General features: G+C 44.0%; 1 protein-coding gene across 1 annotated transcript; it reads right to left on the bottom strand.

The window, feature by feature from the left end:
• Nucleotides 1-45,109: 45,109 nt before the first annotated feature.
• Nucleotides 45,110-119,830, bottom strand: LOC126109788 (synaptic vesicle glycoprotein 2A-like). Its single transcript, XM_049914846.1, has 11 exons — nucleotides 119,716-119,830; nucleotides 110,306-110,467; nucleotides 99,581-99,743; nucleotides 95,817-95,938; nucleotides 86,950-87,191; nucleotides 68,174-68,343; nucleotides 59,410-59,574; nucleotides 56,196-56,446; nucleotides 50,440-50,599; nucleotides 47,173-47,300; nucleotides 45,110-45,275 (listed from the first exon to the last, which is right to left on the bottom strand). Exons 1-11 carry the CDS (start codon nucleotides 119,828-119,830, stop codon nucleotides 45,214-45,216), a joined length of 1,740 nt encoding a protein of 579 aa, XP_049770803.1. The 3' UTR covers nucleotides 45,110-45,213.
• Between the last annotated feature and the right edge of the window lie 246 nt (nucleotides 119,831-120,076).

The following is a 120,076-nucleotide window of genomic DNA, read 5'->3' as shown; positions in this document are numbered from 1 at the left end:
ATATTGCATTCTCATTAAAATATCTATTCCACTCAGAATGTCCCTTAATTGTTCTCCTCTTTCGCTGTGGATATAAATGTCCAATGTCATCAGTGAATCTTATCTAATTTTAATCCCATTCGAAAGCCATTGCTTCCTTCCTGTCTCACACCCTTTTTAATCCAAACCGCTTCAGTCTTGTTCTTCGATTCTCTTTGTATGCTCTCACAAGGGAACCTCCCTATCACACCCCCCTCAGATTTAGTTATAAGTTGGCACATTGGATAGGCCTTTGAAAAACTGAACACAGATCAATCGAGAAAACAGGAAGAAGTTGTGTGGAACTATGAAAAAAATAAGCAAAATAAAATAACCTCACAAGCTTGGACAGTATGAGGAAAGTAGTATGAGCCATTTGGTTTCATTTCTTGTTGACAAACACTACATCTCAACATGGCCTGTGTTCTAATGAATGGTGCAAATTTTTGAAATGTAAGGAAAGTGGGGAAGCTTATACCCATAAAAATAACCGTCCTTATGAGGTTTCAATGGCCATTAAACCAACTTTTAGAGCACTGGCTTCACCAGAACTGCTAGAAAAATGTCTGCATGGGAAAACACAGAACCCAAATGAAAGTTTCAATGCTCTTATTTGGAAAAGATGTCCAAAGACTATGTTTGTTTCCAATTTGATGGTGAAGATTTCTGCTTTGGAAGCTGCAGTAGTGTTTAACGATGAGAATGTGGCAAGACTTCACATCCTCAGCAAGTTGGGCTTTACTCCTGGAGTCTTCACTGAGCAGATGCTGCAGATCATCGATAAGCAAAGAATCGCGAAGGCGGAGAGTTCAGACCAGGACATACAAAAAACTGCTAGGCAAAGGAGCAGAAAAGCTAAGAGAGCTGTAGAGGATGATGAAGAAGAAATGGAATATGGATATGGACAGTTTTAGCTAAGGTATGTTAGACTTTTTTTTTACATTTCATCCAAACTTTATAATGATTTTTCTGCAATTTAAGGTTTTCTGCTTTCAGGAACACATATATCAGAAACTACTGGAAGGATAGCAATGAAATTTGGCACACCTATTCTTTTACTTTGAAGTAATATTTAAGTGGAACAAAATTTTAATCGAGATATTATACACAGTTTTGTGGTTGATAATATATTGAAAAGTTTGCCTGTAAAAAATGTTCGAATCCAAAATATCACAGAAAGTAATAGCATTAATTTACCAAAACGTTACTGCACTTAATTGTACACCTATTAGTGTAGATTATTTTACCATTAAAAAAATTTGCCAAATTTGCCTCAAAATTATGAAAAAGTGTACCTTAAAATAGTAATGCAATAAAAAAATCAAAATTATCTCACTGCATTACTGTTTTTAAAAACTCTATTTTTTAAAAAAAATCATGTTAGATCTCCATACATAAGTGTGCAAAATTTCAATGAGATTGAACAAAAATAGCAAAGATACAGATTTACAAAAATATCAGTGCAAGACTGCCACCGTCTCCCCTTAACATTTGCAGTAGTAAAGAGTTTACTTACTCACTGAACAAAGCCCAGAGCCCAATGGAATCCCTACCAGATTCTACACCTAATTTGCAGCTCAGTTAGTCCTGTGTTAACTGTACTCTATCATAATACCGTGAACAAAAAACTTGGAAGAAAGACTAGATTTCACCTACATACAAGATTTGTAGCAGAAGTGTCCTCAAAACTACCATCCAGTATCCTTCAAATCCTTTGTTGCAGAATCTTAGGACATATTCTGAGCTCAAACATAATGAGGTACCTCACCGAGAATGGTTAGCTCCATGCCAGCCAGCATGGATTTCGAAAACATCAATCATGTCATGTGAAACCCATCCCTCACTTTTCTCACACGACATACTGAAAGGCATGAATAGATGCAGTCAGGTAGACGTATTATTTCTCAATTTCTAAATAGCATTTGACTAGTACCACACGTACAATTATGATCAAGATTACAAATGTAGGGGGGGGGGGATAATCAAAAGAAATTTGTGGCTGGGCTAATCTTTTTTTGTTTGGGAGGATGCACTAAGTTATCTTAGATGGAGTCACAGATACTGTAGGGAAATGTGTTGAGACCCTTGCTGTCCATGTTGTGTATTTTAATAGCAACCTCAGATTCTCACAGATAATGCAGTTATCTATAGCAAAGTAATGTCTGAAAGAAGTTGCACAGATATTCATTCAGATACTTCTAAGAGTTCAGTGTGGTGCACAGACTGCTAACTTACTTAAATTGTTGTTGTTGTTGTTGTTGTGGTCTTCAGTCCTGAGACTGGTTTGATGCAGCTCTCCATGCTACTCTATCCTGTGCAAGCTTCTTCATCTCCCAGTACCTACTGCAACCTACATCCTTCTGAATCTGATTAGTGTATTCATCTCTGGGTCTCCCCCTACGATTTTTATCCTCCACGCTGCCCTCCAATACTAAATTGGTGATCCCTTGATGCCTCAGAACATGTCCTACCAACTGATCCCTTCTTCTGGTCAAGTTGTGCCACAATCTTCTCTTCTCCCCAATCCTATTCAATACTTCCTCATTAGTTATGTGATCTACCCATCCAATCTTCAGCATTCTTCTGTAGCACCACATTTCGAAAGCTTCTATTCTCTTCTTGTCCAAACTATTTACCGTCCATGTTTCACTTCCATACATGGCTACACTCCATACAAATACTTTCAGAAATGACTTCCTGACACTTAAATCTATACTCGATGTTAACAAATTTCTCTTCTTCAGAAACGCTTTCCTTGCCATTACCAGTCTACATTTTATATCCTCTCTACTTCGACCATCATCAGTTATTTTGCTCCCCAAATAGAAAAACTCCTTTACTACTTTAAGTGTCTCATTTCCTAATCTAATACCCTCAACATCACTCGACTTAATTCGCTACATTCCATTATTCTCGTTTTGTTTTTGTTGATGTTCATCTTATATCCTCCCTTCAAGACACTGTCCATTCCGTTCAACTGCTCTTCCAAGTCCTTTGCTGTCTCTGACAGAATTACAATGTCATCGGCGAACCTCAAAGTTTTTATTTCTTCTCCATGAATTTTAATACCTACTCCAAATTTTTCTTGTGTTTCCTTTACTGCTTCCTCAATATACAGATTGAATAACATCGGGGAGAGGCTACAACCCTATCTTACTCCCTTCCCAACCATTGCTTCCCTTTCATGTCCCTCGACTCTTATAACTGCCATCTGGTTTCTGTACAAATTGTAAATAGCCTTTCGCTCCCTGTATTTTACCCCTGCCACCTTTAGAATTTGAAAGAGAGTATTCCAGTCAACATTGTCAAAGCTTTCTCTAAGTCTACAAATGCTAGAAACGTAGGTTTGCCTTTCCTTAATCTTTCTTCTAAGACAAGTCGTAAGGTCAGTATTGCCTCATGTGTTCCAGTATTTCTACGGAATCCAAACTGATCTTCCCCGAGGTCAGCTTCTACTAGTTTTTCCATTCGTCTGTAAAGAATTCGTGTTTGTATTTTGCAGCTGTGGCTTATTAAACTGATTGTTCGGTAATTTTCACATCTGTCAACACCTGCTTTCTTTGGGATTGGAATTATTATATTCTTCTTGAAGTCTGAGGGTATTTCGCCTGTTTCATACATCTTGCTCACCAGATGGTAGAGTTTTGTCATGACTGGCTCTCCCAAGGCCGTCAGTAGTTCCAATGGAATGTTGTCTACTCCGGGGGCCTTGTTTCGACTCAGGGCTTTCAGTGCTCTGTCAAACTCTTCACGCAGTATCGTATCTCCCATTTCATCTTCATCTACATCCTCTTCCATTTCCATAATATTGTCCTCAAGTGCATCGCCCTTGTATAGACCCTCTATATACTCTTTCCACCTTTCTGCTTTCCCTTCTTTGCTTAGAACTGGGTTTCCTTCTGAGCTCTTGATGTTCATACAAGTGGTTCTCTTATCTCCAAAAGTCTCTTTGATTTTCCTGTAAGCAGTATCGATCTTACCCCTAGTGAGATACGCCTCTACATCCTTACATTTGTCCTCTAGCCATCCGTGCTTAGCCATTTTGCACTTCCTGTCGATCTCATTTTTGAGGCTTTTGTATTCCTTTTTGCCTGCTTCATTTACTGCATTTTTATATTTTCTTCTTTCATCAATTAAATTCAATATTTCTTCTGTTACCCAAGGATTTCTACTAGCCCTCGTCTTTTTACCTTCTTGATCCTCTGCTGCCTTCACTACTTCATCCCTCAAAGCTACCCATTCTTCGTCTACTGTATTTCTTTCCCCCATTCCTGTCAATTGTTCCCTTATTCTCTCCCTGAAACTCTGTACAACCTCTGGTTCTTTCAGTTTATCCAGGTCCCATCTCCTTAAATTCCCACCTTTTTGCAGTTTCTTCAGTTTCAATCTACAGGTCATAACCAATAGATTGTGGTCAGAGTCCACATCTACCCCTGGAAATGTCTTACAATTTAAAACCTGGTTCCTAAATCTCTGTCTTACCATTATATAATCTATCTGATACCTTTTAGTGTCTCCAGGGTTCTTCCATGCATACAACCTTCTATCATGATTCTTAAACCAAGTGTTAGCTATGATTAAGTTGTGCTCTGTGCAAAATTCTACCAGGCGGCTTCCTCTTTCATTTCTTAGCCCCAATCCATATTCACCTACTACGTTTCCTTCTCTCCCTTTTCCTACACTCGAATTCCAGTCACCAATGACTATCAAATTTTCGTCTCCCTTCACTGTCTGAATAATTTCTTTTATTTCATCATACATTTCTTCAATTTCTTCGTCATCTGCAGAGCTAGTTGGCATATAAACTTGTACTACTGTAGTAGGTGTGGGGTTAATTGTTCAGAAATGTAAAATTGTTCCCTCCACAATACGAAAAAAATGCAGTATGCTGTGACTGCAGTAGCAATGAGTCACAGTTGTAATTGGTATCAGTTTACAGAGTAGATTGTTCACAAATCACTCATATCACCCATCCTAGAATATTGCTCAAGTGAGAGTGGGATCCATACCAAGCAGGACTTACAGGAGATATTGATGTATACAGAGAATGGCAGCACGAATGGTCACAGCTTTGTCTGACACTTGGGTGAATGTCAACAGAGATGCTGGTCAAACTGAACTTGAAGATAGATCTTGTGAAAACCTACGTACAGACTTTCAAGAATCAGCTTTAAATAATGACTCTAGGAATATACCACAAGTCCCTATGTATCAAACCCATTGAGATCATGAGGGCAAGGTCAGACCAATTACAACATACACAGAAGCATTTAAACAGATATTCTTCCCATGCTCCATATGTGAATGGAATGGAAAAGCCCTTACAACTGGTACAATAGGACATATCCACAGCCATGTACTTCAAAATGGTTTGCAGAGTATAGATGTAGAATTGTGTACAGATACCACAAAATAGAGAGACGTTAAATCTTGGATGTAGTTTTGCAGAGATTTCGCTTGGTCCTCTTTCCTTTAAATGTACAAATAGCTGTAACTCTTCTGACGACATCGATTGCACGTTAGTGCTGAAAGATGGATAAAATAAATAAATAAATAAATAAATAAATAAATCTATTCATATTGTTGCAGAGGGAGCTGAGTAGTACCATGGTTTAGAGGTTATGATACTAAACTGTTGAATGGAGGGTTATGAGTTCAAAATTCACCTGGACTGTACCATTTTAATTTCTATATTTGGTTCGAGTACATTCTAGAAGTATCCACAAATGTCAAGAATCACTGTACTGGGATGTTCTGTAGCTGTATATATACTGTACTTGTTGTGGCTGGAGGCAGTTCGCTCCACGCTCTTGTATGTGCAAGTGCTGAATAAACCTTGGGTAAGTGAAGTTAGTGTTCGTCATTCATCTAAGTACACCTTCTTCCACGTGACATTATTCTGGTGGAGACACTGGGTATTGTAACTTGTGACAGTGCACATTATCAACAACACAGTGTTTCCCATCAGGCCACAACAGAGCCACCGTTTACGTGGCGGGAAACCCAAGTTCAAGCCATATTCAGCAGATCGCAATCTACCAGAGGCAGAAGAAGAAGACATTACAACAACAGCGACTGTGTGCCACCACATGAGACATCATTCCAGGTTCTCTGGTGGTGATCGCCAAGATCCAAATAAGTGACTGAAGGTATATGAACTATATGGGCATATTGCCAAATTTAACAAATGGGATGACACTTTGTGTTTGGCTAATGTATTTTTCTACTTGGAGGGCACTTCCAAGCAATGGTATGAGAACAACGAGGAGAAGTTCACAAGCTGGGAAGTATTCCAGGCGGAACTGCACAAGTATTTCGACGACACACAACGACAGAAATGCAAGGCTGACGATAAATTAAATTGTAGGGCACAGCGTCCAGTAGAAACAACAACATCCTACATTCAAGACGTCTTGGAGCTGTGTAAAATAATGGATCCTAGAATGGAGGAGGAAGATAAGGTTGCACATCTCATGTAGGGTGTTGCTGAGGACATGTATCAAGCCCTACTCCTGAAGGGGGTTTCGACAGCAGACGACTTCATAAAAAGGTGCCAGTATATCGAGACAAAGCATCAAAAAAGAAGTCTGAACAGCTTCCAAATGTCGTATCGATGTCTGTGATGGAGGAAGCAACTGATTTCACAAGTGTTCTTCGTCAGATAGTGAGAGAGGAAGTTCAGATGGCACTTGGATTGCACGGCGAGCAAAAACCCGAGACGCTTCAAGAGGTCATAATGGAGGAAGTCTTCATTTCCCTTTAAAACGGTGAAAAAGTCGAGACCCAGGCGGACTTACGTTCCTACAATGCTGCATGAAGAACCTGTTTGGGCACTAAGGAAGACTGCCTTCTGGAGGACCCACGATAACCAACCAGTATGTTTCCACTGCGGGCGACTGGAACATGTGGTGCGCTATTGTCGAGAAAGGCGGTGGATATTTGATGATGCCCGCCCCAGAAGACAGCAGACCGATCTTAGCCGACCCAACTCCGGGATGACGAACAAGAAGATGTGGGTGCAGGACGAAGTAGGTCACCATCACCGCAAGCTAACTGCTGGAGATGATGCTCCCCAACACGCCGATCAAGGTCTCCATCGCCGTTTAGAAGCTCCAGCCGATCACCTTGCCGCCGCAACCTGGAAAACTAAAGGGTGCGACCTTCCTTGGAGGTGAGGCCGCCGAAGAGAAAAATCCTCCACTGTCAATCACTACAAAAATGATAGGAAACTTTGTCGATATCCTTATGGATGACCGACCAGTTCAAGCTCTTGTGGACTCTGGAGCATCATATTCAGTCATTTTGGAGAAGTACTGTCGCCAGTTGCAGAAAACCGTATTCGTCAACAAAACATCTCTGCTGAAGGTGACTAATGGGAAACATATAAAACCTACAGGAATATGTACCATTCGTGTGGGTATAAGTGGCCATACACTTACAAGAGTGTAGTCATGATGTCATTCTCAGATGGGACTTTTGGGAGCTTCTCAGCCAATTATAGATTGTGGTTGCACTAAGATTATGCTAGACGAGATGAGATACTGTGGACAGGAAGATGCGCATCCGTGTGTGTGGAGACTATGTGTGCTGGATGAAGTGATCATTCCTGCAGTCAGCGCTAGAAAGGTAATTGTCACGTGTCATGCTATACATCAACCCATGGATCTTGTAGTGGAATGTAAGAGAAGCATACCACTGAAGAATGACTTGGTCATCCCAGCGTCTGTCGTCTCGTTTAAGGACGGATTTGGTGAACTGTGGATAGTTAACTGTCGCCGAGAACCAGAGATCCTTCCGAGACGCATGTGCATAGCAAACGCTGAGCCGTTAATTGAAGAACAGCTGAGCATCATAGAAACCTCCCATGCCGAGTCTGTGGGCGAAATTAGTGCTACCACAACGAGACAAGATCTTCTAGCTCGACTATCACCAGATCTCACTAAGGAACAACAGAAGAAGCTACTTGCCATTCTTCAAGAATTCTCTGAATTCTTCAATCCACAGGTGAAGAGCAAATTAGACAAATCGACGGTGAAGCACCAGATTAGCACTGGAGACCATCAACCAATAAGCCAGAGAGCATACCTTGTGTCAGCAACGGAACGTTGAATAATTCGTGACGAGGTAGAGAAAATGATGAAGAAAACATCATTCAGCCTTCGCAGAGCCCATGGTCGTCACCAGTGGTCCTCGTCATGAAGAAGGATGGCAACTGGCGTTGTTGTGTTGATTATAGGAAGCTTAATAAGATAACTAAAAAGAATGTATACCCTCTTCCACGAGTTGACGATACACTAGATTGAATGAAGGTGGCTAAGTTTTTCTCAACCATGGACGTGTACTCGGGATACTGGCAAATTGAAGTAAGTGAGGCTGATGGCGAGAACACTGCATTCATCACCCCTGAGGGCCGGTGTGTGTTTAAGGTTTGTGTAATGCACCAGCAACTTTTGAAGGGATGATGGATAATCTTCTATATCACCTGAAGTGGATGACATTATAGTGTTCTCAGAGACATTTGATGAACGTATAAAAAGACTGAGGGCCGTTCTTAAATGTCTCCAACAAGGCGGACTGAAACTTAATCCAAGAAAGTGTTTCTTTGGAGCAAAAGAAATCAAAATACGTGGACACCTTGTGTCAAACTAAGGTGTGCAACCAGACCCAGAAAAGGTGAGTTCTATAACGGAATTTCCTATTCCTAAAAGTATTAGAGATGTGAGAAGCTTCCTCGGATTATGTTCTTATTACCGTCTTTGATAAGACTTTTGTATCAAAGCCAGGGCACTCCCAGAGTTGTTAAAAGCTGATGCTAAATTTATATGGGGTGGTGCTCAACAAGATTCTTTCGATGTGCTGCGGAAAGCTCTGACGACTGACTCTGTACTTGGTCTGTATGATGAGAGAGCACCTACAGAACTTCACACGGATGCCAGTGGGTATGGGCTTGGTGCTGTTCTTGTGCAAATTTCGGATGGAAAAGAGAAGGTTAATGCTTATGCTTCTAGGACACTTACAAAAGCCGAGGGAAACTACTCAACTACAGAAAGAGAATGTCTTACTGTGATGTGGCCCATGTGCAAATTTCGACAGTATCTCTATGGAAGGCCGTTCACAGTTGTTACAGACCATCATTCATTTTGTTGGTTGACAGGTCTTAAGGGTCCAACAGGACGACTCGCCAGGTGGGCTGTATGTCTTCAAGACTATGAAATTACCATAGTGTACAAAAGTGGAAGAAAACACGAAGATGCCGACTGTCTCTCAAGAAACCCTGTGCTAGACCATCAAGATTTTGATGAAGATAGTGACTGTCTCTCTGCACTCCAGGATCTCTGTGCTGAGCAGAGGAAGGACGCCAAGATATCTCAAATTATGCTTGCCTTAAATCGGTCAGAGGATGTGCAAGGACAATTTAAGGTAGTTAATGGATTACTTTGCAAGAAAACTTTGATCCGCTTGGAAAGAGTGATTCCTAAACACATGCGCTTAGATGTTCTACAGAAATTCCGTGACACACCTGAGACCGGACATTTAGGATTTATTGAGACTTACGATAGAATCCGCGAGAGATTTTTCTGGCCAGGTTTATTTAGGAGTGTCCGTCACTATGTGTCGCAGTGTTGAGAGTACCAGAGGAGAATGGCAGTTCCTCAGGAACCACCTGGCCGACTCGTACCAATCCCACGAGCCGAAGCGCCTTTCCAGCGTGTTGAGTCTGACCTCCTCGGACGATTTCCAACGTCTGCTAGTGGCAATAGATGGATTATTGTTTGCACTGAGTATATGACACGCCATGCCATTACGAAAGCCGTGAAAACAGCCGAAGCATCCGAGGTAGCCAAATTCATCGTGGAAGACATTGTTTTAAAACACGGTGCCCCACGGTCGTTAATTACAGATCGAGGGAAAGTTTTTCAATCGAATCTTATGACAGAGATAAAGTGTCTGTGGAACATTACACAGCACATGACGACTGCCTACCATCTGCAAACCAACGGGCTTACTGAACGCCTTAATAAGACCTTGTAGTGTTCGTCAATGTCGAACAGAGCAACTGGGATGAGGTGCTACCTTTCGTGACGTTTGCCTACAACAACGCCAAACAAGACACCACAGGATTTGCGCTATTTTTCCTGGTGCCTGGGCGTGAGGCGACTACGACGATGGATACTGTGTTTCCATTACATCCTGATGACGTGGACGACGTCTACACCGGCTAAGTGTTAACCAGAGCTGAGGAAGCTCGATTCCGCATGCTGCAGCCTCAAGAAAACGATCTTCGAAGGTATGACGCGAGTCTCCACCCTGTGAACTCATCTTGATCTTCATTACTGTTAGGAGAGTTAGTCTCTCTGAGAAGCTCCTCAGGTGCTACTTTGGACCTTATAAGGTTGTAAGACAGCTGCCTGATGTTACTCATGAAGTTGAAGATTTCGACCCCGACACAAGACGACGAAAGTTCAGAGATACAGTCTACGTCCTTCTAATGAAGCCCTATAAGGATCCTGCAACCCAGGGTAAATTCGAAGGTCCAGCAACAGGCGACAAGCGGAAAGGTGAAGAAGAGCGTAGCGGCAAAGGAAGTTCTAAGGCGATCACTGCCAGGGCGAACGTCAGTCATCGGGAGTCGGAGTATGTAGGACCGATGACTCGTTCCTGGACTAGGACGACGTAACACCAAGATGCTGTTCGCCTAAGGAGGGAGCAATGTTGCCCAAGCTGCTCAGTAGTACTGTGGTGTAGTGGTTGTGATACTAAACTGTTGGATGGAGGTCGTGAGTTCAAAACTCACCTGGACTGTACCATTTTAATTTCTATATTCGTTTCGAGTACATTCTAGAAGTATCCACAAACGTCAAGAATTACTGTTCTGGAATGTTTTGTGACTGTATATACACTCCTGGAAATGGAAAAAAGAACACATTGACACCGGTGTGTCAGACCCACCATACTTGCTCCGGACACTGCCAGAGGGATGTACAAGCAATGATCACACGCACGGCACAGCGGACACACCAGGAACCGCGGTGTTGGCCGTCGAATGGCGCTAGCTGCGCAGCATTTGTGCACCGCCGCCGTCAGTGTCAGCCAGTTTGCCGTGGCATACGGAGCTCCATCGCAGTCTTTAACACTGGTAGCATGCCGCGACAGCGTGGACGTGAACTGTATGTGCAGTTGACGGACTTTGAGCGAGGGCGTATAGTGGGCATGCGGGAGGCCGGGTGGACGTACCGCCGAATTGCTCAACACGTGGGGCGTGAGGTCTCCACAGTACATCGATGTTGTTGCCAGTGGTCGGCGGAAGGTGCACGTGCCCGTCGACCTGGGACCGGACCGCAGCGACGCACGGATGCACGCCGAGACCGTAGGATCCTACGCAGTGCCGTAGGGGACCGCACCGCCACTTCCCAGCAAATTAGGGACACTGTTGCTCCTGGGGTATCGGTGAGAACCATTCGCAACCGTCTCCATGAAGGTGGGCTACGGTCCCGCACACCGTTAGGCCGTCTTCCGCTCACGCCCCAACATCGTGCAGCCCGCCTCCAGTGGTGTCGCGACAGGCGTGAATGGAGGGACGAATGGAGACGTGTCGTCTTCAGCGATGAGAGTCGCTTCTGCCTTGGTGCCAATGATGGTCGTATGCGTGTTTGGCGCCGTGCAGGTGAGCGCCACAATCAGGACTGCATACGACCGAGGCACACAGGGCCAACACCCGGCATCGTGGTGTGGGGAGCGATCTCCTACACTGGCCGTACACCACTGGTGATCGTCGAGGGGACACTGAATAGTGCACGGTACATCCGAACCGTCATCGAACCCATCGTTCTACCATTCCTAGACCGGCAAGGGAACTTGCTGTTCCAACAGGACAATGCACGTCCGCATGTATCCCGTGCCACCCAACGTGCTCTAGAAGGTGTAAGTCAACTACCCTGGCCAGCAAGATCTCCGGATCTGTCCCCCATTGAGCATGTTTGGGACTGGATGAAGCGTCGTCTCACGCGGTCTGCACGTCCAGCACGAACGCTGGTCCAACTGAGGCGCCAGGTGGAAATGGCATGGCAAGCCGTTCCACAGGACTACATCCAGCATCTCTACGATCGTCTCCATGGGAGAATAGCAGCCTGCATTGCTGCGAAAGGTGGATATACACTGTACTAGTGCCGACATTGTGCATGCTCTGTTGCCTGTGTCTATGTGCCTGTGGTTCTGTCAGTGTGATCATGTGATGTATCTGACCCCAGGAATGTGTCAATAAAGTTTCCCCTTCCTGGGACAATGAATTCACGGTGTTCTTATTTCAATTTCCAGGAGTGTATATACTCTATGTGTTCTGACCAGAGGCAGTTCACTCCACGCTTTTTTATGTGCAAGTGCTGAATAAACCTTGGTTAAGTGAAGTTAGTGTTCGTCATTCATCTAAGTACACGTTCTTCTACTTGACAATATATTCAGACACACTACTGTAATAGTCTACAAAACAGCTCTTCACCAAAAATGTGACATAGCTTGCTCTGAAATTAATTATATTATGAGATACTAGAGTGTATGTCTCTGTGGCTTCAACAGACTCAGCTTAATAAATGTTGCTACAGATCAGATAATTTCTTATGTAGTTGAGCAGAACATGCCAACTCTAATGCAAATTTGCTTTACTGCCTTGAAAATGATAGAATGTTCTACCTGAAGTGTAAATCTGACTGTTCTGCTTTTGTTTATAGTTGCCAGGTATGTGGAAAGCACCATTCACAACAGAATAAATGTTAAATAAACTACTGCACTCTTCAAAGTATTTTTAATTTTCTTACTGGACTTAAGTGCTGTGGCTAATTTTGCGTTATTGGGTACAAGTATCTATTTGATAGATTCTTCCCAACAGCTTCCCTGACCAGATCTCAGACGTAGTTAAAATGAGAAATATTTAACCTGAAGGTTTCACAGAACTTTGTTAAATAAATGATGATTCTTAAGTGTCATAAAGAAACTTTTATCAACCTTGTCTTAAAGATGCAGAAACCAGAATAATAATTCACAGTCGCTAATTTGAAAAATGCGTGTTTATTTAAATGAACTGTTCTCGACTGAGCCGCAGGCTACGGTACCTGCCCATGGCGTGGCCAGTCTGTGCGCTCAGCACAATCAAGCACAACTGATTTACTTCTATTTCATTCCAACTTTAAAAACAATTTCATTATGTTAACTATATTTTACATTCAGCAATATATCACCTAAAGTGAGTGTAACATGAAGTAGCCTTCGAACACATCTCCCATTGCAGACCTTTCAAAATTTATGATAAGCAATACTTAGAAAATAAGTAACACAATAACTATGACCAATATCAAAAAAATAGACATTTCGTTATCAAGACACAGCATGAAACTATAAGACACAAAAAAATAAATTTTATGTGCTAATTAGTTTCCTCAGACGTGACTGAGAAGTCATCATCATCATCATCATCATCATCATCATTTTCTTCAGCCTTTGTCCCACTTCAACGTGGGGTCAGTCTTGTTACTATGGATTTGGCATTGTTACTGTCAGAGGCCCCCCCCCCCCCCCCCATGAACCATGGACCTTGCCGTTGGTGGGGAGGCTTGCGTGCCTCAGCGATACAGATGGCCGTACCGTAGGTGCAACCACAACGGAGGGGTATCTGTTGAGAGGCCAGACAAACATGTGGTTCCTGAAGAGGGGCAGCAGCTTTTTCAGTAGTTGCAGGGGCAACAGTCTGGATGATTGACTGATCTGGCCTTGTAACATTAACCAAAACGGCCTTGCTGTGCTGGTACTGCGAACGGCTGAAAGCAAGGGGAAACTACAGCCGTAATTTTTCCCGAGGACATGCAGCTCTACTGTATGATTAAATGATGATGGCGTCCTCTTGGGTAAAATATTCCGGAGGTAAAATAGTCCCCCATTCGAATCTCCGGGCGGGGACTACTCAGGAGGACGTCGTTATCACGAGAAATAAAACTGGCGTTCTACGGATCGGAGCGTGGAATGTCAGATCCCTTAATCGGGCAGGTAGGTTAGAAAATTTAAAAAGGGAAATGGATAGGTTAAAGTTAGATATAGTTAGACTTAGTGAAATTCGGTGGCAGGAGGAACAAGACTTTTGGTCAGGTGATTATAGGGTTATAAATACAAAATCAAATAGGGGTAATGCAGGAGTAGGTTTAATAATGAATAAAAAAAGTAGGAGTGCGGGTTAGCTACTACAAACAGCATAGTGAACGCATTATTGTGGCCAAGATAGACACAAAGCCCATGCCTACTACAGTAGTACAAGTTTATATGCCAACTACCTCTGCAGATGATGAAGAAATAGATGAAATGTATGACGAGATAAAAGAAATTATTCAGGTATTGAAGGGAGACGAAAATTTAATAGTCATGGGTGACTGGAATTCGTCAGTAGGAAAAGGGAGAGAAGGAAACATAGTAGGTGAATATGGATTGGGGGGAAGGAATGAAAGAGGAAGCCGCCTTGTAGAATTTTGCACAGAGCATAACTTAATCATAGCCAACACTTGGTTCAAGAATCATAAAAGAAGGTTGTATACCTGGAAGAATCCTGGAGATACTAAAAGGTATCAGATAGATTATATAATGGTAAGACAGAGATTTAGGAACCAGGTTTTAAATTGTAAGACATTTTTTGGGGCAGATGTGGATTCTGACCACAATCTATTGGTTATGAACTGCAGATTGAAACTGAAGAAACTGCAAAAAGGTGGGAATTTAAGGAGGTGGGACCTGGATAAACTGAAAGAACCAGAGGTTGTAGAGAGTTTCAGGGAGAGCATAAGGGAACAATTGACAGGAATGGGGGAAAGAAATACGGTAGAAGAAGAATGGGTAGCTCTGAGGGATGAAGTAGTGAAGGCAGCAGAGGATCAAGTAGGTAAAAAGACGAGGGCTAATAGAAATCCTTGGGTAACAGAAGAAATATTGAATTTAATTGATGAAAGGAGAAAATATAAAAATGCAGTAAATGAAGCAGGCAAAAAGAAATACAAACGTCTCAAAAATGATATCGACAGGAAGTGCAAAATGGCTAAGCAGGGATGGCTAGAGGACAAATGTAAGGATGTAGAGGCTTGTCTCACGAGGGGTAAGATAGATACTGCCTACAGGAAATTAAAGAGACCTTTGGAGAGAAGAGAACCACTTGTATGAATATCAAGAGCTCAGATGGCAACCCAGTTCTAAGCAGAGAAGGGAAGGTAGAAAGGTGGAAGGAGTATATAGAGGGTTTATACAAGGGCGATGTACTTGAGGACAATATTATGGAAATGGAAGAGGATGTAGATGAAGACGAAATGGGAGATAAGATACTGCGTGAAGAGTTTGACAGAGCACTGAAAGACCTGAGTCGAAACAAGGCCCCGGGAGTAGACAACATTCCATTTGAACTACTGATGGCCTCGGGAGAGCCAGTCATGAAAAAACTCTACCATCTGGTGAGCACGATGTATGAGACAGGCGAAATACCCTCAGACTTCAAGAAGAATATAATAATTCCAATCCCAAAGAAAGCAGGTGTTGACAGATGTGAAAATTACCGAACTATCAGTTTAATAAGTCACAGCTGCAAAATACTAACGCGAATTCTTTACAGACGAATGGAAAAACTGGTAGAAGCCGACCTCGGGGAAGATCAGTTTGGATTCCGTAGAAATGTTGGAACACGTGAGGCAATACTGACCTTACGACTTATCTTAGAAGAAAGATTAAGAAAAGGCAAACCTACATTTCTAGCATTTGTAGACTTAGAGGAAGCTTTTGACAATGTTAACTGGAATACTCTCTTTCAAATTCTGTAGGTGGCAGGGGTAAAATACAGGGAGCGAAAGGCTATTTACAGTTTGTACAGAAACCAGATGGCAGTTATAAGAGTCGAGGGGCATGAAAGGGAAGCAGTGGTTGGGAAAGGAGTAAGACAGGGTTGTAGCCTCTCCCCGATGTTATTCAATCTGTATATTGAGCAAGCAGTAAAGGAAACAAAAGAAAAATTTGGAGTAGGTATTAAAGTTCATGGAGAAGAAGTAAAAACTTTGAGGTTCGCCGATGACATTGTAATTCTGTCAGAGACAGCAAAGGACTTGGAAGAGCAGTTGAACGGAATGGACAGTGTCTTGAAAGGAGGATATAAGATGAACATCAACAAAAGCAAAACGAGGATAATGGAATGTAGTCGAATTAAGTCAGGTGATGCTGTGGGAATTAGATTAGGAAATGAAACGCTTAAAGTAGTAAATGAGTTTTGCTATTTAGGGAGTAAAATAACCGATGATGGTCGAAGTAGAGAGGATATAAAATGTAGACTGGCAATGGCAAGGAAAGCGTTTCTCAAGAAGAGGAATTTGTTAACATCGAGTGTAGATTTAAGTGTCAGGAAGTCGTTTCTGAAAGTATTTGTATGGAGTGTAGCCATGTATGTAAGTGAAACATGGACGATAACTAGTTTGGACAAGAAGAGAATAGAAGCTTTCGAAATGTGGTGCTACAGAAGAATGCTGATGATAAGGTGCGTAGATCACGTAACTAATGAGGAGGTATTGAATAGGATTGGGGAGAAGAGAAGTTTGTGGCACAACTTGACTAGATTAAGGGATCGGTTGGTAGGACATGTTTTGAGGCATCAAGGGATCACAAATTTAGCATTGGAGGGCAGTGTGGAGGGTAAAAATCGTAGAGGGAGACCAAGAGATGAATACACTAAGCAGATTCAGAAGGATGTAGGTTGCAGTAGATACTGGGAGATGAAGAAGCTTGCACAGGATAGAGTAGCATGGAGAGCTGCATCAAACCAGTCTCAGGACTGAAGACCACAACAACAACAACAACTGTCAGAGGGTGGCCGGATGCCCGTCCAGTTGCCACCTCGTACCCCCTGGGACGGAATTAGTGTACCCCAGCTGTCTGTGTCAAGTGTAAGCCATGAAATTGTGTTTACATGTTCAGATGTCTGTGAGTCGTCTAAGTGAGGCGGGACGTGGGGACCAGCCCAGTATTTACCTAGTAGGATGTGGAAAACCGCCTAAAAACCACATCCAGGGTGGGCGGCACACCAGCCCTCGTTGGTAATCCGTCGGGTGGATTCGATCCGGGCAAGTAAGCAGAGCATTAGCACTCTCGGCTAACCTGGCGGGTCACTTGAATGAGAAGTATTCCACAGTAAATCCTCAATGAATCATTTACAATTTTTTAAAGGAAAATGTGAACTTCTACTGCCAAACTAACTGCAGGAGTTGATAAAGCTTTGCTTCTACGTCTACATCTACATCTACATCTACATGACTACTCTGCAATTCACATTTAAGTGCTTGGCAGAGGGTTCATCGAACCACAATCATACTATCTCCCTACCATTCCACTGCCGAACACCGCGCGGAAAAACGAACACCTAAACCTTTCTGTTCGAGCTCTGATTTCTCTTATTTTATTTTGATGTTCATTCCTGCCTATGTAGGTTGGGCTCAACAAAATATTTTCGCATTCGGAAGAGAAAGTTGTTGACTGAAATTTCGTAAATAGATCTCGCCGTGACGAAAAACGTCTTTGCTTTAATGACTTCTATCCCAACTCGCGTATCATATCTGCCACACTCTCTCCCCTATTACTTGATAATACAAAACGAGTTGCCCTTTTTTGCACCCTTTCGATGTCCTCCGTCAGTCCCACCTGGTAAGGATCCCACACCGCGCAGCAATATTCTAACAGAGGACGAACGAGTGTAGTGTAAGCTGTCTCTTTAGTGGACTTGTTGCATCTTCTAAGTGTCCTGCCAATGAAACGCAACCTTTGGCTCACCTTTCCCACAATATTACCTATGTGGTCTTTCCAACTGAAGTTGTTCGTAATTTTTACACTCAGGTACTTAGTTGAATTGACAGCCTTGAGAATTGTACTATTTATCGAGTAATCGAATTCCAACGGATTTCTTTTGGAACTCATGTGGATCACCTCACACTTTTCGTTATTTAGCGTCAACTGCCACATGCCACACCATACAGCAATCTTTTCTAAATCGCTTTGCAACTGATACTGGTCTTCGGATGACCTTACTAGACGGTAAATTACAGCATCATCTGCGAACAACCTAAGAGAACTGCTCAAATTGTCACCCAGGTCATTTATATAGATCAGAAACGGCAGAGGTCCCAGGACGCTTCCCTGGGGAACACCTGATATCACTTCAGTTTTACTCGATGATTTGCCGTCTGTTACTGCGAATTGCGACCTACCTGACAGGAAATCACGAATCCAGTCGCACAACTGAGACGATACCTCATAGGCCCTCAGCTCGATTAGAAGTCGCTTGTGAGGAACGGTGTCAAAAGCTTTCCGGAAATCTAGAAATACGGAATCAACTTGAGATCTCCTGTCGATAGTGGCCATTACTTCGTGTGAATAAAGAGCTAGCTGCATTGCACAAGAACGATGTTTTCTGAAACCATGCTGATTACGTATCAATAGATCGTTCCCTTCGAGGTGATTCATAATGTTTGAATACAGTATATGCTCCAAAACTCTACTGCAAACCGACGCCAATGATATAGGTCTGTAGTTCGATGGATTACTCCTACTACCCTTCTTAAACACTGGTGCGACCTGCGCAATTTTCCAATCTGTAGGTACAGATCTATCGGTGAGCGAGCGGTTGTATATGATTGCTAAGTAGGGAGCTATTGTATCAGCGTAATCTGAAAGGAACCTAATCGGTATACAATCTGGACCTGAAGACTTGCCCGTATCAAGCGATTTGAGTTGCTTCGCAACCCCTAAGGTATCTACTTCTAAGATGCTAGCAGCTGTTCGTGTATCAAATTCTGGAATATTCCATTTGTCTTCCCTGGTGAAGGAATTTCGGAAAACTGTGTTCAATAACTCCGCTTTAGCGGCACAGTCGTCGGTAACAGTACCATCGGCACTGCGCAGCGAAGGTATTGACTGCGTCTTGCCGCTTGTGTACTTTACATACGACCAGAATTTCTTCGGATTTTCTACCAAATTTCGAGACAATGTTTCGTTGTGGAACCTATTAATACAGGATATTTTACAGCGAGAAAATATGAAAACTCAGTTTTCTCATGTGCTGATATCAGACACGTCACGGGAGCTGCTTTCCGTGTGGCGTGCCTTGCCGCCGAAAGCCACTGGCAGATAAACTGCACTGCCAGGTCTTTAGATTGGTTCAAGTGGCTCTGAGCACTATGGGACTTACCTCCTAAGGTCATCAGTCTCCTAGAACTTAGAACTACTTAAACCGGTCGCGCGGTTCCAGACTATAGCGCCTAGAACCTCTCGGCCACTCCGGCCGGCAGGTCTTTAGAGGCCTTGGATGTACCCTTTCGACCCATCAGCTCTTTCCTCTGTGCTTAACAGTGGAATTCCCATTGCACTCTGAACACTGATGCACTCGATGTGCATTTTCAACTTCTCGCGGCGTAATGAATAGTCCATTAAATTTCGGGCATGCAGCCGCACAAATAAGATTTCCTCCACCGATATTTCGGCCGCGTATAGTCCGGCCACAAGACTGACGACAAGATGCCAAGCCCGGCCTTATATGCTCCATCCACCACGGCGGTACTGCGCATGCGGGTCACAGATGCTGGTCGGTGGCAGAGGAATACGCTTACAGATGCGCCGCCTGTGGCGAAGGCGTAAGACATTCGATTCACTTATAGATGTATGATCGGTGGCGGTGACACCATGACGACTTCTCTGCAGTTTAATTACCCCAAGAGCCGGATTCCATGCCTTGTCCAAATTAAAACCATTATCTCTGTTTATTAAATTATTAGCTAATCTAATCTCTATAGCTTCCTTGAAGACAGACTCCCAAAAAAGAAGAGGTGGATGTTAAAATCTTCACATCACTGTAGTTCATGGAATGCTCTGTATCAATACAATGTTCAGCCACAGCTGACTTGTCTGCCTGTAATAGGCATGTGTGTCTTCGATGCTCCACACACCTCTCATGAACGATGCATGTTGTTTGAGCTGTGTACTACTTCTCACAGTTTCCGCAGGGAATCTGATACACACCCGCTTTATGAAGCTGTAAATTGTCCTTCACAGAGCCGAGTAAAGCTGCAATCTTCGTGGGGGGCCGGAAGATCACCTTAACTCAGTGTTTCTCAAGAATACGGCCGATCTTCGAGGAAAGAGCACCCACATAGGGCAAAAACGCACTAGATTTGAATGAATTACTATCTTCTTCTCCATCACATACCTGCATTTTAGGTTTTGCATCGAATGCTCTACGAATTTGTTGCGGAGAAAATCCATTCGATTTCAAAGTGCTCTTGAGGTATGTGAGCTCTTCTTGAAAATTGTCTTTATCTGATATACAGTGCGCCCGATGCACTGTCTTAAGGACACCTATGATCTGTGAAGGGTGATGGCAGCTACTGGCATGAAGATATAGATTTGTGTGTGTTGGTTTCCGATATACGGCATGTCCTAATGTGCCATTATCTTTATAATGTGCCATCAGCTTTACGGCAAACGACAACATCCAAAAAGGGGAGGCAGACATCTTTTCCTATTTCCATAGTAAATTTAATGTTAGCATGGATGGAATTCAAACGCTCAAGAAATCAATGTCATTCACCGATCCCATGGGGCCATACCACGAATGTGTCGTCCACGTACCTCCAGAAGACCGCTGGTTTAAAACTTGCTGAGTTCAGTGCCTTGTCCTCGAAGTCTACCATGAATAAATTAGCTACCAGAGGGGAGAGGGGACTTCCCATGGCAACGCCATCAATTCACCATTAAACTGAAAATAAGATGATTAAGATGATAAAAGCTCATGTTCAAATACAGCCGTAATGTTATTATCAAAATGTTGGCCCATAAGAGATAAAGAGTCCTTTAAAGGTACCTTGATGTACAATGATACCACGTCAAAACTAACAAGACATCTGTACTATTTAGCCTGACATTGCTAAGCCTCTGAATAAAATCCATAGAATTACGAATGTGGCGACTACATTTTCCTATCAATGGTTTTAATAAGGAAGCTAAATATTTGGCAGAAAAATACATTGGTGAACGAATAGTGCTCGTTATAGGTCTCATAGACAAGTCCTCTAGACGCTCGTCCTTAGCCGTCTTGTGGACTTTAGGAAGACCATAAAATCTCGGTGGTATTGCACCTCGTACTTTTAAACTTCGTAAGCGTATTTCTCTGCTACCGACCAGCATCGTATCTGTGACCCGCATGCGCAGTACCGCTGCGGCGGAGCATATAAGGCCACGCTTGGCATCTTGTCGTCAGTCAGTCTTGTGAGTCACTTTGAGGATGGCCGGACGATACGCGGCCGAAATATCAGTGGAGGAAATTTTATTTGCGCGGCTGCATGTCCGAAATTTAATGGACTATTGATGCACTCACCTTTAATTTCACCGAATGCTGCTTTTACTTTTCTGTATGCTGAATCAGTCCTTCTGACAAAAATTTGTTCTTCAGTTACTTTACATTCTTTCTACAGTCATTTCACCTTAACTTATTTTCTCTCTGTGTTTATTTCATTCATAAGTGACTTACATTTCCATTCTCCTGAACTTCCTTGAATATTTTTCTATTTCCTTGTTTCATTGATAAGTTGAAGTATTTCCCCTGCTACCCAAGGTTTCCTGGCCGTTGCTCTCATTGTACCAATGTTCACCTCTCTAACTTCTGTGATTGTTCTGTTTAGGGATTTCCATCTATCTTCAGCTGAGCTGCCTAGTGTCTTATCCGGTACGACTGTTTCACAGCCTTAGAGAAAGTCAAGTGCATCTCATTGTTCCTCAGCACCACAGTATCCCACCTATTTCCACATCATTTCTTCTGGATGACTACGATCGTTGAATTATATAAATCTATATCTGGTCCTGGGTATACCTTACAATCCACTGTCTGATTCTGGAACCTCTGTATGACCATGATGTAATCTAGCTGGAATCTTCCTGGATCTCAATGTCTATTTCAAGTATACCCCAACCTCTTGTGATTTTTAGACATGTATTCACCGGCATGAGCTGTCCGTCCTTTTCCTCCCTCCAAGCCGATATTCTCCCACAACTCTTTCTTCAGCTCCTTCCTTCCCCTACTAACACATTCTGTCCCCCATAATGATAATGGCTTCCATCCAGTCACTTGTTGACCAGTCTGGTGTGGCAGTTGAAGATAGCAACTTCAAGAAGCCATTCATGCACGAGAATCAAACAAACATACTGTCATTTGACCATCAAATAGACTCCTGTATGGATGACATCCCCCCCATGAACCATGGACCTTGCCGTTGGTGGGGAGGCTTGCGTGCCTCAGCGATACAGATGGCCGTACCGTTGGTGCAACCACAACGGAGGGGTATCTGTTGAGAGGCCAGACAAACATGTGGTTTCTGAAGAGGGGCAGCAGCCTTTTCAGTAGTTGCAGGGGCAACAGTCTGGATGATTGACTGATCTGGCCTTGTAACATTAACCAAAACGGCCTTGCTGTGCTGGTACTGCGAACGGCTGAAAGCAAGGGGAAACTACAGCCGTAATTTTTCCCGAGGACATGCAGCTCTACTGTATGATTAAATGATGATGGCGTCCTCTTGGGTAAAATATTCCGGAGGTAAAATAGTCCCCCATTCGAATCTCCGGGCGGGGACTACTCAGGAGGACGTCGTTATCACGAGAAAGAAAACTGGCGTTCTACGCATCGGAGCGTGGAATGTCAGATCCCTTAATCGGGCAGGTAGGTTAGAGAATTTAAAAAGGGAAATGGATAGGTTAAAGTTAGATATAGTGGGAATTAGTGAAGTTCGGTGGCAGGAGGAACAAGACTTTTGGTCAGGTGATTACAGGGTTATAAATACAAAATCAAATAGGGGTAATGCAGGAGTAGGTTTAATAATGAATAAAAAAAGTAGGAGTGCGGGTTAGCTACTACAAACAGCATAGTGAACGCATTATTGTGGCCAAGATAGACACAAAGCCCATGCCTACTACAGTAGTACAAGTTTATATGCCAACTACCTCTGCAGATGATGAAGAAATAGATGAAATGTATGACATGATAAAAGAAATTATTCAGGTAGTGAAGGGAGACGAAAATTTAATAGTCATGGGTGACTGGAATTCGTCAGTAGGAAAAGGGAGAGAAGGAAACATAGTAGGTGAATATGGATTGGGGGGAAGGAATGAAAGAGGAAGCCGCCTTGTAGAACTTTGCACAGATCATAACTTAATCATAGCCAACACTTGGTTCAAGAATCATAAAAGAAGGTTGTATACCTGGAAGAATCCTGGAGATACTAAAAGGTATCAGATAGATTATATAATGGTAAGACAGAGATTTAGGAACCAGGTTTTAAATTGTAAGACATTTTTTGGGGCAGATGTGGATTCTGACCACAATCTATTGGTTATGAACTGCAGATTGAAACTGAAGAAACTGCAAAAAGGTGGGAATTTAAGGAGGTGGGACCTGGATAAACTGAAAGAACCAGAGGTTGTAGAGAGTTTCAGCGAGAGCATAAGGGAACAATTGACAGGAATGGGGGAAAGAAATAGTAGAAGAAGAATGGGTAGCTCTGAGGGATGAAGTAGTGAAGGCAGCAGAGGATCAAGTAGGTAAAAAGACGAGGGCTATTAGAAAACCTTGGGTAACAGAAGAAATATTGAATTTAATTGATGAAAGGAGAAAATATAAAAATGCAGTAAATGAAGCAGGCAAAAAGGAATACAAACGTCTCAAAAATGATATCGACAGGAAGTGCAAAATGGCTAAGCAGGGATGGCTAGAGGACAAATGTAAGGATGTAGAGGCTTGTCTCACTAGGGGTAAGGTAGATACTGCCTACAGGAAAATTAAAGAGACCTTTGGAGAGAAGAGAACCACTTGTATGAATATCAAGAGCTCAGATGGCAACCCAGTTCTAAGCAGAGTAGGGAAGGTAGAAAGGTGGAAGGAGTATATAGAGGGTTTATACAAGGGCGATGTACTTGAGGACAATATTATGGAAATGGAAGAGGATGTAGATGAAGACGAAATGGGAGATAAGATACTGCGTGAAGAGTTTGACAGAGCATTGAAAGACCTGAGTCGAAACAAGGCCCCGGGAGTAGACAACATTCCATTTGAACTACTGATGGCCTCGGGAGAGCCAGTCATGACAAAACTCTACCATCTGGTGAGCACGATGTATGAGACAGGCGAAATACCCTCAGACTTCAAGAAGAATATAATAATTCCAATCCCAAAGAAAGCAGGTGTTGACAGATGTGAAAATTACCGAACTATCAGTTTAATAAGTCACAGCTGCAAAATACTAACGCGAATTCTTTACAGACGAATGGAAAAACTGGCAGAAGCCGACCTCGGGGAAGATCAGTTTGGATTCCGTAGAAATGTTGGAACACGTGAGGCAATACTGACCTTACGACTTACCTTAGAAGAAAGATTAAGAAAAGGCAAACCTACGTTTCTAGTATTTGTAGACTTAGAGAAAGCTTTTGACAATGTTAACTAGAATACTCTCTTTCAAATTCTGAAGGTGGCAGGGGTAAAATACAGGGAGCGAAAGGCTATTTACAGTTTGTACAGAAACCAGATGGCAGTTATAAGAGTCGAGGGGCATGAAAGGGAAGCAGTGGTTGGGAAAGGAGTAAGACAGGGTTGTAGCCTCTCCCCGATGTTATTCAATCTGTATATTGAGCAAGCAGTAAAGGAAACAAAAGAAAAATTTGGAGTAGGTATTAAAATCCATGGAGAAGAAGTAAAAACTTTGAGGTTCGCCGATGACATTGTAATTCTGTCAGAGACAGCAAAGGACTTGGAAGAGCAGTTGAACGGAATGGACAGTATCTTGAAAGGAGGATATAAGATGAACATCAACAAAAGCAAAACGAGGATAATGGAATGTGGTCAAATTAAGTCGGGTGATGCTGTGGGAATTAGATTAGGAAATGAGACACTTAAAGTAGTAAAGGAGTTTTGCTATTTTGGGAGTAAAATAACCGATGATGGTCGAAGTAGAGAGGATATAAAATGTAGACTGGCAATGGCAAGGAAAGCGTTTCTCAAGAAGAGGAATTTGTTAACATCGAGTATAGATTTAAGTGTCAGGAAGTCGTTTCTGAAAGTATTTGTATGGAGTGTAGCCATGTATGGAAGTGAAACATAGACGATAACTAGTTTGGACAAGAAGAGAATAGAAGCTTTCGAAATGTGGTGCTACAGAAGAATGCTGAAGATTAGATGGGTAGATCACGTAACTAATGAGGAGGTATTGAATTGGATTGGGGAGAAGAGAAGTTTGTGGCACAACTTGACTAGAAGAAGGGATCGGTTGGTAGGACATGTCCTGAGGCATCAAGGGATCACAAATTTAGCATTGGAGGGCAGTGTGGAGGGTAAAAATCGTAGAGGGAGACCAAGAGATGAATACACTAAGCAGATTCAGAAGGATGTAGGTTGCAGTAGGCACTGGGAGATGAAGGAGCTTGCACAGGATAGAGTAGCATGGAGAGCTGCATCAAACCAGTCTCAGGACTGAAGACCACAACAATAACATGGATGACATAGTAATAAGCATCCCTGTCATAGAGAAACATCTGAAGGAGTTGAAAACAAATAATTCCCCACATGCGGATGGAATCCCAATTCGGGTTTTCAAAGTGTACTCTATGACATTGACCCCTTACTTACCTTGCATTTATCACAAAACTCTCGCCCAGCCCAAAGTCCCAAGTGACTGGAGAGAGGAAAAAAGAAAACCACGCAGGTGACTCCTGTGTATGAGAAGGGCAAAAGACTGGATCCGCAAAATTACAGACCAATATCCCTAACTTCAGTTTGCTGCAGAATTCTAGAACATATTCTCAGTTTGAATACAATAAATTTTCTTGAGACCGACTAGCTTATGTCCATGAGTCAGCATAGTTTTAGAAAGCAATATTTGTGAGAAACTCAGCTTACCCTTTTCTCGCATGATGTACTATGAAGTATGGATGAACGACAACAGACAGATCCCATATTTCTAGATTTCCGGCCATTTGCAGGCTGTTAAAGAAGGTATGAGCATATGGAATAGGTTTGCAGATATATGAGTGGCTCGAAGAAGTTATAAAACGCAGTATATCGCCTCAACGATGAGTGTTCGTCAGAGAGAAAGATATCGTCAGGAGTGCTGCAGGGAAGTGTGATAGGCCTGCCATTGTTCTCTATATGCATAAAGGATTTGGCGGACAGCAATCTGCTGTTGTTTGCCGATGATGCTGTGTTGTATGGGAAAATGTTGCTGAGTGACTGTAGGAGGAAGCAAGACAACTTAGACAAAATTTCTAGTTGGTGTGATGAATGGCTGCTTGCTCTAAGTGTAGAAAATTTCTAAGTTTACGTAAATCGGTAGGAAAAATAAACCAGTAATGTTTGGATACAGCATCAGCAGCATCTTGCTTGACACACCCATGTCATTTAAATGTCTGGGCATAACGTAGCAAAGCAATACGTGGTGGAACTAGCATGTTAAAACTATGATAGGGAAGGCAAATGGGGAGACTTTTAGGAAAGAGTGGTTCACCTGTAATGGAAATTACATATAAGATGCTGGTGTGACCAATCCTTGAGTACTGCTTGAGTGTTTACGATCCGTACCTGGTCAGATTAAAGGAAGACATCGATGCAGGAAATAAAGAATGTACATGTAAATAAACAGCACAGTACGTGTAAACTTGTACGCATGTTAGTTGTAAATAAGCTGCAAAGACAGTAATGCTAGACTAAGTGGTAGAAAAGTTTACTTCCATATCTCCTTAAGCTGGCTTCTAAAAACCTATGTTCCCTGCATCAAATTGTTCAGTGGAGCATTCTCTGTATCGTGTTAGATTTTTGCATGTTCTTACGAAAACATCCTACATAATAGTGTTTTCAATTATCACCCGATCTGCGGTTTCAGATGGCGTTATCCATTCAAATACTTGTTATTTATTAAAAGAAACAGCCCATTTCTCTAAGTAATGAAATGTTATTGTACAGAAAGCCGTTGTCTCTTCCGCAAATTTCAAAGTCAGATTATATATTTTGTGGTTATGGTTCTCATTCTTTAATTTGTTCAAATTCATCTTGGTTTGCATGCCAATAAAATTGGGACAGTCTTCCTTTCTTTCAGACATGCTTGAGAGTCGATTAACGTATTTATTGTTTCAATTATCGAGACTTCATTCTTCTCCGAGATTTATAAAGTTTTTTTTTCAAGCAGGGCCAAGTTCAGCTACAGAAAAATGAAGTAAATTTCACTGATCAGTCTGCTGAAAGAAATCTGTAATTATTTTAGGTGGTATGTCGGCGGCGTCAAAAAATTATTTTAATGGAATCCAGAGCTTAATAGTTGTCTCAACTACTGGCATTAACGACACCCATCTTGTTTTTGAGTCGGATGATTGACATCAACGTATAAGCAGAACTCTTTCAGTTTCTCCGTCCTTACCGTGTATATTGAATAATAATCAAATATTATCATGACGATTATTTAAATGGCGACAGTTAAGGCTCCAGCAGCGCTTGGTATAGTATTGTGGAGAATATGGATAGCCCATTCAGTGCCTTCTACATTTTTTCCTAGTTCTGTGATTTGGTGAAACACATCCCGCTGGCCGCTTCGATGAAGCCCTCCGGAAATGGTATTGGTATTATCTTCACATAAAGCGATTCATTTATCTAACGGAATTTGCAGTTGCCTTAAAATGTCTAGGCAAAGCTTTGCAGTTGTGTCCGGTGTTCCATTATTCAGCGAATGAAACTTCAACAGCTTCTATTGGATTCTGTCAGCTTCGGCAAAACACTGAACAACTGAAGGAAACGTCTTTTAAGCCTTGTGGTTCGGTGCGTCGGTGCCTATGCCGTAAAATGAAACTCTGTACAGTTGTTTTATGCATTTGGACACGAAGTGTGGTGGGAGAATATTTTTTCAATCGCTGTAGTTTTGGTCTTGGCGGTAGACCGCTTTGCGGCGACTTTGGAGTCAGGGTACATTTCGGCATTCAGTTTTACGGTACAGTCAAGGGGACTGCTTGACAACTTTATAAGCTGCTGTTATTTCTGCAGCAGCAACGAGCAGTTTTTCCTGGGTATCTTCTTTGATGATGAATGAGGAAATAGGCTTTGATGTAGATACTACCGCGAGTCTATTGTATGATTGTTCGTAGAAATGCGACGCCTCATATCTGTGTTACTTCAGCGAGTTACCGAGATGAAACAGCTACAAACCTCACACAGCGCTCCCTGATTCGTACCTCCTTTCTTGACAAAAGGCCATTCTTCCGTGTAGACGGTAAAGACTCGACAATAACACTTTAGTCGTCGAAGCACACGTTACTATACACTTCACGGCCTACATACCCGCAGTAAAGACTTGAAACATTATTAACTTGTAGTTGTTGTTCATACTACGTTTTCAAAGAATGGTCTTATCAGATCGCTGTTCATATGACAACTACCCGATTCTTCCTTTTTGTTTTTTTTCCTTTATTGGGTTTCGATTCCCCCTAAAGGGGGTGGGCTGGCAGCAGCTTATTACGCCGCTCTTCAGCCTACAGAATTTTTTTAAAAAGAGGAAGATAATAAAAAATATTAACAGTTGGCGATAAAATCGGTGACTTAAAGGTAAAAATGGCAGAAAATTCTGGAGCGTAAAACATAAAACACAGGGTCGATGAAGCTAATAAAACACACAGGAAGCAGAAAAACAATAGACAGGCAATTAAAAAAAAACACGGCGACAGTCTGGGTTCTGTTCGCAAGAGATATAAAAAGCACACCCAGCGACAGCATGAGTTCTGTTCGCAACACTGTGGAAGGACGCACAACACCGAACACTCACTTAAACACTGCGCTAAAAGTTGGCACAAATACGACATACCACACCCGAGAGCAGGTGGGGGAAACTGGTCAGATGACGGGAAAAAAGGGGGGGGGGGAAGGAGAGGAAAAGTGAAGGGGAGGGGGGAAATGAGCCAATGGTAGAGGAGGATCCATAAGAGGGGTGGGGGGTGCTGAGCAGACGGGCCAGGGATTGGGGAAGGCAGAGGAGGGGAGTACAAAAGGACTCGGGGGGAGGGGGAGAGAAAGGAGATGATAGGTGGGGAGAAAACACTGGATGGAAGGGGGGAGGAAGAGGGAGCCCAGGGAAAGGACGGAGGAAAAGGAGGGGGGGTTGAGGATCAGAGTTGATAGGAAGGATAAATGGAGGGAGAGAGGGCATCATCCGGGAGGGGGAGCTGATGGAAGCCACCTTTGGAAAGGAGATGTAGGGTGTAGAGATGGAGGGTAGGGGGGACACAACGGTGAAGATGTGGCAGGGGGCGGGGATGGGAGAGGAGAGGAGCAACCAGGGGGTGAGGGGGTTCAAGACAGCGGGAGGTGTAGAGGATGCGGATATGTTTGAGGAATAGGAGCAGATGGGGGAAAGGAATGAGATCATAGAGGATCCGCGTGGGGGACGGGAGGCGTATACGGAAGGCGAGGCGGAGTGCATGACGCTCAAGGATTTGGAGGGACTTATAGAATTTGGGGGGGGGGGCAGATATCCAGGCAGGACTGGCATAACAGAGGATGGGACGGATTAAGGATTTGTAGGTGTGGAGGATGGTAGAGGAGTGCAACCCCCCTGATTCTTCCTCGTAGGGCTTCTTAAATACACTCCTGGAAATGGAAAAAAGAACACATTGACACCGGTGTGTCAGACCCACCATACTTGCTCCGGACACTGCGAGAGGGCTGTACAAGCAATGATCACACGCACGGCACAGCGGACACACCAGGAACCGCGGTGTCGGCCGTCGAATGGCGCTAGCTGCGCAGCATTTGTGCACCGCCGCCGTCAGTGTCAGCCAGTTTGCCGTGGCATACGGAGCTCCATCGCAGTCTTTAACACTGGTAGCATGCCGCGACAGCGTGGACGTGAACCGTATGTGCAGTTGACGGACTTTGAGCGAGGGCGTATAGTGGGCATGCGGGAGGCCGGGTGGACGTACCGCCGAATTGCTCAACACGTGGGGCGTGAGGTCTCCACAGTACATCGATGTTGTCGCCAGTGGTCGGCGGAAGGTGCACGTGCCCGTCGACCTGGGACCGGACCGCAGCGACGCACGGATGCACGCCAAGACCGTAGGATCCTACGCAGTGCCGTAGGGGACCGCACCGCCACTTCCCAGCAAATTAGGGACACTGTTGCTCCTGGGGTATCGGCGAGGACCATTCGCAACCGTCTCCATGAAGCTGGGCTACGGTCCCGCACACCGTTAGGCCGTCTTCCGCTCACGCCCCAACATCGTGCAGCCCGCCTCCAGTGGTGTCGCGACTGGCGTGAATGGAGGGACGAATGGAGACGTGTCGTCTTCAGCGATGAGAGTCGCTTCTGCCTTGGTGCCAATGATGGTCGTATGCGTGTTTGGCGCCGTGCAGGTGAGCGCCACAATCAGGACTGCATACGACCGAGGCACACAGGGCCAACACCCGGCTACATGGTGTGGGGAGCGATCTCCTACACTGGCCGTACACCACTGGTGATCGTCGAGGGGACACTGAATAGTGCACGGTACATCCAAACCGTCATCGAACCCATCGTTCTACCATTCCTAGACCGGCAAGGGAACTTGCTGTTCCAACAGGACAATGCACGTCCGCATGTATCCCGTGCCACCCAACGTGCTCTAGAAGGTGTAAGTCAACTACCCTGGCCAGCAAGATCTCCGGATCTGTCCCCCATTGAGCATGTTTGGGACTGGATGAAGCGTCGTCTCACGCGGTCTGCACGTCCAGCACGAACGCTGGTCCAACTGAGGCGCCAGGTGGAAATGGCATGGCAAGCCGTTCCACAGGACTACATCCAGCATCTCTACGATCGTCTCCATGGGAGAATAGCAGCCTGCATTGGTGCGAAAGGTGGATATACACTGTACTAGTGCCGACATTGTGCATGCTCTGTTGCCTGTGTCTATGTGCCTGTGGTTCTGTCAGTGTGATCATGTGATGTATCTGACCCCAGGAATGTGTCAATAAAGTTTCCCCTTCCTGGGACAATGAATTCACGGTGTGCTTATTTCAATTTCCAGGAGTGTAGTTCCAGCCCTGTACTCCTGGAGAAGTCAGGTATTTTCTCGAATGATGGCGCTAGATCTACAAGGTCGGTGTGGGACACGCAACATGCAACGCCATCTGTGAGACGACTTTGTAGACGTAATCTTGTTGACATAAGTAAAACTAACAACATTTACGTGTTGCGCTAACAAAAGACGTTACTTCAGTTCAGTACTTGATCCAAGCTCGTAACAGTATTTTGCAAAATGGGGACAAACTTGGGTCATGTCGGGACAAGAAGGTCTATAACGGCGACGATGCCGATATATCGGCACCTAAGGAAATCCTATATATTATAGACATCGATCTGTTGTAGAAACGCATTCCGAGGTGAAACATAATGAGGTATATCGAACAAAATTATGTGTTAGTTAGGAATGTGCTCTTACGACCTTTTTATAAGCTAAAATACTATCACTTATATCAAAAAGAGTTAGAATGCCGACGGGATAGCGTCGCTGCTTTCAGTGCTGAAGGGCACGGGTTTGACTGGCACGCTGGCTCAGCGTTTTGGGTCAGGAGAAAAGGTCACCCTCAGAAAAAAGAAAAAGGGCGGTGGGCCAACTGCGAGTAGGACTCGCGCACTGGGAGTTCAATACAAACTTAATTAGCCTATACAGTTCATCCACTCCGGGATGCGAGAATCTCTACGATTTTTGCCTGTTATCGATACCTGCAAGATATCGATCCCAGGATATCAAAGACCATACTAAAATCTCTACAGTAAATGTGAATGTATGCTTTCCCGGCGTATACAGCTGGCGAAGAGTTCTCGGGCTTCCAGCCGGGTGGCGGTGTCTTCAAACTGCGACGTTTCGACGAGTGACATACTCATCATCTTCTGGCGAAGTGCCGAGACTTTGCGGATGCCGGTCTCTTTATACCTGCGGTGTGCCCCCCACCACCTGGCCGCGGGAGGCTGGGTCCAGAGGAGCCGGCGGGCGAGGTGGAGGGGGAAGCGGGTGCGCCGTTCGTGTCTCCGTCAGAGCATTGTGATCGCGTCTCGTGAGCTGGACGGTTCTTGTTGCGTTCCTGGCGTATTGCGGCTAATGCTGGATTCCAGGCCGCGCTCAGTTGATAGCCTTCGTCCCTGTTCACAAGATTCTCGTGGACCCGTATTTCTATTGATTCTTTAATGACGCTATCCCAATAGCTCCCGGCTCGGCACAGCACCCTGATGTTTTCGAAGTCAAAGGTGTGGTTTTCTTTGATGCTATGTTCCGCTATAGCAGATTTCTCTATCTGTCCCAGTCGAACATGCCTGATGTGTTCTTCGCACCTTTTAGAGATGCAGCGCTGCGTTTGACCAATGTACTGCACACCACATTCGCAGGCAATGTTGTATATACCAGGTGTGTTTAGTTTGAGTGGGTCTTTAGCTGAGCCCAGCAGCTCTTTCGTCTTCGGCGGTGGACGGAAGACGGTATTTATGTTAGATTTTCTTAATAGCCTCCCGATTTTGGCCGATGCGGGCCCCAAATATGGGAGAAAGGCGAGTCTCTTGCTAACTTCCTCTTCCTCTTCCTGAAATTTGTCAGCCTGTCTCCTCTTGAAGGCCCTGTCAATCTGTGTTTCACTGTACCCGTTTTTCCGAAATACCTCTCTTAGGTGGTGTAATTCGTCTGAGAGGCTTTCTTTGTCACAAATGGCGTGCGCCCTATGTACCAAGGTGGTCAGTACTGACTGGCGTTGCGCCGGATGGTGGCAGCTGGTTGCATGGAGGTACAGGTCTGTGTGCGTCTTTTTTCTATATACTGAATGGCCCAGCGTGCCATCCGCTTTCTTCCTGATCAGTATGTCCAGGAATGGAATACAGCCATTCTCTTCTACTTCCATCGTGAAGGTGATATTTTCATGTATGCCGTTTAGGTGGTCCATAAACTCCTCCAGTGCCTGCCTGCCATGCTGCCAGATCACGAAAGTGTCGTCCACATAGCGGAAGAAGTGCCTGGGTTTACGGTGAGCAGTTCGTAGTGCCACCTCCTCAAAGTGTTCCATATAAAGATTCGCGATCCCTGGAGCAAGGGGAGATCCCATGGCCACTCCATCCACTTGTTCATAATGCTCTCCATTGCACTTGAAGTAGGTGGTCGTAAGTGCATATTCAAAGAGCTTCACTGTTTCAGGCTCGAAGTGTTGATTAAGGAGCGCCAAGGCGTCTTGTAGCGGTACTCTTGTGAACAAGGAGGTGACGTCGAAGCTCACGAGTAGGTCATCACTCTGTATTCGGATGTCCTTCAGTATTCTAACGAAATCCGCGGAGTTTTTCACGTGATGACTGCAGTGTCCCACCAGTGGTTTCAATAGTGTCGCCAGGTATTTGGCCAGTCCATAACTGTGCGAGTTGATGGTGTCCAGAATCGGCCGTAGAGGCACCCCATCTTTGTGGATCTTGGGCAATCCATACAGGCGCGGTGTCGTTGGCGCTCTGGGATACAGCCGTTTCTGCACTGCCTCTGGTAGATCTGAGTCCTTCAGTAGCGCCACGGTTTTCCTGGTCATCGTCGATGTAGAATCCTTGTTGAGTTTCCTGTAGGCTGGGTCTTGCAGCAGAGAGCAGATTTTCTGTTGGTAGTCGACTGTGCGAATCAGCACCGTCGCATTTCCCTTGTCTGCTGGGAGGACCATGATGTCAGCATCATCCCTCAGTGCGCGGATAGCCTCTCGCTCCGGCGCAGTAATGTTAGCTTTAGGGAGTCGTGACTTGTCGATGATCCTGCAGGTCTCCCTTCGGATCTGCTCAGCTTCCTCCTTGGGTAGGCCCCGGATTGCTTCCTCTACGCTGCTGATGATGTCCCGTTTCGGTATGGTCCTTGGTACAGGTGCAAAGTTTAACCCTTTCGTGAGGACAGAAGTTGTGGCTGCATCTAGCACCTTATCTGTCAAATTTACAATAGCTCTGGTGCTATTTGTCACCTTCTGGGTCGACTGAGCTCCAGAGAGTCTGCCGAATTTGTTGATCTGTTTTGCGGCAACCTGTCGTTTCTGCACCTCACTGTCGGCGTGAGAGCTGCAGTCAACCCACTCCCAAGTGTGTGCCGGTAATGCTTCTGCCATTTTCAGGTGACATGCGATCAGGATGCGCTACAAGACGCCTTGGCGCTCCTTAATCAACACTTCGAGCCTGAAACAGTGAAGCTCTTTGAATATGCACTTACGACCACCTACTTCAAGTGCAATGGAGAGCATTATGAACAAGTGGATGGAGTGGCCATGGGATCTCCCCTTGCTCCAGGGATCGCGAATCTTTATATGGAACACTTTGAGGAGGTGGCACTACGAACTGCTCACCGTAAACCCAGGCACTTCTTCCGCTATGTGGACGACACTTTCGTGATCTGGCAGCATGGCAGGCAGGCACTGGAGGAGTTTATGGACCACCTAAACGGCATACATGAAAATATCACCTTCACGATGGAAGTAGAAGAGAATGGCTGTATTCCATTCCTGGACATACTGATCAGGAAGAAAGCGGATGGCACGCTGGGCCATTCAGTATATAGAAAAAAGACGCACACAGACCTGCACCTCCATGCAACCAGCTGCCACCATCCGGCGCAACGCCAGTCAGTACTGACCACCTTGGTACATAGGGCGCACGCCATTTGTGACAAAGAAAGCCTCTCAGACGAATTACACCACCTAAGAGAGGTATTTCGGAAAAACGGGTACAGTGAAACACAGATTGACAGGGCCTTCAAGAGGAGACAGGCTGACAAATTTCAGGAAGAGGAAGAGGAAGTTAGCAAGAGACTCGCCTTTCTCCCATATTTGGGGCCCGCATCGGCCAAAATCGGGAGGCTATTAAGAAAATCTAACATAAATACCGTCTTCCGTCCACCGCCGAAGACGAAAGAGCTGCTGGGCTCAGCTAAAGACCCACTCAAACTAAACACACCTGGTATATACAACATTGCCTGCGAATGTGGTGTGCAGTACATTGGTCAAACGCAGCGCTGCATCTCTAAAAGGTGCGAAGAACACATCAGGCATGTTCGACTGGGACAGATAGAGAAATCTGCTATAGCGGAACATAGCATCAAAGAAAACCACACCTTTGACTTCGAAAACACCAGGGTGCTGTGCCGAGCCGGGAGCTATTGGGATAGCGTCATTAAAGAATCAATAGAAATACGGGTCCACGAGAATCTTGTGAACAGGGACGAAGGCTATCAACTGAGCGCGGCCTGGAATCCAGCATTAGCCGCAATACGCCAGGAACGCAACAAGAACCGTCCAGCTCACGAGACGCGATCACAATGCTCTGACGGAGACACGAACGGCGCACCCGCTTCCCCCTCCACCTCGCCCGCCGGCTCCTCTGGACCCAGCCTCCCGCGGCCAGGTGGTGGGGGGCACACCGCAGGTATAAAGGGACCGGCATCCGCAAAGTCTCGGCACTTCGCCAGAAGATGATGAGTATGTCACTCGTCGAAACGTCGCAGTTTGAAGACACCGCCACCCGGCTGGAAGCCCGAGAACTCTTCGCCATCTCTACAGTAGTTTCTCAGGCTAGCTCGGACATACAAAAAAAAAAAAAAAAATGCGTGCAGGTATTTCAGTTTACTTATGTAGAGACAGGAGATTTAATAAAATATTTTTATTTACTTACCGAACCATGTCTACAACTTACATTTTACGTTTAGATTAGATTAGATTTACCTTCATTCCAATTGATCCATAGTGAGGAGGTCCCCCAGGATGTAGAACATGTCAGAAAAACAATAATACATGACAAACATTTACAACTCAAACAAATAAGCCAATGCACCATTCCACAGGTCCCAAGTGGCATGGTCATCATTTTTTAATGAACGCTATATGAAAGAATCATTTTACAAATACTAATGCATTGAATTTAAAATAAAAAAGTTTTTATTTATTTATAAGGTAATAAACATGTAACACAACTACTAAATACTTATTTACAATGAACACATTACTGCACTGAACTAGTGCAGAAGTTAGATTGTACTTATACACACACACACACACACTTATTTACAATGAACACATTACTGCACTGGAATTGTGCAGAGGTTCTACTGAGAAATTCATCACTGGAGTAGAAGGAGTTGGCCACCAATAAATCCTTTAGGCTTCTCTTAAACCGGATTTCATTAGTTGTTAAGCTTTTTATAGCTGCTGGCAAGTTATTGAAAATGTGTGTTCCTGAATAATGCACACACAAGACTAAGTGACTTTAAATCCTTGTGAAGATTATTCTTATTTCTAGTATTGATTCCATGAATTGAGCTGTTGGTTTGAAAAAGTGATATTTTTTAATGACAAATTTCGTTAAGGGATAAATATATTGGGAAACAGTAGTTAGTATCCCTAGTTCCCGAAACAGGCTTCTGCAAGATGTTCTTGAGTTCACACCACATATAACTCTTACTGCACGTTTTTGTGCCCGGAAAACTTTAGCTTGGCTTGATGAATTACCCCAAAAAATAATCCCATATGACATTATGGAATGAAAGTAAGCATAGTATGCCAGCTTTTTCATTTTTATATCATCTATGTCTGACAAAATTCGCATTGCAAACAGAGATTTGTTAAGACGCTTCAGCAGTTCTGTGGTTTGCTACTCCCAGTTGAATTTATTATCAAGCTGTAATCCCAAGTGATTGATCAGCGGATATTCAGTGTTGAATTACACCATTGTCTTGCCGCCTTGCTACCCCCACGGCTGCCAAACTGTTGGTTGCCTGCCGTGGTTCTACTTCGTGGTCTTCTTCAGCAGTAAGCGTGACTGAACGGGTCCATCGTCGCTACTTACCAGGTAATTATTGCTACAACGTTGTACCCCCTCTGTCATCTCTGAATTACTCATCATGTAAGCCAGGAAATTTTTACTTCTAGGGTCACTAATACTTTCTCTCGCAGTCGACCGTTATCAACATTGGAAGCTGAAAGCAACCTCCGTTAAAATGGCTGTCAATTTATCATCCGCAATGGGCAGCATGTTAATCTCAATGGTTGTCGTCGTCGCCGTTAAGGCGCCTCCATTTCACGTCTACCCTTCCACGTCTGGCGTGCTTTTTGGACGTCGTCATAATCTGGTGCATACTCCACATTATGCTATTGTGTTAGCTGATGTCAACTTAACATTATTAGAAGAGGAATACCATGCTTTATATGATACAGCTCAGCAATTGTCAAAATATGAAACCTTCTTGACGCAGACGAAGGAACATGAGTTTCTCCGATCTTTGTGGGAAGTGACTAGAATTATTTCAACCCTTCGAAGTCAATTGAATAGTAGGGATGCAGTACCACTGCCTCGTTTCAAACGAGCCTGGTTGCCCCTTGGAGGTACATTATTAAAATCTGTCTTTGGGACTCCTGACGAAACAGACGCAAAACGCTGGGATTTGGACACACAGCAAGCGCTTTCGGAAACACAAGTTAATCACGAAGTGTTGGTACATCAACAGGTGCGCCTGACACATCTTGAGAATAACCTGTTAGCCACAACTAGACAAATACAAGTTGTAGCCGACAGATTAACACGACACGATGGTGCACTTGAACAATCCTTTAACCAAGAGTGGACTCATCTTCGCTCGGGATTACGTAATCTGACTATCACATTGGACATTGTGAAGACCACGCAGATTCTTTTATTTAATATACACACAGCACAGTTACACGTGCACATGTTACACTCGGCCATTCAACTCGGACTGCAAGGAAAGCTCAGTTCACATCTGTTACCGTCAGAGCCCTTCTTGCACATGCTACACAATGTGTCGTCGCAAATTTTGGCCCCTAAACAAATGCTTTATGCCGTGCGGGAAAGCAACCTCCCCTTTTACTATGCTGCGTTGGAGGTACGACTTACCCGTAATTCGGACGGTATTCGGATGCGAATGCGGTTGCCAATCACGTGCGCAAATTGCGAATACGAGTGCTATCAGATATACACTTTTCCAGTCTCTTGGGCTACCCTTCACCACCATGTTGTTTGGCAGACTCAAGAATTTTTAATAGTTAGTCGGGATCGACAAACTCACGCCACTCTCTCCCGCGCTGAACTATCCAGTTGCTTCCACACAACACATTACTTATGCTCCACGCTAATTTTACACACTAACACTACTGAGTGCGAGATGTCACTGTTTTTAGGTGAAACTACTACACCTCCATGTCCTCGTGTTCTAGTCTCACTTCGTCAACCAATAATTCAACCTGTCGGCAACAGTTTTCTGTTCGCTGTTCCACAGACTGTCACCGCCACCCTGGTGTGCCACCGTTCAATGTCAGAGACTGAATCGTACCGGGTAACACTGAATAATAGTGGCCTAGTGTATAATAGTTCAAGATGTGACGTATACGCTGCTTCTATGAGGATATCAGCTCAACTGCACTCCACCTTTCATGTCACCATTCCCACATTTACCTTATACCTTCCTGAACTCTCTTTTAAAATCCATCACCATGAGAAGCTAAAGAATTTACCGAATACCAATGATTCAGATCTACTCCAATCGATCAATCATCTCCTTACCCAGGAACACAACCAAGTTGCTCTTGACCGAGTGGTCTCACATATTGCTGATTGGCACCAAACAAAGCGATTAACCACCGTTGTATTACCCAGCGCTGGTTCGGCAATAATCATTGTAATGATTCTGATTATAGTATCCTGGATACTCTGTAAAAGAGGGTTTTGCAAATGTTTCACTTCCTTCCGAGAAGTAGTACCACCCCCACAACCTGAAGGTGAATATCACACCTGAAACTACCTGCCAACCTTGGTGCATGTGATCAGGCATGACCCCCCCTTAGAATTAAGTTGTAGTCTAGGTGTCAGGTCAATGAACTAATTTTGTAATGGATTTTTATTTCTGTGTAAAGTCTATGGAATCACAGTTTAACTGTCGAGTTTTAACCCACATGTAAGCAATTTTGTTTTTTCTTTAAATTTTTGTCATTTTGTAATGTTCTCATTCAACCACTTCGGCAATTACCATTGTAATCCTAGATTTAAGAACTCAAAGTAATATTACGGGGAAAAACCCCCTTGTGACTGTTAGGCCTGGGAGCATTCTCTCACCCCCACGAGGGTGGAGTGTTTCAGTGTGCTGTACTCCGGTGCCCCTCATCATCGCCTGGGTACCCACCACCACTGATACCGCCGACACACACTCACAGCATGGCGCCGCCTCACTGCCGTCGCACCACAAGTTTGTTATTCGAGAGCCTTCCTTCAGGCCCTTCAGGCCACTTTGTAACGTTTGCACATATTGATCATATATTTTTTTTTAAATGGAATAATCAACTAGAATAGGCTCATTCATTTTCATTCAGGGAGCCTTCTTCGGAAGGGGAAAGGATGTGCAGGGATGAGACCCCCCAAGAGGGATCATTGCCGACAAAATTTTATTAAGTAAATTTTCAATGCACAATGTTCGGCGTAGCCGGCTTAGGCATACTGTGGTGGAAGGTGCTGGCCGGAAGACCATGGTCGGCACATTCCTGCCACGTGCTCCTCGGTTAGACTCAAGTCCCACGGGTTGGTTGCGCTGACGGGGGTACGCTACTAGCAAGGCGCGTTGGCGGAATCAACCCACCAATCAGAGACTAATCGTGTGATCACGTGGGGACGCGGCCGGGAGCGGCGAGGGCGGCTTGGAAACAGCTCCGCGCTCTCTTAGCTTCTGACCTCGGCCCCGAGTAGTCGCTCCTCTAGCCTCTGCCTCACTGATGAGCAGACGGCAACCCCTCTTGGGGCTGCTCAGCCCTACGTAGGCACCCCTGTACCATCATTACCAGAATAAATTGGGTCCATTCCACTCAATTAATTGTCATTTTACAACGCCCTCCGCTCCTGACTTCTATCCTGACGAACACCTAGTTCCCGAAACAGGCTTCTGCAAGATGTTCTTGAGTTCACACCACATATAACTCTTACTGCACGTTTTTGTGCCCGGAAAACTTTAGCTTGGCTTGATGAATTACCCCAAAAAATAATCCCATATGACATTATGGAATGAAAGTAAGCATAGTATGCCAGCTTTTTCATTTTTATATCATCTATGTCTGACAAAATTCGCATTGCAAACAGAGATTTGTTAAGACGCTTCAGCAGTTCTGTGGTTTGCTTCTCCCAGTTGAATTTATTATCAAGCTGTAATCCCAAGAATTTAACACTGTCCACTTCTTCTATCTGCTTGTCATTGTATGTTAGACATATACTCGTGGGACACCCATCACAAGTTCTGAACTGTATGTAGTGTTTTTTTTCAAAGTTTAGTGACAAAGAATTGGCTAGGAACCAGTGATTAATGTCTACAAATATTGTATTAGCCGATCTTTCTAAGACTACACTTGATTTGCTATTTATTGCAATGTTTGTATCATCGGCAAACAAAACGAACTTGGCTTCTGGTAATGTTACTGATGAAACGTCATTGATATACACAAGAAAAAGTAAGGGCCTTAAAATGGAACCTTGTGGGACCCCACATGTAATTAGTTCCCTGTTGGATGATGCCTGATAGCTTGATACATGTCTCTTTCCTAATAACAGCCTTTGGTTCCTGCCAGAGATATAAGATTTGAACCATGTTGTATTCAGTAACATTCTTCTAAATTTTAAACATGGCTGCGAAACAGCAACTGTGTAAATTTGAAGAGGCTAAAAAAATCTGCCAGTCACCAAACATAGGTTTGTTAGCCCATGACCTAGGTTTCGATATTTCTAAAAATGTCCTCTTCAGAAGGAGTCGGCCCTAAAAATATATGCAACCAGCTACAAAATTATTTTTACAAACATAGCGAAATATTAATAGAAAAATATTTTTCTATTAATATTTTATTATGTTTGTAAAAGTAATTTTGTAACTGGTTACATACATTTTTAGTAAAACCACTCCTTCCGAAGAAGATATTTTTAGAAATATCAAAACTAGATCAAGGGCTAATAATCCTTTGTTTGGAAACTGGCTGGCTGATTTTTTTTAACCCTTTTGTAATATGGATCTATTTTGCTTTTGGAAGATGATGAATGCATAAACATATACGAGGCGTGTTTTTTAAGTAAGGTCCGTTTTGTTGTAGATACTAGTAGTTCACGCGCATACCGCAACGAGCGCGTGCGTCGTGTACCAGCTTGCCTCGGGAACAACTGTGCTCAGTTTCAGCTCTGTAGCTAACCTCTACCACAGAGTATTGTCTGTGCCTCTACCACAGAGTGCCTCTACGTTTCTGTTCTGTGCTTTCAAAATGTTCAAGAAAATCAACTCGGCCACCGCGTGTGAGGTTCGCTCAGTGACACGGTTTTTGTCAGAAAGGAACCTGTGTGCTGCAGAAATTCATCGAAAGATTTGCGAAGTGTACGGTGATACTGTTATGAGTGAAAGCAAAGTGCGTAAGTGGGTACAAGAATTCAAAGATGGTCGTGACAGCGTCCATGATGAGGAGCTCTCCGGTCGCCCTTCTTTGATTGCAGACGATTTGGTGGCTTTAGGTGAAGCGAGGATTCGTGAGAACAGGCGCTTCACAATAATAGGTCTCTCAAACGAATTTCCTGACGTGTCGAGATCAGTGCTTTACAACATTGTTTCTGAACAGCTAAAGTTTATGAAACTGTGCTCCCGTTGGGTCCCAAAACTCCTAACAGAGGACCACAAAAACCAAAGATGAAGTTCTTGACTCGTTATCACGAAAAAGGTGACGGCTTCTTGAGTCAGATCGTAACTGGGGACGAAACATGGGTTTCGCATATCACGCCCGAATCGAAGCAATAGAGCACGGAATGGAATCACACACACACTCACCTGTAAAGGTGAAGGCCAGACTCTGTCCCAGCGCATAATTATGGCGTCGTTGTTTTGGGATAGACATGGTGTTTTGTTGGTCGACTTCATGCAACGAGGAATCACTATCAGTGCAGAAGCATACCGCCTAACCCTGAGAAGGCTGCACAGAGTGATTCAAAACAAAAGACGCGGCATGCTGACAAAGGGAATTGTCCTTCTCCATCACAATGCATGACCTCACACTCCTGGTCAGACCCGCGATTTATTGGACAATTTTGGCTGGGAAGCTTTAGACCACGCACCCTGCTGCCCTGCTCTTGCGCTGAGAGATTACCATCTGTTCCTCCACCTCAAACAACACCTCAGTGGCGACCGTTACATTGATGACGACGACGTGAAAACAGCAGTGAACTCTTGGTTATCGGAGCAGGCAGCAAGTTTTTATGAAGAGGGTATTTTAAAATTGGCTGAGAAGTATGATACATGTTTCAACAATCTTGGCAACTATGTCTAAAAATAGAGTGAAGTATGTACTTTCTGAAAATAAATCTACTTTTTTGAAATAACCTTTTATTGCGTACTTATGTTCAAACGGACCTTGCTTAGAAAACACGCCTCGTATATTATGTGATATAATTTCAATATCAAAATTTTATGATTTTTTCCTTACTTGAACTGTGAAACCATGCTTCCTATTAAATTTCATGATTATACATCAACGGGAGGTAACCTAGAGGTTTAAGTTAGTGAGTTTTCTAGTATCAAAATAACTAACCTAAATGACGGAATTTTTTGATTGCATTGACGTAGAAGATTAAAATTTTTGTACTGCCAAGAGATCGTAGGCCTTAGTATCTGACGTAAATTTCAACTTGCTACATCTACCCGTTCCTGAGAAAAAGGGTTCTTGGCAGTCGAACAGACAGACAGGCAGGCAGATAGACAACACAGTGACCCTATAACAATTCTGGTTTTACGGGTTGAGGCATGGAACTCTAAAAAGTAAGTGCGAGTTAACAGATGTCGAAATAGGTCCTTTACTTCAGCACTAAACATAACCTCAATTAACTGTAAGGAATCATATAAAGAAAAGTGAGTGAAGAGAGAGCCCGCGCTGAAACTTACTAAAATGAAGTAACTCCCTCCAATCAACCCAATAAATCTGCCAGGTTCTTAATTTGACACTCATGTCGTTTAACTATTGCCCTCAACAGCGTAGGAGGGTGTTTTGGAACACTGTAATCTGGCGCTTCATTGTTACTGGAAATAGACCTAAGAGGTGTACCTTCCTCGTAGATCTTCAGAAGGCGACATAATCTAGATAGAAGAGTACAGTAAGCAGTAAGAAACAAGTCTCTTAATAATCTCTCGCAACAAGGAACTTTTACTTAGGAAATTGTGAGTCTTCCCCTCAACACTTTTTGTCAGATCAGCACTGAACATGCTGTACACTGGATCACGTAGTAAACACAGCATATTTTGACGTAATTCTGCTTGTCCAACACCACAGTAGCATAGCCCTTGCCCATGAGTAAGATGAAAATGCCAGTATCCCCCTTGAGTGAACTAAATCAGCTCTCTCGGTTGCTACAACGTGCTCTAAAGCGACATCACAAAAATCAGCGGATGGCCATTGTGCTTTTCTACATGCTCGTCATCAAGTGGTTTGTTAACAACACTGACTATTCCTATCCTGTATCGTTATTAGTGATGAGAAATGATATCTTTATGTTATCATAAGGAAAAGGAAGGAATGGTTGAGCCCAAATAAAGCAACAATTCCCCATACAAAAACTTGCGTGTATCTGCTAGATATCATGTCGTACATCTGGTGGAACAGCGACGGGCTGGTGTACTAGAAATTGCTTCCCCAAGGTGTAACCATCACTGCTGTCATTTACTGTCAGCCGGCCGGAGTGGCCGTGCGGTTCTAGGCGCTACTGTCTGGAACCGAGCGACCGCTACGGTCGCAGGTTCGAATACTGCCTCGGGCATGGATGTGTGTGATGTCCTTAGGTTAGTTAAGTAGTTCTAAGTTCTAGGGGACTGATGACCTCAGAAGTTAAGTCTCATAGCGCTCAGAGCCATTTGAACCATTTTGAAGCATTTACTGTCAACAACTGAGACGTCTTACAGACGCAGTCCAAGGACAACGACCAGGAAGACTGCGTGAAGTGATGCCACTCTAGCAGCATTCTGCTAGACTGCAAGAAATACTATACCGGAATTGGGTTGGGATGTCATTCCGCACCCACCTTATTCACGTGATATTGCGCGCTCAGATTTTCACCTTTTGCGCTGTCTGTCGAACAACTTTCAAGGAACTTCCTTTCTGGATTAAAATGCGCTCAAAACATTGCATCAAAACCACCTGATTTTTACAGTCGCGAAATCGAAAAGTTACCTCAGTGTTGGTAGACTGTTGTAAATAGTGAAGGAGACTATATTGTTGATGAACAAAGTCTCTGTTTTCTGTACTGTTATGCTTAAGGAAACACGCTTCAAGCTTATCCATCAACCCAATATTACTCTTGGCCGAACGTAACCCAGTCAATGAACAACATGCTTCTCTCCTAATCTCGTCGGTAGCATCAGGAGGAGTTTAAAAACAGCGTGTTCGACAGCACTTTTAAAATCAACAACCAGGAAACGCTCGGGCGTCAGTGATAAATTTAAATCTTTCTCTAGAACGAGTAAACCTACTTAGTGAGGCTGCTCGAGGTGTAGCATTAAACTGCGAGCCAAATTCCAGGCAGTTACAAAAAGAAATTCCTAGTCAAGAAGCATCGTCCAGCAGCCCCAAGTACCGTCTTTTCTCGAAAGAAGAAAATGTACCTTGGCGGGCATTTTCAGAATTACAACTTTCGTGGTGAAAAGTTTTCTCAAAAGCCAAAGTGAAGACTTCTCAGCCAGGGGAAGACAGGTTATCCCTCATTGCAAAAAATGTGTTCCATTGAGGGCTGAACACCCAGAGAAGTACTGAAACCATTACCATATTACATGATTCCAACTTGTACCTTTTCGAGGTGACAATTAAGACTGTGTATACCCGATGGCCAGATAAATATACAGTTGTTTTTTCTGTTGTATAGTCCGTCGGTGTAAGGATATGAAAGCTTCTCTAGTGGCACATAAAAAATGAGACGAACACTTTCGTTGGAATGTTTTATTCCACAGCTACAGCAGTTAAGTTTTGGATATGGCGAAAAGGCGCACTTAACAAAGACTTCGGATACAGATAAGGTGTTCTTAATCGTATTGTTCCAGATGGAGGTCCAGCGGTCATCATTGGCGAAGTTTCTTCATCTTTTCTTCAGACGGCAGCAGCAGCGACAAGAACCCACACACTGCGAAAGAAAATGAAAAGGTCTCGGATTAGTGTCTGGAAATGTCCAGCAAAAATATACTTCGCGCTAAGAGTGGTGCGGTGAGATAGTTAATATGCTGCTATTGGATAACCGATTCAGCCGCTTTATTGATTGTATTTAGTTGACATATTGGATTTCTAAATTTTACAGTTTCAACTTCAGACATGCCAGTGGCAGTCCAACTCAACGTCAACAACAAAGTACCCTAATCTCCCATAGCAATAATCCAAGCACATAACTATAGACCAAGCTGCGAGCCTTGAATTACACCGAACAGTCAAAGAAACTGGTAGACGTGCTTAATATCGTGTAGGGCTCCAGGCAAACACATAGAAGTGCAGCAGCATGACGTGGCATGAACTCGACTAATGCCTGAAGTAGTGCAGATCCTGCAGATCTGTCCATAAATCCGTAAGAGTATGAGGGGGTGAAGATCTGAACAGCACGTTGCAAGGCATCCCAGATATGCTCAATAATGTTCACGTCTGGGGAGTTCGGTGACCAGCGGAAGTTTTTAAACCCAGGAGAGTGTTCCTGGAGCCACTCTGTAGTAATTCTGGATGTGCGGGGTGTCGTATTGTCCTGCTGGAATTGGCCAAGTCCGTCGGAATGCACAATGGATATGAATTGATGCAGGTGATCAGACAAGAGATATGTAACTAGTCAGAGTCGTATCTAGATGTTTCAGGGGTTCCATACCACTCCGAATGCACACGGCCCAGACCATTACAGAGCCTCCACTAGCTTGAACAGTCCCCTGCTGGCATGTAGGGTCCATGGATTCATGAGATTGCCCCCATATGCGTGCACGTCCATCCGCTAGATACAATTTGAAATGAGACTCGTCTACCAGGCAACATTTTTCCAGTCATCAACAGTCCAATGTTGGTGTTAATGGGCCCAGGCCAGGCATAAAGCTTTGTGTTGTGCAGTCATCAAGGGTACACGAGTGGCCCTTCGTGTCCGAAAGCCCATACCGATGATGTTTCACTGAATGTTTCGCACGCTGACACTTGTTGACGGCCCAGCACTGGAATCTGCAGCAATTTGGGGAAGGGTTGCACTTCAGTCACATTGAACGATTCTCTTCAGTCGTTCTTGCAGGATCTTTTTTCACCTGCAGCGATGTCGGAGATTTGATGTTATACCGGATTCCTGGTGTTCACGTACACTCGTGAAATGGTCGTACGGGAAAATCCCCAACTCATCGCTACATCGGAGATTCTGTGCCCCATCACTGGTGCGCTATAACACTACGTTCAGACTCACTTAAATCTTGATGACATGCTATTGTAGCAGCAGTAACCGATCTAACAACTGCACCAGTCACTTGTTGTCTTATATAGGCGTTGCCGACCGTAGCGCCGTATTCTACCCGTTTACATATTTCTGTATTTGAATAGACATGCCTGGACCAGTTTCTTTGGCGCTTCAGTGTAAATGAAACTGTATTGTTCAGGCGACATGTTTTCACATGTATCACCTGAGTATAAATGACTTTCACCAGTGCACTGCTATTTTATACGTCTTGTACGCGATACCGCCACCGTCTCTCTATGTGGACATCGCTATCTCGGGACTCTTTGTCACCCCAGTGTAATGTATACTGTTGACTTACAATGACTACTGGTAAGTTATAAACTGGTGCTGACTGAGAAGTATGTAGTGTATTACACTGGGTGTTCAGTTAGTGCAAACAATGTTTTATGACAATATTGGCGACAATATCCAGGCGTCCCTAACCCCTCTCCCTAGTCCATGCAATTTCAGTTTCAACCAGTGTGCTCCGTGGTCAGTAGCGCTTCGTCCAGGATTCACACAGACTGGCTGTTAAAGCGCCGTTGCAGCTGCCCAGGCGGGGTTTAGTTTTACTCACACACAACGTATCCTCCCAGGATGGAGACGGCGACGACGCAGCTGGAGTCTATGAGGGCGCCCAGCATGAGGGACGTGACGAAGGTGCCCAGGCGGCCGAAACACAGCGACAGGCACACCGCCATGGCTCTGCGGAAAGGCCAGGAAGTCAAGTCAGTGTAGGTCCCGCTGAAGAACTACGAGTACTGTGCGCCTACTCCTATTTCAAAGACTTATTAAAACTAAACTACACTACTGGCCATTAAAATTAATACACCAAGAAGAAATGCAGATGATAAACGCGTATTCATTGGACAAATATATTATGTTAGAACTGACATGTGATTACATAATCGCCTCTGGCCGTAATAACGGCCTTGATACGCCTGGGCATTGAGTCAAACAGAGTTTGGATGGCGTGTACAGGTACAGCTGCCCATGCAGCTTCAACACCATACCACGGTTCACCAAGAGTAGTGACTGTCGTATTGTGACGAGCCAGTTGCTCGTCCACCATCGACCAGACGTCTTCAATTAGTGACAAATCTGGAGAATGTGCTGGCTAGGGCAGCAGTCGAACATTTTATGTATCCAGAAAGGCCCGTACAGGACCTGCAACATGCGTTCGTGCATTGTGCTGCTAAAATGTAGGGTTTCGCAGGGATCGAATGAAGGATAGCACCACGGGGTCTCGCGATTAAGGCGCTCAGTCCGGAACCGCGCGACTGTTACGGTCACAGGTTCGAATCCTGCCTCGGGCATGGATGTGTGTGATGTCCTTAGGTTAGTTAGGTTTCAGTAGTTGTAAGTTCTAGGGGACTGATGACCACAGATGTTAAGTCCCATAGTGCTCAGAGCCATTTGAACCATTTTTTAGCACCACGGGTCGTAACACATCTGAAATGTAACGTCCACTGTTCAAAGTGCCGTCAATGCGAACAAGAGGTGACCGAGACGTGTAACCAATGGCACCCCATACCATCACGCCGGGTGATACGCCAGTATGGCGATGACGAATACACGCTTCCAATATGCATTCACCACGATGTCGCCAAACACGGATGATGCTGTAAACAGAATCTGGAAAACATGACTTTTGTCATTCATGCACCCAAGTTCGTCGTCGAGTACACCATCGCAAGCGCTCCTGTCTGTGATGCAGCATCAAGGGTAACGGCAGTCATGGTCTCCGATCTGATAGTCCATGCTGCTGCAAACGTCGTCGAACTGTTCGTGCAGACGGTTGTCTTGCAAATGTCCCCATCTGTTGACTCAGGGATCGAGACGTGGCTGCACGATCCGTTACGGCCGTGCGGCTAAGATGCCCGTCATCTTGACTGCTAGTGATACGAGGCCGTTGGGAACCAGCACGGAGTTCCGTATTACCCTCCTGAACCCACCGATTCGATATTCTGCTAACAGTCATTGGATATCGACCAAGGCGAGCAGCAATGTCGCGATACGATAAACCGCAATCGCGATAGGCTACAATCCGACCTTTATTAAAGTCGGAAACGTGATGGTACGCATTTCTCCTCCGTACACGAGGCATCACAACAACGTTTCAAAAGGTAACGCCGGTCAACTGCTGTTTGTGTATGAGAAATCGGTTGGAAACTTTCCTCATGTCTCACGTCGTAGGTGTCGCCACCGGCGCCAACCTTGTGTGAATGCTCTGAAAAGCTAATCATTTGCATATCACAGCATCTTCTTCCTGTCAGTTAAATTTTGCGTCTGTAGCACGTCATCTTCGTGGTGGAGCAGTTTTAATGGCCAGTAGTGGAGATAGAGGACACAGTCAGGTAAGGCGATCAAATAAGTAGGCGTAACGTTGCAAAGCGATGTGAGATGGAACAAGCACGTAGGGACGGCAGGAGGGAAGACGACTGATCGACTTCGGTTTAGTGGAAAAGTTGTAGAAAGTTCTTTGTGGGACACCTGCATGGAAAACCAGAGTGACCTATTCTTGAGTACTGTCGAGTCTTCGGGATCCCCACCAGATCGGATTAAAGAGAGATATAGAAACAATTCAGAGGGGGACTGCTAGATCCATTAGCGGTAAGTTCGACCAACATGTTAGTATTCCAGAAACGCTCCGTGAACTCAAGTGGGAATCATTGGAGGGAAGTTCACTTTCTTATCGAGAAATAATATAAAGGAAATTTAGACTAGCGGCATTTGCGGCTGACTGCAGAACGACTGTACTAGCATCAACGTAAATTACTCTTAAGGACCACAAACATAAAATATGAGAAATTAGGGCTTGTAAGGAGGCAGGGGTAGGAAACTGCCCCCAAAAGGCGGAAAAACCAGCAGTGGTCAGTGTTATGAGGATGCAGAAGGTAATGGAAACCAGAGCATTTAAGATATATTGTGAGTATCCACAGGACATGCGGCCGGTAATCGAAAAGAATGGGCCGCGCGGGATTAGCCGAGCGGTCTCAGGCGCTGCAGTCATGGACCGTGCGACTGGTCCCGGCAGAGGTTCGAGTCCTCCCTCGGGCATGGGTGTGTGTGTTTGTCTTTAGGATAATTTAGATTAAGTAGTGTGTAAGCTTAGGGACTGATGATCTTAGCAGTTAAGTCCCATAAGATTTCACACACATCTGAGCATTTTTTGAAAAGAATGTCATGATGATCTCTTTATTGGCAAAAGATTCCAGGCAAGCCCCCATTTGGATCTTCGTCAGGGGACTGCCAAAGGGGAGGTGACCATGAAGAAAACATTGAATCAACAACGAAAGGCTAACGTTCTACGAGTCAGAATTTTGAACGGAGTAGGGAAACTAGAGAGTCTGAAGTTTGAACGCAGCAGGAAAGCTAGAGAATCTGAAAAGGGAAATGCGAAGGCTCAATCTAGATATAGTAGGGGTCAGTCAAGTGAAATGGAAAGGAGTTGTGGTCAGACGAGTATAGGGTAATATCTCAGCAGCTGAAAATGGTATAATGGGAGTACGATTCGTTACGAATAGGGCGGTAGGACAGAGAGTGAGTTACTGTGAGCAGTTCAGTGATTGGACAGTTCTCATCAGAATCGACAGCAACACACTAGGTAGTCAGAAAGTGGCTAGCACTGCAATTTTGTTGGTCATGCAAAGGCCGCTTCACATCCATGTGTTCGATGAAACTGTGCGTGATTCCACTAATTTTTCCAGGTCATGTTGTTTGTGCTGACGTATTACACAACAAAAAATGTTAACGCAAATTTGCCTTCAATAAATATGCACCGTTCCTTCTACGTCAGAATGGAAGGAAGGTGAACAGCGCACGGACACGTGGAGCGTCTCACCTGAGGTACGTGGGGACAGCATCGACGACGACGATATTGACGACGGACACGCACGCTCCGGAGAGCACCACGTACGCCATTGGCAGCATCAGGATCTGCAGCTCCGTCTGGGCCCAAAGCACGGCAACGCCGCACAGCCCCGATGCTATCAGGCTGACGGCTGCAACACCAAAGTTCGTCTGTGTACACGGACGTGTGGGAGTACGCCCTGCGCGTGTTTGTTTTCCAGAATAGCTGCTGTGGAACATGCGGAGCAATCTCAGCTGCTAATGGGGCACCTATGACTTTACCATAACATGTGACTCACTACAGGGTGTCTCACAGGAAGCAGCAAGTTTTCAATCGGCCAACCCCACGATACGCAGTTGGGCTCGAGTTTTTATGTTTTATTTAACATTTTAGGAAGATAGTCTCATCTGATGAAGGTTTCATAGACTGTAATCGGTCACAAAATAAGAAAAAAATTTCGATCAATGACTTTGTTGAATCTTACAAATGGTACATATTTTCAGTCACTTTATGGCTTGTAGTTATTTTTACCAAAAGACGTAGAATTAAAACTACTTTTATTTGGTGTGATGGACCTATGCCCTCCTGTGGCACAGAAGGACTACGACTTCAGTCCAACCTTATTACAATTGTTCGGTGGAAATCAGTAATGGGCTAAATGCAAAAAATGTTTTTTTAGTTAGACCCGAAAATCAAAGATAAGTGCCGTTGCCAACATGAAAAGCTGGCTGAGCGCCAGTAGAGCATATAAGACCCGAAAGATGGTATGAGTGGTATGTGCCGCCCTCTGGAGAAGCTCAAGAGGGACCAGTGCGACCTCTGTCTGCCACGATACAGTGCAGCCACACTCCACTGTGCGCAGTGACACGAGAAGAGGAAGAGACAAGGGAGAATGAATTCATGATGAAAGCAAGTTTCTTAGAAGTGAAGAGAAACTTGACGTGAACAAGCGGCAGTGAAATTGCTTCGTGCCTTCTTAAAGCACTCAGCAGACCCTAGCGTTGCAGGAAACGAAAGTTGGGTCTGAGACAGATCTGATGAGATAAATCATAAATTGTTGATCTCTTGCCATTCGTTTGTGTCATTTGACAGAGGTTTTGGCCAGACTGAAAGATGTAAGAAGCAGGAACAGTGTAAGTAGGGGAGACCGGGGACAAAAGCAACATTTTGCATATTGCATTTTTTTCATTCTCTCCCTATAAACTTTTGAAGCAAAAGGAACTAATGTGTATGTTCTCTGAAGCTCTCCTAAAGCAAATGAATTTAGTTTCCCCAAAATTACATATATTTGGTATTTGTAAAACTAATTTTAAGGCATCAGTGTACCTGTTACTTTTGTCCTCGTTACTGGGGACAATAGTAACACAGGTAGGTTACGAAAGTTACATAATAAGTTAAGCCACATTTTACTACCTAAAGGACTCATACAGTAACGTAAAGTACATTACCATTACAAAACATTAATTAATTCGCTTCCAATTATTATATTAACTGAAATAGCAATTAATAGCACCGAACGAATTCAGGATTTATGAGTCAATGTTCAGTGAGTCAATAAAAGAGAAAAGTAATGCATTTCTTAGTCCAGATTCACAATTGTGACACACGTAAATATCTCCCCCCCCCTCCCCCCCTTTGGTACAAGCAACATGAAACCAACCATTAAATTCCCAACACTGAATCCACCTCTCTTTGGAACGACTGTGGCAGAAAGGATCGACACATACAAGGCAGTAGCTGATGATTCTTCAGCTTTTTTCTGCTTTTGCACTCTTAGCCCGCTGCTTTTTAAATTTAGCTTCTTTTCCACTTTTTTCTCCTGCGGACGGGCCTTTAGCTCTTCTTCTATAGCCAGTTTCTCTGGAGTGTCGGTCACAATTGTAGACTTTCTCCTTTTTCTTATTTCTTGCCTTGGACCTACTATTGGTTACGGACGAACACTTTCGGGCGAAAAGGCTGCGCGAACTGAAGAATATGATCGTAAACCACTAGGTCCTGCATCACAGGCTGTGACATTTGAAAGTGTTTTCTCGAAAATTACTACTGGATCAGGATTAGATGTCCTCCCAGCTTCAGGTGGGTCACTAGAAATCGCTAATGATTCTGCTAAGGACATAGTTTGCTTTCCATAATTGGAAGCTTGTGCTGGGCGATCAGTGACAGAAGATGGTGCAAAGTCGATGTCACTGAACGCACTCCTATTAAATGGTACTATGCCTGTACAGTGAAATCCTGTTGCAATGTTTTTGGGAGTTACAGCAAGTGGAAGTGCTTCCCTTACCATTGAAGGGCTGTCATAAATTAACATGGTCTTTCCCGGATGATCCTTGATCCAGTTGTCAGCAAAAGCATTCACCATCTTTTTAAATGGACCATAAGCAGAACGGTCTAGAGGCTGCATCCTGTGTGTACAGTGCGGTGGGAATGACAGCATAACAATCCCCTTGCTTTTGCAATAGTTCAGGCTTCTGATGGACATATGAGATTCGTGATTGTCGAGAAGCAGTAAACATTTGTGCTCAGGAGTTGGTTTAGCAAATTTAACGAAGTGGTGCAAGAATAACAAAAATTCTTCCTCTTGTATACAGCCACTCGCATTTCCTGCTCCAGTGCAACCAATAGGACCGTCTCGAATAAAATGGTCTCGATACCTTAAGCGAGGGAATACAAAGAGAGGTGGTGTACTGTTTCCCTGAGCGTTGATGGCAATAGCAACAGTGACAAGAGTGCCTCTTTCAGCCGACGTCATAGCTCCTACCTGCTTTATTCCCCGTTTAGCAGCAATCCTGTTTGGTTTCTGAACAGTGGTGACACCTGCCTCGTCCATACTCCAGATGTCCATGGGCTCTAACCTATATCTCTCCATAACGCTGATCAGGTTGTTGAAAAAGGCATTCACATTTGTTGGATTAAAGCTCGTTGCTCGAGCAAGACTTGTGGGTTGAGGCGACCGAATAAACAACTGGGGATTCCTCTTCATGAATGCTGAAAACCAGTCTGGACCAGCAGTTTGATTGTCCACCCAAGTTGATGGAATTGGTATGTTGTTTGTCGTTGCCAGTTCGTGAGCTAACTTACGGATATCCTTAGGGCAAAGTCCGTAAAATATCTCCGACGCTTTAATCACATATTCAGTTACAATGTTTTCGTCTTCATCAGAGAACACTCGTTTTGCACTTCTATATCCAACACGAGGCACTGGTGTGCTGCTATCACTCATACGTTTCTCTTTCTTTTTAATGTACCGGTACCGATGCAATGTCACATGGCATACATTGTGTTTCTTTGCTGCTGCTCTAAACTTATAATTTGCAACATCATCTGCCGCGGTTTGATATACAGTAGTAGAAGTTAGTCCTCTTGAAGTAGTCCTAACCCGTGTTCGTGGCATAATTCCTTGCAACGAAATAACTAAGTAAATAACAAAATGGCTCTGAGCACTATGGGACTTAACATCTATGGTCATCAGTCCCCTAGAACTTAGAACTAACTAACCTAAGGACATCACACACATCCATGCCCGAGGCAGGATTCGAACCTGCGACCGTAGCAGTCGCGCGGCTCCGGACTGAGCGCCTAGAACCGCTAGACCACCGCGGCCGGCAGTAAATAACAAGTCTGTTCAGTAATAACGAGTTTGTTCAGCAAGACATTGCAACTTCTAACAGTATAATACATAATCTACCGTTCGCTAAAGGAAAAAAAAAACAGGGAACCTGCAGCTAATAATACTTTTTCAGTAACGGGGACGGAAGAAACTCTGTTACTTTCGTCCCCAGCAGTAATGTTTCTTTTGTCCCCAACCACGCTTTTCTGTTTAATTGATATTTTAGACACAATCTATACAAGCAATGAAAAAGTTGATAATGGTGGTATAAAACTGAAAGTTTCACACAGTTAAATTATTACAGTAGACTTACGTTTACAGCGTGATGCTACCGTTATTACAAAACTAAGGAAATTGAGAAAAGGTTTTACTGCGCCGCACTCAACAGAGACTCTCCAATACCGGCCAACAATTGGTAGGCAGTTTGGAAACATGAAGGGAATACATTGTTTGACTCACGTGATTTTCGGAGCTACATGCGAAGGTAGGGGAGGGATGTTACTTTCATACCCTGTTACTTTTGTCCCCGGTCTCCCCTACCTAATGAACTTGGAGAACGCGACACCTAACAGTCGATTTGCAGTTACTATTCTCCAGCCTGAGGACTTCTTCTGATTATGGAAAAGCTGCCGATACACGTAGTAAATCAACGATGGTAAATATTTCCATATGTAGTTAGGCCCAAGTTTAAAAACTGCACCTGGTGTCATCAATTCGAGAACAATGTTTAACGAGCTTGAAGACACACCTTTAAGGTTTTGCAGGAAGGAGTTACCACTGATATAATAAAGAACTTTGTTTTACCGTCACAAGAATGTAAAAACAACGTGGCAGCAGAAAAGGTAAGGTATCTTCAACAGATGCTTATGTATTTGAACGTAGCTTTATGCGCTATTGAATTAAAAGAAGAATTAAAAATAATTCAATCACAGGATAGTGTATCTGTAAAATGTTATTATTAAAAAACTGGTAAATACTTGCGCTTTGTTTCATTGGCAATTACCGGTAACTGCCGATAACCGCGTGCCATTAAGCAGGTTCTGCGTTTTTCAAAATAAAGTATTTATTTTCATAAAAGGAAGCGAATTTAAAAACTTTTTGCAATAGTCGTGTGACTCTTACTGAAGACAATAAGCAAAAAATCTTGTTCCGGTTTTTTCTTTAAAATATTTCTGTCAAAACAAACAAAGCAAATTGAATAACTCGGGACCAGGTTTTTGTCTCTTACACCCCATACCACCAAATGGCAGACACTCAGATCGGCAGCAGACATTGTGTGTCGATAGACTATCAACCAAAACACCGATTTAGTTTGTACTATGTGCTGTCGTCCGGTAGAACATGGGTAAATCGTAATGAAATGTAACACCAGAGATACGGAGTATAGGAAAACCGTATCTGTCTGCTCTAAATCTGAAAACCACTGGTAGGTGAGTAGGTAGAGCATCAGACCATTGTGCGAAAGGTCCCTTTATCGAAACCCACTGATGACGGTTTTTTATCAGTTTACACGTGAACTTGTTATATGGGAGAGCATTTTTCTGTCACATGAAAGGACGTTTCCGAGTATGTAGCGATGTTCTTTTGGCAGTCTGGTTTCGCTTCGCTAGTCGAAACTAGCAAACCTATAGTGTGCACTTGTAGACAGCACCACACCTGTGTATAGAAATGTACGCTATAGGTTTGCTAGTTTCGACTAGCGAAGCGAAAGCAGACTGCCAAAAGAACATCGCTACATACTCGGAAACGTCCTTTCATGTGACAGAAAAATGTTCTCCCATATAACAAGTTCACGTGTAAACTGATAAAAAGTCGTCATCAGTGGGTTTCGATAAAGGGACCTTTCGCACAATGGTCTGATGCTCTACCTACTCACCTACCAGTGATTTTCAGATTCACCGCTCACAGATAAGCTTTTCCTATACTCCGTAGCTCTGGTGTTACAGTTCATTACAATTTAGACATGTTCTACTGGACGACAGCACAGAGCACGAACTAAATCGGTGTTTTGGTTGATACTCTATCGACATAGAACTTTCGGTACCAATCTGAGTGTCTGACATGTGGAGGTTTGGGTGTTAGCCCGTTATTCGTTTGCATTCTGCAGTTATTTGTTTGTGTGAGGTGTCGAGCTGCTCACCCAGCAGGAGCCTCTTGCTGACGACCTTGACGAGGGGGATGATGGCGACGTAGGCGATGGCGAAGCCTGCGCCGTTGATCATCGAGTTCTGGAAGCTGACCTCGTTAACCGTCGCCACGCACACCTCGGGCCCAGCGGTAGAGCTGTCCAGTGCGGTCGCTGTCCAGTTGGCACCACTGTCGGCGAAGCCGTCCACGGTGGTCCAGTTGGCGAAGGCAGATACTTCGGTGGCAGTGTATTCGTCTGTTATGCTGTAACATGTTGATTGTTTCTGTATGTCCGTCTTTTCAGAGATGGTTGCGTGCTTCGGCTGTTCAGTACTGACTGTCAAAACAAACACCTTTCATCAAATAAAACAACAAGTTTACGTTTATCAGTCACTGTTTTTTTATCTCCACAACGCGTTTGAAAGGTTTAAACTTCTATCATCAGGTGGATTTACATTTGTTGGTATGACGTGTGTGTGCGTGTGTGTGTGTGTCGTGTTACGATTTTTTGGAGTAACTATCTAGTGGAGAAACAAAACAGTATGGTTATGGGTTTGTTTTGACAAAAGACTAAACGTATATCTAATGGTAAAAGTAAAATAACTAAAACAGAGTACCTCCAGTGGTCACAGGTTCCTTTCACAGTCGTAACCCATCACATGTATACTATCATATTTTGTGAATAATTTGCCAAAAAGCTTTGAGCGGGAGCATTATCGTCATGCAGTTTTCACGAGTAATTTTGCCACAATCCCGGTCGTTTTCTTTGGATTCCTCCACGCAAACAGCGCATAGCTTCCGGGTAGTATTCCTTACTGCCCATACGACCATAAGGCAACACCTCATGATGCACTGTCTCACTGTAATCTAAGAAAACAGTGAGAAGAACCTTTACGTGTGATTCGACTTGCTGATTTTTTTTCCGTCTTGGCTCTTCAGGCAGTTTCCTTTGGCATGACTGGGCCTTGGTTTCGTCGACATACCCATATGCCCTTGTTTCACAACCTGTTATAACCTTCTTTAGATGTTCCCGATCGTCGACTTCATTCAGCAATTTCTGAGCCATGTCTAGGCGAAGTCATTTTTGGTCGAAATTTAACAATTCCTTTACAAATTTTGCTGGTTCAAAATATATATATATATATATATATATATATATATATATATATATATATATATATATATATATAAAAGGTTGGCGAGAGCCATCAGCAACCCCTCTGATGGTGATTCAGTGATTTTCCAGAATAATTTTCTTTACGCCTTCCACACTGTCGTCAGTTACTGATGTGTTAACGCATCCAGCGCTGTTGTCGTCTGCGGCGACTTCTCGACCCTCTGTGAAAAGTTTGTGCTACTCGTAAACTATTGTCCTACTCACAGCGGATTCACTAAAAGCCACTGTCAACAATTCGATTGCGGTGCTGCACTTTATTCCATTTTTCAAGCAAAATTTAATGAAAATTCTTTGATCCATCTTTTCGAAAGCAAAAGTTCGCTGAGCACTCGAAAACGCATATAACCTTTTCGACTGTCAACAATAAACTAAACATTCAAAACAGCTGAGTATGCAACCATACATCACGAACATCTGTACTAACAAGATAAAAACAGTTTCGAAAATCGGATGTACAAATCCCATGAAATTAAAAAAATCCCATTAGTTTTTTGATCACACCTCGTACGGGATGTTTCAGGACGAACAGAAAATATTTTAGATTATGTCAGTTTTGACTATTTCAAGTAAAACGTCTCATATAATGTGTATCCATTTGTTATTGGTTACAGAGATAGAGCTGGTTCTCATTTACATCTTACTCTGAAAATCACACTTAAGTGCCTGGCAGTGGGTTCATCGAACCACCTTCACTATAATTCTCTATTATTGCAATCTTGAGCAGCGCACGGAAAGAAACGAACGCCTATATCTTTCTGTGCATGCTCTGATTTCCATTATTTTATTATGATGATCGCTTCTCCCTACGGATGTCAGCGTCAACAAAATATTTTCGCATTCGGATTAGAAAGATGGTGATTGAAATTTCGTGAGGAGATCCCGCCGCAACGAAAAGCGCCATTGCTTTAATTATGCCCACCCCAAATCCTGTATCATGTCAGTGCCGAAGCAGCGGCTCTGAAGCGTGGAGAGCGGAATGTGGCGGGGGGAGCGGTGTGCTGCCCCACCCCCCTCCATACTGCACCCACTGACGTCACTGACGAAGGATGACAGCTGCCGGTCGATGACTGGTCCGTCAGGACCAAGAGCTAGATGGCTGATTGCTTTCCATCTTTTGGAATCTTGGTTGGAGTCTTTCTTTCTGTTTTCTTTTTTTTTTTTCGTCATTCTTCTGACTTACCTGATGTGGCCCCCACAGTGTGTCAGAGTAGCGTTTAGACCCACCAAACCCGATAATTTTTTCTACATGTTCCGGTGTATATCTTTCTCTGTAATATCATCGAAGTTGCTGGCTGACGTCTTAAGACATTCTCTTCCTTCTCCTTGTCGGCTTTCTCAACAAGTTCCTCTCCTAGCAGATTCCGCAGAACCACCTCATATCCTAGTTTATCAGTCAAACAACCTTCTGTAGCAATACGTCTCAAACGCTTCGAATGTGTCTTCTTCTGATTCTCTCAAAGTCCCCTAATCACTCCCATACAACGCTGTTCTCCAGACATACGTTCTCAGAAATCTCTACCTTAAATTAAGTCTTACGTTTATTACTGGCAGGTATCTCATTGTGAGGGAATTTCTCTTTGCTTGACTTAGTCTGCTTGTGAAATTCTCCTTACTTTGTACATCACGTTTTATTTTGCTTGCAAACTGGCGCAGTTCACTTACATTGTCTACAATGCTGCTCTGTATTTTGACGTTCCCTTTATTGGTAAATTTATTTCTGCTACTCTTCGCTACTTAGGTCTTTCAGGTGGTATTGTGTGCTTATCCCAATCAATAACTCTCGTATTTGAATAGGACAGCTCAAACAACTTCCAGACTGTACGCTATTTATTCATGTGGCAACATTTTCGAAATGAATATTTGTATATCTTTGATGGTAAATATTTCAGCACTCGCTGTTGCGTTGGGGCTGTGAGAAAAACACAGAAACTACGGTTTTAAGGAGGTCGACGACTCCACCACTGCTGAGCTGCTACCTTCTGAGAGGAAGAGGAATCACGATTCCCAATTGTTGTACTACACTGTGCGTACTTTCCCCCGGAGAACTTACTTGGAGTAGTTGGCTCGGAAGCGTTCCACGGCGACTGGTGGCGACATCTGGCCTGCCAGGATGGCGATGACGTCACAAACGGCAGCAGGGTGCTCTGGGTAGGCGCCGTTGTACTGGCCCACTCGGTTCAGCAGCTCCGGCAGCCACATGTAGAACCCATTGGAGCTGCAAAGCCGTCACACCGAGCATGTAAAAACCGCCAGACTGTAAAATAAACTGCGAGAAAAAAATTAGTGTATCTGGAAACACGACATCGATTTTGATCCAATGGTGGCATATGCCACCTGGCGGATAGTACATGTATTGATAATTGTTTCAACGTCATCCGCCAACAGATAGCGCAGTGGAACAACTACCAGAGTACTATCTGTGTCCACCCTTTAATAAGTAATGCTCACATCCAGAAGGCTCAGCATGATGCAAAGGTATGAAGAAAGCAGGATGCACTCGTGTTTGCTACAGCCAACTGAGCAACTTTGAAAAGGCTCATACTCTGGTCTTCCAATTGGTGGGATGATCCTTTCAGAGAACTGACACACATGTTGGATGTGCTGCATCAGTTGTGCAACAATGTTGCTATCAGGGTCATGTGAACATTCTCACACATGCAGACAAGTTTCTGGATGTCCATACAGCACAAACGATTGTCAGGATAGTTGCATCATAAAGGCAGCAGTGGCTGATCGCACAGCTACCACTGCACAGATAAGAGGACTTGTGAGCCGAGACCTTCAACACAAACTGGTGCAAATCAGTTATTAGCAGTGGGACTACAGGCATGCTCACCTCTAGCCCATCTTCCACTCACACCACAGCATCAACATGCACAGCTTGATTTGTGCCATCAGAGCATCACTTAAGAAATGGAATAACGCACTGTCGTCTTCAGTGATGAAAGGAAATTCTGCCTGCACGTTAGCGAATGTCATCTGTGTGTATGATGGAGACCTGATGAGCGCTCTCTTGTAGAGCACATTTGTCCAAGATTCACTGGGGGATGTTAATCAGCACTCAGTATGTGTAGGATGTTGTTAGACCCATTCTTCTGCCATTATTGAGATAGGAATGTGATATGTTGTTCCACCAGGACAACGCTCACCCAAACACAGCCTTTGAAACTCAATGTGCTCTGCAAGATGTGCAGCAACTTCCCTGGCCAGCATAATCCCTGGTCGCCAATTGAGCACATGTTTGATATGATGGGATGTGAAGAGACTTGAGAACAACAACTCTTAGAGAACCACATGAACAGGTCAAGCAGGCGTGGCATAGCATATCCCAGGACAGTATTCGCCATCTGTGTAATTGACTGCATGCTAGAGTCAGCGCCTGCATTGCCACCCATGTAGACTACACCACATATTATAGACGACTTTGCAGGGGTCGATATCTGCCATGCGGAGTGGCCGTGTGGTTTGAGGCATCATGTCATGGACCGCACGGCCCCTCCCGCTGGAGGTTCGAGTCCTTCCTCAGACATGGATGTGTGTGTTGTTCTTAGCATAAGTTAGTTTAAGTAGTGTGTAAGTCTAGGGACCGATGACCTAATCAGTTTGGTCCCTTAGGAATTCACACACATTTGAACATTTTGTTGATATCTGGTACTGCTTGTGCTGTTGATCTGTAAATGTAGTCACTTCATGTACTCCATGTGCACTGTTGCAACAGTAAATCTTGAGTGAATCGGAAATCTCTAATATGGTGTACTATTTTCTTCTGGCAGTGGACTATGTTATGGCATTATAATATGTATAAATGTGTCACAAGAACAAAACATGAACATTTTGTGGCCAGATGACCGTTAACTTTGGAATGCTGTAGATGGTGTGGGACTGATGACAGACAGTGAAGTCATCCCCTCTTCCATTGATACAAGACATCACAATGGAGTGATGGGCTCGATAAATCCTCTTCCCAGCTGTTAAATATGAAATGCTGAGTAGTGATGTAGATGCAAGTGTAACTGTCGGCTGTATCGAATCAGCACGGTAAGACTGGTGGATGTGTAGACATGACAGAATGGCAGAAAGCAGCTGTCATCTGTCATGATAGAGGTGGCCAGAAGCACCCCATTGATGATGATGTCTGATTTGCTGGTGTATCAACACAGGCCGTCCAACGCATCTACAACGTATGGTGCTACACTCACAGGCATGCAACACGGCCTAAGAACAATGGTCGTAAAAAGATGCTGACTGACAGGTGTAGGAGGCGAGTGTTCTGCCTTGTCAATGAGAGTCGCTTTCCAGCCCCAAAGGAACTGCTGCCATCAGTGAGTGCGTATGCATGTCGATGAGTTTCTAAACTAAGAGTGGGAAGGGAACTCCTGTTGTCAATTTGAAAGATGAGAATGCGTATGAAGAGACAGAAAAAATGGTAACACGGAGTCATAAGGAATGACGACATAAATGTCCCACTCCATGTTCACACTCACCCGCATCAGTGAGCTCAAGCCAAGGTACGAAAAACACGTAACACCTCTGTTTTGAACCATGCCCTCCAACAACTGCGGAGGGCGTGGTTCAAAACGGAAGTGTTTACATGTTTTTCGTACCTTGGCTTGAGCCCACTGACGCGGTTCAAGCCAAGGTTTTTTTTTTGGCTTGAGCCACAACAGTGGGCTCAAGCCAAGGTACGAAAAACACGTAAACACCTGCGTTTTGAACCATGCCCTCCAACCACTGCGGATTAACCGCCTTATTGGGTCATCAGTGTACTCGATGCCTTCTATCATGCGAAAAAAAGGGGCAAAATCGGTATTAGTTGAACGATTGAACGACACAGCACACCTCTAGCCGGCCACAAATTTTTTGTTTATTGATCAATTCAAAATGAGCAGCTTTATTTGCTTTTGTAAGCTATGGCCTTTTGCGAGGCACCCAGCATAAAATGTCCATTACTTGCATCTCCCTTTCGGTACCCGCTCTGAAACTGGTTGAAATGAACCTGTGTTCACTTAGAGCAGCAATTCCTGTTCGATGTGAAACTGGTTGTGGTTGACAATGTGCGAGACTGGACTCTTGTCCCGGTCAGTTAGATTCTCTTACTGCCACTGTCCTTACACTGTGAATACCACATCAGCCTGCGACCGAACCGCTGAATCTTTCCATCAGTAAATGGGGTATGTTCTCCACTGACTCGGTTGTTTTAACCCCCTCCACTGACGGAATGACCCACTTCCCAATTCCGTATGTATAAAACCAATACGGACTTGTAGCTGTCACGCTTTTGCGCTTACTGCTACGTATTTTAACTGTAAATAGCTCAGTCCCAATGGTAAGAGGCAGTAGTAAATTCACGTAGTTAATATTTGAATCCAGCACAGCTGCCACAAGCTCAGCTCACTTTTACTCCACTCCTACCCTCGCCATTGCACCACATTAACTAGGTGCTACGTGGACCTTGCTAAATTCACTTGCGTATACATTTTTGACCGTTACTCGCCAGTATTTACCTAATGATTAGTACACTCCTAACCGGACTATTTCCCTAAGAGCTGTGATGATTGAACGGGTTCGATCCACGGCCTACAGTGCCCTACAGTTCACACGGTAACACTGCCTACCTGACCCACTTAACTTGGTAGTGAGCTTATGTATCCAATCACCACTGCTAGCAGCAGTGGATAATCCTATCAGCACGACGAGAGCAGCAGACTTACCGTCGAATCCTCCTGAAAATACTTATAACTACAGTCGCCAGCTCTGAAGGAGCAAAAGAATAAATCAATTTTTGGGCTCGTTTCAAATTGAAATGGCTTGAGTTGAATTTAAACTTAATTCTGAATATTACTATTTCTGATCATTCTAGATGATTCTACAAAGCAAATACTCTCTCAATTTCTGTGAGTTGGCTTGATAATTACTACCAAGACAGGTTATGCAACTTCGGTTAACAAAATTCTATCCTTCAACTTATTTAATGATATTGGATATTACTCTTTGGACCATTGATACAGAATTAGTTAAGTGACTTTACTTGAAAGGTTGCTCAGAAAAATTTAAGTAACTGTAAATAGGCGACTCATTCTGGTGTGACCATTGCTCTTTTCAACATTCTTATACGCTAAAGTATTCTACAACCAAAAGAATTGTAAATGAAAGAGGCGATGGTGGCCTCAGTCTGATTTCACTATACTATGTTTGAGGTTACTACACTTTACAATGAACAACATGCGTCGTAATTTTACTCATTACTATATTCTGTCCTCTGCACTTGCATAAAAGAAAACTGGTATTCTCCTTTTACATGTATACAAAGTTCGACTTAACAATTGCAAGCAGTCTTGCCTTGGGTAGACGTGTCGGTGCTGGTGGTGAGATGCATGTGGCTAACGCGGCTCTTCATGCCTCATGCCCTTAATGGCGGCTGGAACTATGAGCTGTAGCGCTCGTATAAGCTACTGCATGTCCGCCATAAAATCTGGGCACAGGAACTCTTACAATCAGCCCTAGTGGCATAAAGGCGGCTTCAACAACCATTTGTCGCGTTTTACTCCAAAAACGGCGACGATATTCGCCTCTTCGCTGTTGCACAATCACTTTTGCGTGAGCACAGTTACGCACGTCCGATCACGTCAACACTCCCCAGGCCATTCCATTGTTCAGTCCCTGTGTCTCCAGCTACCCCTAGCTACGCTCGTATCACCAAGAGTGGGGGCGTTCCCCTACCACCTTTTTACCGAAATCATTTAGTATTTAAGAATATTTATATTTACTACCCTGGAGTCCATACCAGTCATAATAATTTACTACTAGCGCTTTACAACATTAAATTATACAGTAATAACTTATAATTACCAAGAAAAAGAATACATTTGACTCCGAGAGCTTAGTGCATTGTCTGACAGGCAGCGCTAATTCCCAGTTTCGCCAATAGAATGGCATCAGGGTGCACTCCCTGGCAGTCTCACACAAGCGCGCCCGTTTCCGACGTGCGGGCTCCAAATTACTGTCAGCCCACCATCATTTCAGTTCCGTTACAAGCCCTTGTACTCACATGGTATACTTTACAATGATACACTAACAAATTGGGCAGCTTCATACACGAAATGGTCACGGTGGCGTCCAGATACAGTAGCTCGTTTCTATCATTTCATCATCATCCGGCTGTGCTTGTTACACACAACCAGCTGACACACACACACACACACACACACACACACACACACACACGCTACGTCATTGCTGTGACTTACGTCACCAGTGGGGTATAACATGACTGCCTGGTATCAGTCCTCCACCATCTACAGCACTCGAAAGCGACCAGTTCGGTTTTTTAGATGAGCTTATTTTTTAGAACTTCGTTAGTAAATAGCATTTTCCAACATTACCCGAACACAGGATTAATGTTGCTGTTGTGTGTTTAGTCCAGTTGGTGTTCACTTGTACTGAAGTCAGTCTGGCGCCAAATTTGAATGTTGTCTAAGTTTTTACCAGCCTCTGTGTGTGTTTAGCTGTTTCTGTTGTATTTTTTTCTGTATAGTTCACTTAAAAAGTTAAATAACGTGCCATTGCATAATGTAATGTAGTTGGTTATAACACTCTGGGGGTCCCAAGTGGAGACACCTGTAATTGTCAGGAATGTATTGGGCCAGCTGCAGAGCGTTTTTCAGTGCTAATAAAACATGATTAGTAAGTTAACATTTATTTGTTCAGATTTACACCTTTGTGTCTTCTCGTTAGCCTCAGCTGATGTGTCACACCGGTGACACAGTGAAATCCCATTGACTCCTGTTCTCAACCTGGCTGGCTGGCCACCAAGTGACTCTAGCAATTCAGCCGAAGTCTCCTGCGCTGCTGTGTGGCAGTTTGTAGCTGAAGTCATAGCATGGAACTATGCCCCCACACCCTTAGAGCATCCTCGATCTCATTCTGGACCCATCAGGATGTACCAATCTGATGGAGATTGTGTAGTGAATTGATCCTGACCCCACCAGACAGGTAAGCCCTTGGCACCCTGAAGTGACTGCAGGTGTAATAAGGAACAGAGGCAGACCCCCTCACGCAGCTGTGATGACGATGTTGATGTGACAAGCACCACGAGATGTACCACTACTGGAAGACCGTCAGTCTCCCAATTAGCAATATGGTACATGGGAGCCAGTGCAAATATCATGAGTGGCACGTTGTGGTTACTTGGATGTTGTCACTTCAGGAATGGCAAACCGTTTGCCCACGAGAAGTGCTGGAACATCTAGCACATGGATGTCACTACACTATAATAATCACTGAATTTGGTATGAATGCCACCAAACCTCAAGATCAACTGAATTCAGAGCTAGAGGACAGCAGTATTCATGGAGACAGTGGGAGGTAATAACGTGAGGCTCTGTTTGTTATGACTGAATGTAGCCCACTTCTTTGCTAGTGCTGAATGAATGGTCCTCATTCTGCTGTGTTTGTTAACAATTTGTTACTGGCGATTATTGCACTGTCAAGTGTCTGAAATGTTCTGTTGCATCTGAGGTAGTGTTTGTTGCTTCACACAAAAAGAACTAACGGATCTCTCTCTCTCCCTCTCTGAATGTGTACCTTGTGCCTGGCGATTGGTGCTGATACAGCAATTTGAGCTCATGTACGTAACCAACTTACAGTGTTGATTGTTTCTTTCTGCTGTGTAGCTATATCACTAGCTTTGCCTGGTGTCATCTATGGCTCTGCTTGGGTAAACATTAGAAAAATTTTAATTTCTTCCATATTTCTACTCTGTGATGTAACAATATATTTACCTTCTGCTAATATCCTCTGTATGTGGAAGATTTCTTCTATTGATAGGTTATGAAGTTCATGGTATGTGCTGTGACTGGATTTTACCGTTTTTAAAACTCTTTCTATTTTAGCACAAACTTGCTGAAACATGTTTGGGGTTATTTGTTTGCAGAGCAGGCGGATCATATATCTAGTAATTTTATCTGCAAACGCGGCCACTGGAAGTGCAGCAAAGTCAAATTCCAATCCCATGAAGATGTGGAATGTTGTTGTTGTGGTCTTCAGTCCTGAGACTGGTTTGATGCAGCTCTCCATGCTACTCTATCATGTGCAAGCTTCTTCGTCTCCCAGTATCTACTGCAACCTACATCCTTCTGAATCTGCTTAGTTTATTCATCTCTTGGTCTCCCTCTACGATTTTTACCCTCCACGCTGCCCTCCAATACTAAACTGGTGATCCCTTGATGCCTCAGAGTATGTCCTACCAACCGATCCCTTCTTCTAGTCAAGTTGTGCCACAAATTTCTCTTCTCCCCAATTCTGTTCAATACCTCCCCGTTTGTTATGTGATCTACCCATCTAATCTTCAGCATTCTTCAGTAGCACCACATTTCGAAAGCTCCATTCCCTTTTTGTTAAACTATTTATCGTCCACGTTTGACTTCCATACATGGCTACACTCCATACAAATACTTTCAGAAAAGACTTCCTGACACTTAAATCTATACTCGATGTTAACAAATTTCTCTTCTTCAGAAATGGTTTCCTTGCCATTGCCAGTCTATATTTTATATCTTCTCTACTTCGACCATCATCAGTTATTATGCTCCCCAAATAGCAAAACTCATTTACTACTTTAAGCGTCTCATTTCCTAATCTGATTCCCTCAGCATCAGCCGATTTAATTCGACTACATTCCATTATCTTCGTTTTGCTTTTGTTGATGTTCATCTTATATCCTCCTTTCAAGACACTGTCCATTCTGTTCAGCTGATCTTCCAGATCCTTTGTTTTCTCTGACAGAATTACAATGTCATCGGCGAATCTCAAAGTTTTAATTTCTTCTCTATAGATTTTAATTCCTACTCCGAATTTGTCTTTTGTTTCCTTTACTGCTTGCTCAATATATAGATTGAATAACATCGGGGATAGGCTACAACCCTGTCTCACTCCCTTCCCAATCACTGCTTCCCTTTCATGCCCCCTCGACTCTTATAACTGCCATCTGGTTTCTGTACAAATTGTGAATAACCTTTCGCTCCCTGTATTGTACCCCTGCCACCTTCAGAATTTGAAAGAGAATATTCCAGTCAACATTGTCAAAAGCTACAAATGCTAGAAACGTAGGTTTGCCTTTCCTTAATCTATTTTTTAAGATAAGTTGTAAGGTTACGTGTTCCAACGTTCCTACGGAATCCAAACTGATCTTCCCCGAGGGCGGCTTCTACCAGTTTTTTCCATTCGTCTGTAAAGAATTCGTGTTAGTATTTTGCAGCCGTGGCTTATTAAACTGACTGTTCGGTAATTTTCACATCTGTCAACACCTGCTTTCTTTGGGATTGGAATTATTATATTCTTCTTGAAGTCTGCAGGTATTTCGCCCGTCTCGTACATCTTGCTCACCAGATGGTAGAGTTTTGTCAGGGCTGGCTCTCCCAAGGCTGTCAGTAGTTCTAATGGAATATTATCTACTCCCAGGGCCTTGTTTCGACTTAGGTCTTTCGGTGCTAGATATGGAATAAATACCAACAAAAAAGGAACAAATGGTTCAAATGGCTCTAAGCACTACGGGACTTAACTTCTGAGGTCATCAGTCCCCTAGAACCTAGAACTACTTTAACCTAACTAACCTAAGGACATCACACACATGGATGCCCGAGGCAGGATTCGAACCTGCGACCGTAGCGGTCGTGCGGTTCCAGACTGTAGCGCCTAGAACCGCTCGGCCACCCCGGCCGGCAAAAAAAAGGAACAGGAGGGGTGCTTATTTGTACGAAGGTCGGTGCCGTCTTGTGTGAAATGTTTTCTTCAACATACCGCAGCCCGGCGCTCACCTGGCGTACAGTCCGAACTGTATGAAGCAGGCGACGGCGGTGTAGAGCAGGTACGGCGGTCTGAACAGCGGCGCGGTCTGCCCCCACATGTGGCGCGCCACGGCCAGAGGGGACTTGGCGCTCACCCCGGACGGCGAGGACTGCAGGCCGTCCTCCTGCAGGGCCACCACCTGGACAGCGGCACGCAGGAGTCAGAGGGATGCGGGGCGTCCGAGTGGTCGACCGTCAGGGACACTCTCTGGAGCGAGCTGGAGTCAACTCCCAGACAACAGAAGCGTCATCTCTGCGAACCAACATCGACTCCACATGCTGCATGCAGTCTTGTGAAACGCAGGTCACTCTGTACGTCCAAGAACCCAAGGCGATAACGTGTCCTTTGATTAATGGGACGACTGGGATTGAGTTCCGCGCTGTGTGTCAGTGAACAAAATATGGTTCAAATGGCTCTGAGCGCTATGGGGCTTAATATATGAGGTCATCAGTCCCCTAGAACTTAGAACTACTTAAACCTAACTAACCTAAGGACATCACACACATCCATGCCCGAGGCAGGATTAGAACCTGCGACCGCAGCAGCCGTGTGGTTCCAGACTGAAGCGCCCAGAACCGCTCGGCCACCGCGGTCGGCTGCACAAAATATGGACTTACAGAATGGTAGCCGAAGTAAAAATAACTGTGGCAGCTGCTGAAAACCGTTGTTGCAGGTATGTGTAAGGGATCCGTGAACCCACGAACATTGATGCTAGTATTCGACGCTCAGGTCGATAGCAGACAGGAGTCGATTGTCAAGCGCTGCAGGAGGCAGTGAGACTAGTGTCGAGTTCGACTAGTATCGAGCGAGCGGTGGTGCTGGAGCGACAGGCAAGAATGGTGGTCGAGTGAGTTGTAAACGGTAAAATTCACCGGAGTATGGCGAGTGAGCACGTCCCCCTGACCGTCGTGGGGTTGACTCTCACTAATACCGATTCGCGAGTGATATGGAACAGAAAGTGACAAGTGCCGGATTACGTGTTTCGCGTCAACCGCGTCGGCCAGCAACAACCATGGATTGCAGTGAGGATTGTTGTGAATGTTAACTATCAGTATTGCGTGTGACGAAGTACTGAAAATCAGCAACCAATAAAAAGATATAACTGTAATTAGACGTGTAAGGCGAAGGTAGCAACTGCCTCAGAATTTGTGTGTTAGTAGGAAATATATATCAGTTTGTACATCACAACCTTTATGGTACTTAATAATAGACAATCATCCCACTATTCAGTCTCGGAACAGCCGCACTCGGTTGAAATACCCCCGAGACCACAGCAGAAAAACCGATAGTGTTTCATCCATTAAGCACACGGTCATATGATCATAATAATTAACTGTTTGGCGGCTTCGATAAATTACACAAAATCCAGTAAAGGAACTAAACGGGGGTGTTTCATATGGCACAAGGGAAATGAAAAACTGGCAAGCGGCAGGAATGTAGAAACGCATACAGTTACGTTGGGATGTATAATCGAAAAGCACCCTTGACGTATAATTCGTGGATACAACAAAAAATTATCTTCATAGTGGTCTGCCGGTACGAAACCATTCTTCTAAGACAAAACAGGTGAAAAAAAAGACAGAAAAGTAAAATGAGATTGAAGAGTAGGAAAGGTTGTGACTCTGTGGTACCAATACAGAACCCATTTTGAAAGCTATCATCTCGAATGAAACACCTACTTTTAGAAAGAAAAGGGAGTTGCGTGACATACCAGACACACAGAGAATTACACGAGAAAAACAAGAGAAGAAAATATGTGGAGGAGAACAACCGCAGAGAGGTGTGAGACTTGAGTGGAGTACCAGACACACTAGCGCAAGTTACGAGTAAACAAAAGTGGTTAACTTGGTACCAGCATGTAATGCCAAGAGGTAGAAGTTGTTCTAGCGACTGTGTTGAAAGGTAACGTGGATGGGGTAAGGTCAAGGGGAGGACTGACACAAACACTGGTAGATAACATGGCCTGCTTCGAACTGGTGCAACAATTCATGAACCAGTCCGTTTCTATGGTGTAAAAAAACCGCCATGGTACCTGAGGCTTTCCAGTCTTAAGATTACCATTCCTTACAGAGCTAAGTGGTCTTCAGCTTACCATATAATACATAAAGAGTAGCTCGTAGTTTTTGCAGACGCAAGAGTTATAATTAATCGTGTTAAACACGGCAACAGAAGATATTGGTAACGAAGCCATATATCTTCTAAGCAAGAAGCAATGAGCAGAGTAGAATATTCAAGATATTTGGGTGTTCGTACTAATGAAATGCGAACTGGAAGAAACATATTGCCGAACTGCTGAAACAACTGAGCCCAGCAACTGTTCCTCTTCGGATACTTGCTAATTTGGAAACAAACAAATGTACGTCTTAAGATATTTTGCATATTTCTACTCATTAATGGCACATGAGATATTTTGCTGGGGCAACTCATCACTTAGGAAGAAAGTATTGGTTGTACAAAAATGAAATAGGGGAAAGAGTGTCACTGAAGTGATACAAGATTTGGGGTGGGCATCATTTAAACAAAGCCATTTCTCATTGCGGGGGCGTCTTCTCACGAAATTTCAATCACCAACTTTCTCCTCCGAATGCGAAACTATTTTGTCGACGTCGACCTACATAGGGAGAAACGATCGTCTACATCTACATCTACGTGATTACTCTGCTATTCACAATAAAGTGCCTGGCAGAGGGTTCAATGAACCACCTTCAAGCTGTCTCTCTACCGTTCCACTCTCGTACGGCACGTGGGGAAAACGAGCACTTAAATTTTTCTGTGCGAGCCCTGATTTCTCTTATTTTATCGTGATGATCATTTCTCCCTATGTATTTGGGTGCCAACAGAATGTTTTCGGAATCGGAGGAGAAAACTGGTGTTTGAAATTTCATGAGAAAATCTCGTCCCAGCGAAAAACGCCATTGTTTTAATGATTGCCACTCCAATTCACGTATCATGTCTGTGACACTATCTCCCCTATTTCGCAATAATACAAAACGAGCTGCCCTTCTTTGTACTTTTTCGATGTCATCCGTCAGTCCCACCTGATGTGGATCCCACACCGCACAGCAATACTCCAGAATAGGACGGACAAGCGTGGTTTAAGCAGTCTCTTTAGTAGACCTGTTGCACCTTCTAAGTGTTCTGCCAATGAATCGCAGTCTTTGGTCTGCTCTATCCACATTATTATCTATGTGATCGTTCTAATTTAGGTTATTCGTAATTGTAATCCCTAAGTGTTTAGTTGAATTTACAGCCTTCAGATTTGCGGGACTTATCGCGTAATCGAAATCTAGCTGACTTCATTTAGTACTCATGTGAATAACTTCACACTTTTCCTTATTCAGGGTCAGCTGGCAATTTTCGCACCACACAGATATCTTATCCTAATCAATGTGCAAGTCGTTTTGATCACCTGATGACTTTACAAGACGGTAAATGACAGGTTCATCTGCAAACAACCTAAGACGGCTACTCAGATTGTCTCCTAACGTAGATTAGGAACAATAGAGGGCCTATAACACTTCCTCGGGGAACGCTGGAATTACTTCTGTTTTTCTCGATGACTTTCCGTCTATTACTACGAACTGTGACTATTCTGACAGGAAATCACGAATCCAGTCGCACAACTGAGGCGGTACTCCGTAGGCACGCAGTTTGGTTAGAAGCCGCTTGTGAGGAACGGTGTCGAAAGCCTTCTGGAAATCTAAAAATATGGAATCAGTTTGACATCCCCTGTCGATAGCACTTATTACTTCATGATTATAAACAGCTAGTTGTGTTTCACAAGAACGATATTTTCTGAATCCGTGCTGACTATGTGTCAATAAATCATTTTCTTCGAGGTACTTCATAATGTTCCAAAACCATACTGAAAATCGACGTTAATGATATACGCCTGTAATTCAGCGGATTACTCCTACTTCCCTTTTTGGGTATTGGTGTGACTTGAGCAATTTTCCAGTCTTTAAGTACGGATTTTTCTGTGATAAAATAAGGACATCTGAGCTCGCGCAGAGAGATACAGATGTTCGTTTTTTCTGCGCTATGTACAGGATTGGAATAACAGGGAATTATTGTGAAGGTGGTTAAATGAACCCTCTGCCAGGCACTTAAGTGTGATTTGCAGAGTATCCATGTAGATCTAGAGCAGTGAGAATAGTGTGTGCTGTGGTACTGACAATAAACCTGTGGACGCCTCTTCAAGAAGAAATGCATATTAATAGCTGCTTCCTCATACGTAAATTCTCTAGTAAAATTAGTCATAAATAATCCATCATAATTTGAAAAGAATGGTGCTGTCAACAGCTAAACAACTAAAAGAAAAAAATCGAACTTGTGCAAGTAGCAACGCCTCTCTCAGGGTTCCGTACATACTTAATTATGTACATAGATGGTTCATCTTTGGGTTCTGGTAAGTGAATTTGCAAGTATCAATATATAAAACTTAAATGGCCCAATTTTTTGATTGCCTTGACTTAGAAGCTTAAAGATTTTACACCGGCAAGGGACCGTAGACTTCCTAGTAGACGGACAAACAGGCAGACGACAACAAATATATAAAAAAATGACGTGATATAACTGCAAAGTAACAGTTCTCGGATTTTTCCCTTGCTTCTGCAGTGAAGCCTTGCTTCTTGCCAAATTTCATGAGTATAGGTCAACCCTATATGTTTCAACGAATGAGTTTCAAAGTTGTGACATAAACGCCCGTATGTTCTGACTGTGTGGAGTTCGAAGCTTAAATTTTCTATGCCGCCAAGGCATGGTAGAGTTTAGTGACACACAATTCAACTTGATACCTCTACCTTTTCCTGAGAAAAAGGACTCTTTTTAACAGACGGACATAAAAATGATCCTATAAGGGTTCCGTTTTTACCGGCTGAGGTACAGAAGGAATGTTCTCGTTTTTGCTAAGAGTGTCAGTTGTTCAAGAAAGAGACAAGTATGGGGCTGCAAAAATGTTCGATGATCTGATCAACAACATGAGCAGTGTAACAAATACGAAAGAAAATTTGAATTTTGGCTTAAAATCAGTTCTTCTGGACAACAGCTGAAAATGTTTGTTTTTAAATCTGTGTTAAATATTTTTTTTGTATCAGTAGTTGCATGACTAGAGTTAAAGACTAAAGTGGTCATTATTATTACTTTTTACACCACTCCTCACAACCCGTAAATTTTCAGCATGTGGCCGTAGGTGACGTATAACGTACGACCTCACGTTATATGTTACGAAGCCAAAGACTTTCAACATGTTTACCACACGAGAGAAAACTGCACGCTTTTTCAAATAATGAAGTAGATACTGTGTTGTAGGTGGCTTTTCAACCCGCCTGGATGGCCGCGCGCGTTAGTACCCCGCGTTCGGGATTCTGGGAAGGGCGCCGGTGCGGATGGAATTTGCCCGGCGAATTAACGACTGTATGGCCAGCGTGGATGTGGATTTTGGATAGTTTCCAACATCCCGCAAGCTGAAAACCATGAGGTACACAAATTGCGTCCCAAGGGGAAGTGGTGGCGAGAGGAAGGGAATGTGGCCACCCTCTACCGATTCCAGTAATTAATTTACCGACCGCGTGAAGATATGAGATAAGGCCAAGGACAAAAAAAGAAAAACTGTAAGCCCCCTTTCATTTTATTATAAAAAAAAACCTGCGTGAACTACTTAAATCTAACAGCCGGTACATGACAACGAAAAAACGAATGTCATATTACAGGACATCCAATAAAGATAACTTGTTAAAAAGGCCAAGTTGTAAGTAGGCTGTTTATGTCTTCTTATTGGCAACGTTACGTAGAGCTCTGTATGAAAATCACTGGCTGTGCTGTGTGCAGTCTGTGGCTAGTTTGCATTGTTGTCTGCCATTGTAGTGTTGAGCAGCGGCAGCTGGATGTGAACAGCGCGTAGCGTTGCGCAGTTGGAGGTGAGCCGCCAGCAGTGGTGGATGTGGGAGAGAAATGGCGGAGTTTTGAAATTTGTAAAAATGGATGTCATGAACTGCTGTATATATTATGACTTTGATGATTATTAAGGTAAATACATTGTTTGTTCTCTATTAAAATCTTTCATTTGCTAACTATGCCTATCAGTAGTCAGTGCCTTCAGTAGTTTGAATCTTTTATTTAGCTGGCAGTAGTGGCGCTCGCTGTATTGCAGTAGTTCCAGTAACGAAGATTTTTGTGAGGTAAGTGATTTGTGAAAGGTACAGGTTAATGTTAGTCAGGACCATTCCTTTGTAGGGATTTCTGAAAGTCAGATTGCGTTGCGCTAAAAATGTTGAGTGTCAGTTTAAGCACAGTCCTGTATAAATTTTCAAAGGGGACGTTTCATATGGTGACCCTGCCAGGATACCTCACTGGAATCTTCTGATTTTTTCTTGTAGTTTGTGTAATTAGTGTAGATTTTGTTTATTGCTACTGCATAATTGTAGAGAGAATTTCCTTTGTAGTTGTAGTTTTTCATTGTTGTACACAGTTGTGGCATGCATGTAGATTTGCACCAAGTATTTCGCAGCTGCGCTTGCAATTAACTAGATATTATTTTCAGTGCTATGTTAATGTTTTCTCTTATTTTTGATCTTCAAATTGTGCTTTTCTGTGTTGTCGTGTGAAATATTGTGACAATAAGGGCGTGTGAAAAACGTAATACTAGGTTCCAAAGTAAACTGAGAAATGACCGTGAGGACGAAAGCAGTGTGTTAGCGCCACCATGTAATGAATTAACTAATACTCAAAGTAGTAATTTGGTAACTGTGCATAGGGAAATGGAGCGGGCGTCAAATAATGGAGTAGACAGTGAAACAGGTGGTGAACAGGGAAGCATTATCGATCGATCGGTCGGCAACAGCTCGCCTTAGGAATCGGGAATGACAGAACACAATATTGCAAATACTGTAGACTCAGGTTTTGGGTTCTCACCGTTTTCTCAAATGAGTCAAGACACATTTTCCGGTTGTCAAAATGTGAATGTTGCCGGTGCAAATTCACTGCCGAAAAGCACTGAGGAACATGTTTCAGACACCAGTGCATTGTTATTACAATTAATGCAACAAATGGGACAAAAGCTTCAAAAGTTAGACACAATGGAACAACACCAGAGACAAACACAGCAACAGTTGGACACAATGGAACAAAATCTTCAAAAGTTAGACACAATGGAAGAAAATCTTTCTAAAGTTAGACACAATGGAACAAAATCTTCGGAAATTAGACACCACACATGAACAAACACGTGAAGATTTAACTACTGAGTTACATAACATTGAATCGAAATGTCAAAAAGTCTGTAATGACGTAAAAACACAAATTTGTGAGCATTTTCAACCTATTTTTTCGCGGCATGAAAATGCATTACAGAATCACGAAGCAGCCATAAAAGAACTGCAAACCATTGTTCATGAAAATCATGAGACCTTGTGGGCTAAAATTGACTCAGTTGCATCTACCGATTCGGTTACACAACTTGCAAAAACTCAGGAAAACTTAAAGGACACAGTAGATTCGATTTCAACACAAATGGACACTCTGAAACTTGGTTCAGAAAAACAAACTGAGGAAATGTGTTCACTATCAGAGAAAGTAGCCGAACTTTCGGATCAGGTCACTAACTTATCTACAAAGGTAGATGATGATCTGAATGACACAAGACCTGTAGCCATCACTGACACAGAAGAGTGCGAACAAATCAGGAAATTCAAACAAAATCAGAATCAAATTAATACGCAACACCAAAGAGAAATCCTGGAAGTACAAGATCAGCTGACACAGGTAATACAAGAATTACGTATTTCAGAGGCCACTCGCGCTCCAATACGGGAAGAGGGACATAGATATACGGAACAGCCACAAAATAATAACTCAGGGCACTTCGGAAATTATGAAAGAAATTGGCAAGGTACACCGAATTTTGAGATGGAACCGCCGACACGACATAACAATGACCGATATGCTACTCGCCGACACGATGATTTTGACTATAAGCTGTTCATTACTACACGTAAATTTAAAACATTTAAGAATTCTGGCAACGACATTCATCCACAAGCATGGCTCCATCAATTCTCTCATTGTTTTCCTCCCAACTGGTCGTTTGAGCACAGATTAGAATTTATGTGTGGCTACTTGGAGAATGAACCAGCTGTAAGAATGCGATCGGTCATTCACGATTGTCACAGTGAAGGGGATTTTTATCATGCCTTCCTCTCAGCATATTGGTCTCAAGCCACACAAGACCGAGTAAAACATGGCATCATAATGATGAAACATTTCGAACAATCTGAATTTTCCAGTCTTGTGAAATATTTTGAAGACATGTTGCACAAGAATCAGTACCTGTCAAACCCACACAGCCCCTCAGAGCTCATCCGCATTTTCTTAATCAAATTGCCTGAACATTTAAGAAATATTATTTTGGCAGGACGTTGCAAAGACGTCATTGAAGCTTTTCAGGGGCTCTTACTAGAACTGGAAATTGACACTGACAATCGCGGAACGCGAAAGCAGATGCACAACAATTACAGGTCACATCCGTCACAATTCCGCGATGATATAAATAATGACTGGACACAACAAGGCTATTCTTACAACGCAAATCGTGAACAAAACAGACACCACCCATATGACAACCAATGGCATAGTAATAGTTACAGAAAAAGATCACATTTACGTAGTAATAAATATGACAGAGACAATCATAGAAACAGACAATATGGTAACCAAAACAATTATTATCAAGGGAGACAGAATAACTTCAGACGCAACAGTTCAGTGCGCAGTTACGATTCAGGGAGAAATTCTCCACCACGTGACCGACAAGAAAGAAACTATGGAATCTACCGACATGACGACAGACGATATGACCGTAACGACAGACCTGAACTGCATCAGAACTGGCTGGATTTAAACAGGGCAGGGCCCTCTCGTCACGGTGAATTTGTTGAAGTTAGGTCTCCAAATCCCAATAACGACGCGCGCCAACAAAGGAACAGACAATGACTCGCACCGGAGGCTGCCGTGTGCGCCGGCTGGCTCAGAGAAAAATAACATAGACACTAACCTTGAGAAAAATTCCAGTATTCTTTACCGACGTATACCACATGATAATTGTGTTAAAGTTGAAACTCTGCGTACTAGGAAGAGCAAAGGGCTACACCACATTTCACATGTAAAACCATTTATTGACAGATAATCTGCTTTTTAACTTAGTCTTTGCAATTTTCACTTCACGCTACTTGTACAATTTGTCACACTGAGAAACTGTTAACATGCAACAGTGTTTTGAAGTTCAATATCCACTCAAGAACCAAGAGAACTTATTTAAACAGAAATTACGAATGCATTGTTATTGCAAACAGATGACACAGTGTTATTGTGTGTGTACATTCTTGCTTGTTAGTTGCACGATTACGTAACGACTATAAGGCTCACATACTTAGAACATATACTGGTACTGCTAATGAGATTCTAATGCAACATTTTGGTTTACTTGAAAATACATTCTGGATTTAAAGTACTTTCTGTGAGATACCAGATGAGACAGTGGTTAGTTTATGTGACAGCTACACGATTTTATCACGTCGCTACTAATGAGTGACAATTTACAATGTTGCTTTTGCGGTGTATCTGTTTTATATCTGCACAGTTTTTCTGAATTCTTCTAGAAAGTAAAACATGTTTAATAGTAACTTTTGTGGTATAGCTACAATGAGACAGCCTTTTCCATAGCACAACAATACGTTACAGCACAGTAATTTCTTCATCACAACAATAAGTGTAATAACTAAGATATCTATACGCAAAGCGTTTCACTTTTGTTTATCATGAGGTAAGTACATTGACTTCTGCAGAACTTAGCTTTCAGAGGACAATAACTACGACACTTCCACAGAGATTATCTTACAGCAAGACGCACATTTAGCGCTACAGGACACGTATTTGAGTGATTAATTTTGTGCTTAAAACATTTATTTTTAAAGATTTTTGAATTACAAAGAAAGTTTTCTGTGATACATTTCATTCCATTGCTGTAATCTGTAACACCTGAGGGTACAATTACAATAATCCTCAGGGGGGTACACGCTTACTTTGTGTACCATGTGTTTGGCAAGCACAAGGATCCCTAGCTAATATGGTATTTGCTTATACAACTTTACACATCGGTACCATATTTCTCCAACACAGAATTACACAGCCATCTGATTATTTAACAGAGAGACAAACATTTTTTTACTACATCAGTGACACATGTATACACAATTACACAGTTGGGTAACTTCACACTTGCAAAATTGTATTTTGTCTGTACTTTGTGAACTGTTCATATTTTTTTGGACCCATTGTGATATTATGAGAGCTTTGAATGATGTATTTGGTATGGGATCACGATTTTTAAAGTACGTTTGAGGCAGATGACACTTTTGACATGAGCAGAGTTTTTTTTTAATTATTGGAGGAAGCTACGACGATTGTGAGAGTTGACTGAGGTGTTCTGATGTTATTATTACGATGACTATGTGTATTATGCTGTTGCGGTATGTTTATGATTAATAAGCTGATGCTATATGAGTTATTTGATTAAGTTACGTATCTGTTATGATGAAATATTGAAGAAGTGTCGACGAATAAGGTAAGGAATAAGTGTTTAGGGACTCTGGTTTGTGAAAAAGGTTGTTGGAAACCAAGAATCGTACTTTAAGAGTTATGAAATGTGTGTAAATGCGTGAATGTATCACAATGCCGGCGAAAATTTTTTGGACATTGTTATATTTATAGGATTTTGTTTCTTCAGATCTGTAACGCAAATTCTTGAACTGTGAAATATTTTTATATGATACTGTCACTGTAGCGGAAACTGCTGTTGTAAATATTTTCGTAAGTAAGTTAAGTGACCACCTGCACGTAATGCGTCGTGGGCACCCAGCTGTGTCAGATGCCTGGAGAAAAAGCCATTAGGGTGTGCCGTTCCAGAGGCACAGGTAGAAAAAAAATGGGAGGCCATTTCCACGCTGTTGACATTCCTTTGTAGAAAGCATCGTAAATACAACTCCCTCAAACTTGAAAACATGATAACACTGTGGAGCTCTTAATTTATGATATTTACTGCAATGCCTAATGAAATGACGAGAAATATTTTTATGTCTATACACCTGATTATGACTACTGTCTTTCTAGTTGAGAGAAATGCCATATGGCTTGCTTTATGTATTTATTTGCTCATTTTCTTTAATATCTAGTTTCTAGCTGCACTGCGGCATTGTTTAAAATAAAATTTTATGAATGTACTAATATAGATATATTATGCCTACAGATCCAGTAAACAATAACTTTAAAAAAAACCGAAGGAGCACAAAAAGACATTTCCCTTCACAGGACTTGCATACATAATTTTCTTTTCAACTACTTGGTAATATTTTTCGTAGAATAAGTTGTGGTGCACCACTTTAATTACATAGACATTAAGATGTGAATATACATTTCCCTTATCTGCATTGTTGTTTTTACTGTAATATTTTTTCTGCTTGAGCTATGTCATGTTTAGGTATAAGTTACTGCTGTTTGCCAGGCATAGTGTTACTGAATTTGACTTTGTGTTACTCTGCTAAGCCAGTTTATTACTGATTTATTTTTCTTGTTTGCTGCTCATTGCATATTAGTTGTAATATTGTTGCTTACTTTGCCAATTTGAAATTTTTGTCATTGCTGTTCGTGTTAATTGTTTTATGCTGCTGCATTGCCTCATCCCTCAGTTTAGCATCTGAGCTCAGTAGATTTAAGTTAGCTTAAGAGGGGGTAGCCTATAAGAGAATGAGTTGCGATGAATTTGAAGAAATACACTGAGAGGTTATACGAGAAAAATACAGAAAGCACGCTTGGATAGAATTTTTTTTTTTGGCTGGAGCAAATGTCGAAATAAGAGGAACGATCTATGGAATGAAGTTTTGGGTGGGACTGCAGTACCAAATGTTACACTGAAAATGAACCCTGTCCTTTCCTTTTGTGTTATCCCACTATGTGTTTGGGTACCCTTGTGTATTTATGTTCTTCCTGTCTTTATATGTTTATCTGATAAGACTTATTTTGTAGAATTTTTCTAATACTCAGCTACATGAACTATGATGAGGAATACTGTTATCCTCAAATATACTTTGTATTAATATTATGTTATTTTCTTTGTAAATATGCTTAGACATTATTTATTCTGTTTTGTTTTAATGCCCATGTGTAAAGTTGATATTTCAAAAGTTATTCTGATCTTTTATGTATGTACTCATGTCATAATTCCTGTAACACTGATGTATATGTTATTTCGATTCTATTGTAAAGCCTGTACTACAAATGTTATCTGTATTGTTATGTTCTTTAATGATGTATTTTGTACCTTTGTAATTGTATTCTTATGTTATAAAATTGTAATTGATACCAGTTCATCATATTATTAACTTGTTAGTTACATTTCACTGCACACGTTTCTGTTGGTCATAGTATATAGACAATATGTGAGAAGTTGGGACTGTTAGTGTTTGCACGTGTGTTAATAATTCAGCAAGGGACTGGATAACAGCATTGCTGGTTCTAAGGACAAGTCCAAAAACTTTGTGAGTGCACAAGTGGTGATTATGGACTTGCTATATTGACTGCAAGACTCTTCAATGGTGATTGTGCACCTGCACAGTCACAACAGATGGCTGCTGGCCATCTCTACAACGACTACAGTGGGTCTGCATCTCTGATGACCCACCAATACCATTATTTCTACAAGGACTACAGTGGGTCTGCACCTCTGGTGGCCCACCAATACCACAATCTCTACAAGGACTACAGTGGGTCTGCATCTTTGATGACCCACCAATACCATTATTTCTACAAGGACTGCAGTGGGTCTGCACCTCTGGTGGCCCACCAATACCATACTCTCTACCAGGACTACAGTGGGTCTGCTCTGTGATGACCTACCTACCAATCTTCTTCAAAATGTCGAATGACTCTGCTGTGGGTTTGCTCCCTTGTGGCCCATTACCTGTCAGCATGTCAAGAGTCAGCACTGTCTTTCAGTTGGAAGGATAACACTACTTCTTCAAGACTGCATGGAAATCCACTACTTCCGTGTGAATTGTCTTTTACTGCTCAGACTTTGAAAAAAAAAAAACACTGAAATTTTACTGTGATGAACAATCTGGACTGTCTTCATGGACTGTGAGAAAATTTTAGCTTTTGACCAACATTGTATAAATAAGTCTGTGCATTTGATATCTTTCTTATTGTAATTACGAAAAATTTTTTTCAAATCATTATTGGCCACTGCCCAAAACAATTTGTAAAATTTTTTGTGGGGAGCATGGGGGCTATGTAAGTAGGCTGTTTATGTTTTCTTATTGGCAACGTTACGTAGCGCTCTGTATGAAAATCACTGGCTGTGCTGTGTGCAGTCTGTGGCTAGTTTGCATTGTTGTCTGCCATTGTAGTGTTGGGCAGCGGCAGCTGGATGTGAACAGCGCGTAGCGTTGCGCAGTTGGAGGTGAGCCGCCAGCAGTGGTGGATGTGGGAGAGAAATGGCGGAGTTTTGAAATTTGTAAAAATGGATGTCATGAACTGCTGTATATATTATGACTTTGATGATTATTAAGGTAAATACATTGTTTGTTCTCTATTAAAATCTTTCATTTGCTAACTATGCCTATCAGTAGTTAGTGCCTTCAGTAGTTTGAATCTTTTATTTAGCTGGCAGTAGTGGCGCTCGCTGTATTGCAGTAGTTCCAGTAACGAAGATTTTTGTGAGGTAAGTGATTTGTGAAAGGTACAGGTTAATGTTAGTCAGGGCCATTGTTTTGTAGGGATTTCTGAAAGTCAGATTGCGTTGCGCTAAAAATATTGTGTGTCAGTTTAAGCACAGTCCTGTATAAATTTTCAAAGGGGACGTTTCAAAGTACGTCAAAAATTCATGTGCAGTATAGTGAACATATAAGAGCTACATAACCTGTAAGCAGATCAGTTGGTGACAGCTGACAACTCTACAGTTCCGCGTTTCTGCGCGTGAGCAGACTTCAACAAACTCGTGATTGTAGAGTTCTGCAGTGGACACACTCGACTGCCCGGTAACGTCAGCGAGCTGCTCGCGATGGCGACGGCGGCTGGTTTACACGCATCAACCTCACGCGCAGCGACCATCGTCGGAAACAGCGAAACAGGAAACGTAACACGAAATCACGCAGCCTACAATATCCACCGAGGTGTGAAAAGTCATGGCACACCTGCTAATATCGTGTCGGACCCCTTTTGTCCCGGGATAGTGCAGCAAGTCGACGAGGCATCGACTCAACAAGTGGCTGGAAACCTGCTGCAGAGATACTGAGCCATTCTGTCTCTATAGCCGTCCATCCTTGCGAAGGTATAGCCAGCCGGTGCATGATCTTGTGTACGAACTGACCTCTCGATTCCCTTCACTTAAAACTTCCGAGCTGATAGGCCGTGGTCGAAGTATAAAACTGTCTCATGACGTTTCGTCTCCAACTGCGGGAGACATCCTCGGAGGTAAAACGGCGAGCTGCTTACATTGTATGACCTCTCGATTATATTCCATGAAAAATGTTCGATGAGATTAATGTTGGGCGATATCATTGCCCGGAACTGTCCAGAATTTTGTTCAAACGAATCGCAAGCTACTGTGGTCCGGTGACATGGCGCATTGTTATCCATAAAAGTTCCATCGTTGTTTGGGAAAATGAAGTCCATGAATGGCTGCAAATTATTTGAAATTTGGAATTTGTCTCGCTTCCCACGCCCGGGTTCCCGGGTTCGATTCCCGGCGGGGTCAGGGATTTTCTCCGCCTCGTGATGACTGGGTGTTGTGTGATGTCCTTAGGTTAGTTAGGTTTAAGTAGTTCTAAGTTCTAGGGGACTGATGACCATAGATGTTAAGTCCCATAGTGCTCAGAGCCATTTTTTTTTTTTTTTTTGAATTTGTGGTAAGTTCCTATGGGATCAACTGCTGAGGTCATGGGTCTCTAGTCTTACACAGTACTTAATCTAACTCACGCTAAGGACAATACACACGGCCATGCCCGAGGGAGGACTCGTACCTCCGATGGGGGAAGCTGCGCGAAGCGTGGCAAGGCGCCTCGGACCGTGCGGCTACCCCTCCGCAGGCCGCAAATGGTCCCTGAGCAACCGAACATAATCATCTCCAGTCGAAGAATGGTTCAGTTGGACCAAAGGATCCAGTCCATTCCATATATAACACAGCCCGCACCATTGTGGAGCTACCACCAGCTTGCATAGTGCCTTGTTGACAACTTTGGTGCATGGCTTTCTGGGATCTGCACCACACTCGAACACTACAATCAGCTCTTAACAACTGAAATCAGGGCTGATGTGAGCAGGCCACGGTTTTCCAGTCGTCTAGGGTCGAGCCGGTATCGTCACGAGCCCAAGAGCGTCGCGACAGACGATGTCGTGACGGCCGTGGTGGCCGTGCGGTTCTAGGCACTTCAGTCCGGAACCGCGCGACTGCTACGGTCGCAGGTTCGAATCCTGCCTCGGGCATTGATGTGTGTGATGTCCTTAGGTTAGTTAGGTTTAAGTAGTTCTAAGTTCTAGGGAACTCATGACCTGAGTAGTTAAGTCCCATAGCGCTCAAAGCCATTTGAAACAGACAATGTCGTGCCGTTAGCAAAAGAGTCAGTTGTCCAAATTTCGTGCCGCTGTCCTAAAGGATACGTTCGTCGTACGTTCCACATTGATTTCTGCGGCTATTTCACGCAGTGTTGCTTGTCTGTTAGCACTGACAACTGCACTCAAGCCTCCTTGCTCTCGGTCGTTGAATGAAGGCCATCGACCACTGTGCTGTCCATGGGTGAGAGGTAATACCTGAAATTTGCTGTTCTAGGCGCACACATGGAATGTAGTCGAATTAAGTCGGGTGATGCTGAGGGAATTAGATTAGGAAATGAGACACTTAAAGTAGTAAAGGTGTTTTGCTATTTGGGGAGCAAAATAACTGATGATGGCCGAAGTAGAGAGGATATAAAATGTAGACTGGCAATGGCAAGGAAAGCGTTTCTGAAGAAGAAAAATTTGTTAACATCGAGTATAGATTTAAATGTCAGGAAGTCGTTTCTGAAAGTATTTGTATGGAGTGTAGCCATGTATGGAAGTGAAACGTTGACGATAAATAGTTTAGACAAGAAGAGAATAGAAGCTTTCGAAATGTGGTGTTACAGAAGAATGCTGAAGATTAGATAACTAATGAGGAGGTATTGAATAGAATTGGGGAGAAGAGGGGCTTGTGGCACAACTTGACTAGAAGAAGGGATCGGTTGGTAGGACATGTTCTGAGACATCGAGGGATCACCAATTTAGTATTGGAGGGCAGCGTGGAGGGTAAAAGTTGTAGAGGGAGACCAAGAGATGAATACACTAAGCGTATTCAGAAGGATGTAGGCTGCAGTAGGTACTGGGACATGAAGAAGCTTGCACAGGATAGAGTAGCATGGAGAGCTGCATCAAACCAGTCTCAGTACTGAAGACCACAACAACAGGTACACACTAGACACTTTCGATAGCGAAATATTGAATTTCCTAACGATTTCCTAAGTGAAATGTCGCATGCGTCTATCTCCAACTACAATTCCGAATTACAAGTCCGCTAATTCCCGCCGTGCGGCCACATTCACTTCGGACACTTTTCACGTGAATGGTTCAAATGGCTCTGAGCACTATGGGACTGAACTTCTGAGGTCATCAGTCCCCTAGAACTTAGAACTACTTAAACCTAACTAACCTAAGGACATCACACACATCCATGCCCGAGGCAGGATTAGAACCTGCGACCGTAGCGGTCGTGCGGTTCCCGACTGTAGCGCTGAGAACCGCTCGGCCACTCCGGCCGGCTTTCACGTGATCCCATGAATATAAATGACTGCTCCGCCAATGCACTGCCCTTATATACCTTGTGTATGCGATACTGCCGTCATCTGCATATGTTCGTATTGCAAGCCTTTGACTTTTTTCATCATGGTGTACAAGGCTATGACGTCACGTACACTACAGTTTCCTGCCCCCCGCCATGTCCTTGCACCTGGGACCGACCTATTCTACCGATACTCCAATTGGACAGTGGAACCTCCGTTTAACAAACGTGTTTGGATAACGTCTTCTGGGCTATCAAGCCACGTCAGTTACAAAAAATTCTCGAGCATTCGACGGCTAGCCCTGCCATCGTCGTCAAGACTGAAACTACTGGCTGACCCGGCTGGCCCTATTTCCCGCTTATATACCTAAAATTGCACTACTGGCGATTACAATTGCTACACCACGAAGATGACGTGCTACAATGCGAAATTTAATCGACACGAAGAAAATGCTGTGATATGCAAATGATTAGCTTTTCAGAGCATTCGCACAAGGTTGGCGCCGGTGGCGACACCTGACATGAGGAAAGTTTCCAACCGATTTCTCATACACAAACAGCAGTTGACCAGCTTTGCCTGTTGAAACGTTGTTGTAATGCCTCGTGTAAGGAGGAGAAATGCGTACCGTCACGTTTCCGACTTTGACAAAGGTCGGATTGAAGCCTATCGCGATTGCGGTTTATCGTATCGCGTCATTGCTGCTCGCGTTGGTCGAGATCCAATGACTGTTAGCAGAATATGGAATCGGTGATTTCAGGGGGGTAACGTACTGGATCCCAACGGCCTCGTATCAATAGCAGTCGAGATGACAGGCATCTTATCCACATGGCTGTAACGGATCGTGCAGCCACGTCTCGATCCGTGAGTCAACACATGGGGACGTTTGCAAGACAACAACCATCTGCACGAACAGTTCCACGACGTTTGCAGCACCATCGCTGCGGTTACCCTTGACGCTGCATCACAGACAGGAGCGCCTGCGATGGTGTACTCAACGACGAACCTGGGTGCGCAAATGAGAAAACGTCATTTTTTCGGATGAAACCAGGTTCTGTTTACAACATCATGATGGTCGCATCCGTGTTTGGCGACATCGCGATGAACGCACATTGGAAGCGTGTATTCGTCATCGCCATACTGGCGTATCACCCGGTGTGATGGTATGGGGTGCCATTGGTTACACGTCCCTCTTGTTCGCATTGACGGCACTTTGAACAGCGGAAGTTACATTTCAGATGTGTTACGACCCATGGCTCTACCCTTCATTCGATCCCTGTGAAACCCTACCTCCAGATCTCTCACCAATTGAAAACATCTTGTCAATGGTGGCCGAGCAACTGGCTCGTCACATTACGCCAGTCACTACTCTTGATGAACTGTGGTATCGGGTTGAAGCTGCATGGGCAGCTGTACCTGTACACGCCATCCAAGCTCTGTCTGACTCAATGCCCTGGCGTATCAAGGCCGTTATTACGGCCAGAGGTGGTTGTTCTGGGTACTGATTTCTCAGGATCTATGCAAACAAATTGCGTGATAATGTAATCACATGTCAGTTCTAGTATAATATTTTTATCCAATGAATACCCGTTTATCATCTGCATTTCTTCTTGGTGTAGGAATTTTAATGGCTAGTAGTGTACGGCCGCTAGCACCGATTGGAGGAGGGCTGAAACGACGCGAGCATGGAAGGCGAGAAGATTTTATGCAGTCATGCCGCCGCAAAAGACTCCGAGGATACACAGCTATTTTTTCGCACATTGAATTTACCATTAACACCTGTGTTTACGGTTACAAAAAGATAAAGCGAAGGTCGCCTGTGTGAAGCGGACACCGCCCTTTCGTCTTACCGGGTAGTCGCGCGGCGGCAGGCCGGTGTTGGCGGCGAACATCCGGCGGAGCACGTCGATGGCCTGGTCGTGCCTGCCGGAGGCCAGCAGGAACTTGGGGCTCTCCGGCAGCAGGAACCACAGGCCGAAGAAGGTGGCGGCGCTGGGCAGCGCGCTGACCACGATGAAGACGCGCCACGAGCGCAGCGTGATCCAGCCGAGGGGAGCGGCCCAGGGCTGCGGGATGATGGCCCACGCCAGACCTGCCGACACGCCCACCACAGTCACCGTCCCGCCCACAGTGTCGCTCAGAAAGGCTGAGCCAGCCTTAGAAGTGACATCGGTGACCAGTATTACACGGTGTGATCAAAAGTATCCGGACACCCCCAAAAACATACGTTTTTAGTATTAGGTGTATTCTGCTGCCACCTACTGCCAGGTACTCCATATCAGCGACCTCAGTAGTCACTGTACATCGTGAGAGAGCAGAATGGGGCGCTCCGCGGAACTCATGGACTTCGAACGTGGTTAGGTAATTGCGTGTCATTTGTGTCATGCGTCTGTACGCGAGATTTCCACACTCCTAAACGTCCCTAGGTCTACTGTTTCCGATTTGATAGTGAAGTGGACAAAACACTACCATCTGGTGAGCACGATGTATGAGACAAGCGAAATACCCTCAGACTTCAAGAAGAACATAATAATTCCAATCCCAAAGAAAGCAGGTGCCGACAGATGTGAAAATTACCGAACTATCAGTTTAATAAGCCACAGCTGCAAAATACTAACGCTAATTCTTTACAGACGAATGGAAAAACTAGTAGAAGCCGACCTCGGGGAAGATCAGTTTGGATTCCGTAGAAATATTGGAAGCAATACTGACCCTACGACTTATCTTAGAAGCTAGATTAAGGAAAGGCAAACCTACGTTTCTAGCATTTTTAGACTTTGACAATGTTGAGTGGAATACTCTCTTTCAAATTCTCAAGGTGGCAGGGGTAAAATACAGGGAGCGAGAGGCTATTTACAATTTGTACAGAAACCAGATGGCAGTTATAAGAGTCGAAGGGCATGAAAGGGAAGCAGTGGTTGGGAAGGGAGTGAGACAGGGTTGTAGCCTCTCCCGAATGTTATTCAATCTGTATATTGAGCAAGCAGTGAAGGAAACAAAAGAAAAATTCGGACTACGTATTAAAATCCATGGCGAAGAAATAAAAACTTTGAGGTTCGCCAATGACATTGTAATTCTGTCAGAGACAGCAAACGACTTGGAAGAGCAGTTGAACGGAATGGATAGTGTCTTGAAAGGAGGATATAAGATGAACATCAACAAAACCAAAACGAGGATAATGGAATGTAGTCGAATTAAGTCGGGTGATGCTGAGGGAATTAGATTAGGAAATGAGACAATTAAAGTAGTAAAGGAGTTTTGCTATTTGGGGAGCAAAATAACTGATGGTGGGCGGAGAGGATATAAGAAAGAACAGAAATTTGTTAACATCCAGTATAGATTTAAGTGTCAACAAGTCTTTTCTGAAAGTATTTGTATGGGGTGTAGCCATGTATGGAAGTGAAACGTGGACGATAAATAGTTTGGATAAGAAGAGAATAGAAGCTTTCGAAATGTGGTGCTACAGAAGAATGCTGAAGATTAGATGGGTAGGTCACATAACTAATGAGGAGGTATTGAACAGGATTGGGGAGAAGAGAAGTTTGTGGCACAACTTGACCGAAGAAGGGATCGGTTGTAGGACATGTTCTGAGACATCAAGGGATCACCAATTTAGTATTGGAGGGCAGCGTGGAGGGTAAAAATTGTAGAGGGAGACCAAGAGATGAATACACTAAGCAGATTCAGAAGGATGTAGGCTGCAGTAGGTACTGGGAGATGCAGAAGTTTGCACAGGATAGAGTAGCATGGAGAGCTGCATGAAACCAGTCTCAGGACTGAAGACCACAACAACAACAACAACAACAAAAACAACAACAGTGAAGTGGAAACGTGAAGGGACACTTATAGCACAAAAGCGTTCAGGCCGACCTCGTCTGTTGACTGACGGACACCGCCGACAATTGAAGAGGGTCGTAATGTGTAATAGGCAGACATCTATCCAGACCATGACACAGGGATTGCAAACTGCATCGGGATCCACTGCAAGTTCTATGACAGTTAGGCGGCAGGTGAGAAAACTTGCATTTCATGGTCGAGCGGCTGCTCATAAGCCACACATCACGCCGGTAAATGCAACACGACGCCTTGCTTGGTGTAAGAAGCGTAAACATCGGACGATCGGACAGTTGGAAAACGTTGTGTGGAATGACGAATTACGGTACACAATATGGCGGTCAGATGGCAGGGTGTGGGTATGGCGAATGTCCGGTGAACGTCATCTGCCAGCTTGTGTAGTGCCAACAGTAAAATTCGAAGGCGATGGTGTTATGGTGTGGTAGTGTTTTACATGCAAGAGGCTTGCAACCCTTGTTGTAATCGCACTGTGTAGAGCATTTTCAGAAATATGATAAAACTCAGAAATGAAAGAGATTACAGCTTTTGCAAATAGTAATTACGTCGCCATATTTTGCGTCATGCTCTTCAAATCAGTAAATGCACTCTCGGAAAAAAATATTGCAGTACGAAAAAGGAGTTTTCCGTCGTACACGTAGGTTTGTTCGTACATATGAAAGATGATTTTTCTCAAATTTCGCGCCAGTCGCATAAGATTGGCACTAGCAGCGCCACTATGAGGGAGCAAATCAGATTTGCTTCGAATACCACCGATAGTTACCTTTGAGACTGGACCTGAGTTGACGTTAGCCAAGTATGCCTTTAAGGCGACAAAGAAGCCATTATCAGCACGTCAGTGAGTTTGAACGAGATCGTGTAACGGGGCTACGAGGAGCTGGATCTTCCTGCTGCGATACTGCAGAAAGACTTGGTAAGAACGTAGCCACTGAACGTGATTGCTGGCAGCGGTGGCCACCGGAATGTACGGTCGCAAGCAGACCGGACTCCGGACGGCCACGTGTCACTACCGAGAGGGAAGGCCGTCGTGTCCGGCACGCGACTCTCGCGCATCGCGCTGCATCTGCAGCAGCAGCTGGCACCGCAGTGGCACAACGAACTGCTACAAATGGGTTGCTTCAGGGACAGCTCCGATTCAGATGCCCTGTAGCGTGCGTTCCACTGATCCCAAACGACCGCCATTTGCGACGTCAGCAGTGTCAAGCGAGAGCTAAGAGAAGGGCAGGGTGGATGTGTGTTTTGTTTTCTGATGGACGCTGGTTCTGCCTGAGTGTCAGTAACGGCCGTTGATATGGCGCGCACCGCTATCCTGTGATCTTGTTTAGAGCGAGCGCTATAATCGATTATAGTTCGCTGTTCTGGTGCGGGTGGTGCTCCGGTAGTGATCTGCTATTACGTCGCTGGCGTGTTTTTACGGTAGCCGGCGGACAGCGAAAGGGTAGTCGGTTTTCCGGGTATTGCACGGAACGTAAAGTTCGCTCTGCCTGACCTGCTGGTGACTAGCGCTATGGTTGTGCCTCGCAGTATGAGAAGAGTGGTCTGGGGCGGAGGCGACTCGCCGCTGTGCTGGCCCTGCGGTGGTGATTAATCGGAGTCGGCGTACTTGTTCTGCCTGCCTGTCTGATGTGGAGGTCCGGTGGGGTCCTGTGATACTCTGGTCCGGAGACAACTAGTTGCTGAATTTTTGAGTCGTCTGCCATGTTAGGGTGTGAGCTCGGTTGGCTCGTCAGATTTTCCACTGGAAGTTCCAGGAACGGTTTCTGAACTTCATTCTGATGTGAGACGCCGTTGTTGGAAGTTTTTGCTGTGTGTGTGTGTGGGGGGGGGGGGGGGGGGGGGCACGTTACGATATTTGTTGGTACCAATTTATTTGCTCAGCTGGAGTATCGTTTTTGGTTATCCCGCTGAGTGGGTCGATGGCCACCCAGTCTGCTCAGAGTTATTTTTGGTGGTGCCTGTTTGTTCCTTTCTGAAACAATTCACGTAGGTGGTTCATGTTACCTGCCCGGAGTTGCATTCGTATATGGTATATTTGGCATTTGATGTCTTAGGTAAAGTCTGCCTAAGAAAGGCCATTTTGGGCAGTATATGCATGCCGGCCGGTGTGGCCGAGCGGTTCTAGGAGCTTGTCTGAAACCGCGAGACCGCTACGGTCGCTGGTTCGAATCCTGTCTCGGAGATGGATGTGTGTGATGTCATTACGTTAGTTAGATGTAAGTAGTTCTAAGTTCTAGGGGACTGATGACCTCCGCAGTTAAGTCCCATAATGCTCAGAGTCATTTGAAGCATTTGAGTATACGCATAGTGAATTACTACTGCTTTGTATATGTGGTCTTCTGAACAACAGGATCTCGTCAATGTGGTTTGTGTAACAGCATTTAGTGGTATGTTCTGTATTTTTATCTCACTCTGTTATTATTAACTTGGTGGAATAGTGGCGTTTGGTGTCGTTAAGCCACTTCTAAGACTGTGGTTTGACAACTCATGTGCGCTTGGCTTTTATTGTTTTGTTTTAAGAAGCGAGAATTGTTTATTAAGATTTGTGTATGTTGGCTTCTGGCACTTGTTAAGAGCGCCCGAGTTAATGGCGCCGTGGTTATCATGTGCTGTCGGGATGTTATATTGTTATTTGATTTTTGAATTTTATCTTGTGTTGATATTATCTGTCGTGTGTTACAGAACATAACCAAGGTGGGTAAGTGATGGGAAGTTGTGGGAAGCATGTCACGGAGGTGGAAGCGTGCTGGGCCCATAACCCAGAGGTCCGTGGATGAGAACCACGCTCTGCTACCATTGGAATATGTGTTCTTATAGGAAAACTATCCAAGGATTTCCCCCGAATAACACAGCAACTGGTTGCTCTGCGCCAGAGTATCACAGGACCCCACCGGACCTCCACATCAGGCAGGCAGGCAGAACAAGTGCGGCGACTCCAATCAATCAACACAGCACGGCCAGCACAGCGGCGAGTCGCCTCGGCACCAGACCACTCTGCTCACATTGCGAGGCGCAACAACCTTAGCGGTAGTCACCAGCAGGTCAGGCAGAGCGAACTTCACGTTCCGTGCAGTACCCGGAAAACCGAGTCCCCTCTCGCTTTCCGCCGGCCACCGCAAACACACGCCAGCGGTGTAATAGCAAATCACCACCGGAGCGCCATCCGCACCAGAACAGCCAACTATAATCGATTATAGCGCGCGCTCTAAAGAAGATCACAGGATAGCGGCGCGCGCCATATCAGCCGTGCGTTGGTTACGACAGGGCCAGTTGAGGGCGTGCAACCAACCAGTCTGCCTGCTACGCGCACACACTGGGTCTACAACTGGAGTTATGGACAGCGATGCGATTTTGTATGACGGGAGGGGCACTCTCATGGTTACCCCAAGCACCGCGACCTCAAATTTGTACGTCAGTCTGCTGACTCGACCTGTTGCGCTGCCATTCATGACCAGCATTCCAAGGGATGATTACCAAGAGGATAACGCTCGGCCACATACCGCTGTTGCAACCCAACACGCTTTACAAGATGTCGACGTGTTACGTTGGCCTGCTCGCCCACATACCGCTGTTGCAACCCAACACGCTTTACAAGATGTCGACGTGTTACGTCGGCCTGCTCGCCCACATACCGCTGTTGCAACCAACACGCTTTACAAGATGTCGACGTGTTACGTTGGCCTGCACGCCCACATACCGCTGTTGCAACCCAACACGCTTTACAAGATGTCGACGTGTTACGTTGGCCTGCTCGCCCACATACCGTTGTTGCAACCCAACGCGCTTTACAAGATCTCGACGTGTTACGTTGGCCTGCTCGCCCACATACCGCTGTTGCAACCCAACACGCTTTACAAGATATCGACGTGTTATGTTGGCCTGCTCGCCCACATACCACTGTTGCAACCCAACACGCTTTACAAGATGTGTTATGTTGGCCTGCTCGCCCACATACCGCTGTTGCAACCCAACAAGCTTTACAAGATATCGACGTGTTACGTTGGCCTGCTCGCCCACATACCGCTGTTGCAACCCAACACGCTTTACAAGATGTCGATGTGTTACGTTGGCCTGCTCGCCCACATACCGCTGTTGCAACCCAACACGCTTTACAAGATGTCGACGTGTTACGCTGGCCTGCTCGCCCACATACCGCTGTTGCAACCCAACACGCTTTGCAAGATGTCAACGTGTTATGTTGGCCTGCTCGCCCACATACCGCTGTTGCAACCCAACACGCTTTACAAGATATCGACGTGTTACGTTGGCCTGCTCGCCCACATACCGCTGTTGCAACCGAACACGCTTTACAAGATGTCGATGTGTTACGTTGGCCTGCTCGCCCACATACCGCTGTTGCAACCCAACACGCTTTACAAGATGTCGACGTGTTACGCTGGCCTGCTCGCCCACATACCTCTGTTGCAACCCAACACGCTTTGCAAGATGTCAACGTGTTATGTTGGCCTGCTCGCCCACATACCGCTGTTGCAACCCAACACGCTTTACAAGATGTCGACGTGATACGTTGGCCTGCTCGCCCACATACCGCTGTTGCAACCCAACACGCTTTACAAGATGTTGACGTGTTACGTCGGCCTGCTCGCCCACATACCGCTGTTTCAACCAACACGCTTTACAAGATGTCGACGTGTTACGTTGGCCTGCACGCCCACATACCGCTGTTGCAACCCAACACGCTTTACAAGATGTCGACGTGTTACGTTGGCCTGCTCGCCCACATACCGTTGTTGCAACCCAACGCGCTTTACAAGATCTCGACGTGTTACGTTGGCCTGCTCGCCCACATACCGCTGTTGCAACCCAACACGCTTTACAAGATATCGACGTGTTACGTTGGCCTGCTCGCCCACATACCGCTGTTGCAACCCAACACGCTTTACAAGATGTCGACGTGTTACGCTGGCCTGCTCGACTACCAGATCTGCCTCCAGCCGAGCACATACGACACATCGTCGGACGACAACTTCAGCATCACCCGCCAGCAGCATTAACTGTGCGCTGACCGACCAAGTGCACCAGGCGCGTTACTCCGTCCCATAAACTGACATCTGGAACCTGCGCAACACAATCATGCACGTTTGGCTGCTTACATTCAACGTCCTGGTGGTTAAACCGGTTAGAAATGTACCAGCGTTTAATATTTGCAGTGGTTTATCTCGCGCTTACATTAACCTCTGGTTAACCACTTAAATAGGTTACCTAGTTTACTCTACATTTTTTTTTGGTGCTGCGGTTTTTTTCGTCATTGTACCGTGTACTGCACACATTCTGAAGTAGCCTACCTTATTCTTCAACGTGCAAAATGCTTCCATAGCAAACTTAATCAAAATCGGTTCTGCGGTTCGGTCTTGAAAGCGTAACAGAGTGAGTTACTTGCGCATATTAGTGAGGACATAGAAACATGAGATGTAGATAGATAGAAGAAGAAATGCACAGGATGTTTCCGCAAGAGCGTGCAAAAATTTAAGATGGACGTAGAGGATGTTCCTCTGAACAATGTAAGCTAGGGAACCTCGCGTCGGAGAAGACAGATTAAGGAGATAATAGGAATAAAACTACACTACTGCATACTTTTTTATTTACATTAATTAACTTCACGTACCATCACTGACACAATGAACGTACCATTTGTACTGATCTTAGAAACTTGCGGCCATCAACTTCAACGCAAACGTGACACCGGCGAACGAGATTCTGACTCAGCCTGACAAATATCCCTAATGTGTTTCGAATCACATCACAGGCACCTACAATTCTGGCAACTAATTCCATCTCCTTATCTACTGGGGTTTCATTCACAAGTGACTTTAGGAATCCCCATAGGAAATAATCAAGGGGATTCAGGTGAGCCTGCCGGTGTGGCCGAGCGGTTCTAGGCGCTTCAGTCTGGAACCGCGCGACCGCTACGGTCGCAGGTTCGAATCCTGCCTCGGGTGGATGTGTGTGATGTCCTTAGGTCTAGGGGACTGATGACCTCACATGTTAAGTCCCACAGTGCTCAGAGCCATTTGAACCATTTGATTCAGGTGAGGTGACCTCGCAGGCCATGGTATATAACCCCCCCTTCCAATCCAGCGACCGTGAAATACTGCATCGGTACTGCTCCATCGTACTGTACTGAACATCTCTTAATAGCAGTAGTTGATTCATAGCATCTTCTGTCACGGCACAATGTAAATACGACACAACAGAGCCACGTTATGGTTCAAATGGGTCTGAGCACTACGCGACTTAACTTCTGAGGTCATCAGTCCCCTAGAACTTAGAACTACTTAAACCTAACTAACTTAAGGACACCACACACATCCATGCCCGAGGCAAGATTCGAATCTGCGACCGGAGCGGTCGCTCGGTTCCAGACTGTAGCGCCTAGAACCGCACGGCCACTCCGGCTGCGAGAGCCACGTTGTGGACAAATAAAGTAAGCAAAGCGTGCATCATGACTTCCTCGTAATCGGGCTCGCCCTCCTTGTTTCCTTACAGGAAATAAAGGATGTACGTGTCAATAAACAGTACAGTACGTGTAAACTTGTACGCATGTTAGTTGCAAATGAGCTGGGAAAGAGCAAGAGCAATGCTGGACAGAGCGGTAGACAAGTTTAATTCCATATCTCCGTAAGCTGGCTTCTCCGACCCAGGTTTCCTGTCTCAAATTGTTCAGTGGAGCATTCTCCTGTTACATTTTTGCCCGCTGTTACGGAAACGCAGGAGAAGGATGGACAGACAGAAACTACAGTTTTAGCTTACCGTTCCTCGTGTTGATGTCAGTTCTTTGTGAAGAAAACTCACACTCGTCTGAACAGTGGTACATCGGCTCTGGATGCATGCGGGTGTCGGTACTGACCTGGCTGTACCAGAAGTGCGGCGGCGATGAAGAGGCAGACGTAGACCATGCTCTGGGCTCGCGTCTTGTCCGAGTGGAACTCCCCCAGGTAGGCGTACGTCACCGCCGACGGACCGCAGATCCTGGGGGGGGGAAAAGCAAACGTGCCAATCCAGCGTACACACACGGCTGGTAGCGAGGTAGTAGCCTGTTAGACTGGCACTTAACGCGTAGCCACGAAAGTGAAAGTAAAACAAGTTTTTTCCTCTGTTTTATTTGTAACAACCGAGTAGTAATAATTTATCTCATTTCTATGTCACATAACAACAGGTCTCTACTGCATATTACACTCTTACGTACCGTTAGCTGTAGATGTGACAAATGGCTAGACACTTAGAGACATAAACTCCAAAAATATCTACATATGATTTTGACAAGAAATAAGGCGATGATTGGCGATTGCATTTTAAAAATGTTAAAATAGTTTCGAAAGAAGAAGAATTGTAGTTCACAAGACAACTTTTAACTTTCCGTCCGATTTTAACATCCACAGAAGATTTGTTGTTTTCAAGAATGACTTGGTTTCCAATAAAACACTACTGGCCATTAAAATTGCTACAACAAGAAGAAATGCAGATGATAAACGGGTATTCATTGGACATTTTCACGCAGTTTGGGTGCATAGATCCTGAGAAATCAGTACCCAGAACAACCACCTTTGGCCGTAATAACGGCCTTGATACGCCTGGGCATTGAGTCAAACAGAGCTTGGACGGCGTGTACAGGTACAGCTGCCCATGCAGCTTCAACACGATACCACAGTTCATCAAGAGTAGTGACTGGCTTATTGTGATGAGCCATTTGCTCGGCCACCATTGACCAGACGTTTTCAATTGGTGAGAGATCTGGCGAACGTGCTGGCCAAGGCAGCAGTCGAACATTTTCTGTATCCAGAAAGGCCTGTAAATGACCTGCAACATGCGATAGTGCATACATCTGCTGAAATGCGAACAAGAGGTGACCGAGACGTGTAACCAATGGCACCCCATACCATCACGCCGAGTTATACGCCAATATGGCGATGACGAATACACGCTTCCAATGTGCGTTCACCATGATGTCGCCAAACACCGATGCGATCATGATGATGCTATAAACAGAACCTGGATTCATCCGAAAAACTGACGTTTTGCGATTCGTGCATCCAGGTTCGTCGTTGAGTACACCATCGCAGACGCTCCTGTCTGTGGTGCAGCGTCAAGGGTAACCGCAGCCATGGTCTCCGAGCTGATAGTCCATACTGCTGCAAACGTCGTCGAACTGTTCGTGCTGATGGTTGCTGTCTTGCAAACGTCCTCATCTGTTGACTTAGGGATCGAGATGTGGCTGCACGATCCGTTACAGCCATGCGGATAAGATGCCTGTCATTTCGACTGCTAGGGATACGAGGCCGTTGGGATCCAGCACGGCGTTCTGTATTACCCTCCTGAATCCCATCGCCAGCCGGAGTGGCCGAGCGGTTAAAGGCGCTACAGTCTGGAACCGCACGACCGCTACGGTCGCAGGTTCGAATCCTGCCTCGGGCATGGATGTGTGTGATGTTCTTAGGTTAGTTAGGTTTAAGTAGTTCTAAGTTCTAGGGGACTTATGACCACAGCAGTTGAGTCCCATAGTGCTCAGAGCCATTTGAACCATTTTTTTAATCCCATCGATTCCATATTCTGGTAACAGTCATTGGATCTCGACCAATGCAAGCAGCAATGAGCGATACGATAAACCGCAATCGCGATAGGCTACAATCCGACCTTTACCAAAGTCGGAAACGTGATGGTACGCATTTCTCCTCCTTACATGAGGCATCACAATAACGTTTCACCAGGCAACGCTGGTCAACTGCTGTTTGTGTATGAGAAATCGGTTGGAAACTTTCCGTTGTAGGTGTCGCCACCAGTGCCAACCTTGTGTGAATGCTCCGAAAAGCTAATCATTTGCATATCACAGCATTTTCTTCCTGTCGGTTAAATTTCGCGTCTGTAGCACGTGATCGTGGTGTAGCAATTTTAATGGCCAGTAGTGTATTTAAGGCTTGTAAAAGATGTTTTAGCACTTCATAAGCTTTTCACAGCTTCAAAAAGAAGTAATTCTTTCCATCTTTCCAGACGAGTCCCAATTGTGCGACACGTTGGTGGTATGAGCGGCGCGTTTCGTCACAGGGTTATTCGGATAGCGTGATAGCGTTACGGAGTTGGTTAGCAAATTCAAGTGGCAGACTCTGCAAGAGAGGCGCTCTGCATTGAGGTGTACCTTGCTGTACATGTTTCGAGAGGGTGCGTTTCTGGATGACGTATCGAATATATTGCTTCCCCCTACTTATACCACCCGAGGAGATCACGAATGTAAAATTAGAGAGATTCGAGCGCGCATGGAGGCTTTCCGGGAGTCGTTTTTCCCGCGAACCATACGCGAGTGGAACAGGAAAGGGAGGTAATGACAGTGGCACGTAAAGTGCCCTCCGCCACACACCGTTGGGTGGCTTGCGGAGTATAAATGTAGATGTAGATGTAGATCAGTGCGTGGAGGTTCAGAAGAGAACAATGGCTCCTAGATTGACTTTGTCATTTTCGTACCGTTCTGTCGTTGTATAGTGTGACGTTGAGTATTCAACACGATCGTGTCGGGTTCGCATGGCTGGTAGTTCGGGGAGCAGCCGTTAGATTTAAGGCTGTGTCGAATCTTCAAGGAATCCGAGGGCGTTCTTTTCCAACAAGAGAATCCAAGAGCCCGTTTTACACGTAGTCTGTCGACCAGCATCGATACAGAGAGTGTTGTGAGTAGAATGGCTGTGGGGAAGTTGGAACGCTTCCACTGGCCAGGAAACTTGTCACCATCACATGCGGTTATTAACACTGGACATATGTCAGAAGTGTTGGCATAAGCCACGCTTCCTATCTAGGATGGCATCATCGTCATGATTCAAGACATGCGCTTGAAATTTGAATGCATGGTATTGTAAAATGGTGCTATGTTCAAAAGTATCTGTACGAACTCAATTATTTATCGAAAAAAAGTAAAGATCTCGGTGATACTGCAGTATTTCGACGTCTCCTCTTTAATTTTTTTTAAAAAAGTGTTTAAGCTTCAGCTGAATTACGTCATGGCAAGGACGGCATTTCTTGTGGCGGCGTGATGATGAGGTCATAGACAGGAACGTGTCTTGTGACGTCGCATCTGACGTCATGTGTTCAGGGTCAGTGAATGGTGTGAGCCGGCCACCGTGACCGAGCGGATCTGGGCGCTTCAGACTGGAACCGCGCGACCGCTACGGTTGCTGGTTCGCCTCCTGCCTCGGGCATGGATGTGTGTGATGTCCTTAGGTTAGTTAGGTTTAAGTAGTTCTAAGTCTAGGGGCCTAATGACCTCAGATGTTAAGTCCCATAGTGCTCAGAGCCATTTGAACCATTTGACTGGTGTGAGGTCATCAGGGTTCAAGAGCAGTCAAAGTGATCCAGGTTGCTCATAGCCATTCTAGTGTCGTGACCAGCCGACGAAACTGTAATACCCACTAGAGTGTAAATGGCAGAGGGCAGCAATGACACGGTGGTGACGCAACGCCTGATAGTGGGTCAAGGAGCACTCGGCAGGAAGCTCTTGGATGTGTGGGCACTTGTCGGGGCTACGAGACCGTGAAGGCCCGAGACCACCCACTTACAAAGCGATCTGGGTTCCACGAGTCTGCAGAGTCCGCGTGTATCCCCAGAGAGGGACGCGTGGACGCGGGGACTCACCAGATGCCGCTGAGGAGCCTGAAGACGATGAGCAGCGCGAGGCTGGGCATGAGGCCGGACAGCACGGAGCAGACGAAGTTGAGCCCCAGCGTGAGCGACAGCACCGCGTGGCGCCCCCACGTGTCGGCCGCGTAGCCCCACAGGTGCGAGCTCACGATCATGCCTGCCAACACGGCGGGCGCCGTCAGCCGACACCTCGCTCTGGAACTTCGGTAACTGGATCTATTTGTCAGTGCCAGCCCCAAATTCACTTAGAAGGGTTTAGATCTGTGCTAAAATTCTCACGCATAAGCAATCAGGATTACGTGGCAGCCACGCAGTAGAGCCGGGCAGTTGTTGTGGTATCGATAGCTACGACGCCGCGGCGTAAGTTAAGTTGGCACTACTACGAGACACCGACGGCAGCGCCATCTAGCAGGCGCTGTTGAGATCTACGAGCTCCGCTGCAGATTCAGCCCATTTGATCAACAGCAGACGGCCGGGACACTTCGCTTCAGCTTCGCACCTCAGAGCAAATTATGTATTACTCTTGTTGCTAAAGTAAAGGTGATTTTAGTTCACATTGCAGTACCGAGAGATTTCACCTTTTCCTGCTCTTACACTCGCGCCGCCTCCCAGGCGGGATACAAAAATGGTTAAAAGTAATTTCTGAGTACTGAGAAGAAGGTCAGAGTTCCAAATTTGTGGTTGATAAGAAAACGAAATCGCAATAGAAAATAACGTACGAGTTATAGGATCAGCAATACAGGTCGATACTGTAAAATAATTCGACAGAACCAAGTATGAAAGGATTGTGTGGAAAACGCTGAGAGAAGGAATTGACACGATGACAGGTTGCCTTAAGACATCTGGTAATACATTCAGTCGTGCTAGAGGGAGGTATAGAGGCCAAACATTGTAGGGGAAAACAAAGACTAGAACTCAGACAGCAAATAACTGAGGACGCGGTGTGTGAATAAAACTCACAGATGGAGGGATCAGCACAGCAGAGGAAGTCGTGGTTGGTCCTCTCAGAGCACTCAGAAGACTGGTCATCTACCCTTTCCCCATTTATGAATTTTGGTTGCGACTTGAGAACCACACATTGCTCTCGTTCATTACCTGATTTTATTTATGGGTTTATTGGAGGTACAGTGGAACTTCCTCTTCCATGACTGTGTTTTATGACTATTTCTGCAATAGGAGAATTCCTACCAGCATCATTTCTTCAATTTTATGTAGGAATTTCAGACATATTTACTAAGATTGTTTTTGTGGGCTTCACTCCGAAGAATGATGTGATGAAACTGTCCGTGCTACTCTATTCTGTGCAACGCTTTTCATCTCTGAATAACTTTGAAACGTACATCCGTTCAGGCTCACTGTATTCATCTGTTGGTCTCCCTCAACGATTTTACAGTCCCTCCCCCCCACACACACTTCCCATCACTACTGAATTGGAGACCCCCTTGATGCAATATGTCCTATTAACTGATCCCTTCTTTGAAGCAGGTTGAGCCAGACATTTCTTTTCTCTTCAGCTCTGTTCATTACTTCCTCACTAGTTACGTGTTCTACCCATCTATCTTCAAAAGCTTATAATATTCTCTTCTTGTCTAAACTGTTTATCTTACCTGTTACATTTCCATACATGGCTACACTACTTACAAATAATTTCAGAAATGATTTCCTGGCTCTTAAATCTATATTCGATGTTAACAAATCTCTCTTCTTCAGAAATGCTTTACTTTTTATATCTTCTCTACTTTGGCAGTCATCAGTTATTTTGCTGTCCAAATGAGAAACCTCATCTACTACTTTGGGTGTGTCTTTTCGTAATGTGATTCCCTTTCCATCGAGGATTTAATTCGGCTGCATTCCATTACCCTCGTTTCGCTTTTGTTGATGTGCATGTTATATCCGACTTTCAACACACTGTCCTTTCCGTTTAGCCGCTCTTCCAAGTCGTTTTCTGTCTCTAACAGAATTACAATGGCATGGACAAACTTCGAAATTTATATTTCTTCGCCCCGGACTTTAATTCCTACTCCAAACTTTTGTTTTGTTTCCTGTGCTGCTTGCTCCTTGTACAGCTTGAATAACCCTGCCTCACTCCCTTCTCAACCAGTACTTCCCTTTCATGCCTCTCGACTCTTTTTAACTACCGTCTGGTTTCTGTACAAGTTGTAAATAGCCTTTCGTTCCCTGTATTCTACATCTGATATCTTCAGAACTTCAAAGAGAATGCTCCAGTCAATGCTGTCAAAAACTTTCTCTAAATCTGCAAATGCTGTAAACGTAGTTTTGTCTTTTCTTAACCTATCATTTAAGAGAAGTCGCAGAATCAGTATCTGGAATCCAAACTGATCTTCCCCGGCGTCGACTCCAAGTTCTTCATTTTAGTAAGATTATGATTTCGTTTAAGGGAGCTTGATGCCTTCTGAAAATCATATACTGATTTATTCTGAGGACTGTCAGCTCCATTGGATGTGTTAGGATTAACGTGGATCTCCAGTTCTTACTTGGTTTCCATAATATCATTTATGGGTTTTGGGTAGAGGAAGTCCGGTACATTTTTAGGAGCGGAGGTAGCTATGTGAGAATTCCACAGAATTGTCTTCACAGGGCTATGGCCTCATTTAACGAGGTTGGGGACGACGGAACAACCCCAGGTTCGCGCGTTTCAGGAGTGGGAAGTAATTTACAAGTATTGGGAATAAAGCTGAGGTCCTGCTTTCCGCTAGGGTTAATATTTCCGTGTGGCTGAGAGTCCTGGTGCAAGTCTTCCGATTGGACGCGACTCCGGCGACTTGCGTGTCCTTGAACTACCCCAGTTATCCAACCAGGCCTACAGTCTGACGTGGAATCAGAACCACATGTCGTTCCTGACGGTTCCTCACATAGTTGGGAGGTGAACGATAGGTTAAAGGCTTCCGTGACCATCGATTTCCAAGCATGCAGTTTACCACCATACCGCCACGGCGAATTTCAAGATAATGATTTCACGTATTAACTTTGGAGACGGTATGAGAAAACCAATGCTGATGTCCAATGTTAATCGTTGATGAGTTCTGAGGACATTGTGAAACATTCTCTTTGGTTCAAAAGGGCTCTGAGCACTAGGGGATTTAACATCTGAGGTCATCAGTCCCCTAGAACTACTTAAACCTAACTAACCTAAGGACATCACACACATCCATGCCCGAGGCAGGACTCGGACCTGCGACCGTAGCAATCGCGCGGTTCCGGACTGAAGCGCCTAGAACCGCTCGGTCACAGCGGTCGGCTTTCTCTTTGGTGATGTCGTTTTTGATTAATGGCGACAATGTGAGAATCTGACATTAGCACGTGGGAAAAAAAAAATCAATAATTTGTTGGTGTTTGGGGCTTTATGATATTCTCACAGTGTTTTCTTAGCAAGACTATAAACTCTCTTATGAGTACTGAGGACAAAAGGAGAGTTCAACTTTGGCCTTTGTTGCCTGCCTTGTGAATTCTAGGAATACAAAGCCTTTTTCTTCTCTTTTATTGCAGGTCTACGATATATGTAACTGTTGGAGCAATTTGAGAATTCCCATATAGCTACCAGACTACATCATCCTATCGTTTGTGAACAATAGAACGATCGGAAAACATCTTGTTCCATAACCAGGTCTTAATCCCACTTATAGATGTCTGGCGGAATAGCTAAATCCCACTTCTCTCACACAAAACCCAGGGTCTTATATGTCGCCATTCCGTTGTATTATGTTTGTAAACTGATTAACGAAGCGTCCATTCTTAATATTCGTTTGGTCACGTAATGTGTATCTCTGTTGTGGAATTGCCCTTTGGATATTCTCTCACACCACAGACGCACGTATACCGCACACAACGCTTCTCCTGCCGTGCTAACATCTGATTCACCTGACGCTGGGGACAAGGCCGAGTTTCTGTCACTGCACGCTATGCCAAGCGGAGCCGCCCGTTACAGTTTTTCTTATTTATAGCTGAAATGAAGCACTGATTTTATTTATTTAACGATTTGTTATGTTAGTATCACTCACGTATAGCGACGTGACAAGAGTCACGGGATAGCGACATGCACAGATACAGACGGCAGTAGTATCGCGTACACAAAATGTAAAAGGGCAGTACATTGGCGGAGTTGTCATACATACTCAGGTGAATCAGCGTCCGGCGTGATTGTGGCCGCAAGAAGGGAATTAACAGACTTTGAACACGGAATGATATTTGGAACTAGACGCATGGGACTCTACATTTCGGAAATCGTTGTTGTTGTTACTATTAAAAACAGTCTTGATCACAATTTATTTAACAAGGTGACCGGTTTCGACCACTACTGTGGTCATCTTCAGACCATTGAGTAGGAACCTCTTTCTGTTGGAGAATCACTGCTCTAAAAAATAAATTGTGATCAAGACTGTTTTTAATAGTAATTATTTATAAGACATTTATCACTGCTAGTCCCGTAATGCATTCAAAAGTTGTTGTTGTTGTTGTTGTGGTCTTGAGTCCAGAGACTGGTTTGATGCAGCTCTCCAAGCTACTCTATCCTGTGCAAGCTTCTTCATCTCCCAGTACCTACTGCAACCTACATACTTCTGAATCTGCTTAGTCTATTCATCTCTTGGTCTCCCTCTTCGATTTCTGCCCTCCACGCTGCCCTCCAATGATAAATTTGTGATCCCTTGATGCCTCAGAACGTGCCCTACCAACCGGTCCCTTCTTCTGGTCAAGTTGTGCCACAAACTTCTCTTCTCCCCTATTCTATTCAATACCTCCTCATTAGTTATGTGATCTACCCATCTAATCTTCAGCATTCTTCTGTAGCACCACATTTCGAAAGCTTCTATTCTCTTCTTGTCCAAACTATTTATCGTCCATGTTTCACTTCCATACATGGCTACACTCCATACAAATACTTTCAGAAACGACTTCGTGACACTTAAATCTATACTCGATGTTAACAAATTTCTCTTCTTCAGAAACGCTTTCCTTGCCATTGCCAGTCTACATTTTATATCCTCTCTACTTCGACCATCATTAGTTATTATGCTCCCCAATTAGCAAAACTCATTTACTACTTTAAGCGTCTCATTTCCTAATATAATACCCTCAGCATCATCCGATTTAATTCGACTACATTCCATTATCCCCGTTTCGCTTTTGTTGAAGTTCATCTTATACCCTCCTTACAAGACACTGTCCATTGCGTTCAGCTGCTTTTCCAGGTCCTTTGCTATCTTTGACAGAATTACAATGTCATCGGCGAACCTCAAAGTTTTAATTTCTTCTCCATGGATTTTAATTCCTACTCCGAATTTTTCTTTTGTTTCCTTTACTGCTTGCTCAATATACAGATTGAATAACATCGGGGATAGGCTACAACCCTGTCTCACTCCCTTCCCAACCACAGCTTCTCTTTCATACCCCTCGACTCTTATAACTGCCATCTGGTTTCTGTACAAATTATGAATCGTTAGGAGAATTCAATATTCCGAAGTAAACAGTTTCAAGAGTGTGCCGAGAATACCAAATTTCAGTCATTGCCTCTCAGCACGGACAACGCAGTGGCCGGCTGTCTTCACTAAGATCGCGAGCATCGGCATCTGTCAATGCTAACAGACAAGCAACACTGTGTGACACAACCGCACAAATCGATGTGCGACGTACGGCGAACGTATGAGTTAGGACATCGCGGCGAAATGGGGCGTTACTGGGCTGTGGCAGCGGACGACCGAGGCGAGTGCCTGTGCTAACAGCACCACATAGTCTGCAGCACCTATAAATGTGTTTCAGTTACGGTGATTACGTTTCAGATAATAAACAATTTACTTGAATGTAGGGTAAGCCTACCTAACTTCGTGATGTTAAGGATTGTAAAAGAAAAAGCAAAACAAATATCCAATCTAGAAGTTGTACACTGTGCGATCAAAAGTATCCGGACACCCCCAAAAACACAAGTTCTTCATATTAAGCGCAATGTGCTGCCACCTACTGCCAGGTACTCCAAATCAGTGATCTCAGCAGTCATTAGACATCGTGAGACAGCAGAATGGGGCGCTCCGCGGAACTCACGGACTTCGAAGAACGTGGTCAGGTGCTTGGGTGTCACTTGCGTCATACGTCCGTATCGGTCGTAATGTAGCAGGCATCTACCCAGACCATCACACAGAAATTCCAAACCGCATCAGGATACACTGCAAGTACTATGACAGTTAGGCGGGAGGTGAGAAATCTAGGATTTCGTGGCCGAGCGGCTGGTCAAAAGTCGCACATCAAGCCGGTAAAGGCCAAACGACGCCTCAATTGGTGTAAGGAGCGTAAACACTGGACGACTGAACAGTGGGGAAGCGTTGTGTGGAGTGACGAATCACGGTACACAATGTGGCGATCCGATGGCAGGGTGTGGGTATGGCGAATGCCCGGTGAACGTCATCTGCCAGCTTGTGTAGTGCCAACAGTAAAATTCGGAGGCGGTGGTGTTATGGTGTGGTCGTGTTTTTCATGGAGGGGGCTTGCACCCCTTGTTGTTTTGCGTGGCACTATCACAGCACAGGCCTACATTGATGTTTTAAACACCTTGTTGCTCCCCACTGTTGAAGAGCAATTCAGGGATGGCGATTGCATCTTTCAACATGATCGAGCACCTGTTCATAATGCACGGCCTGTGGCGGAGTGGTTACAAGACGCTAACATCCCTGTAATGGACTGGCCTGCGCGGAGTCCTGACCTGAATCCTACAGAACGTCTTTGGGATGTTTTGGAACACCGACTTGGTGCCAGGCCTCACCGACCGACATCGATAGCTCTCCTCAGTGCAGCACTCCGTGAAGAATGGGCTGCTATTCCCCAAGAAACCTTCCGGCACCTGATTGAACGTATGCCTGCGAGAGTAGAAGGTGTTATCAAGGTTAAAGATATGCCAACTCTGTATTGAATTCTAGCATTACCGATGGAGGGCGCCACGAACTTGCAAGTCATTTCCAGCCAGGTGTCCGAATACTTTTGATCACATAGTGTATATTTTAAGTGTAAGAGACCAATACATTGCTCTAATAATACAGGATGAAGAACATTTAAGGAATGAAAAAGTACTGAAATTATAATATGTAGCAAATAAGGTGGCCATGCAACTAATTTCATTATAGCATACGTAATTGTGTGACACTATATAGTAAACTTGGTGATAATATTTTTAATTCTGAGATAATTTTCCTTTGCATCGCTAAAATTCACTTATGGCATTTTTCATTCAATTACAGCATCGGTGTCATTAACATCTGCACAAATATTCCACACAAATACCGTAGCATCAGGTGAATCGATGGACTATGGACTGACAACTTTCTTGGAACCTTTGGAGACGAAAACAACGTTGAATCCAAGCACTTTTATTTTGCACCTCTCTTTACAAGTGGCGCAGATGCCACAATTTCTTTTGTTCTTTGACTTCTGTTTTCTCTTAAACTCTGATTTCACTGTGCTACAATGGTTAGCGGGTTATGCAGTTAACGTTGAGGCCGAACCCTATTTCCTGCATTTGGGTTATGAAATTAACATACAGACCACTCACAAGGACGAACGGTCTGCCCATTTTGACAATATTCACCTTGTATTTGTCATCATGACTGCGGTGCACATCGATGTTTTAAAGTACTTTACGGAATGGAGAAATGTTAAGCAGCTTTCCTTTTTTGGCTTGTCCTTCTTCGCACATCTACTTAGAGATGGAGCCATTGTTTCCGAAACGAACAAAAAAGTTAATGTTGTCGTTTTCGTAAGCGAATGATTCAGTAGCAAGGCATTTAAATCCATCTATGATGACTAAGATTATAAGTATGTTGTATTGGTAATACAACTGCATACAAGTAATTGATCAACTTACCTTAATTGAACTTGTATTATGGGATCAGCGCAACTAACGATCTTTCCTGAAAGTAGTAAACGAAGCTGAGGTAAATTGAACAGCATTTCAGAAGTCGCCTGGGAATGGATTCTGCCACCGGTCAGCTGATCGAGACGTTGGTTTCCTTATAATGACGTCATGTGCGATCTGTATGATCTGTGGCTGTATTCACACGCCTCCTCGTATGACTACTTTGTGCTTGTTGATTTTGTCAGGAAATAGTAAAATGCAGCAGCCACATCAGTAAATTGTAGCCTCGTATCACCCACAGGGTGGCAGATCGAAACCGCAGCCCTCTGGCGTGTAGGTACCAGAGATGTAAAAATTCTCCAGCCAGCTTGCCCACTGCAACCAGTAAAGAAGCTCAGCTTGCCACGACGGAGACAGCAGACTACGTGTTGTGTACTGAGGTACAGTGGTTAAAGCAAGCCAGCCTGGGTTAGCGACAGCCACGCAACCTTCACGAAATCGGTTCAGTCTGCTGCACAGTGGCAACAGGTTGTGCTATCAGTCCAAAGTGGTTGCAGGATAGCCAGCTGTATGTCTGCGTAGGTGGCTTCACTGCAGGTCAGCTAGCGTAACAATGGCAACAGCAAAATGAACAAGCCATACTTAAACGAAATTGAGGAGAAATTAAGAATTGGGGAATAGCATGGAGGGCTGCATCAAACCAGTCTCTAGACTGAAGACCCAACAACAACAACAACAACATGATAATCAGGAAACAGGGCCCAGGTCTTGCAAGGGAAAAGCTGTGTGTCTATGAGGCAGTTTCAGCGGTAGATATCTCGTAGTGCAAATTGTGTAAAAAGTTAGTAAATACTTATTTGGGAACTTCGCGTATGTTACATGATTGTAAATTTGACCAGCTGTTCACTAACTCCAGCCGCGTGGGATTAGCCGCGCGGTCTCAGGCGCTGCAGTCATGGACTGTGCGGCTGATCCCGGCGGAGGTTCGAGTCCTCCCTCGGGCATGGGTGTGTGTGTTTGTCCTTAGGATAATGTAGGTTAAGTAGTGTGTAAGCTGAGGGATCGATGACCTTAGCAGTTAAGTCCCATAAGGTTTCACACAAATTTGAACATTTTTTTACTAACTCCAGAAATATCTTGAAAGAGGACAGACAGCACTTAGTGGCTGACAACCGTGTAGAAATGTAGAAAGGCTTTCTAAACTTAGTTCTGTATAGGCTTTCTAAGTGGGGGGGGGGGGGCGACAAACATTGACTGTAGTAGAAAAAAATGTTGATCTGTGGATATTAAAAACCACATTCTGGCGGTATGCAACGCAGTACGAAGAAAGCTTAGCGCTCAAGAAAAGCTTCTTCTTACAGACATGTGCTTCTTACATTAACATAATATAAAAAACGAACTTTGTGTTTTCTGAGATGCATTTGGGGAATATACGGTGAACAATTTTGGCCACTTAGAATGAATTCAGCGAACCCGCAGTAGACCTCCTGCAAAAGGTAACTAAAATTGATATATCTGCGGTCATATTTGCCCAGAACATACCAAGGTTACTGAAAATTCTTAAGTGCAAAGGATGTCAACTTTCAGAGATCTGATTATTACAGAAAGCAAGTATTGAAGGAGAGATGTGGTTTGAACTGAGAATAGCGAGCACTAGTCGGAAGACGAATGAAGTTGCAGAGAAAACCGTTCACATCGATTGTTGTTGTTGTGGTCTTCAGTCCGAACACTGGTTTGATACAGCTCTCCATGATACTCTGTCCTGTACAAGACTCACTATCTCCGAATAATTACTGCAACCTACATCCTCCTGAATCTGCTTACTGTATTCATCTCTTGGTCTCCCTCAACAGTTTTTAAACATCTTTCCTCTAATGCTAAACTCGTGATCTCTTGATGTCTCAGAAAGTGTCGTATCAACAGACCCCTTCTTTTGTTCAAGGTGTGCCACAAATTTCTTGTCTCCCAAATTCTATTCGGTAACTCCTGATTACGTGATGTACCCATCTAATCTTCAGTATTCTTCTGTATCACCACATTTCGAAAGCTTCTATTCTCGTTTCGTCTAAATTATTTGTCGTCCATGTTTCACTTCCATACATAGCTACACGTCATTCCAGTACTTTCAGGAAAGACTGCCTGACATTTAAATCTATACTCGATGTTAACAAATTTCTCTTCTTCAGAAACGCTTTCCTTGCCATGACCAGTCTAAATTTTATATCCTCTCTACTTCAACCATCATCAGTTATCTTACTTCCCAGATAGAAAAACTCATCTACTACTCTAAATGTCTCATTTGCTAATCTAGTTCCCCCCTGATTTAATTCGACTACATTCCAGTGTCCTCGTTCTGCTTTTGTTGATGCACATCTTATATCCTCTTCACAAGACACTGTCCATCCCATTGAACTGCTCTTCCAGGTCCTTTGTTGTCTCTGAGAGAATTGCAACGTCTTCGGCAAACCTCTAAGTTTTTATTTCTTTTCCATGCATTTTAATTCCTACTCTACATTCACATCGATATAACTAAAAAAGCCCAAATTTCGCCGAAAGGGAAAGAAAAGTACAAATAAAATATACCATTTTTTGGTCTACAATGACGCAAAATGAATACATATAATTCAAACCCTACTCACAGTGTTATCGTAAAGAGTACAGAATAAACTGCTTCGTACGTAGCGTAGCACAAAGGGAAGACGGACGGGCTGGCTGCTCGGGTTGGACACAGGTTGGTTTGGACGGGAGGAAAGCAGCCTGCCCGTTTTGCCGACAACGTGCGGCAGTTTGCCTGCCTGGCTAACGGACAAGCAAGGACATGTTAAAAAAGGGGAGCGTGTCCGACTCTGGCGGGTGACACTGACCTATGTAGATGGTTCCGCTGAGGAAGCCCTTCTCGAATGACGTCATGTCGAAGTCGCAGAGCACCGCCGGCGTGACGTAGGCGATGCCCAGCACCTCGAAGCACATGGCCACCAGGCACAGGCCGCACACCGCCAGCAGCAGCCAGTGGAACTTGCCCGAACCTGCAGCACAACACACACACACACGTACACATACACGTGGAGCATTCTGCCTCTGCCCTCGTCGTCTCGGTCTCTCCGTAACTACTGTAGCCTGCATCTCCGTCTCCCTAGAGAATTTTTACATCCCCCCCCCCCTTCCCCCCCCCCCCCTCCTCGACCCTCGACACACACACACTTCCTCCGTTAGCACATTCCCGATTTCATTGTACCTGAGGATCAACATCTACATGGAGATTTTGCAAAACAGTGTGAAGTGCATGTGAGAGGGCACTTGCTGTGGCATCAAATGTTTGGGTTTCTCCCCAATCCAGTCACGCATGGAGCGCGACGGGGATTCACTGGTTAAACTGAAAGGGTACAGTACCGCCCGACATTGAAAATAGGTGCAACATACTTCATTATTTTTGTCAGAACAACACATTTTTTTTTGTAAAATAACTCAATTTCAATTAATACAGCGAAGCCGGATACCAGTGTGGGAAAGAATGACTATTTATTTAATTGATCACATGTGCACTCCCACAAAATAAATCCCTACGTCCAGTTTGGTGAGATCTTTTGAAATGAATGAATGTATGGTCGTCTGCTAACCGCAGATAGTGAATGTGAATATATGATCATCTTTGAGTCGATCCTTTGGTGGAACCAAAGAAATGAAATTTACCAGAGCTTTGAGCGCCTGAAATGTGGCTGACCAATAGTGTAGTAAGGTGCTTCCCCCACCTCGACAGAGATGGGAGATGACCTGGAGAACGGCCATGTTTCGGCACTCTGCCGCTGGATCCTGTGCTGTTAACACCTGTTTTAGTTGTGCTCCGTAATGACGAAAGAGTGGAGGCATGGTATGTATGTGGAATATTTAAGAGTAATTTGAAATAATAATTTCTCTATTTCAGGAACTTTTGTGGGGAGAATTAAATGTCAGGCAGGTAATATTAATGGGATTGTAGTAATCTTCGGAAGTGACCAACGGTCACAAAGGAACCACGTGTAGCAATAAGTTGAAATACTTCCGTGTGCTTAAGTTAAGCTGAATTACTAGCGTGTGTACAATAAGTTGAAATATTTAAGAAATAGCGTGTGTACCATAAGTTGAAATATTTAAGAAATGGCGTGTGCAGGACTTGAAATTACAGACGAGTACTTCCACGTGGTGAGTACTGTGTGAGTCTCAAACTGTGTATGAGACAAAGCATAAAGAGAAGTACTCGTCCATGGTATCAGTTGAGGACTCGCGTGTGTGATGAATAAGTTCGTAATAATACTTTGCGTGATACGATTCCGTGTGACGCTATATTCAAACTCTGAGAGAGAAGCAAGGTGAGTCGGCCGTCTATCCAGCAACGCCACATGGCTTGCATTGCACAGGAAGACGTGCATATATCTCCAGAGTTCATAGTAGGAAAGTAGAATTACAAAGTGGGACAGTGTCGTGTGAAACTGGGATAAATATTAATTGAAGTGGGAAAGCTGAAAGTGATAATGTTGTGACTATTCACTGTCTTGTATGTCATGTAATTTGGGTATGTGTGGTTTGCATGGGAGTGTAGCAAGGTAGTTTCAAAAGAGTAGTGGGTTATGCTTGTTCCTTCTGTACCGCTCGGTCTGGAGGAAAGTTTCGTGATGATGATTGTGAGAGTCGAAGGGTGAGAAATAATAAAGGATCCACCGTCCTATCCAGAAAGTGCACTGTAGCGTTAAAAATAATTACGAGACCATAATATAGAGATTCACTATTGTAAAGTCATGCCCACTGGGCGGAATTTCTCATGTGTTATTGTTGTAGGTTATAGAATTTGTGTGTTGAGGTTAGAGAATTTATCGGAATAAATAAGATAGTGAAAAGAAAAAGATTGGTGGACTTTTCCCTTGAATTGTATGTTGCCATAATGTCCCGAATTTATGATATGTGTGCCATTCATATTCAGTGCGGTGGCCACGTGTAGACAAAAGCCGTTAAATAAAAAAGGAAAGAAAATGTGGTATTGCCAGTGCGTAGTGTGCAGTCAGAGTTCTATAAATTACTGATAGTCAGATGCATGTTTCCGTTGCGTACTATTCATACAGGAGGATAATTTGTAATTTAATTGTGAGTACGAGAGTTCATGTTACTCGATAAATAAGAATGAATCCACTCGATTGGCAGACCACTCATCTTGCAGGCCTGACTGCTTGATGCCACAGTATGAGCAAGGCATGTGGGTGCCTCTCAAAACGTCTCCGTGCGGGCTGTGGTATGCTGATTTTCACTTTATCTTACACATCGCTATTACCAGTTTCGTGTACCGCCATCCTCAGATTATGAAATATAGTATCATTGTCAAACTAAACATGTTTACCTCGATGGGGACAGCTGCTAATGTGTGCTCCGACCGGGACTCGAACCCGCGATCTCCTGCTTACATGGCAGACGCTCTATCCATCTGAGCCACCGAGGACACAGATGAATAGCGCGACTGCAGGGACTTATCCCTTGCACGCCTCCCGTGAGATCCACATTGCCAACTGTTCACAAACTAAATACGTACATCCACTCATCACTCGCGCACACTGATGTGACGATTCCCGTAAGAGTTCTGGCAACCTGTGAGCATTCGCACAGAGGAAGGTAAATGGCTGGGTAGCCTTTAACTATGTATATGAAGATAGTACCTGTTCAAGTGTGTTCTCGGTAGCTCAGGATGGACAGAGTGTCTGCGATGTGAGCAGGAGATCCCGGTTCGAGTCCCGGTCGGAGCACACATCGAGGTATATCAACAACACCTGTCGGCAGTTGAGGGTTTCAATTAATTATTCTAGAGAAGCTGCATGGTCATCAATGGTATCTGTTCTTTCGAGAAGAGTTACTATCTTCATATACAAACATATCTAATTTGACGTTGATACTGCATCAGAATATTTTATGATCTGACGACGGCAGTAGCCTAAACCGGTAATAGTGACGTATAAAAGTTTGTGTGATCAAGACGGACCTGTAAGATAAAGTGCCAAAATAGAATCAAGGACTCATTTTCAGACCTTATGTCTTCAATTGATAGGCTGATTTTCTCACTGTGAAGGAGCGATAGGATGTAGAATATCTCTGAATTCTTCCCTTAACATTGGTTCTTAAATACCCAAGAAATATCCAAGAAAGGAAATAGGTGTAATACGCTGAATTACAGACCCATATTACTAATGTCGATTTGCAGTCGGATTTTGGAACGTATACTGTGTTCGAAGATTATGATTTACCTCAAAGAAAACGATTTATTTACAAAAAGCCAACACAGATTCAGAAAATATCCTTCTTGTGAAACACAACTATCTCTTTGTTCTTACGAAGTAATGAGTGCTATCGGCAGGGAATATAAAATTGATTGCACATTTTTAGATCTCCAGAAGGTTTCTGGCATCATACCTGACAAGCGCCTTCTAATCAGATTGTGTGCCTACGGAATGTCATCTGAGTTCTGTGACTGTATTCGTGATTTCCTGTCAGAGAGGTCACATTGTGCATGCTCTGTTGCCTGTGTCTATGTGCCTGTGGTTCTGTCAGTGTGATCATGTGATGTATCTGACCCCAGGAATGTGTCAATAAAGTTTCCCCTTCCTGGGACAATGAATTCACGGTGTTCTTATTTCAATTTCCAGGAGTGTATTTACACAAGATATCTGCACGGTGCGAAAAGTGGCAAATGACTCTAACTGATGAAAAGTATGAGGTCATCCACATGAGTACTAAAAGGAATTCGCTAAATAATGATTACACGGTAAATCGCACAAATCTAAAGGCTGTCAGTTCAACTAAATACATGATGACAATTATTGAACTTTATGGAAAAAAAAGGAAAGTAGTTACAAACTACGTTATTCAACATGCTGGCGTCACTACAGATATTCGGATCTATGTTTTGACATGTTCGCTATGCCTGCCATTATTACTGGCGACGATGTGGTGCAGATGAATAGCGAAATTCTGCATGACCCGCTGAAGGGTCGGAACATCGATGCTGTCGATGACCTCTCGAATGGCTGTTTTCAGCTCAGCAATGGTTTTGGGGGTTATGTTTAATATAGTCGCACAAAAACTAGTCGCATGCGTTGAGATCCGCAGAATACGGTGACTCTTTGCGTACCCCTGAGCCAGAATGCGGTCCACAATGTGCTCCTCCAGGACATCAAACACTCTCCTGCTTCGATTGGATCGAGTTCTGTCTTGCATGAACCACATTTTGTCGAAATCAAGGTCTCTTTGGATAATGCTGATGAAATCATCTTCCAAAACCTGTTCGGTAGTCACCGTACCATCAAGGAACATCGCACAGATTATTCCGTGACTGGACACTGAACACCACACAGTCACCAGTCAAGGGTGAAGAGACTTCTCGACCGCGAAATGCGGATTCTCAGTCCCTCAACTAGCCAATTTTGATTATTGACGAAGCCATTCAAATTAGGGTGGGCTTCGTCGCTTAACCAAACCATACGGCCGTACTAATTCCTATCATCCCCCGCGGCCAATCGTGCAGTTTGGACGTCCTAACGCAAACCGCTCAGAAGTTAAGACGATTTTATATCATGTAGTTCCAAAACTGACACCCTGTACTTAGGGATTACAATTACGAACAGCTAACTTTGAAGGATCACATAGATAATGTTGTGGAGAAAGCAAACTAAAGACTGCGGTTTATTGGCAGAACACTAACAAAATGTAACAGGTCTTCCAAAGACACTACTTACACTTCGTTTGTCCCCCTCTTCTGCAGTATTTCAGTCCGGTGTGGAATCCGCGTCCGATAGGATTGTCGAAGGACATCGAAAAATTTCAAAGAAGGCGAAGAGTACACGTATATGATACACGAATTGGGGCGGCAGGAACTTCTCATGATATTTAAATCACCAACTTTCTCCTCAAAGTGTGAAAATATTTTGTTGGAGAACACCTACATAGGGAGAAATGATCATTGTAATAAAATAAATCAGAGCTCGCACGGAAAGATTTAATTGTGCGTTTTTCACGCGTGCCGTTCGATAGTGGAATGGTAGATACATAACTTGAAGATTGTTCGATGAACCATCTGCCAGGCACTTTGAATTATAAGGTAATCATGTAGATGTAGAAAGTTTGTAACCAAGCTTTCGCCGCGTAATTGCTGTCTGCCTTATAGGGTGTGCCAATTCAAGTTTCTCAGCATTTCTGTGATGCTCTCTCCCTTGAGTCTGCTCCAATATCCGCTGCTCGTCCTATTTGGTACGGGTCCCTCACACCTGAGCAGCACTCTACAATGAGTCGAATGAGTGTTTGTAAGCAATCTCATTTGTATACTGCCAGTACCCTGTCAATGCCATGTATTTTACCTAGGACTGAGCCGATATGATTGTTCCATTTCATATCGGCATCTACATCTACAATCTACAAGCCAAATCATTCATGGTGTGTGCCTGGGAGGGGGTGGGGGGTACTTCCGTTATCACAATCTACTGCCCCCTTTTCCAGTTCTATACCCAAAGGGTGCGTGTGAAGAATGATTGTTCAAATGTATGTGAATTCCTAAGGGCCCAAACTGCCGAGGTCATCGGTCCCTAGGCTTACACACTACTTAAAATAACTTACGCTAAGGACAACACACACACCCATGCCCGAGGGTGGACTCGAACCTCCGGCGGGAGGGGGCCGTGCAATTCGTGACAGGGCGCCTCAAACCGCGCGGCCACTCCGCGCGGCTGCGAAGAACGGTTGTTTCAATTGTAGCCCTTTAACGAAAGTGAAAAGGCGACGATAAGTGGTGCACACAGGAAGAGAATAGAAAGCTTTTTTTTTTTTTTTTTTTTTTTTGCAACGGATAAAAAATTACGGGAGAAGACTGAATAGTGAACGAGGAGGTATTGCATCGAATTGGGTAAAAATGAAATATTTGACTCAACTTGACTAAAAAGGTGGGACAAGAAGGAATAGTGACTTTGGTGATGAAAGGAAGAATGGGGGGACGAAATTATTGAGGAAGACGAAGGCTTCAAAATAACAAGCACGTTCAAACGGATGTAGCTTGTAGTAGTTGTTCAGAGATAAAGAGGATTGATTACACTGGGTAGTCAGGCGTCGACAACTGCATCAAACCACTGTTGGAACTGAAGATCACAACAACGACAAATCATCGTCTGAGACAATGAGCATGTCTCATTATATTCACGCGATTGTTAATGTTAAACGCTTGAGCCACTAGAATCTGACGTAACTTGTTATTACGACTCCTACTGAGCGCTTTAATTAATTTGTTACCTTCCACCGGCATTTGACTCACTTGTTCAGTATAAGAATTTGATTCGGAATTTTCTCTAGCTCCTGTCGCGCCATACTTTTCCAATCAACTCTTGGATACTATCTTGAGGCTTCTTGAAAACGCAACCGTACTTGGAAGTTCAGTTGAGACTCAAAGAGGTTATCAGATAAACGTCAACGAAAGTAAAATTTGGGGATTGGAATGTAAATTAGGTAATGCTGAGGAAATTAGATTAGGAAATGAGATACTTAACATAGTAGACATGTTTTGGTACTGGGGCAAGAAATTTACTCATAAAGAAAAGTGTAGATGACATGAAATTTAAACAGATAATAAAGAATAAAGGTTTTCTGAAAAAAAACGGTGTTGTGTGTACATCGGTTATGTAGTTAAGTGTGACGAATGATTTACCGGAAGTATTTGTGTGGAGTGTAGAATTATATGGAAGTGATAGCAGACGAGATACATCGCACACAAAGAAAGAATAGAAGCTGTTGAAATGTGGTGCTTACAGAGGAATTTTGAAATTAGATCGGGTATTCGAGTGACTAATGAAAGGGACCACAATGTAGACAAAATGAAGGAATTCTGCTATCTTAGAAACAATATAATGCATGGTGAGCGAAGCAAGGAAGATATTACAAGCAGATTAGCAAAGGCAGAGAGAGTGTTCTCCGCTAAAAGAAGTATGCTTGTGTCAGATGTAGTTCATAATTTGAGGAAGAAATTTATGAGAACTTGCATTTGGAGCAGAGCATTAGTGACGCACAGACTGTGGGAAAACCGGAAAGGAAGCTGATGGGAGAGTCTCAGCAGAGATGTCAGGAGAAGGGACAGGGTGATAGTAGTAGTAGTAGTAGTAGTAGTAGTAGATAGAGCTGTAGAGGTCGAAACGTAGAGCTACACATATCTGAATATGCACAAGAAATGGGTTATATACATGGAAGAGAACTGGAAACACCAGAAAGTTTCAGGTAGATGATACGTGTAATGGAAAGGCAGAGTTTCAGAAGGCAGATTCTCAACAGGAAGACAGGGGCAGATATGGACACAGGCCATAATTCATTGATTAGGAACTGCAGATTAAGATTGAACAAAAAAACGGGAAAAGGGTAGTTGGCAGTTGAAGCAGGTGGGACCTGGAGAAACGGAAAGAAACAGACGTTGTTGAGAGTTTCGTAGTTTCACAGGAAGCGTTGGGCACGTTGTATGCAAGATGTATGAGACAGGCGCAATACCGTCAGTCTTCAAAAAGGATGTAATAATTCCAATTACAAAGAAGAGAGGTGCTGACGGTTGCGAATATAACCGATATATCAGTTTAATAAGCCTTGATTCGAATATACTGACACTGATTGTTTACGGGAGAATTGAAAAACATTGAATCCGATCTTGAGGATGACCAGTTTAGGTAGCAGAGAAATGTGTAAACGCGCGAGGCAATACTGACCCTACGTCTTATCAGGTTAGAGAAAGGCAAACCAACGTTTACAAACTTGGAAAAAGCTTCTGACACTGTTGACTGGAATATGCCCTTTACAATTGGGAAGGTGTCAGGGATAAATCACGGAGAACGAAAGGTTATTTTCAACTTATACAGACACCAGACGACAGCTGCAGGGGTCAAAGGACATTAAAGAGAAGCAGTGGTTCAGAAGGGGGTGAGACAGGATTGTAGCGTAACTTCCCGTTATCAGTCTACACGCGGAGCAAGCACTAAAGGAAATCGAATAGAAATTTGGAAAGAGAATTAAAGTTAAGGAAGAAAAAAATTTTAATTTTGAATTTGTCGATGACACTATTATTCTTTCAGAGACAGCAAAAGACTCTGAGCAATTGAACAGAATGGATAGTTTTCTGAAAAGTGAGTGTGAGATGAACATCAGTAAAAGTAAATCCAGAATAATAGAATGTATTCGAATTAAATTAGGCAGTGCTGTAGGATTTAGATTAGGAAACGAGACACTAAAAGTAGTAGATGAGTTTTGTTATTCGGGAAAAAAAAATAACTGACTGTGGTCGAATTAAAGAAGATTACAAAATTTGGACTGGCAATGGAAAAAAAAGCGTTTCTGAAGAAGGGAAGTTTTTTAACATCGAATACTAATTTAAGAACTAGAAAATCTTTTCTGCTACAGAAGAATGCTGAAAATTAGATGGGTAGATAAGGTAATCAATGACAAACTGCTGAGTAGAAATGGGAAGAAAAGAAATTTATGTCCATAGCTCGACTAAAAGAAGTGATCGGTTGATAGGGCACATTCTGAGACATGACTCTTGGGTCGGGTTGTTTTGGGGAAGGAGACCAGACAGCGAGGTCATCGGTCTCATCGAATTAGGGAAGGACGGGGAAGGAAGGCAGCCGTGCCCTTTGAAAGGAACCACCCCGGCATTTACCTGAAGCGATTTAGGGAAATCACGGAAAACGTAAATCAGGATGGCTGGACGTGGGACTGAACCGTCGTCCTCCCGAATGCGAGTCCAGTGTTTAACCACTGCGCCACCTCGATCGGTACAGACATGACAGTATTGTCAGTTTACTGTAGGAGGGAAGTGGGTTAGGGGGCGGGAGAAGTAAAAATTATAGAAGAGCAAGGCTTGTATACGGTTAGCAGCTTGAAATGGAAGCAGGTTGCGGCAGTTAGGTAGAGGTGGAGAGACTTGCAGAGAGGGTAGTACAGCACGGAGACCGGTCTTCGAACTCAGGAACACGAGCAACCAGCGCGGCAGACTGCTAACCAAAAGGGCCCGGGTTCGATTCCCGGCCGGGTCGGATATTTTCTCCGTACGGGGACTGGGTTTTGTGTTGTCCTGACGTTCGTATTGTCATAAGTGACATTCTACTTTTGAGGTGGCTGTACGGATACGCATCGGAAGCCTACAAATAAAAAAGTTAGGAACACAACAGCAATACATTACGCCTATTGCATTAGAGACAACGAAATGTGTTTGCAGGTGTTTTGATAGGAGGGCCTCCTGACTCACCTGTCATGGCGACGGCCTCGTCAAACGGCGTGCCGATGCCACCTCCTCCTCCTCCTCCTGCACCGTTCGCCTCGAGTTCCTTCTCCGTACGGAAGCCATTCTCGCCGCTCTTCATACCTGCACGTGAATTGGAATAAGGACCACATGACCAACAGCAAAGGATGCAGTATTTCAAGTGTACAGAAGGCCAGCAATGCGTCGTTTATCGCTATTGGACATTAAAATTGCTACACCAAGAAGAAATGCAGATGATAAACGGATATTCATTGGACAAATATATTATACTAGAACTGACATGTGATTACATTTTCACGCAATTTGGGTGCATAGGTCCTGAGAAACCAGTACCCAGAACAACCAC

This window comes from Schistocerca cancellata, chromosome 12 (assembly GCF_023864275.1).
Source record: "Schistocerca cancellata isolate TAMUIC-IGC-003103 chromosome 12, iqSchCanc2.1, whole genome shotgun sequence".
In the NCBI taxonomy this organism is placed as follows: Eukaryota; Metazoa; Arthropoda; class Insecta; order Orthoptera; family Acrididae; genus Schistocerca; species Schistocerca cancellata.
Note: the sequence above shows the minus strand (reverse complement) of the source record. Positions and strands in the feature narration are given on the sequence as shown.

Excerpts from the sequence above, each read along its gene's own strand:
- LOC126109788 (XM_049914846.1), bottom strand. The coding sequence starts at position 119,830 with ATGAAGAGCGGCGAGAATGGCTTCCGTACGGAGAAGGAACTCGAGGCG. Across the intron at positions 95,939-99,580 it reads AGGCTCCTCAGCGGCATCTG|GATCTGCGGTCCGTCGGCGG; the intron begins GTGAGTCCCCGC and ends TCCCCCCCCCAG. Across the intron at positions 59,575-68,173 it reads CAGTTCGGACTGTACGCCAG|CTCCAATGGGTTCTACATGT; the intron begins GTGAGCGCCGGG and ends ACGGCTTTGCAG.